The 144,179-nt window shown below is 34.5% G+C and overlaps 9 protein-coding genes, 1 non-coding gene and 5 pseudogenes across 15 annotated transcripts; 9 read left to right on the forward strand and 6 right to left on the reverse strand.

Moving 5' to 3' along the window:
* Window positions 1-31,334: 31,334 nt before the first annotated feature.
* On the forward strand, window positions 31,335-32,003 carry LOC120119276 (CRIB domain-containing protein RIC10-like). The gene is made up of 4 exons (XM_039139108.1): window positions 31,335-31,392; window positions 31,491-31,588; window positions 31,676-31,769; window positions 31,855-32,003. Exons 1-4 carry the CDS (start codon window positions 31,335-31,337, stop codon window positions 32,001-32,003), a joined length of 399 nt encoding a protein of 132 aa, XP_038995039.1.
* A 5,269-nt stretch (window positions 32,004-37,272) lies between these two features.
* LOC120119437 (polyadenylation and cleavage factor homolog 4-like) lies at window positions 37,273-42,987 on the reverse strand. Of its 5 annotated transcripts, none has more exons than XM_039139252.1 (9): window positions 42,461-42,987; window positions 42,277-42,378; window positions 41,924-42,181; window positions 40,239-41,039; window positions 39,538-39,821; window positions 39,167-39,423; window positions 38,910-39,013; window positions 38,283-38,831; window positions 37,273-37,824 (listed from the first exon to the last, which is right to left on the reverse strand). In XM_039139252.1, the coding sequence occupies exons 1-9, from the start codon at window positions 42,746-42,748 to the stop codon at window positions 37,780-37,782; spliced, it is 2,688 nt and encodes an 895-aa protein (XP_038995183.1). In that variant the 5' UTR covers window positions 42,749-42,987; the 3' UTR covers window positions 37,273-37,779. The 5 variants fall into 5 exon arrangements, with proteins under 5 accessions (XP_038995183.1, XP_038995182.1, XP_038995181.1 ...); XM_039139251.1 differs by having other exon boundaries at window positions 39,167-39,426; window positions 39,529-39,821; XM_039139250.1 differs by having other exon boundaries at window positions 39,167-39,821.
* Window positions 42,988-51,561: 8,574 nt separating this feature from the next.
* On the forward strand, window positions 51,562-54,567 carry LOC120119154 (N6-mAMP deaminase-like). The gene is made up of 11 exons (XM_039139032.1): window positions 51,562-51,794; window positions 51,905-51,975; window positions 52,234-52,325; window positions 52,413-52,472; window positions 52,551-52,754; window positions 52,827-52,903; window positions 53,021-53,090; window positions 53,194-53,307; window positions 53,499-53,565; window positions 53,714-53,818; window positions 53,918-54,567. Exons 1-11 carry the CDS (start codon window positions 51,703-51,705, stop codon window positions 54,040-54,042), a joined length of 1,077 nt encoding a protein of 358 aa, XP_038994963.1. The 5' UTR covers window positions 51,562-51,702; the 3' UTR covers window positions 54,043-54,567.
* A 4,559-nt stretch (window positions 54,568-59,126) lies between these two features.
* LOC120119439 lies at window positions 59,127-70,642 on the forward strand (annotated as a pseudogene).
* A 956-nt stretch (window positions 70,643-71,598) lies between these two features.
* LOC120119952 (cardiolipin synthase (CMP-forming), mitochondrial-like) lies at window positions 71,599-74,133 on the forward strand. Its single transcript, XM_039139734.1, has 8 exons — window positions 71,599-72,160; window positions 72,231-72,297; window positions 72,396-72,470; window positions 72,551-72,602; window positions 73,095-73,180; window positions 73,299-73,373; window positions 73,602-73,696; window positions 73,762-74,133. The coding sequence occupies exons 1-8, from the start codon at window positions 71,673-71,675 to the stop codon at window positions 73,862-73,864; spliced, it is 1,041 nt and encodes a 346-aa protein (XP_038995665.1). The 5' UTR covers window positions 71,599-71,672; the 3' UTR covers window positions 73,865-74,133.
* On the forward strand, window positions 73,930-80,421 carry LOC120119277 (annotated as a pseudogene).
* LOC120120147 lies at window positions 77,510-78,593 on the forward strand. Its single transcript, XM_039139855.1, has 3 exons — window positions 77,510-77,646; window positions 78,007-78,183; window positions 78,266-78,593. Exons 1-3 carry the CDS (start codon window positions 77,553-77,555, stop codon window positions 78,313-78,315), a joined length of 321 nt encoding a protein of 106 aa, XP_038995786.1. The 5' UTR covers window positions 77,510-77,552; the 3' UTR covers window positions 78,316-78,593.
* Window positions 80,422-81,357: 936 nt separating the features above from the next.
* LOC120119278 (mediator of RNA polymerase II transcription subunit 21-like) lies at window positions 81,358-81,943 on the reverse strand. Its single transcript, XM_039139109.1, has 3 exons — window positions 81,740-81,943; window positions 81,588-81,665; window positions 81,358-81,468 (listed from the first exon to the last, which is right to left on the reverse strand). The coding sequence occupies exons 1-3, from the start codon at window positions 81,941-81,943 to the stop codon at window positions 81,358-81,360; spliced, it is 393 nt and encodes a 130-aa protein (XP_038995040.1).
* Window positions 81,944-83,157: 1,214 nt separating this feature from the next.
* Window positions 83,158-83,230, reverse strand: TRNAR-UCU. The gene has a single exon. It is a non-coding gene; the product is annotated as a tRNA-Arg (tRNA).
* A 3,944-nt stretch (window positions 83,231-87,174) lies between these two features.
* On the reverse strand, window positions 87,175-90,927 carry LOC120119440 (uncharacterized GPI-anchored protein At1g61900-like). Of its 2 annotated transcripts, XM_039139255.1 has the most exons (9): window positions 90,677-90,927; window positions 89,512-89,691; window positions 88,817-89,422; window positions 88,396-88,641; window positions 88,240-88,251; window positions 87,922-88,065; window positions 87,771-87,815; window positions 87,430-87,539; window positions 87,175-87,387 (listed from the first exon to the last, which is right to left on the reverse strand). In XM_039139255.1, the coding sequence occupies exons 1-8, from the start codon at window positions 90,744-90,746 to the stop codon at window positions 87,463-87,465; spliced, it is 1,380 nt and encodes a 459-aa protein (XP_038995186.1). In that variant the 5' UTR covers window positions 90,747-90,927; the 3' UTR covers window positions 87,175-87,387; window positions 87,430-87,462. The 2 variants fall into 2 exon arrangements, with proteins under 2 accessions (XP_038995186.1, XP_038995185.1); XM_039139254.1 differs by having other exon boundaries at window positions 87,175-87,539.
* LOC120119280 lies at window positions 90,812-104,126 on the forward strand (annotated as a pseudogene).
* Window positions 104,127-113,256: 9,130 nt separating this feature from the next.
* LOC120119281 lies at window positions 113,257-114,376 on the forward strand (annotated as a pseudogene).
* Window positions 114,377-121,532: 7,156 nt separating this feature from the next.
* On the reverse strand, window positions 121,533-123,944 carry LOC120119441 (ankyrin repeat domain-containing protein 13C-like). The gene is made up of 2 exons (XM_039139257.1): window positions 122,514-123,944; window positions 121,533-121,928 (listed from the first exon to the last, which is right to left on the reverse strand). Exons 1-2 carry the CDS (start codon window positions 123,915-123,917, stop codon window positions 121,548-121,550), a joined length of 1,785 nt encoding a protein of 594 aa, XP_038995188.1. The 5' UTR covers window positions 123,918-123,944; the 3' UTR covers window positions 121,533-121,547.
* A 14,397-nt stretch (window positions 123,945-138,341) lies between these two features.
* On the forward strand, window positions 138,342-142,208 carry LOC120119551 (arogenate dehydratase/prephenate dehydratase 1, chloroplastic-like). Its single transcript, XM_039139368.1, has 11 exons — window positions 138,342-138,652; window positions 139,726-139,793; window positions 139,872-139,964; window positions 140,053-140,253; window positions 140,447-140,527; window positions 140,637-140,732; window positions 141,182-141,259; window positions 141,343-141,432; window positions 141,519-141,586; window positions 141,676-141,757; window positions 141,945-142,208. Exons 1-11 carry the CDS (start codon window positions 138,385-138,387, stop codon window positions 141,999-142,001), a joined length of 1,182 nt encoding a protein of 393 aa, XP_038995299.1. The 5' UTR covers window positions 138,342-138,384; the 3' UTR covers window positions 142,002-142,208.
* Window positions 142,209-142,688: 480 nt separating this feature from the next.
* LOC120119282 lies at window positions 142,689-143,644 on the reverse strand (annotated as a pseudogene).
* Between the last annotated feature and the right edge of the window lie 535 nt (window positions 143,645-144,179).

Genomic DNA, 144,179 nt, shown 5'->3' on the forward strand with positions numbered 1-144,179 from the left:
TGTAAATACAATTGTATCAATTCTCTTTGATTGCATATGAATTTTCCCTAGATTTCCGTGCCATTGTGACACTAAGCTTTTGGAAGAACAAATTGATTTTCTCAGGGAAATTTGTGGATCATTACTGCAACCTCTCCGATAATGATCGGTCTGGCTGTACCCTTTACCAGTTGCCATTGCATCAATTCCGACATGTGAATGGTACCTTTGAGAATATGTGTAATATATGTTCGAATATTTGTAGATATCCGACTAATTTTTACGACATTTTAATTGCTTTGAAAGGTGCTCTTATGTAGTATGTTCCTAAACCAGATTTCTTTGAGCTGCCTTGGCTATCACTCAACTTCGTCGTACGTTAAAGAGGTTTTGAAGCAATATTAACCCCTTTATTCTATTTCTATTATTATGCAACTTTGTCTATAAATGCAAAGGTATCAGTACTCTTTATTGCATATTCAGTTTGGTGAGCCTTACTTTTAAGAGGAATTAGGGGTGTAAATAATATATTGGTATCCTCAAATTATTTGAGTTTGATTTGCAAAAGTCGAGCTTAAATTCAAACAATTCGAAATATCAAATTGGTCCCAATTCGAAACAATTAAAAAAAATTCTCAATATTTAGAATCCTTCATTTTGATCAAACATAAAATCTAAAAATTCATCTCTCAAATTTTGGTCATCATTGTTGCCCGTTTACTCAATTGCCATCGTTGTCTCTTCTTACGACATCGTTCATGCCTTACAATCATTGGACTCAATCGCAACTCTCGTGACTTATTGGGTTGATTTTTGACGAATGATTGGAAGTTGGGCCCAGCGGATGTCGGACGAAAGTGAGAGCAACGACGGGGAAGAGAAACTTGATGGGAGCAACGAAAAAGTAGTTTCCGACAGACGTGTGATTTGTAAAAGAGTGACGATGATGGAAAATAGATGAAGATGTTGCGATGAAGACGATGAGCAAAATTGTTATGAAAGTTCGAGACTCGTCATACGGAAAAGTAGTTTCCGACAGACGTGTGATTTGTAAAAGAGTGACGATGATGGAAAATAGATGAAGATGTTGCGATGAAGACGATGAGCAAAATTGTTATGAAAGTTCGAGACTCGTCATACGGAGAAGGAACATTAAATTATGTTGTGAAGACAATGGTGGGAGTTATGGAGAACATGGTTAGTAAAGACGAAATTGAAATAAAAAGAGACATTCACAATAAGTCCTTAAACTTTGACAAATTTGAAAGTAGACCACTAAATTATTAATAAAATTAAGAAACTATTTTAAATCTAAATATTAATTGAATTGATAGGATTTTTAAATATTGAGATTTTGTTTTGAATTATTTTGAATTAGAATGATTTTGATAGAATGTGTAAATTTTAAAGACAAAAATCTTTATTATACCAATACCATGTCATCATTTTCGTTAAATCAACTATCAAACCTAATAACATTATATTAATCATGTAATCAAAACATAAACATATAATAAATAGATGATTGAATAAATAATTTATATTATATATTCTGATTTATATTGTCAGCCATCAGTGACGATAATGATAAGAGAAGAGATAATTAGTTACCCATCTTATATAAAAAGTATCTTTTAGGGGTTGTTTTGTTAAGAGAATATAAGATCACCATTGAAAATGAGGTTATCTCAATATTACATTACTTAACACATTATTAGGTATGTTATATTATCTTATTTGATTTATTTGACAATAATGTAAGATTATAGTATTTGGTTGGAGGAATATAAGATAAAGAAAAAATATTTTTTTAATCAATTTTTCGTTAAGATATATTTTCTTTTTTAACAAGTTAAATCTCAATATTAAAATTAAAATATTTACATGAAAGTTCATAGAAAATATATTTTTCTATTATTTCTAATTTATATATTTTTAATAAAAATTGTACAAAAATAATTTAATATATATAAGTTTTATTATTTTTAATTTTGTATTTCTTTTAAAAATACAGAAACATACTTATATCAACATAATTATATGTTTATTTTTAGGTATTAAGATATTGAGAGATGTTGTTGAAAACATTTTGATATTTCGATATAACAAATTAGTTTAAAAGAATTTTAAGATTTTACAAATGATTTTCTAAGTATATTCGATTCAATTAATCGAATATCAAATTATTACTCCAAGTCTTTTAAGATCAATTTCAAACCTTACTAAATGTGTAAAATCGTGTTTTATACTTAATATATTTTTGAAACGATTTTCACATATTATTTTGAACCAAAATCAAGCCTAAAATCAATTTTTCAGAGTGATGCACCGATGCATCAATCCATGCATCGATGCACCATGAATTAAATTGAACATCGAATGCATTTCATGCATCGATGCACCATGAATTAAATTGAACATTGAATGCATTTCATGCATCGATGCACTTACCATGCACCGATGCACTGAGGATTTTATGAAAACATCGAATGCATTTGATGCACCAGCCATGCATCGATGCACTTTGGCTATTTTGAAACATCGAATGCACTTGATGCATCGATGCACTCTTAGTGCACCGATGCACTAAGGGTCCAACAGTCAAAATATTTGAATTTTACACTGATGCACCGATGCACCATGGGTATGCATCGATGCACTGACGCTCTCAACAGCTTTAATTAATTATTTTCACAATTAAACGGCTCTATTGACTCCACTAATCATCCCCAACGTTCAGAAGTGATTCAAGGTGTATTTAAACAAGCTTAGAAGCCATTGATCAATAACAAGAAACAACAAGCACCTAGAATCAAGAGAGATTCAAAGAGAAAGCATCAAACCTCAAGTTTGAGCATTTCAAGCCTATTTTTCATTCAATATTCATTTTGCTTTCAAGAACACTTATTGTGCTCAATTGTATTTATTCTTGAGTGTTCTTTCTTTGTTCTAGGATTGTGCAAACGTATTTGCCTTGTGAGGTTTTTCTTGTAAGTTTGCAAATTTGTAATCTTCTCTTTGAGAAAAGAGTGTTCTCAAGAATTGGGGTATATTCTTGAGGGAGTTGTAAGCTTATCTCTTTGGCCTCAAAAGAAAGAACAAATTAGTGAATTTGTTGGAAAATCCTTAGTGTGGATAGCTAAGGTAGTGGACGTAGACTTTAGTTGATAAAGTCGAACCACTCTAAATCGTTGTGCAATTACTTTCAATTTTCTGTAAAATCTTCCACCAAAATTTTTATTGCTAATTCACCCCCTCTTGGCCGATTCCATCGATCGATTAACTCAAAAATTGGTATAAGAGCCTTACTCATTTGAAGGTTTAATTTCCTCTTGAGTTGATTCGGGAAGAGTTACATCGATTATCAAGTCATCAATGGCCTCCTCTTCAAATTACGACTCCGGTCTCGATTCGATGCCCGTCAACAAGCCTTCTTTCTTCAATGGGGCTAACTATGCCTATTGGAAAAATAGGATGATGTACTTTATTCAAGTAAGTGACATGGGAGCATGGAATGTCGTAGAAGAAAGATACATCAAGCCTCTAACTCATCCAAGATTGTGGAGTGAAGGAGAGACAAGAATGTTCCAGCTCAACTCCAAAGCATACATATCATATTTTGTGCTCTTGGACCAGATGAATACGGAAGAGTTTCATCTTGTATAACCGCCAAAGAAATATGGGACAAACTTCAAGTCACTTATGAAGGTACCGATGAGGTAAAGAAATCTAAAATTAGTATTCTAACGCATAACTATGAAAATTTCAGGATGAAACCAAATGAAGATATCAAAGCTATGACGAATAGATTTTCAACTATTGTCAATGGTCTTAAATCATATGGAGAGATCATTTCAAATGAAAAGCTTGTGAGGAAGTTAGTCTACTCCCTTCCAAAATCGTGGCAATCAAAGAAGACGGCAATCATTGAGTCTAAGGACCTAACGTCCTTAACTCTTGAAGAACTAATCGATTCCCTTCTCACTCATGAAATGATGCTTGAAGATGAAGTGGACCTCGATAAGATTGACGAGACACCAAAGGAGAAGGAGAAGAAGAAAAACATTGGAGTTGCTCTCAAATTCACAAAAGATGAGAGTAATTCGAATGACGATGATGATGACGACGAAATGACATTATTTGCCAAACGATTCAGAAAATTGATGATGCCCAACCGAGGAAGAAAATCCAAACGTAATGAAGGCTTCAAAACTGAATCGAAGGAGAAAGACCCGATCATTTACTATGAATGCAAAAAGCCGAGGCATGTCAAATATGATTGCCCACAATTGAAGAAAAAGGGTCAATCAAAAAAGAAGCACAAGACTTATGTAGCTACATGGAGCGATGAAGAAGGTTCCGATGAAGAGGAACAAGAAGTTGCAAACTTGTGCTTGATGGCTATCGGGGAAGATTCTAAGGTAACCTCTAACTCATTCGATTTGGATGAATTATCTTATGATGAGTTATTAGAGGATTATAATGGGTTGGCTTCAGATTATAAGACTCTATTTTCAAAATACAAAAATGATATTTCAAAATTGAAAAACGAAAATAGTCTTATATCCAAGACCAACAATGAGCTTGAAAGTAAGATCAAAGAATTGCAAATCAAAATTAATGATTTTGAAAAGAAAAATACTGATTTGCATAACTTACTTTCAAAAGTTCATGATGATCATCAAAAGAAGATTGATGATCTTAAAACTTCTTTTAATAAGGTTGGAACAAAAAGTTTTGAAAAAAATGAGAATTCAAAATCCAACTTTGTCAAGAAAAGTTTTAGAAGCTACAATCATAGAAGTCCTCGATGAATCTTGAATGGTAAAATTGTTAGGAGTATATGGGTTCCTAAAGAATTCATTACTACTAAATATAAGAATGTCCTTAATAAATGGAGACCAAAGGGGACAAGGATTTTAGAAACTAATGAATATGGACCCAAAAGAATTTGGGTACCGAAAATTAGAAATTAATCTATATTTGTAGGAAAAAGAGCATTGCAACAACGCACGGGAAACAAATCCAAATTCATGGTACCTTGATAGTGGATGCTCGAGACACATGACCGGAGACAAAAGCCGGTTCATAGAGCTTAATGCCAAAAATGGAGGAGAAGTGACTTTTGGTGATAATTCAAAAGGTCACATTGAAGGTATTGGTACTATAGGTAATACCTCTTCCATACAAATTAAAAATGTGTTATATGTGAATGGATTAAAGCATAATCTATTGAGTATTAGTCAATTATGCGACAAGGGATTCAATGTCATGTTTGAAATTAATGGTTGTAAAGTTATTGACATTGCATCTAATCGGATTATGCTTGTTGGTCATAGAATAGGAAACATATACATGGTGAATTTAGATTCTATTGATATGACTAATTTTTGCCTAGTTTCTAAGGATGAACATGATAGTTGGTTATGGCATAGGAGACTAAGACATGCTAGTATGAGTGTTTTGCAACGGCTAATTCAAGGAGACTTAGTAAGAGGGTTGCCTAAGCTTAAATTTGATAATGATAAAATCTGTGATGCTTGTGCTAAAGGAAAACAAAAGCAAATTTCTTTTAAATCCATTAATGACGTATCAACTAGTAAAGTATTACAATTGATCCATATAGATCTTTTTGGGCCAACTAGGACTACTAGCTTGGGTGGAAAACAATATGCATTTGTCTTGGTAGATGACTATTCTAGATATACTTGGGTTCTATTCTTAAGTACTAAAGATGAAGCATTAGAAAATTTCATCACATTTTCAAAAGTAATCCAAAACGAAAAAGGTTACTCTATCACTAGTGTTAGAAGTGATCATGGCACTGAATTTGAAAATCTTGGATTTAATGAGTTTTGTAATTCTAATGGTATTAGCCATAATTTTTGAGCACCTAGAACCCCTCAACAAAATGAAGTTTTTGAGAGGAAAAATCGATCTTTAGAAGAAATGGCTAGAACCATGCTTTGTGAAAATAATTTGCCAAAATATTTTTGGGAGGAAGCCACAAATACCGCTTGTTATATTGTAAATCGAGTAATGATTAAGCCAATTTTAAAGAAAACTCCATATGAAATTTTCAAAAATAAAAAACCTAACATTAGTTATTTTCATCCTTTTGGATGTAAATGTTTTGTTTTAAACAACGATAAAGAAAACCTTGGCAAATTTGATGCTAAAACTGATGAAGGAATTTTTCTGGGTTATTCCTTAAATTCTAAAGCTTTTCAAGTATTTAATAAAAGAACTTTAGTTGTAGAAGAGTTCATACATGTTGTTTTCGATGATAATCTCCTCCTGAGGAAGGATTCTTGTGTTAATGATGATGTAGGCATTGTACAAGCAAATGACGTTAGACATGACGTTAGAGAATCATCATCAAAGGAAGAAACGAAATATGAGGAAACTCATGATCCTCTTGAGAATCCAACCATTGAAGAAAAGGAAGTACCTTATCCAAGAGAGTACAACTATGTCAAGGATGGTGAGATTATAGGTGATCCATCCAAAGGGGTAACAACTATATCATCTCTTAGAAATATTTGTAATTATGTTGCATTTATTTCATGCATAGAGCCTAAGAACATCAAAGAAGCATTAAAAGATGAACATTGGATTATGGTTATGCAAGAAAAATTAAATCAATTTGAGAGAAGTAAAGTGTGAACATTAGTTGAAAGGTCTAGTAATAAATCTACTGTAGGTACTAGATGGGGATTTAGGAATAAACTTGATGAGAGTGGTAATATAGTGAGAAACAAGGCTAGACTTGTTGCTCAAGGGTATACTCAAGAAGAGGGCATAGACTATGATGAAACATACGCTCCCGTAGCTAGGATGGAAGCAATTAGAATGTTATTAGCATTTGCATGTTTTCATGAATTTAAATTATATCAAATGGATGTTAAAAGTGAATTTTTAAATGGTTTTATAAAAGAAGAAGTGTATGTGGAACAACCTCCAGGTTTTGAAGATTCAAAATTTTCGGATCATGTTCTTAAATTGACAAAAACACTTTATGGTTTAAAACAAGCTCCTAGAGCTTGGTATGAAAGATTGTCAAACTTTTTAATTGAAAAAGGTTTTTCAAAAGGGAAGGTTGACACTACATTGTTTTTAAAGCATAAAGGTAAAGATTTATTAGTAGTTCAAATTTATGTTGATGATATAATATTTGGTTCTACTAATGATGTTCTTTGTCAAGAATTTTCTAAGCTAATGCAAAACGAATTCGAAATGAGCATGATGGGGGAGCTCTCATTTTTCTTGGGACTCCAAATCAAGCAAATAAAAGATGACATCTTCATCAATCAATCTAAGTATGTCAAAGATATGCTCAAAAAGTTTGGACTGGAAAATGGCAAACCTCATGACACTCCAATGAGCTCTTCAACAAAGCTTGACTTAGATGAAAGAGGTAAATGTGTAGATGTTAAATTATATAGGTCAATGATTGGATCTCTACTTTATCTAACTGCAAGTAGATCGGACATTATGTTTAGTGTTTTCTTATGTGCTAGATTTCAATCATGCCCTAAGGAATCACATTTACTAGCTGTTAAGAGAATCTTTAGATACCTTAAGGACACTCCTAGTTTAGGACTTTGGTATCCTAGAGATTCTAGCTTTAGCTTGCATGCCTTTTCTTATGCATATTATAGAGGATGCAAATTAGATAGGAAAAGCACCTCCGGTACTTGCCAATTCCTTGGAAATATGTTGATTTCTTGGTTTTCAAAGAAACAAAATTGTGTCGCATTATCTACCACTGAAGCGGAATACATTTCAGCCGGTAGTTGTTGTGCACAAGTTTTATGGATGAAACAACAACTTTTTGATTATTGAATTGAAGTAGGTACTATTCCTATCAAGTATGACAATACTAATGCTATTTGTCTCACTAAAAATCCCATCCAACACTCTAGAACTAAGCACATTGAAATAAGACATCACTTCATTAGAGACCATGTCACTAAGGAAGATGTAGTTCTAGAATTTGTTGATACTTTGCATCGATTAGCGGATATCTTTACAAAACCTTTAGACAAGGAAAGATTTTGGACACTTAGGAGAGAATTAGGTTTAACTGACCTATCTTCACTTAGTGTTTAAAATAATTTTAGCACTTTTAAGAATAAATGAAAAATGCTTATAATGGTAATTTTTGATTGCATTTTTTGCTATTAGTTAGGGGGAGTTTATGTTATTTGGTGAAAATTAATTTTATGTTCAAATATTGTTTAAAAATTAATTTGATTGATTGAACATGATTAATTTTCAATATATGAGTTTCCAATACCACTAGAGCTAACTAATTTAGCATTTTAAGTGTTTAAAACGGATTTTTAACATTTATGTGCTTCATGCATCGATACACTTAACAGTGCATCGATGCATCCCTTTGAATGTGCATCGATTCATCATGTTGATGCACCGATGCACGCCTTGAATGTGCATCGATGCATCTGTCGGGTTTTTAGATAAAAACCCTAATTTTCTTCATCTTCTCAAACTCCTAACTCTAAAACACTCACGCCGTTCGCCTCACACTCTCTCTAAAATCTCATTTTGCTTAAAATCAACAAAATATTATTAGAATCTTCGAGTTTTTCAACTCCTAATCCTGCATTTATCATCAAATCGTGCAAAACAACATCACATTCCTCTCAAATCCGAAATTTTCAAGGTAATATTTCAAAAACCCTATTTTATTGATTTTTGATCTTAGAACTAGTTTTAATTAGTTCTAGGATGAACATTATATCGGGCATTGATAGTTTGATGATTACAAATTATTTTTTACAACTAATTTCATCAAAAACTCACAAATTTTCAATGAATTTGTGAATTTTCAAAATAAAAAAAAATTCGAAAATCTAAATTTAAATTCTAAATTTGATGTTTTTGATTTAATTATGTTGTTTTCATGAAATACTATACATATTATTTACAAATATTACTTTCAAATAGTTTTTCAAAACATTGCCCATTAGGATTCGGTTTAGAGAACCTTGAATTATTGAGGACTCAATTGAGTTTTGGGATTCATTATTGTGCATACATGTGTTTTAATTTGTAGGTTATATTTCTTTTTCCGATTCTTAAATCATATATAATCCCAAAAGCCCTAGAACTTCGTCGAGTCTTTCTCATTCAAACCAACCTCCTAATCCCGTTCCTCCTCTACCTTCATCTCTATTAGGATCTTGTTTTAACATGCCTGAGCGTCGTAGAGACGAATTGTACTCTAGGTACAGAAATTCTTTCCAAACTTATAGAATTCGTGAAAAGCGTATTCCTTCACTTCAAGCCATGGTTGACATTGACTTCGAATACCTTCCGATTCTTAAAGCTTGGAAGTTTGATAAATTGTTTCAGCTTAAACCTATCGTCTATCAACAATTGGTCTGCATTTTCTATTCCAATGCGGTGTGTATTCAAAATGAAACACAATGTGGAACTATAGCCATTAGATCCTATCTTTTAGGCCAATATATTATTATTGACCCCGAGACTATATCTTTCCTATTTGGGTTAGATGATAGTGGTGTATATAATGAGAGTGAAAATGTGGAATATCCCTAAGTTCCAAACTCCAGTGTTAGTACTCTACGATCTCATCACGATCGTTTTCTCCATTTGATGATCTCTTGGTGGTTTAGACCATCTGGAGGTAGGTACTCCATACTTCGTGCTAGAGATTTATGGTGGATGTATTGTATTAAAAATAAAATCAAAATAAATCTTCCCCACATTATATTCAGTCAACTAGTGGACATCATAAACATTGTTCCTTCAAAACATGTTGAAACATTGATTTATGGATGTCTTCTTAGTAACCTCTTTATCAGACTTGGTCTAGACTTCTCTCTCGACAATCCTATCCCACTCAAAAATCAAATCAATCTCACATCCTTGAAGAAAGTGGATTGGAAACAAGACGAGGTAACCAGTCAATGGGTTTTTAGACCCGGAAAGCAAACTCTGGGAGCTAGTTCCTCACGAGCTGCTCCTAGCTCCTCTCGTGCTCCTCCTCCTCCTCCGGCTCTGGCTTCTGAAGATGATCCTTAATTTCAATAACTTATACAAGACATCGATGATCACGTACCTGATGACGAGCCTGCACCGGAACCATCTCCACAAGAAGATCAAATGCCTCCATATTTTCATTCGTTTTCGGAGACATTTGATTTACGGTATGCGTCCATGGATTCGCGCTTCACATTCATTGAGTCCCAACACTCTACCTTGGGAGCTCAACAACAAGATATGAATGATCATTTGGATGCACTCACGCTTGAGATTAGAGCTCGTTACCCTCCTCCTCCTCCTGATTCTTCGATGGATGAATAGACTTATCTTGCTTTGATTGTTTTGGGTTTGAACTTGAATTTAAATTGTTAAAACATTTTGGATTGTCTTTCTTTGATTGTTGGATGTTTGTTTGATGGATATTTGAACTTTTATTTCATATATATTTTGGTTTGTTTCAATATGTGCATTATTTACTTTTTCGTTGAAATATGACCAATTAACCATTTCACATTTTATTATGAATATTGATTATGAAACTAATGGCTAATCTCTCTTTTGATCTTTGATCTTAGCAGCTTAATCTTTAAGTTTCTAAATATAAATTGGCTAAGTTTTTCAAAACCTTGTGTAAAGTTATTTTAGAGTCTTTTTGATTTAACAAAAAGGGGGAGAAGTGTAAAATGTTATAGTAAGGTAGTAAGGGGGAGTAATTGCAAACTTGATTTTCAAAATAGTTTTTCAAAGAAAATCTTAAAATTACTCAAGTGTTTTGTTATATCAAAACGGGGGAGATTGTTGAAAACATTTTGATATTTCGATATAACAAATTAGTTTAAAAGAATTTTAAGATTTTACAAATGATTTTCTAAGTATATTCGATTCAATTAATCGAATATCAAATTATTACTCCAAGTCTTTTAAGATCAATTTCAAACCTTACTAAATGTGTAAAATTGTGTTTTATACTTAATATATTTTTGAAACAATTTTCACAAAGTATTTTGAACCAAAATCAAGCCTAAAATTAATTTTTCAAAGTGATGCACCGATGCACCAATCCATGCATCGATGCACCATGAATTAAATTGAACATCGAATGCATTTCATGCATCGATGCACTTACCATGCACCGATGCACTGAGGATTTTATGAAAACACCGAATGCATTTGATGCATCGATGCACCAACCATGCATCGATGCACCAGCCATGCATCGATGCACTAGCTATGCATCGATGCACTCTGGCTATTTTGAAACATCGAATGCACTTGATGCATCGATGCACTTTTAGTGCACCGATGCACTAAGGGTCCAACGGTCAAAATATTTGAATTTTACACTGATGCACCGATGCACCATGGGTATGCATAGATGCACTGACGCTCCCAACTGCTTTAATTAATTGTTTTCACACTTAAACGGCTCTATTGACTCCACTAATCATCCCCAACGTTCAGAAGTGATTCAAGGTGTATTTAAACAAGCTTAGAAGCCATTGATCAATAACAAGAAATAACAAGCAACTAGAATCAAGAGAGATTCATAGAGAAAACATCTAACCTCAAGTTTGAGCATTTCAAGCATATTTTTCATTCAATATTCATTTTGCTTTCAAGAACACTTATTGTGCTCAATTGTATTTATTCTTGAGTGTTCTTTCTTTGTTCTAAGATTGTGCAAACATATTTGCCTTGTGAGGGTTTTCTTGTAAGTTTGCAAATTTGTAATCTTCTCTTTGAAAAAAGAGTGTTCTCAAGAATTGGGGTATATTCTTGAGGGAGTTGTAAGGTTATCTCTTTGGCCTCAAAAGAAAGAACAAATTAGTGAATTTGTTGGAAAATCCTTAGTGTGGATAGCTAAGGTAGTGGACGTAGACTTTAGTTGATAAAGTCGAACCACTCTAAATCGCTGTGCAATTACTTTCAATTTTCTGTAAAAGCTTCCACCAAAATTTTTATTGCCAATTCACCCCCCTCTTGGCCGATTCCATCGATCGATTAACTCAACAGATGTACATACTTACATCGGTGTAAGTATGTGTTAAGTGCTACCATTTTTTATTTTTATTTTTTCACTTACACCGGTGTATGTGTTAAATACTATACTTTTTTATTTTATTCATGCAACATGTATGAGTTGTACAATGAAATATCATATCGAATTATTTGATAAAATTAATAAAAACATAAAAAATATAATATAGAAAACATTTTATTATATGCATCATATTACCAAACTTTTGAAGTAATTATTTGTGGTAATTAGCAAACTTTTATATATGTAATTGTAATTTAATATCATAACATTTTAGCATATGAGGGAGCGATGGACTGAAATCCTTTCTTGAGAGCCTAGAGAATTTATCATAATTTTGATAACTTACAGTTTAAAGAATAAATGTATAAATGATCTTTGAAATTATTCTTGTTTTAGAGGCATTTTTTTTTCTGAATTAATGATAATTATTAAATACTTAAGGAAAAGGGGAAATGATATTGTCGCACCCCACAAATTTAGGGGTTAAATCGAATTACAAATTTCCAAAATTTAAAGGACTAGTTGCATAATTTACCTAATTTTAGGGTTTTAAACCACCCATCTCTCTTTTCTTCCTTCTTTTTTTTCCATTGGTTAAAACCAAAAACATATTTTATTTCATTACTCTCTCTATGTTTTTTTTTGCAATTTTTGCTTGATTTGGTGGTGGTTCGGTCGTCGTGGAGTAAACCATCAACGTCGTTTGTTTTGTCTTAACGTGGCCAATCGTTTGGTGTTGTTATTTTCCCATTCGTCGTCACCGTTTGCAAGTAGGGGAGAGCGAAAAAATTCTGGGTTTTGAAAAAGCCCTATTTTCATCATTTAATGCCGTGAACCGACCCCAATAAGTGACTCCCCGTTTCCTAAATTGTAATTTTGGAAAGTTTCATAGAATTTTGGCTGCTGAAAGACCCTCAACGCACCCCCACGCACGTGTGGGAACTGGGAATGACTCTACCAGTTTAAGCCAGAATCAGTCTACCTGAATTGGTATGCCTAAACCGATCTGACCTTAAACTGGTCCATATCCGTTGACTTTGATGGTTAACTTTTTCGTTGACCACTGATTTTTTTCGTTGATCGTTGACTTTAACCGTTGATTTTTCAATTCTCTTTTATTGCATATGGAAAAAAAATATGTTTCGATGTTGCCTCAAAGCCTCTTTTTTTCCGTTGCCTCAAAGCCTCTTTTCATGTACGGTAAACACACAGCTTTCCTCTTAGATGTTTGAACATCTTTGTTAAATTACTATAAATATTAATTTATATTTTAAAATATTACTATTTAATGTATTGATGGTTGATTTTTTCCAATACAAGTAGGGTTTAAATGAATAGAACGATCGGTGAATTGTTCGTATAACGTTCGTTTATGTTCGTTTGTTAAGTTAAATAAACGAACATGAATAAAAAAAATTATGTTCATTTAATAAACGAACGAACAAGCTCGTTTATCAACTCGCTCATTTATGTTCATGAACATACTCGTTTACCCGATTCTCTTTTTCCTTTTATTTTTTTACACTTTAAATATTGGTGAAGATAAGGATTAAATAATACACATAATAAAAGTTGCATTTTAAACTATGAATTTTAAAGAGTTTAAGCACCGTGGTGCAATTTTATCATTTTTAAGCTTGCAAATGAAATTAAAAATCGAATATATAAACGAACGATAAATAAACATTAAAAAATATTAAATGAATACTAAATGAACGCTAAACGAACTTGTTCGTGAACATATAAACGAACACGTTCCCGAACATTAAGCAAGTACTAAACGAACATGTCCATGAACACATTCATGAACATATAAACGAACATGTTCGTGAACATTAAATGAACGAACATGAACACCTTTAAAAATATAAACGAACATGAACTCTATATTGAAAATTTAAACGAACAGGAACCGAACACGAACACCTTCAAAAATAAATAAACGAACACGAACATTGCCTTGTTCATTTAAGTTCGGTTCATTTACACCCTTAAATACAAGCGACCTTAATCTCTCGTCTTATATTTTATTTATTTATTTAAAATATTAATAAAGATTGTTTACAGAAAAAACTCCATCACTAGTGTATAAAATAGTTATTTATTTTAAAATGATGTATTTTTAATTTATTAATAAATTTAAATTTTGAAACATACTTATCGTCCGATAAAAACTTATCCCAACTGCTGTTATAGTTAAACTAAACAAAATTATGTTAATATTACATCTTTCTACTCAAACTACAATAGTTATTTATAAATTATTACCCGTATGTTAAGAAAAACAATACTTTTAAGTTTTCGAAATGAGTAACCTTAATACCACATTAAAATACCCGAGCTCTGAACGTCGATTGATCCAAACAATAAACCAATCTAAATATCCCACAACAATTTTTTGTTAAAAAATGTTGGATTCCTTAACCGAAACTCATCTCCACCCCTTTTGTTTTTCTCTTCCTACTAATACCCTCTGTACAGCCCTCTCTTCATCAAACATCACTTCAAGCAACCGTTGCTATTGTATTACGAGCCCAAAATCATGGCTGGTAAGATCAAAGACATTTTCAGAGGTTTCAAATCCATTTCTCATTTGTTCGGTGAGTTTCTTTTTTGTCTCTCTTTAAATATACAATAAATATGAATGCATTATATTTCAACTCGTTTTTTTACTTGGGTGAGGCTTTGATTGTAGTTGAGAGGAAGCAAGAGATGGAAATTGGGGTCCCGACAGATGTTATACATGTAGCACATGTTGGTGCTGATCACTCTTCCACCAGTGCTCCTAGTTGGGTATGTTCAATAATTTTTCTATTCAAAAACTACATTTTGGATAGCCTAAATTGAGTTGTATTTATTTTTTATCTTCACTTTGCTTGGAATTCAATACAGATGAATGAATTCAAGATTGGCCCTGATAAAACAGCAGAATCAACCGGAGTTTCTCATCCTATACCTCTTTCAACACTGTCCTCTCTAGGTGTGTTTTCTCAAAAGGATAAACGTTTTTAAGTTACCTTTACTTCTTTATTAGACCATTTTCCTTTCAAAATTATGCATATATTATCTAACCTATACTACCTTGTTACAGGTATTGATCAATCAATAGGATCTGAATCAGAAACAGAGAAAACGAGAAAACAGTCCTGCACTGATGTTTCAACTGTTACGGAGAAACGAAAAAGGAAGAGCAATTTCATTGTTGAGCCTTGTTCCTGGAAATCTCAACGATCATCCAAGACCAAGGAAACATCTACTCAATTGGGTTCGTCACCAGACTTCATCTTCACGCATGATTATTTCTTATTATGACTCTCAACAACACAAGAAAGTAGAAATCAATTTCATTATTATTTTGTTACAGGTTTTGATCAATCAGTGGGATACGAAGCGAAATTTGAGAAGATGAAAAATCAGTCATGCACTGATCTTTTAGATGTTAGGGAGAAACGAAAAAGGAGAAAGAAGACCACTTCCATTGCTGACTCTTCAATCTTGAAATCTCAACGATTGCCCAAGACCAATGGAACATCTACTCAATTGGGTTCGCCATCTACTCAAACTGTGTTTATCACTCGACTTCAAAATATACAGATCACCATGCATGATTATTTATTAAAGATTCTCATGAACACAACAAGTTGAAATCCATTTCATTACTATTTTGTAACAGGTATAGATCAATCAATGGGATCTGAACCTGAAGTAGAGAAGATGAGAAACCAGTCTTGCACTGATATGGAGAAACCAAAGACGAGAAAGAAGAAAACTTGCACTTCCGAGTCATCTTCCTCGAAATCTCAAAGATTGTCCAAGACAAAGGAAACATCTACACAATCGGGTTCGTTATCTACTCAATCAGTTTCATCATTGAACTTCAAAATATACAGATCATCATGCATGATTATTTCTTACTAATGCATTTAAGATTCCCATAAACACAACAAAGTTGAAGTCAATTTCATTAATATTTTGTTACAGGTATTGATCAATCAGTGGGATCTGAACTAGAAACAGAGAAGATGACAAAACAATCTTGCCTTGATCTTCCAAATGTTACAGAGAAACGAAAAAGAAGAAGGAAGAGCTCTTCCACTGCTGAGTCTTCTTCTTCTTCGAAATATAAACGATTATCCAAGATGAATAAAATATCTTCTCAATTGGGTTTGTCACTAGACTTCAAAATATGAAGATCATCATGCATGATTATTCTATATTTAAGATTCTTATTAACATAAGAAAGTCGAAATCAATTTCATTATTATTTTTTGGTACAGATATTGATCAATTAATTGGATCTGAACGAGCAACAGAGAAGATGAAAAACCAGTCTTGCACTGATCTTCCAAATGTTATGGAGAAACCAAAAAGGAGAAAGAAGAGAAGTTCCACTTCCGAGTCATCTTCCTTGAAATCTCAGCGATTATCGAAGACTAAAGAAACATCTATTCAATTGGGTTCATCATGTACTTAATCAGCTTCATCATCCAACTACAAAATATAAAGATCATCATGCATGATTATTTCTTACTGATATATTTAAGATTCTCATAAACACAACAAAGTCGAAGTGAATTTTATTAATATTTTGTTACAGGTATTGATCAATCAATGGAATCTGAAGCAGAAGCAGAGAAGATGAGAAACCAGTCTTGCATTGATCTTTCAAATGTTAAAGAGAAACGAAAAAGAAGGAAGAGCTCTTCCACTTCTGAGTCTTTTTCTTCTTCAACATATAAACGATTAATCAAGATGAAGAAAATATCTACACAATTAGGTTTGTCACTAGACTTCAAAATAAGATCATCATGCATGATTATTTCTTATTAAAATATTTAAGTTTCTCAACATAACAAAGTGAAAGTCAATTTTATTAATATTTTTTATCACAGATATTGATCAATTAATGGGATCTGAACCAACAACGGAGAAGATGAAAAACCAATCTTGCACTGATGTTTCAAATGTCACGGAAGAACGAAAGAGAAGGAAGAGAAGTTCCATTGCCAAGTCTTCTTCCTCCAAATCTCCATCATTATCAAAGATGAAGGCAACATCTACTCAATTGGGTTCGTCACCAGACATTAAAATATAGAGATAATCATGCATGATTATTTGTTATTAATGTATTTAAGATATTTATGAACTCAACAAAGTCGAAATCAATTTAGTACTGTTTTGTTACAGGTATTGATCAATCGATGGGATCTGAACTGACAACAGATGAGATGAGTAATCAGTCTTGCACTAATCTTTCAAATGTTACGGAGAAATGAAAAAGGAGAAAGAAGAGAACTTCCATATCCAGATTTTCTTCCTTAAAATCACGTTTGATTATCCATGATAAAGTCAACAAAGTCGAAATCAATTTCAACAAAGCTACTCTAAATTTGTAAATGGATATAATTATTTGCCGAGTGCTTTTGAGCTTTATTTTCACTGTGCTGCCGGTGTGTAATTAAGTAATGAGTGGATATTACTTAAAAGGGAGAATAATGAGGTTAAATATATATGAGAAAATGTTTGCAACTATCGAGGAGTTGAATTGAGGTTAAAATGTCTATTGTACTGAATGTAAATATTAAATACAGTAAAGCTCGTAGAAAGAATTTTGATCTGAACCGTGAAAATAAATATTATAAATGTATAATTAATATTATAAATATAATAAAATAAATTATAAATAACTATATTATAGATAAAAAAATATAATTGAAAGTATTATGCAAATTAGAATTGGAAGTATTGTGCAAATAATGGCTTGGAGTTATATCCTGATGACTCTAATGTATGTTGATGATCATAATGGAAAATTGGAGGCTAGATTTATTAAATGTGTCTTAATCATAAATGAACACTAATGAAGTTCAAGCAATGCAAAAACTAAGTAATGGGAAATGACTTGGTCATCATATCAACATGATTATCATCAATGTAACCTTTTGTAACCAGTCTCATTTTATACTTGGTTTCTTCAACTCCTGGAGTTCGTTTATTTTTTTTTTCTTGAACACTCATTAGCAACCAAAAGTATTTTAATCCTTTGAAAGCTTCACTATGTCCCGTATAACATCGTTATAAAGTGATGTCCTCTCTTCTTGCATATCGGTTGTCTCTAAGTAACTAGATGGATATTGTTACAGTTAACAATTAGTTTTAACTGTTGCAGTTAGAATATTGCTATATTATTTTTTTTTCAGGAGACTTGACTTTTCATCACCACCTTTTGTAAATTTTACAAGGTTTTATAATAAGAAAAGTTTTCTTCATTCTACGCTTTTCTATGGTATCAGAAGTTTCTTATGCTTCTTTCATCTTGTTGTTTCTCTTTTCTCTCTCCAAAAATGGTTGAAATCAATGATCATTTCAGTCATGGTAGTAATCCCTATTATCTGCATCAACCGGATAATCTTGGCATGGTATTAGCTACACAGCTTCTTTCTAATTATAACTACAACAGCTGAAAGCCATCGATATTAATGGTTTTGTCAGCTAAAAATAAGTTAGGGTTCGTAGATGGTTCTGTTCCCGCTTTCGCTTGATATGTTCAACGCTTGGATGAGAGCCAAAAACCTTGTGAATTCTTGGATCTTGAATTCAGTTTCAAAAGATATCGCTGCTAGTTTGTTGTATCATGATGTTGCTGCTGAAATCTAGAAAGATCTTGAAGATCGATTTCAGTAAACTAATTGCCCAAGAATTTTTTTATTTGAGAAAGAAACTTGGTGAGATGGTTCAATGATCTATGATTGTATTTTGTAAACACCTGTAAATTTTCTCTCTTAGTAAAAGATCTGCAGCAGTCCGGAGACGTAAGCACAATTGGTTGAACTCCGTTATCAATTTCGAGTATTATTTTTCCGCTTTTATTTCGTATTCTCACTAATCTGGTAATAGGGAAATTACTTGTACTTGGTTTATTTCCTAACAACTGGTATCAGAGCTTTTGGTTGTGAATTCTATCAATTTTTTGCGGGGTTACTATTTGGTTACTATTCACGTGAATAGTGAATTTCGTGAATAGTGAAATTCGGTCGGCGATACGAGTTTGTCGACGGAGGTGTTCTAATACACGACGATTCGCAAAAATTGTCAGAAACGATCCAAACGAAGCCAGATTCGAGTGGGAGCGATGGCTGCAGACGAAGGGAATGTGAAAATTAAAAAGTTCGATGGTGCGGACTTTGGATTTTGGAAGATGCAAATTGAAGATTTTCTATATCAGAAAAATCTATATCAACCCCTCTCAGGAAAACAACCAGAGGGCATGAAGAATGAAGACTGGGCTCTTCTCGACAGACAAGCCCTCGGAGTTATCCGACTGACGTTATCCCGCAATGTTGCTTTCAACATAGCAAAGGAAAAGACCACGGCGGGTCTTATGACGGCTCTCTCCAGTATGTATGAGAAGCTATCGGCCTCAAACAAAGTTCATTTGATGAGGCGATTATTTAATTTGCGGATGACAGAAGTGGCATCGTGGCACAACACCTAAATGAACTCAACACAATCACAACCCAGTTGAGTTCAGTGGAAATTGAATTTGATGATGAAGTTCGAGCTTTAATTCTCTTATCATCTTTACCAGACAGTTGGAATGCTACTGTTACAGCAGTCAGCAGTTCGTCGGGAAACAACAAATTAAAATTCGACGATGTTCGGGATCTGGTACTGAGCGAAGAAATTCAACGGAGAGAATCGGGTGAAGCATCAACCTCCTCAGCCTTGCACACGGAGTCTAGAGGGAGAACTTCAGAAAGAAATTCAAATCGTGGCAGATCGAAATCCAGAAGGGGAAAATCAAGAACAGGAAATAAAGATTTTACCTGTTATAATTGCGGCAATAAGGGCCACTTCAAAAGAGATTGCCGAGCACCGAAGAAAAATACCGGCGCACAGGAATTTGCCAACATGACGGAGGAGACAGGTGATGCCATGATTTTAAGCGTCAACAGTCCGATTGAATCATGAATTTTGGATTCAGGGGCATCTTTCCACTCCACGCCATGCCAAGAAATCATGAAGAACTATGTCAGTGGTGATTTTGGGAAGGTTCATCTTGCTGATGATGAAACCTTGAAGATCGTCGAAAAAGGAGACATCCGACTAAAGCTGCCAAACCAGACCACCTGGAAGCTGACAGGAGTGAGACATATTCCTGGTCTCAAAAGAAATTTGACTTCTGTAGGACAGCTTGATGGAGAAGGATACAGTACAACCTTTTCAGGTTGTGAATGGAAGATTACCAAATGAGCACTCGTCATTGCTCGTGGTAAGAAGACTGGTACTCTCTATGTAACCTCAAATTTAGAGAATATCATTGCAGTAGCATATGCTGATGGAAAATCAAACCTATGGCACCAAAGGCTTGGCCATATGAGCGAGAAAGGGATGAAGACACTTTTGTCAAAGGGGAAGCTGCCGGATCTAAAGAATATAGATGTCGAACTATGCGATGATTGCATCTTTGGCAAACAAAAGAAAGTCAGCTTTGCAAATATTGGTAAGACACCCAAGGCTGAAAAGTTAGAGTTAGTTCATACTGATGTATGGGGACCATCTCCAGTTCCATCTCTTGCAGGCTCATTATATTATGTCACCTTCATCGATGATTCTACAAGGAAGATGTGGGTTTATTTTCTGAAGAAAAAATCAGAAGTCTTTGATACATTTAGAAAATGGAAGGCCATGGTGGAAAATGAGAATGGTATGAAAGTCAAGCGGTTGAGGTCTGACAATGGAGGAGAGTACAGAAATAGGAGATTCAGAGATTTTTGCGCAAACAATGGGATCAAGATGGAGACAACAGTTCCCATGACACCGCAGTAGAATGGCGTAGCAGAGCGCATGAACAGAACTCTGAATGAACGTGCCAGAAGCATGAGGATACATGCCGGATTGCCCAAATTTCTATGGGCTGAAGCTTACCTGATCAACCGTGGGCCCTCAGTTCCTTTGGATAGTAGAATACCAGAGGAAGTTTGGAGCAAGAAAGAAATAAACCTTTCACACTTAAGAGTGTTTGGTTGTATTTCTTATGTACACATAGACTCTGCTGAAAGAAGTAAACTTGATGCTAAGTCCAACAAATGTGCATTTGTTGGTTACGGCGGTGATGAGTTCGGTTACCGGTTTTGGGACTACGAAAATCGGAAGATCATTAGAAGCAGAGACATCATTTTCAATGAAAATGTGATGTACAAAGACAGGTCAACCGCAGAATCAAGTAATACCGAAGCTGAAACAAAGGAATTTGCTGAGTTCGAGGAGATTTCTGGAAATGATGTTCAGATCAGTCCTGAAGCAGTTCAAGAGGAAGAACCAGGCATACCAGAACTAAGACGTTCCTCCAGAATTCCTAAACCAACCCAACGGTATTCTCCTTCTTTGCACTACTTGTTGCTGACTGATAATGGTGAATCAGAGTGTTATGATGAAGCAATGCAAGTGGAGGATTCGGTCAAGCGGGAGTCTTCCATGAAAGATGAGATGGACTCGCTTATGTCAAATCAGACGTGGGAATTAGCTGAATTACCACCAGGCAAGAAAGCGCTTCACAACAAGTGGATTTACAGGATCAAAGAAGAGCACGATGGGAGCAAACGCTACAAAGCGAGATTGGTTGTCAAAGGTTTTCAGCAAAAAGAAGGTATTGACTACAATGAAATTTTCTCTCCAGTCGTGAAACTGTCTACAATCAGACTGGTGTTGAAAATTGAAGCTGCAGAGAATTTACATCTTGAGCAGTTAGATGTAAAGACAGCTTTCCTTCATGGTGATTTGGAGGAAGAAATCTATATGAGGCAGCCAGAAGGCTTCATAGAGGCAGGCAAGAAAAACCTGGTATGCAGGTTGAAGAAGAGCTTGTATGGTTTAAAACAAGCTCCTAAACAGTGGTACAAGAAGTTCGATAGTTTCATGAGTAGTAGTGGTTTTACCAGATGCCAAGCAGATCATTGTTGCTACATCAAGAGGTTCGACAATAACTTCATTATTTTATTGTTGTACGTTGATGACATGCTCGTTGCAGGCTCAGACATGCAAGAGATTATAAACTTGAAGCAAAAATTGTCAAAGCAGTTTGCTATGAAGGATCTGGGCGCTGCAAAGCAGATTCTTGGGATGAGGATCAAGAGAGACACAAAGTCGGGGACTTTGATATTATCACAGGCTGAGTACATCAACAAAGTACTCTCCAGGTTCAACATGCAAGATGCTAAACCAGTAAGTACACCTTTAGGTGTTCATTTCAGACTCTCCAAAGAACAGTCACCAAAGACGGAGGAAGAATGTGCACACATGGTGAAGGTGCCATATACCTCAGCAATTGGAAGTCTGATGTATGCCATGGTTTGTACCAGACCAGATATTGCTCAAGCAGTGGGAGCTGTTAGCAGGTACATGAATAATCCGGGCAAGGTACACTGGGAAGCAGTCAAATGGATCCTCAGATATATGCGGGGTACCACAAACAAAGCACTTTGTTTCAAAGGTGGAGATACGATACTGACAGGCTATGTAGATGCTGACTTAGCCGGAAATGTTGACATCAGAAGGAGCACTACAGGGTATGTCTATACTCTAGGAGGAACCGCAGTGAGTTGGGTTTCTCAACTACAGAAGATAGTTGCTCTCTCCACAACTGAAGCAGAATATGTCGTTGTTACGGAAGCTAGCAAGGAGATGGTTTGGCTCCAAAGTTTCTTGGAAGAGTTAGGCAAGAAACAAGATAACAATGTCTTGTATTGCGACAGTCAAAGTGCTATACATCTAGCAAAGAATCCGTCTTTTCATTCCAGGACAAAGCACATACAATTGCGATATCATTTTATCCGGTCTCTTCTGGAAGATGGGATTTTGAAACTTGAAAAGATCAGTGGAGCTCAAAATCCGGCAGACATGTTGACAAAGACGGTGACTACAGACAAACTGAAGTTGTGTTCAACTTCAGTTGGCATGCTAGAGTAACAAGACTAGAAAAGCTGTTGTATTGATCGAGGTGTGAAGACAGATTAAAATCAATCTTCAAGTGGGAGATTGTTGAAAGTATTAAAATGGTTTTCAAGTTTGGTAACCAACTTTGAAAAAATGGTTTTCAAAGTTTGGTAAATGTTTCTTTGAAAAATAGTTTTTCAAAGTTTGGTAGATGTTTGTTGAAAAATGATAATGGGATAATCACAATTAATACCTAGGTTTTAGGGTATTTACAAGATTAAGTCCTTAAGTTTCAACTATAAATACCCTAGCTCATTTAGCTTCAAAACCATTCCAAAAATCATTTCTTTCTCCCAATACTAGAGAGCTTTCTTGTGAGTAGTGAGTGTTTTGTAAACACCTGTAAATTTTCTCTCTTAGTAAAAGATCTGCATCAGTCCGGAGACGTAAGCACAATTGGTTGAACTCCGTTATCAAATTCGGGTATTATTTTTCCGCTTTTATTTCGTATTCTCACTAATCTGGTAATAGGGAAATTACTTGTACTTGGTTTATTTCCTAACAATAAGTACCTACTATACTCAACTCAAGATTATTTGGGATGAGTTGGTTTCTGTTAAGCTGATATGTACCTGTTTGCAGTGTGGTTGTGATGGTGTTCGGAAAATGTTGAATGAAAATCTGAAGAAGTTAACAATGCAGTTCTTGATAGGGATGAACAAGTCATATGCCCATGTGCGAGGTCAGATTCTGTTGTTGAATCATTTTCCCTCCATTACAAGGGTTTTTCATAACTTGTTCAAGAAAGAGGTCAACGTGGTATTGCGTTGACTAACCCTGTTGGTGTGGCCACTTTTGCTATAAAGACTGCTGCTAATCCAAGAAAGTCTCGCCCCCAATGTAGTCATTGCAACATAAGGAGAAGTGTTATAAACTTCATGGATATCCTCTTGGATACAATAATCTTCAAGTTCCAAGCAACCACTGTGGCTCACATTAATTCTGTTACTGACACTGATTCTTTGTCAACCCAACACTGTCAACAGTTGATTGCTATTCTTACCAGTCAGCTTCAGGCAGCTTCAACCTCAGACTTGTCTTCCACGTCTATTAATCACGTGATGCAAGGCAAGATTCTCTCTTACATTAATAATTTGAGTTCTTTTGATAATGAAAAGTGTTGGGTCATCGATTGGGGGGCATTTCGACATGTTTGTTATTCTAAAGATTTGTTTTCTGATGATTCCTTTTCGAGATTGCTCAATTCTTCTTCCCAACAAGTCTGTTGTTTTTGTTGAGTTTTGTGGTACAGTTCATCTTTCCTCAAGACTGATTCTCAAGAACGTGTTATATGTTCGATACTTCAAGTTTAATTTGTTATCTGTTAGTTGCCTGGTCAAATATTCTGATATCAATGTTTTGTTTTACAAAACTCGATGCTTGATTCAGGACCTATGGCAAGTGATTGGGAAGGGTGAGCTTCATAGAAAGTTTTATCTGTTGTAATTTCCTTCTACACATGTCTTGCATAGTTGTGATAATAATTCTGATGTGGTTTGTTCTTTTTGGCAAACTAGAATTCGTCACCCTAGTGGTGGAGTGTTAAAATCATTGAAAGATGTATCACCTTCATTTTCATTAATAAAAATTCTTGTAAAAAATTTCTCCTTGTCAAACAACGTCGTTTGTCTTTTCCTACTTTCATGAATCATGCTATATCCCCTCTTTTTCTTATTTGATGCATTGTGATACTTGAGGACCATATAAGTCTGCCATATACAATAACCAGTGTTTTTTCTTACGTCAGTTGATGACTACTCATTCCACATGGAAGTATCTTTTGCAACGTAAGTTTGATGTGATTTCTATTATTCCTAGTTTCATCCATATGATCAAAAGGCAGTTTAGTTTAGATTTGAAGGTTTTTCGATCTGATAATGCTCTAGAATTGAAATTCACAGACTTGTTTTCTGGCTTAGGAATTGTTTATCGGGTCTCTTCTATTGAGACCCCTGAGCAGAATTCGGTTGCGGAGAGAAAGCATTAACACCTTTTGGATGTTGCTCGTGCTATGTTTTTCCAATCAAGGGTGCCTGTTAGATTCTGGAGAGAATGTTTGCTTGTAGCCACATTTGTCATTAATAGGCTCCCATCGTCAGTTGTGGCTAATAAGTCTTCCTATGAAGTTTTGTATGGTCAGATTCCAGATTACATGCAGCTCAAAATCTTTGGATGCTTCTGTTTTGTGTCCACCCTTTGAGCACGCCGAGACAAGTTTCTAAAAGAACTTTACCTGGGATTTTCATTGATTATGCTACTGGTGTAAAAGGGTACAAGGTGTCTGTTTTGAAGACTCGTACAATTGTAGTGTCTCGTGATGTGGTGTTTCATGAAGACATATTTCCTTTTCATAGCATTACCAGTTCTGATTTTGTTGTGGATCCATTTCATTATGTTTCTTTATCTGTGGTCATTCGTGATGATGTTCTTTCTCCTGTTTCTCAAATTGTTTCAGCTCCACCTATGTTGGATCCACAACAGTGTAATCTGTTAGAGTTAGAACATTTGCCTATTCATGAACCTTCACTAGCACAAGATGAACAATGTCAGAATGAGCCACGTTATTTGCCTGACGTTGTACCTATGTTACAACCAAGTGAGGTATTTTCTCGACGGTCCTCTCGAGTTTCTCATAAGCCTTCATATCTTCAACATTATTATTGCAACAACACATCATCTTCTTGTTCTTATCCCATTGAGGATCAACTTTCTTCATCGAGGTTATCGCATGAGTATGTTGTTTTTGTTGCAAATGATTCTTTCATTTATGAACCCTCTTTTTATCACCAGGCAGTTAAGTTTTCAAAATGACGAACTGCGATGGATGAGGAATTACGAGCTATGGAGTCCCTTGAAACTTGTTCAATCGTACATTTTCCAAAAGGTAAGCAGGCCATTGACTGCAAGTGGTTATATCAAGTGAAACAGAAGGCTGATGGGGCTCTTGACAAGTATAAGGCTCGATTGGTGGCAAAGGGGTTCAATCAAGTTGAGGGTATCAATTATACTAAAACTTTTTCACCGGTTGCCAAAATGATATCCTTCAAAGTTTTGCTTGCTTTAGCAGCCACACGTGGTTGGCATTTGTAGCAGCTTGATGTAAACAATTTTTTCCTTAATGGCGTCCTTAATGAGGAGGTGTATATGAAGTTACTTTTACGTTATAATACAGTTTCTCGAGGTTCTAGTTTGGTCTGCAAACTTCACAAGTCGATCTATGGGCTTAAACAGGCATCGTGACAATGGTTTCACACATTTTCTCAGGTGCTTCTGAAGTTGGGTTTTCATCAATCATCTTCAGAACATTTGTTGTTTGTAAAAGGGTCAGGGGATGATCTTGTCGCACTCATTGCATACATGGACGACATTGTCCTTGCTGGCAAGAACTTGACGTCGCTAGCAGACGTTCATGGTTTTCTTAAACAACATTTTAAGCTCAAGGATTTAGGGCCCTTAATGTAAAACTCCCAAATCGATACGGGTGACCTGATTCAATCCGAGGTGTTACATTAAGATCACCGAGCGACTCACGGTAAAAATCTGGAAAAATAAAATAATTTTTGACAAACCAATTAAAAACTACAAAAAACTTTATAAATAAATTGTACAAGTTCATAAATAATTTATAAACTCAAAACAGAATTCAATCATATACAATATCAAACAAGTTTCAGACACTGATATAAAAACAAATGTGACTTGCATGCCCCCTAATTAGATACACCGTACTCTGCAATTGACGTCGAAGGAACTCTCATCTCTTATGTCAATAACTGAACATAATTGAATCTTTTAACCTGAAATGATAAGTAACAGAGTGAGCTTTGGGAAGCTCGGTAATACAGAACTAATAGATGATGCTAAAGGACAAGTAGATAGATAGTGAAACATGAAGATTTCCTTAATTATCCAAGCATATTCAGATCTTAGTGATGAGTTAAGGTTTCATAATTATTTTTTCAAGAAGAAGCCATGAAACATATAGTTTGGAAGAAACATTCAGATAAGCGGATTTAAGAAATGAAGCTGAGAAATCTAGTGTGTTCTAACAAAACCAGAAATAGTAGTTTATTCAGGAAAACAAAATTTTAAAAACATAGTGATACTCTCCACCCAAACACTCCATATGCAGTCCCCCATAACTGCATCCATCATGACTTACCCTAGGCCCATTGGCGCATGACCAACCTATGGGAACACCTTGGGTCCATAAAGACTTACCCTAGCCGAAGCGTAAGAGACACCTAAGGGGAGTGCCCCCAAGTCCATAAGTACTTACCCTAAGCACAAAGCAAATGAGTTTGCAATACCCCAAACTTCAGGTCAGTGACTAAAATGTAAGGATTTAAAATTTGTGGTTCAATTTAAATAAATTGAAAAGTTCAAGGACTTATTTAGAAACTTTTGTTTAGGATTTATATTCAAAGATGGAAAAATAGAAGGGTATAATGGTATTTTAGCATAAAGGAACTTAAAATATATTTTCCTAAGGATATATAAAATGTGATAAAAAGAAAGAAGGAAATAAAAAGGAAAAGTCTGAAAACTTTCTCTTCTTTTCTTCTCCTCTTTCCTGTGAAACTCCATGCTATGGTGAGTTACTACTCAAGTTTGTTTTCTTTCATTTTTGAGTTGATTTTAATCCTCGGGTGATATAAAAGCTTAAGAAAGCTTCAAGATAACTAAAAGCCATGGAATTCATGAGTTATTGGTAAATTAGTAAAATTTGTTTTTAAGAGAATCAATTAGAATTGATTTTATTTGGATTTCTAAAGGTATATTTGACTTGTCAAGAGTTTAGATAAGATGTTGGAAGTGTTAAAAAGGATTAAGATCATGTTTGAAAAAATTATATGATTTTTAGTTTCAAGAGTTCTATGGAGAAATTAATGTGTTAAAGGGGTTTTAATGGATATAAGTTAGTGGTAATAAGTGTAAATGTGTTTAAAGTCATAAATGGAGTTAAAAGTAGGAGATTTAGGTGAAGTTGGGTAATTTTCATAGTGAAATACGTGATTTCTGGGTAAGGGTGTCAGTATTGGAAGAATATTATCAGTACTATAAGGTTAAATTACAAGAAATGGTATGAACCGGATTAAAAGTATCGATATTGATTCAATTAATATCGATACTGAGGTGGAAGTATCGATACCAACAGGAAGGTATCAATATTGTAACTGAAATCGAAATTTCAGAATGTCAAAATGGTATCGGTACTGAAGGGGGTATCGGTACCATAAGAGAAAAATATATGTATGGTAGAAGGGGTGTTGATACTATTAAGTCTGAAAATTGAAATTTAAAGTCTTTCGTTCCATTTATGTAAGTGTTAATCGGTTAACTGTTAACGGAGATTCGGTATTGATATGGGACATGTTTATGTGTAGATTTGGATCGAAACGGTACTGAATGAATCAACATAGTACAAGATTGAAAGAAAAGAAAAGGATTTCGTTTAGAACTTACGTGAGGCAAATGTGAGTACATTTTACTATACTGTTAAATTTAATAGGAGGAAGACTCGCGATGAGTCAACCTCAAATGTTTTGAAAGAAAAATTGTTTTAAATTTTACTATGAAACACTTCTATCATGCTTTACGGAATAAGTTGTGAATAATTTGTTTTGTGAAGAGCCAAATTTTGAAAGTATGCTAATGTAAATGATTTGAATTATGACATGATCTTGTTATGATATTTGGATATAAATTTTGTTTAGGAAATTTGACATGAAATAATATATGGATTTAAATATAATATTATGTGATATAATATTTAAATGTTTTCTACGTGAAATGTTAAGTGAATATGTTCTATGGAACATAAATGATAAGTGAGAAATGTTGTAAAGAATGTTATGAATGAATCCTCTATGTGAATATACCTTATACGAAAATGCTCTACATGAAAGTAAACTACGAGAATGTACTCTATGTGAATAAAACACTTTAAATAGTGAAACGAAAAATAATTACAAAAGTTAAAGCCCAAGGTATATGTATAAGAATTAGAGGTATAGTTGGCATGCCAAGAGTCGAGGGTTTTACACGGTCTTTCGGGATAATTCTACGTGGTCCTTCGGGACAATTCTACGTGGTCCTTTGGGACAAATTCTACGCGGTCCTTCATGACAAAACTATGTGGCACTTCAGTGCAAAATTATATGAGCAATGATGATTGCATTAGTGCACAACCTCAATGTACTCACATACCTTGAGTTCTCAGCGATATACGTTGGGCAAGTTAAATAAATGAATATAAATTTAACAAATTGATATTAAATGAAAAATGTATAAGTTATATGTAGTTTATATGAAATGAAAATTGATTATAAATTTTACATTATTTAAAAGTCTATATGTTAATGATATAAAATGTATAAGCAAGAGTAATATGAGTATAAATTTATCAATGTTTAATAAGATATGTTATAAGTTATAAAGCCTGTGGTGTTTTATACTAAATATTTCTTTTGTAAGATCTTATAAGATATGTTTAAGATATTTCCTTGATTTTGAGATTGCTCAAAGTTCATCAGGTATTTTCTTGTAACAAAGGCATTATGCCTTGCAACTATTGAAAGATACATGCTCTCTTGGCAAGAAGCTTGCGAGTCTGCCCATGCTTTCTCCTCACAAACTTAGTATGAATGATGGTGATTTGTTACCAGATCCTCAGTTGTATCGGAGGTTAATTGGTCGCTTGCTTTATCTTACTCACACTCGGTCCGACATCACCTACGTTGTCCTTTTATTGAGTCAGTTTGTCTCTTCTCCTCGACATTCTCATCTTATGGCAGCACATCGTCTTCTTTCTTATATCCAGGTCTTGGTTTATTTTTCTCCTCGACATCTGGCATGCAACTTAGTGGTTTTGTTAATTCTGTTTATAGCTCGTGTCCTGACACCCGTCGGCCAACAACCGGATTTTGTACCTTTCTTGGTGATAATCTCATTTCATGGAAATCGAAGAAGCAACACACTACCAGCCGATTGTCTTGTGAAGCTGCGTATCTAGCTATGGCTTCGACAACTTGTGAGTTAGTTAGACTTAAAGCACTTTTGTCTTCATTACATGTTTTAGTTCCTCATGCTTCTTTATACTGTGATAATCAAGCAGCTATTCACTTATCCACAAACCAAGTTTTCTACGAGTGAACAAAATATATTGAATTTGATTGTCATTTTACTCGGGATAAGGTTCGACAAGGTTTCTTGAAGCCTCAAACACTCCTGACATTCGATGTGCTCAAACTCGGAACCTTTAGAGATAACAACAATCCCTTTAACTATTGAGGTAACTTGTTTCGTACATTTTATTTTTTAAATCAAAACTAAATTAATAAAATATATAAATATTAAAAGTTAAAAATGTTATTATGCCAATGAAAAAGATCAAGTTAGCTCTTCTCTAATGGAGGATTGACTAAGCTAATCGATATCTATAAATTGAAAGTTTTTGGAGTTGGAGAGACAAAATAGCAACATCTTAAGAATTTGGGTGACTGCTAGTTTCGTAGTATCCTTTAATTTTTAATGATATATAATTATATGGTTCTTTGATCACGTATAAATTATACATTAGTAGTGGATCAAATATTAAATATTAATCTATATTTTGAAATGTTACAATATTAATATTTAATTATATCTTTTATATTCGTTTTACGATTCATGTGAGAAGCTAATAATAATTCTCTGAATAATATAGTCTTCAAAGTTCAAATTTATCATGAAAATTTTAGCTTTAACGTGCTTCACCATTACATTCAACAATTATAGATAAATATTATTTTTTAAAATTTAACAATAAATTTGAAACATCCTATAAGAGTTATGTTGATTTTTATTCCTTTAATATTGACATGTCGATAGGTAAAATTTAAAATTTCTTTTAGTTAAACTAAACAAAATTATGTTAATACGACATCAAATCGGAACTGCAACAGTTGTCTATAAACAAAACAGTACTAAAATTTTGTTATAGAGCAGCCGACATTAAAATATCCGAACTCCGACCATCACTAGATTAAAACAATAAAGCAGCCTACAAACATATCCCACAACGAATAATTGTTCACAAAATCAAGTGTTTGGTAATCAAAACTAACAAAGTAATCTATATTTCAACACCCTTTTCTCATTCTCACACTATCGTTTTTCTCTTCTAATATTCTTTCAACGCTTTCTTTTTATCAAATTCCAGTTTTCTTTCTCTTTTCTCTTCCCTTGTTTGTTTCTCAAGAAAGATCAGAAATTCCCTTATTTGCATGATTTCTAGACCAACATCATGACCGGCAAGATCAAAGGCATCTACAAAGGTTTTAAATCTCTTACACAAATCTTTGGTGAGTTTCTTTTTGTCTCTCTTTAAATACACAATAAATACGAATACATTATATTTGAATGCGTTTATTTTTCTGGGTGCATGGGGTTTTAATTGTAGTTGCGAAAGAGCGAGAGATGGAAGTTGGTCACCCGACAGATGTTATACACGTGGCACACATTGGTTTGGATCACTCTTCCACCGTTAATCCCAGTTGGGTATGTTGATTCAAAAACTGCAATTTGGATAGGCTAAATTAGTTTTATTTATATCTTACTTCTTGACTTGACTGGAATTCAATACAGATGAATGAATTCAAGATTGGTCCCAACAAAACAGTAAAACCAACCAACACCAGAGTTTCTCATCCTACAGCTCTTTCAACACGGTCCCTTCAAGGTATGTGTTCTCAAATCGAGTTTAAATGATAAAATACGACGTATAAATCAATTTAATTTGATCAAATATGTATCTCTTCCTACAGATATTGATCAATCAATGGGGTCTCAGCCAGCAACAGAAATGACGAGAAATCGGTCTTGCACGGATCTTCCAAATCTTAATAAGAAGCGAAAATGCAGAAAAAAGAGCGCTTCCATGTCCGAGTCATCATGCATGGCCATTTCTTATTAATATTATTTAGCATATTCATGAAGTCAACAAAGTCGGAATGAATTTCAGCAAAGCTAGTGTAAATTAATTAGAATTACTATCTAATTTACGAATATATCAATGTCTGTATCTAAATCTGAATCCAAGCGTGAAGGATTTAAGACTATTCTAAGCACAAAAAATGGTCTGGTTTCATGTTGTATTGTTGGCGGAAAGTTTTACTAATTCGGACAAACTTTGGAAAGGAATCTAATTATTTTCTTGTTATGGATGAAAATATATTTTTGTCGGAGTACGTAATAAGACCAAAAGTTGTAGAACTCATAAGTGATTTCATTACATGGACGTCGTAAGATTTTATGTTAGGAAGCGAATTTCAACTTATAAAATTTTAGGGGTGAACAAAATTGTAGTGGATGAAAATAGAATTTCAATAGAAAACACATAAAAAGTCTAAAATATATATTATTTTTAAAAATTAATTTTATTGATAAATTAAATGATTATATATTAACCCTAGATAAAGACGTTGTCATCGTCTCCCAATACTAACCGCGTCCAATATTAAACCTAGATATAATTTTTGTATCATTAATAAATTAAATGATTATATATTATTTTTAAAAATTACTTTTATTAATAAAGTTCTTTTTTAATTGAAAAAAATTAAATTTATATAAGTATGTATATATATATATATATATATAAAATCATGGACGAACATAATATTTTATGTTAAAAATAAATGTATAAAATCTTAAAATAAGACGAATATATGAAATGTTAGAATAAACGAAAATAAATTTTTAATAAAAAGTAAAAAATTTAAAGAACCAATTGAAGTAAAAATTTTAAAAGGGTCAAATGTATTCGAATCATTGAATTAATTTTAGAATTTGTAAAATGGGTAAAATATATGAATGACCTTCAATTATGGGATCGGTGTCAATATGATCACCATTTTTAAAATTAAGTCAATACGACTACTTGATTATTTAATTGGTTCCAATATAACCACTTGTTGTTAATATCCAATAGAAGTGTTTATGTGGCAGTTAATAAAATTGATATAATTATATATTTGATCCTCAATACTTGTTCATGCAATTAATTTGGTCATAATTTTAATTTTATTTAATAAATTAATCATCCAATTAGGATTTGACATGTGTCAATATGTCTTTAGACTTATTTTTATAATTTTATATTTATTTTTAGAAATATAAACATGAAAATTTACTGAATTTAATTTAGAAATATAGAAATAATAAATTTAACATTACAAATATTGAATTTAACTTAAAAATATAAAAATAATAAATTTTTTTTTAATTTTAAACCTTGTACTAAATATGGTTTATAATACATATAATCCATTTAATTATAAAAAAATTATATTTGTTTAACTGATTTAGGTGCACTTATATTTTATAATTGGTCTAGGTTCCAATCCTCATTTGAATGATTTTGTTTCTATATATTTTTTATCATTAACAATACTGTAAGATAAATATAGTTTGTTGCAATATTTAACTATTTAACCAAATGAATCATTTGATCCAGTGGTTTGGTTGTCTTTGTTTCAGCCAAGTGACCTACGTTTAAACCCCTCTAAACGTAAATTATCTATTTTCTATCCAATTAGGAGATGACATGTATGATCATTTGATTGGATAAAAAATAAATTTAATTAAATAATTAAAATTTATAGAAAAACCTCCAATCAAGAGTTGACATATGTCATGATCATATGTTGGCACGTGTCACCTCTTGATTGGAAAGTTATTTGTTAAATAAAAATAAAATTAGGATCAAATTGATTGAATATATAAGTATTAAGGATAAAATATGTAATTATATAAATTTTGTTAATTATCATGTAATCATTAGCGGCATGCACTATTTTGAAACCAATTGCATAAAGAAGTGGTTATATTGACTCAAATTTGAAAATGGTGGTTATACTGACACCAACCCCATAATTAGATGATCATTCATATAATTTACCCTTGTAAAATTATGATGAGAAATAAATAATAAATTTAAACATAATTTTTCATTTCTTATGAGAAGGACTTAACATCGAGAAAGTTTCAGGTGCATCAGCTTAATATACGGTTAAGGAAAAGACGCTACTAGAAATATTATTATTTTGCTAACATTTACGATAAAATTCTACTTAAAATATTATTTGTTCTACCAAAAATATTAATATTGAGTATTACCTAAAACATTATTTTTTTTTACCAAAAATTAACTAATGAAATTAACATTTTCTGTAGAATAAATAATATTTTAAATAATTTTTTAAAAAAAATATTAAAAAAATAATAACATTTATAATAATATATTTCTTTAACTATATATTAAATTATCGTACAACATACATTTTCCTTAAAAACCACTACTAGCTGTAGCAATGTCAGTGGATAGGATTCCAAAGGAGAAACAAACAGTACCGAGAAAACCTAAAAAAAAAGGTGCGGAAAACTTAGGTCAGGCTTAGGAGGATATGATGGCAGGGATGGTCGTAAGCCCCGTCTGGCTAGCTTTTATAAAGACATTTTTAGGTAAAAAGTTCCGCTTCAACCATAAAATTACTAAACGGATAAAAAATAAAATAAAAATTATGATGAAAATGACGGTTTTAAATTAACCGTAAAAGTTATGATTTTTAATTTTTTCAGTTTCAATTTTACTTTTATAAGCAAAATATAATTTTACTCTTAGTAATACAAGGATTTTATTCAATTGTGTATTTACATTTCTTTTAATAATTTAATACTAACATCTTTAAAAAAAATTATTACTTAATAATTTATTTTAATTACTAATTTTTTTAATAATTTTGTCAAAATAAGTATTTAAACTATTATGAAATAATAATATAATATCCACCTTTAAAAAAGTATTGATAATATATTTTTCTTTACAAAATATTTCATATATAAAAATATTAATAATGAGTTATTTTAAAATATTTTTTTATTCTAGTTTAAGTAGATATATTTTATATATCATACTAATAATAAATGTAAATATAATTTAAATATTATATTTTTAATTTACAATATAATATCTATAAAAGACATTTTATATTTTAAACTCACTTTTTAACAATAATCTCAAATAATTATATTTTAAATTGTATTTTTATATAATATTTTTAAAAGTTCGTTTTTACAGCACTTTTAAAATTACTTTTCAAAAGTTGCGCCAAACTATAGGTAAATATTTTAGTAATTAAAATAAATTACTAAGTAATAAATTATTTTTAAGAATTTTATTATTAAATTATTAAAATAAAATATAAATACATAATTGAATAGAGTCGATGCATTACTAAGGGTAAAATTATAATTTACTTTCAAACGCAAGGTTGAAATTGAAAAAGCTAGAAATCCTAGCTTTTGGATAGTTTTTGGGGTTAGTTTGAAACCATCATTTCCATCGTAATTTTTTTTTATTTTTACCTATTTACATTAATTTTACAGTCAAAATTAACTTTTCACCTACAAGTACTTTTAGAAAGTCAAGTCAAACGGTCTAAAAGCTACAACCAAGAGCAATATATTTTACAAATAAATCATAGTTTTATGGTGCTGTATTTTTCTCTCCAATTTCAACTTCTAACTGTCTTACAAGTTTTTATTCTTAATCAATAAAAATATATTTAAAAAATTAAAATCTAATGTGGATAAAATAAATAATTTAAAGATTAATGTGGAAAAAACTCAATGATTGATACGAACAGAGACAGATACAAAATTTTATATTGTGGAGATAAATTTTTAAAATTTTAGGAATAAGTGAACTTATAAAATTCTATGAGATGAAAAACAGATTTTCAATATAAAATGCATTTAGGAGGGGATTGTCCCAGCCGTACCCTTAGTCCATCCCAGGATATGAAGAAAACATCTCAAGAACTACCGTGAGAAAAGCATCCAAATTTAAGGTTGTGGCCAATATTAGCGGCCGTGGAGCTAAAGACGCTGCTATTGTCTCCCAGTACTAACCAGACCCACTTAATAGTTTATTGATTTCACAATATAACCGTTGCTTGTATGTTAAAAGCCTCTTCTTTGATTATCAGAGAATATATAAGTTTTTTTTTTGGTTAATGTAGGACATTGTTCCTTCTTTCATGTGTTTTCCTCAGAACAATGTTGTCTTGAGATAATTAATGATTCAATCGAAATATTTAGGTAGTTTTGGTAGGGCATAAATATTTCTACCAGTTGTCTCTCTGCCCAATCCTTGACCCAATTTGATATTCTAAAATTGTTGAGGTCTGATGAATTTTAACAAGCTCTCCATTAACATTTTCACCCAAAATTAATAAGAATTTCACTTTTATATTACTTTTCATGTAGGAACGCACTGGTATAATTCAAATCAATCATGCCACTTATTAGCATCTCCATTTAGTTGAATTGAAGCTATTTTCACTTTAAATTCTTCCAAGGATTTTTTTGTTATATTCTATTTTACCAAATATAATCATAGGACATTACATATTTATAGAGTTCATAGCTTTATCATCGAGGATTAAGATTCTTAAATAACACAAATTAAGTAAAATTAATATTTTAATATAAATTATAAGATTAAAAAACCAATTATTTTAAATAATAAACCCATAAACACAATAATGCAATTTATATAATAAATTCTTAAATTAAGGATCCTAACAATTTGCAGGAATATTGTGAGCTTAACACACATTAAGATGGGTGACGGGGAGGTATTTTGGAGTTGTTAAGGTATCGAGGGATCTAAAAGAAAAGGATCAGAAGAATCTTGATGAATCACCAAAGATTTCGATAGTTAAGACGGTCTAATCTAAAGTTAATTTACAACGGTCTAATTTAAGATTAATTTTCAGTAAAATTTTTAAAATATTATTTTATCCAACTTAAAAGGTTAAATAAATGATTATAATTTTGATTACAATCAATAATGCTACATTACAACACATTTTAATCTAAAATATTATTCATCTACTTTAAAAGGTTACACAGTTGCTCTTTTAATAAAATTTTCGATTGCATTCAATTTCTTTTTTTTTTACCTCATTAATATGTTGCATTTTAGAATCATTTTATTGTGTTGTAGGCTGACGTAAATAAAACGCTTAGTTCATGCATACAATGCAAACCATAAAAATAACAAAACAAGACCAATGTTTAATGGAGGTCCACAAGAAACATGAACTGATATAAATGAAGATAATTTCAACAATTCAAATTATCCATTATTTTGGAAACAAAAATAACCAAATCCCACAACCAAAAGGAGTTTAATCAGTCAGTAGTCTGTCGCAGCTTCAATCAAAAGAGCCTAACAGCATCAGCAATTGAAGCTTTCCGTGTGACCCTGCAGAATATCACAAGGACAGGAAAAAAGAACAGAGAAAACTCGGACACATTAAATATCGTGAATTCATCCGCAGCAAGTTTGGGAACTACATACAGGGGTCAAAACTCGAAACGGCACGGTGAACAAACAAAGCAATACTCCCCATACAACATTTTCAAGATGCCAGCTGTGACTACTGTCAAGACGATAAAAGAAACAAGGAGAGTGCAACAAAATTAAGGCTCTGATTGAATCTGTAACCTCTTTTGCCGCAAGATAATGTGCATAGTACAAGATCAACTATACATGTACAAGGTTTTGGCACATAGCCAAGCTGCTGCAACGACCAGCACTAACATAAAACTTCGAAAGAGCATACCACTAAGGTGAAACTCAAACCAAGTGAAATAAAAGCTTAGACGCCGAGCTAATAAGATTAAGTCCGCAATCTTTTTCTTCGACTACTGTCCTCAGAACCTCCCTGCAAGTAACGAGAAGAAAAATGTAAGACAAAGAACGATAAATATATATATATATATATATTTGCAGAACCCAGTCCGGCACATCACCCTCTCAGCATTCAGAAAAGCAAGGAAATAGGAATGAACAAAATGTCTATAATTGCAGGAAACAAGAAGCACTCCAATGTAATTATAATCTTGGTACATTTCAGTATTCCTGAAAACAAACAAGCCAGATGGAACTCGTATCCCATAATTTAATGCCAAAATATATAAATGAGAAGAGTATCTCATCCATCTTCACTTCTAAAAATTTATCAGTATTCAATTCCACAACATATTTTCTTTCCAATATCTACACAAAAATTGCATTTCAGCTTGAACTGGAAATGGAATTGAATATGATGAAATAACAGAAATGGCAACAAGGAAAATTAGCGTGCCAATGCAATTTAGAGGTAAAAATAAAAATACATACCCCATCATACCCTACAAAATCTTCAGGGGGAACCACACTAGATTCTGACCTGCATTTTGCATGCACTATGGGACCTAACTGTGGCCTATCAATGCCTTCAATTGATCCATTGGGTGCATTCATGTAGACAGCCCCCCTATACATCCACTCCTCTGTTTCATCGCTATAAAAATCATCAAAAGGCTCACCACATAATGCACATGTACTCTGATCTTCATCAGCAGGAACTGCCAATTCTTCGTCATCCTTCTGTTCTACTATGTCCTCGGCGGGTAAAAACCCAGGAACTGTACCAGTTCCCAAAGTGTCTGCACCATTGAGCCACATGCTAGCACTCACAAACCAACTCCGGGAAGGTTTCTGCTTATGGTTCTTAGACATCCGGTTTCTTGTCACATGCCAATCCATATGAGTACTATGTTCCTCTTGGGACTTGAACCGAAGGCCACATGTTGTGCACTGCCTTGGAAGATCAGCATATAAAGCACTTATAGAAGATTCATGTCGCATCTTGTGGAGTTCTGCATCAAACTCAAGTCCCAAAGAATCCTACGAAATAAATTTTTTCATTGAGATACAATCTCATTGAGATACAATCCCACAGAAGAACCTCATCTAAATATATACCTGTATAGGAGTTGGATTCGCCAATGAAATCAAACCTTGAGCCATGAGAGAACCAATCAAACCAGAAAATGCACCACCCTGAGGTTGGTTAGGAAGCAGTTGACCTGCATTTTGATTGACAGGCATCATTTGAGACGCTGGAGGACCAGGAGGGCGAGATGGCATGGCTCCCCCGCGGAAATGTAATGAGCCAGTGGGCATATTTGGGATCACTAAAGAAGGCTGTGCAACAGGTATTGGGTTAGATGGGACCATACCACCATGCATTGGGGGAGCATATCCATGATTCAAGGGTGGTGCCAATAAGCGAGGCAGGAAAGGTCCAGGTGCTGATGAAAGGAAACCATCACGAATCTCATGAGGAAAGTGTGGCTGCAAAGAAGTTCCATGCAATGAGTTCCGCTGTTGCAATGCAGGACGTCGTCCAGGCAATTGTGGCGCCGTTGTCAAGCTTTGATCCTTGCTTTCAAAACTATCAAACTGTTCAGGCATATATTGATATTTGTTTTGGCCCGGATTCATGACAAGATTCAGTGAATTAAAGTGATTCCTACCATGCTGCTGCAGTGAATAGTTAGAGTGCACAGTTGGTGGTTGAGATTTATGAGCATTTACCGGAGGCCATACCCCAGTTGTCGTTGGTAAAATGGCTGGCTGGGATCCAACAGTAACAGTGCCAAGGCTAGAAGAAGCAGATCTTGGCACAAAAGCTGGAGGCTTTACAAATTGTGAACCACCCTCGGGTAATTTCTCAATAGGAGAGACGATTTTGTCACCACCTAAGGAGGATATACCACTATCCCTTCCTCTTCCTTTGGCATGAAGGTGCGATGACTGGGGAAAAGGGTATGAGGAACTCCAAGCATCCTGAGGATAACGCGAACGTTGAGTCTGATTTAATCCACGACCTGACTGCAGAAAACATATTAAAACGTGTAAATGTAAGAAAGAATATACCAACCAACTACATAAGTGTCAAATACATAAGAAAGACACCGCAAATCTATAAATTTATAAAAGAAAATGGTGTCCAGAAATCCAGAATGGACTGAACAACAGAAATGAAAAGCATGGAAAGCCGAACAGGTGCACCAGGACACAAATCCTCTTGATTTAGGAGACCTTATAGTTGTGTCACCTACAAAAAACTTAGAGGTTGGTGATAGAAAATATCAACTGATGAAAACTAGAAATAGCCACCGGTCTACATGAGCAAAAAAAAAAAGAGGGAGAGGAAGCAAGCTTTTCGAAGTACATATATCCTCAGTTGTATTAAAAACAAGGATGCTTGAACAAAAAAGGGAACAGATAAAAGTTGAACTTGTATACACTCAGGGAAGGAACTGCATCTTCAGGAATTGCTGAAGAATCATCAACAAGGGTGTGACTGCTCCTATTAGATTCTAACCCGGCAGGTCTTGCTCCAATACTTCCAAAAGTTGGAACAGATGACACTGAAAATTCATTGTTCCTTCGATCTGCTAACGTTGGGCTCATATCTTCCCAATCAAACTCTTCCTCTTCAGTATTCTGCCATGATCTTGGAGCCACCTTATTGCCCAATCCATTTACATCCAGCCGTTCAACCTGTAGAGGTTTGCTGTTAGACATTCCTTGTCCTCTATCATTACCATATGCATCTATTAAAGCCCTGAGTGTTTGACGCTCATTTCCATTACTAAGCTTGTATGCATTCAAAGAACTTTCAGAAGAATTATGGTAATCGCCATGAAAATTCTTCTTCTGCCATTCCCTTGTTTCCTCATCTCTGATGTTTCCCCTTCCACATTCAAAATCAAAGCCAGGTCGAGATGGAGAGGCTATCTCAGAGAACCTTTTGGGAGAATCATCTGATGGCAGATCATCAACTTCTGATGATAAAAGTCTATCAGATCCAATCGTTGATTGTGACAAGGGTCCTGAAACTCTGGAAACTGAAAAATGTTGTGGTTTGTTTGCCCCAAATGTAACAGAAGTACGCCCAACATTTCCAGTCGAACTCAATCTTTGCGCACCAACATGTGAAGATGGAACCTCAGTATGATCAGAATCAAATTCATCGTATCCAATGGTATGTTTTTTACCATACAATTTTTGACCAGCAGACATGCCTCTTACATGCCGAGTATTCTGCAATGATTAAGAACACACTTCAGATGCTATTCTGTGCAAGTATAATATAGATGCATGTACAATGAAAGGGAAAACATATGATTTAAAAAGATTTCCCAATATGTTTATCAGTCAAAGCTAACCATCTTAATCAATAGTAAAAAGGCATATGATTTGTGTCAAAAGAAAGACATTCTAAACAAAATTTAACAAGAAAAAGAAGCACAAAGCCAACACAAAATTAGAAAGGAACAGGAAGGGAAAAGAAAAATTTAATCACAAAAACCATAAAAGCACAGTGGAAAAGAAAACAAACACCGCATTCCCTCAAAACAGAATAGTAAGTTAATAGGCCAGTTGTTCCAATAGAGTTGGATTTTAGATTTGCAAGTTTCTTAAAGTAATTGCACTTATAGATAGCTTACTCTTCTTCAATTCCATTGTTGTCCTCTTGAAGTTATAGAACTAAAAAACCTGATATCATGCTGCTCACCAAAAATGAACAGAAGATAAAACAAGCTGCATTTTCACTTGCTGCAGGCCCATGTTAAGCTCTCATCTCATAACAATGTTCCAACTAATTCTCAGCAAATAACTTAACACAACAAAATCTTAACATATCAATTGTCCTTAACATCCTGACAACTCTACCCTCATTCCAGCCTATCCCAAGTGATCAATATCAAATTCAGCTTTAAGTTATCACTTTCCTTAAGTACCAAAAGAAAATCTGTCAAGAGGATCTATAACTGCTAGCAGCATCTAATTCAAAGAAATTTTCAAAAGAAAAACATGATTTGCAGTTATATCCTAAACAGTGCATGTGCATACAACTACAGAATAGAACAATGTGCAAGCTAATAAAACAGAGGATACAAATAACAGAGTTTAGCATCGCTTACACTATCTGCACCTGACTGTTGTTCAAACTGGCGCAGGTACTTAGGATTAACATGTATGCCATGTGTTGGACGAGGAGATTTGGAAGACTGCAAGGAAGTTACAACAGATGATTGCTGGTTTGCCGATTGAGAAAATTGCAACTCCATCTCGACTTTATGAAGGACAGAAGGCGGAAACACTGTAGACCACGTGCCAAATAAATGGCGCATTGCAGGATGCAAGTTAGGATTAACTTGCCTGTACGCCTCACAAAATACCTAAAGAAATGAAACCAAAATAATTAACTAAATAAAGATAATGAATATCAAGCTAATAGTGATGAAGTTCATAAAAAATATTGCCATAGACACACCTCTGGCAAACGGGAAGAGAAATGCCTAACGTAGTCTCGGCCAATGTTTTTCACAATGCTATCTAATAGATATAAAGAAGGAAGTTTCTGCTCTACTGGAACCTGAAAGCAATGCATGTCAAATTAATTTTTAAAACGATCAAATCACTTGGCAATTGCAACGGAAAACCTAATTTTAACTAACCTCAATTATCCTTGCGCAAATAGCATCGGCAATGCCTTCCCCGTGCTCTCGCTGTTCACCGGCAATGATCGTAAGATCAGTAATTACCGGCTTCGAATTAAAAGTTAGTTCCGATAACACAATCTCGTAAAGCTGAACAATATCCTCCGTAGTTAGCGTTTCCCCCACATCGTCATCTGCAACACCGCCGGAAACCTTGAGTTCATCTTCCCGTTGCTTTAATAAAGCCTTAAACCGTTCCGATATGGAGGGCAGTTGCTTTTGCGCTAGTTCATTGGATATGGCCATGCTGTTATTGCTACTGTGGCTATTGGTTGAGGTGAGGGAATTGAGAAATTTCTAGGGTTTTTCGGGTAAGTGCGGTGTTTCTCTGATTCCATACATGTATCAGAGAAAGAGCCGAAACGGTCAAGGGATTAGGGGTTGTGGCCCATCGTGAATCGATGAGGATTAAATTAGGGTTTTTGTTGCCAGATGCTGTTTTAGTGTGTTACAAATACGAGTCTGGGACACTTCGTTTTCCTTTTTTTTTTCCTCCCTCTTTTTTCCCCTAATACGAGAGAAGATAATAATAATAATAAGGGTAAACTACGCAAATAGTCGTTAGATTATATTTTTTTACTCTCCCAATTATAAAACGTTCTGAAATGATCACTTGGCTTATGAACTACAGAGGAATGACATGATAGCTAATAAAGCTATAATAACAAATTTAACCCTCAACTTTTAAATTTTTTAAATTTAGTCTTAATTCCAAATAATTAACTTTTAACATCTCATTATCATATCAATTTAATTCCTAAAATCCAAAGCTTCATCTTATTTAATTATAATAAACATCACATACATTGAAAGAAAAGGAGAAGAAAAAAATAAAATAGAAAAAGGTCTTGACCATGCCACTATATTACAGACTCAAAATATCTGTAAAGTACAAAATAAGTGGTTTGTCTCCTGAAAATTGTATCGTGATAGCGAACCGCTATTTAAATCCCTTAGATAGAGTGCAGCAAGCATTTGTTGTGTCTTTCCTATCCTTTTTAAAGCCCAAGAGCTAATGGCAAAAGATAGGAGTGGAGAACTGATTCCTTATCATCCTTCCTTTAATTTGGATTGTGAAGAGGGTTGTAGTCCAACAGCGCATCGATGGAGGGATGACAGCTTGGGGGGTTGATTTACCATATGATGCAACGGAAGGAGATGTTTAATGTCAATCTTTTCATCGTAAGTCAAGCAAACCCTCATAGATGTAGTCAAATACTTGAAATACACTTTTAGATGAGGGATTTGCCGAGATATTTGCCCAAGATTGGTGAGGTGCAGGGCCGGTCCAATGAATTTTAATGCCCTGTGCGAGATAATAATTTTATGCCCCTATACTTGTACCGTATAATAGACAAACGCTGTGAAGAAGAAAGGTAAGATATGTGAATTTGGGAAAAACGCTAACGATTGTTCGATTGGGAATTTGAGTTTAGCAAAATTTTCTAACCCTAATAACCAATACATAGAGTTTCAGTGAGTATAGACTGCTTGAGGTGGGTAGGTAACTCTTCTGGCTTCTACATGCCCAAAGATTTTTGTTTAAAAGTAGCATCGGTTGGAGCTAATGCAGATAGACTGTGGAGGTTAGTTTGGTCAGGTTTGACTCCTCAAAAGGTGTAATCGTTTGTGTGAAGAGCCGTTCAAGAACACATTCATGTCTGGTCTGAGTTGTTGAAGCGTGGTGTAAGTGTGCAAGCATCGGCTATTTGCGTATTATATAAAAACAACCTGAAAATAGTTAAACCTTTATTCTGACACTGTGAAGTTTCATAGAGGATTTGGCAGTTTTGGTGCGCGTTTCGGTTTGTTATCTCTGAGTCCCTGGAAAATTTTCTTATCATGTGGGAACAAGTGCCGATCAAACTGTCTTTTCGTACACTGACAGCTTGCTTTTTCTGTCAATGCATAAACCATTTGGCTTTTCTGCAATGAAGCAATCTTCAATAATAAACGGTGTGAAGTTTTCCAAGTAATTGACATTGTTGTACTAAGGATTGGCACATGGGCTAAAAGCAATTGGCCGAATTCAATTATGTCGATTAGTGAGTTCACTAGAAGTCATCCAGCATCTTCACTTCTAAAACATATTTTCAGCACCAGCAGACCCAGCTTTGGCTCCTGGTCTGCTCCTCCAGCAAATAAATTCAAAATTAATGTCGATGCAGCCTTTCAAGGATGTGTAGGCAAGGCCGACATTGGGGGTATTCTTCGTGATCTCAACGGTGCGACTCTTATTAGCTTCTCAAGATCGAATGGAGTGTTAAATCCAACGGAGGAGGAATTGACTGCAATATTAGAAGCATGCCAGATTTATTCTTACACAAGGTGGGCTGGTCACAATATTAGAAACTGATGCCCCGACCCTATATGCTACCATGGGCCGTCGCCCATCAGGCACATGTATTGGGCCGGCCCTGGATACAAGTAGCAGCCGAAACTCTAACGCCCTTACTAAGTGTCTCCCCACACATAGTAAGAACAGAACTCACCAATCTCACTGACCGATTCTTGAGAAACGAGACGGAACGGGAGCTTGACACTATCACAATCCAAAACAGCCTTCAGTAAACACAGTCAGAATTCAATATAAATAATACCCAACCGGACCCTAGGGGCCTACAACAGAAGAAACTCAACTCGAAAACACAGCAACTGCATAGGCATTGATAGACATATAACAGGCCCTTAGCACGATAACGGACTAATCACCTGAGATTCTGTACGTTGATTGCACTAGAGTTTCGAACGAAATCAAGTACAAATGCAACCGAACGAGACCACTTGCTTTTTGCCCAAAAACCCACTCGCAGTAAAGCAATGTCAAACATCTGATCGGCTAAAAAGTTTTTACCTTTGGAAATGACTTCCTTTCTGTATAATCAGATCGTCCATATAAATCCGGACAAGGCTAAATTCCAGATCGACTTTGAGGAGCGAGTGACTAGAGAACGGTTCTAGAATGCTATAAAACAAGGAGAGTTCCCAGGAGTTGTAAAATGAATATCCCAGAGTGTCGTAACCGGTTTTCGTCCGGGCACGAAATATTAAATTTGGCGGAGAAATTGATGTGAATAAATAATTTTGAAAATAATTTGTGAGTCGCCATCGACCTTTTGGATCAGGTAGGTTGAATACCTAAAAAATATATTTTAAAAGAGTTTTTAAGAAAACATCAATTAAAAGATAAACTGATCTGCCATTTAACCAAAAAATTCGTTCTTTTTAATAATAAAAAGGGATTCGTGGTCGGTTACGTTTAGGGAATGATTAGCACCCCTACAACGCCCAAAATTGGTACTTTTTAATTATAAATTGTCTCTATTTATTAAAATTTAAAAATTCAAAAATATATTTAATTTATAATCCTATTATTTCAAAATTATATAAAAATATTTATTTATTTAAAAATATCATAAAAGAACTTCTAGGTGCCTTAAGACAACTCTTTTCTTTGATATTGATAAATATTAATTTAAATAATATTGTTTAATTTAAAAATACCAGAACAGGACATCCAGTTGTATTAAGACTGTCCTTTTCTTCGATATTAAAAATAAATATTTAAAAATTACTATTTATTATATATATATTTATGAATATATAAAAATATTTAACAATATAATAAAATAAAAATAAAAATACTACTAAAACAATATATTTAAAAACAATAAAATAAATGAAAACATATAAAATAACTGACTAAATTACAGTAAAAAAAATCTAATTCATAATTAATCAAAATTATAGGGATTAAATATGTTATTTTCTTATTTAATAATTTAGTGACTAAAATAAAATCATCTAAAATTCGGATATTATAATAAAATAAATTAAAAATATAAACTAGGGATTAAAATATTATTTATTAAAATTAAGGGATTAAATATGTAATTTATCCTAAATATATTATTTTAATATGAAGGACTAAAATAAAAGAAATTAAAATTCGAAAACTGAATTAAAAATATTATAAATTCAATTTAGTGACTAAAATGTAAAGTTTACAAGTTTGGAGGACTGCGGACGGGGTTTAACTATTTTATAATTATGCGCATAGTCCTTCCCGAAACGACGTCGTTCGGGAAGGACTATAAAAGTCCAAAAACCGGCTGGCCCGAAGGGCCAGCTTCATTTCATTATTTTCCTTCTCTCTCTCTTCTCTGAGAGAGAGAATTTTCTCTCGCTTCTCTCTAAAACAGAGAGAAGCCCAGCCGGCCGGCAGCCGTTAGCCGGCGTTCGTCCGCCGTCAACCACCGCCGCCGGCCACCGTCTTCGGTGGCCGAAAATTTTTTTTTTACATCTAAATGTAGATCGGGCCGTCCTAATGACGGTTCCGATGTTTTTTTCCGTTAAACGGCTCCCAATCGGAGCAAATCTAAAAGAATACCTTCGGCTTTTCGAAGGTTTTGGTGAGATCTGACGTTTGGCCTCCTCGGTAAGTCTTTCTCCTCCTTTTTCTTCTGTTTTTGGTTGCTGGATGTTTGACTGAGATCGTTGGTTTAGTAGTTTTTTTTTCTTTCTCTGTTTTTTTTTTCTTCGGTTCTGTCTCTCTCTTTTTTTTCTGTCTCCGTTTTCTTTTTTTTTTCAGGTTGGGGTGGTGGCTTTTATAGCCACCACCGGTGTGGCCGTCGGACCGGTCCGATGAGGGGGTCTCGGTGAGTCACCGGACTACCAGTGGTGACTCACCCCGTAGCCATGGCGTGGACGGCTGGTGTTCTAGCTTCTGGAGTCTTCGGTTGAGACGTGGCAGCGGCGGAGGCGGCGAGATAGCAGCGGCGGCCGCGTGTCTCTAGGGTATCAGACCCTAGGGTTTCCATCTGGGGCAATCTGGACCGTTGGATCTCTCAGATCCAACGGCTGTGATGAGGCGGTCGGCTAGATTAGGGTTAGGAAACCCTAACTGGAACCCCAAATGTTTAGGGGTTCTGGTTTGATTTGGACCGGTTCTGGTTTGTTTGTAACTGGGCCGGTCCAGTTGTAATTGGTCTGTAATTATTTATTTATATGTATTTATTTAATATATATTTATTAATAATAATAATAATGATAATAATAATAATAATAATAATAATAATAATAATAATAATAAATATGGATAAAAAATTAGTATCTTCACAGAGTGTTCACCATTTAGCCCAAATGTTTCAAGAAAAGTTGCAATGAAAAAATGTGGAATTGATTCCTCTACCTTACAGCAGAATACACAATTGGTGTTTCCGCCTAAGGTCACGTTACGCTTGAGAAGTTGAGGCCTAGAGTAGGGATTCTACCGTGGATGACTTTCCAAACAAATGATTCGACTTTAGAAGGAGCGAGATTAGCCCACACAAGTCTCCATATGAGGTCTTCTAAACCAAGCGATGAAACAGACTCGCAATAACATTTCGTATAATATTGCCTATCATGACAACCTAACCAAACATGGGAATCCGAGAGAATATTGACACTTGAAGCTCTATTTAATACTGAAATAAACTGATCTCAAATAGCAACTTCTCAATCAAACAATGGCCGATGAATTTCAATATTCCATAACCATTTTTCGTTAGATTTTTCCCCAAATTTCTGCACTGCGCCCCATTTTTTAATAGCCATGGCATAGATGCGGGGAAAGATACTTTTAGGGAGCTTAGGAGAGTAAATTTAAACTTATAAAATTTTAAGGATAAACTTGACTTATAAAATTTTCGGAGGTGAAAATAGATTTTCAATAAAAAATATAAAAAAATTAAAATATATGATAATTTTAAATTTTTAAAGGGCTATCGCCCCACTTATCACGTTTAGGATTTTGGTATAATGATTCTCCAAATTAGATAGGGGTCGGATAATATTTCTCCAAACTCGAGCAATTCCTACCGGGAGGTGGGGATTGTGATTGTATTTATTTGCTAATAATATATTTTCATTGGAAATATGATTTTTGGGTGTTTAGTTGGTTGTTTGATTAATCGGTTGAATCGAATTATTTAAAATTTATTAATTAATTTTTCCTTTTAACCATTAACCAAATTAATTTTTTTTTCAAAAAAAAATAATCAAATCGAAGTTAATTCAGTCAAAATTTATAAATAATAATATATAATCTATATTTAATATTTTCGATTAACTCGGTTAAAATCGAAGTTAAAACACTCCCTAAGACTAGATAATATATAAAATATTTAATAATTTTTGTTAATTCGATTAATTAATCGATTTCGAACCAAATTAATCAATGATCAAAATTTCAAAACATCGTTAATCGTTAATCGATAATCATTATTTAGTAATTTACCCTAATTTTAAAGTGATCCTTGAATCAGACAACAAAGAAGCCATTAACCTAATCAAGAGCAAATCGATCGAGCACAGGAAACTTACGATTTTGCAGCATATTGAAAAATTACTTAAGAGAAACTGGGAAGTTGATCTGAAACACATACCTAGAGAAGCTAATCGTGTGGCGGATTTTAACACCAAACAGATGTGGAAGTACCATGAAGACACAAACTTCCTGAAAGATTACCCTAAGAAAGCTGAGGAACTGCTGATAGTAGACAAGAGAGAAAGCTAAACAGTTTTTTTTTTCCATTTTCAACCAAAAAAAACAAAACAAAGGCAACATATCAAAGAGTATTGTTGATTAACCCTTTATTTATTTAAACAAAAAGTCGTAGATCGTTTTACTGATTGACATCCTAATATAGATACTTTGTCTAAAAGTTTCTCTCATACACTAATAAACTAATAATGGTGTGTTTGGTTCACGGAATGTAATATTATCAGTGAGAATAAAAGATTACCAGGGAATAAGATTACTGAGAATGTTGTATTTTGTGTTTAGTTGGTTTAGCAGGAATGTAAGATTACCGTGTTTGGTTAAATGAATAAAAGATTATTGGAATGTATATTTGACCAAATTGTCCTTATTATATATTTGTATAATATTACAAGTTGGAAAATATTTATATATTTTCTTTAAAAAATTTATATTCATAAAATTTATATAATTTTTTTACAAAATTAAAAATATAAAAAGGTTTAATGAAAGTATAAAATTTTATTTTAACCCTGGGCTTCATATAAAATTTTAATTATAGACTTTTTTTTTGTAAATCTAAAATAGTTTAAGGATAAATTTGAAATTTAACCTTCGTATAATTTTATTATTCAATGACAGAAGAAATATATTTTTGAAAAAAAAAATTAAAGGTATTTTAGTCCAAAACGCCGGTAATCCAACAATACCTAAGGGAAGGGAGGTAATGACATTTCCGGTAATATACCAAAAAAATTTACTATTAGTAATAAAACATTACTGGGAATGAGATTCTCGGCCAACCAAACGGAGAAATGTGGATTTCATTCCCATGAGAATCCCACATTCCTCGAACCAAACAGCCGCAAAGGGATTCACAATCATCTTGACTAGGGACGGAGCCACTAAGGGTTTGGGAGGTCCCCACCTAGCCAAAAGTTCGTTTTTAACTTTTAATTTATATATAAAATTTAAATATTTATGGGATAATTGTGAAATTGTTCCCTCCAAATTTTAGAAAAGTTATAATTTATCCCTCTCAACTTGAAATCCTAATTCCGTCCTTGATTTTGACGCTTTCAATAGATGAAGAATCATAGTGATTTACCCTTTATTAATTTAGAGAGAAAATCACAACATTTAATAAAATTTCTCTTACCTAATGGCTTAGGGGTTTCAATCAAGGAGGCTTTCTCATTCTATGTGAAGGTGTCTCAACTTGAGACATCCAGGGGTTCCTTTAGAACCAATCTAATGTGCGGTATCCACGAGCATCAACATGATTTAAATGGATGTTTTCAAATAAAAGTATCTACTAAACTATGAATAATTGTTCTTCTCTTGAAGATTAAACAATTTATCTTTTTTATTTGAATGGCGATGTTTAATGATTTATCATTTTTTATTTGAAAGAAGAGTCGTAAGTGATTGTAATTTCAATTCTACAAGAATTTATAACTTTCATTTTTATAATGGCTTTCTAGAAGCAAGTAATTCATACATTTGAAATCATTTGTTTTTTCAATGTTGCTACTGCTATCATTTTTATGCAGGTCAGAATCTGGTAGTTCATTTTTTTTTTCAAAACTAAGCATTAAACTACGAATCTTGTTCGATCTATATAGCGTGAATGCTATAGTTATTGATGCTCCACCTATCATATTAGTTTTTTATAACTGAGGGATCTTAACCCTACGATCAAATGACCCATCTTAACCTTGAATAAAACATTGATACCACTATTTTATTTACATAAGATTACAACATGCGCATAGTGATAATTGTTATTATATAAATTGTAAAACTTTATATGAGAATTTATCGATGTGTGATTGAGATCGTATGTTTCGTCCTACATCTCTTTGATGTGTTGGTGAGATTGTATTTATTCATCTCATATTTTTCTTAATTGGATTAAGATTACATGTATATTCCCTCATTAAACGACTTTCTTTACTCATTCTCTCCTCGTTAAGGTGCTTGCATGTTAGTTTTACATGATTTTATTCACGTCTCTAGTTGACTCTTGCCTTATTCAAATGGCATCTTGCTTTCAGTAGTCAATTTTCTTTGCGCTATCTGATTTTGCTTCCAACTCAAAATACGAGGGTGAGGTTGCATGTTTGGGTTTTATGTCATGGCTTATTGCTTCGGTTGCAAGTTAGTCCATTCTCATTGCGTCGATTGTTGACGGACAACACATGAGGTGATGGTTTGTGTTGGTTTAGATGATGAGAAACATGGAGGTTAATCAACTATTGATGGTTTAATTTTTGTGATGTGGACAAAAAATCACTAGTCAATTTGATTTCGATACACAAATGTCATCGATGCCCTGTTCAATAAAAAAAATGTCATCGGTGCCAGTCTCTTCCAATCAGGAAATTTGGGTCTTAATATCGGACATCATCAGACATTGTTGAAAGCCCAACAAATAGTAGGTTACTGTCTCTTCGGACCCATTGCAGCAAATTCTCTGTCTTTCTTTGTCGGCTTGTGTTTTACATTTTTGTCCTGTCCTTCGACCATCTTGTCTGATAGGAAGCTTAAAAAAGTACCAAAAAACTCAATCTATCACATCCCGAAACGTATCCCCTGTTGAAAAACCCAGCACCCAACTCCATAAAGGTGAACCCTTTAGCTAAATCTAAGATAAGGAAAAACCCAGCAAAAAAGTATGAACAGAGAAAACATGGAGTGGTGCGTTTCGATGCCAAAGGTTGAACTTCATGCTCACCTCAATGGTTCAGTTAGAAACTCTACTCTATTGTGAGCTGATTACCCTTTTTCCCCTCTCTTTATTTTTCAAGTTTTTCAATTTGTCTTTGTTATTCTGAATTCTGAAAGCTTATTTAGATGTATTGTTGTCTTCTTGACAGTGAACTTGCTAGAGCTTTAGGTGAGAAGGGTGTCATTGTTTTCTCAGATGTGGAGAATGTTATAATGAAAGGTATATATATGTTTCTTCCTCTACCTTTTTTTAATGCTTTACTCTATTAGTTGTTCGTCGGCATCATAGATCGAAATTCAAATCAATAAGAGTGAGTTTAGCAACTTGAGTGTGGTTTGGGGTTGAATTGTTTATGGATTGATTAATCCTTTTGCACATTTAGGAAAATGGGGTTTGATTGTTTTGTGTTGTGTGTGTGTGTCTGTTAAAAGATTGGAATTTGGGAACACTCCTATATGTTTTTTTCTTTCGGTTCAGATGACCGTACTCTACATGAAGTGCTCAAGCTGTTTGACCTCATCCACATTCTCACTACCGATCACTCGACCATTACAAGGATTACAAAAGAAGTAATGAAGCTTTCCACTAGAACATATCTTTTACCGTAGTTCATCGTGTTAAATCCTCTCATACTTTGTTGCTATTTCAACATACAGGTCATTGAGGATTTTGCTTCCGAGAATGTTGTATACCTCGAGCTTAGAACAACTCCTAAGGTAATGGGATTAAAAAGTTTTTGATTCATGGGGTGTTGTTTATTTTTGAGCTAATGAAATCATGGAAACGTTGTGCAGAGAAATGGTTCTATAGGAATGAGTAAACGCTCGTATATGGATGCCGTGATGGAGGGTTTAAGAGCTGTCAATTCAGTTGATGTTGATTATTGTCCTACTGGATTGAAGAACGATACAGTTAATGGAACTGCACGAAAGAAGATATATGTTAGGTTTCTTCTCAGCATCGACCGACGTGAGAGCACCGAAGCTGCCATGGAAACCGTAAGTTAAAATTGCAGTTTGTGGAAAGCTTGTTATTTGTTCTATAAATATAACTATATCTTCTTTTCTTAGGTTAAGCTTGCACTGGAAATGAGGGATTTAGGGGTAGTCGGCATTGATCTCTCCGGAAATCCAATTGTTGGCAATTGGTACTCATATGCAAACACTTTTCTTGTTTCTTCTAAATAGTCGGTCATGAATACTGTTAATTCTGTACTAGTTTACCCATGATCGTGTATTTTAAATTTTATTAGCATCTGATGTAGGGGTACGTTCTTGCCTGCGTTAAAGTTTGCTAGGGAGCAGGGGCTCTATATCACTCTTCACTGCGGAGAGGTGTGCATTCGTTCCTACTTCTATAGACTGTCATACTACTAGCATGCTTTATAGTATTTGAAATAACAACTACTAGTTTACTTTCATATCTTAGTGTTTGTAGGTACCTAACCAAGAGGAAATCAAAGCAATGATAGAGTTTCTTCCACAGAGGATCGGTCATGCTTGTTGCTTCGACAAGGAAAACTGGAAAAAGTTAAAAACAGCAAAAATCCCCGTAAGATGTTTATCACTTGGTACATATGTTGATACCTGAATTTCAAAACCATTTACTTAATAGATTGGTTTGAGTGTCATATATCACTTAGTACATAGGTTGATTTATTGTAGGCCGATTTTTTTTTCCTGGTTTTAGAATGTTTAGCGAGCTTAAGATCTCCTCTTTTGTTTCGTAAAAACCTTTTGCAGGTTGAGATTTGTTTGACATCCAATATCAGGACGGAAACGATTTCTTCAATAGATATTCATCATTTTGGTCAGGCTTATATGCTTCTGTTTCAACTCTTTTAGCAGTTACTTTGCAAGTATATGTAATCTGCTATTCTCAATGGATTCAAGCATTTTTTGATTTTTTGCTTCGTTTTGACATTTAGACGAATCAACTGTGTGAAACGGTATTGCAGTTGATCTATACAAGGAAAAACATCCTTTGGCTCTCTGCACAGACGATTCCGGGGTTTTTTCCACCAGTCTTTCCGGGGAGTACGGTCTTGCGTCCTCTGCATTCAGTAAGTAGAATATTTAACTTGCATGTATGAAGGGTATACGACAAATAATTTGTTTATGTGCTCATTGATGATTTACCCTGCTGCTGCTTCTTTTCCCAGGTCTTGGAAAGACCGAAATGTTTCAGCTTGCTGAAAATGCTATTGATTTCATATTTTCTGATGATGGAGTAAAGGCAAATTTAAGAGCAACATTCAAAGCATCCGTCGAGAAGCTGGATTTATGAGTCGGTATCGATATCATAAGCATAATTGCACTTCCTACTGAATATACTTTATAGGGCAGTGGTAACATTATTGATCCAATTTCAGTTGCAAGCAAGTTGAGACCATGCTATATCATATCATTTATATTTGACTTTTGTTGATTTTCTTAGGCTGGATTTCATCCTATTAAGTTATTATGTTTGACATGAATCATCTCTCTTTTTTTTTTTTTTTAGTATCTTCCATGGTTGGAGCTTGTGACTATCCCTGCTGATAATGTGTTCTTTCTTTCGGACTACTTGTGTCTTATTTGGTAACCAACTCTTGTCGCTGACGTGACTCGGTACCCAATGTCACCTACCCCTTGACTTTGCTTTCTATTATTGTTGAGATTCGAGTTGCAGGCCAGTTTCAGCTTCAGGTCTTATGTATGTCTCTTATTGAAATAGTAGAATGTTGAAGATGGGCATTTGGGCAAAAGGGTTTATGCCTATTGAAGGCATACATAAAGTACAAGATGTTATATTGAAGGCAAATATCGAGATTCAAACCTTGATCATTTGACCAATTAATGATTTCTGCCCGGTGTTGCCTTTAAATTGAAATTGAAATTAATTTTTATTTTAAGTAAGTTGCACCCTTACTTATTGAACTTTATTTTTTCTCTTATTTTACTCACCGTATTTTTAATTTTTTTAATTTACTCACTGATTTTTGTAGTTTGAATTTTTTTATCACTTCGTCGTTAAATAATTAACAGTACTATGACATGATAACTCACATCAAAACGATGTTATTTTGAATTTTTAAAAAGTTTTAAATTTAGACCAAAATGACGTCATTTAGATTATTATAAAAAAATTATTTTTTTCTCATTTTTTTTGCTCTTTCCTTGTTTCTTTTCCTCATGTTTTCTCCCCCATTTTTCTCATTAGTTTAAACGCACGTTTTTCCCTATTTCACTTCGCTAGGTTTGTGTTACAAATTTCTTTTTACTTGCTTTCAGCGATTTTTTTTATTTTGTAATCCTTCTTCAAACGCTTCTCCTCCTTAATTTTCAAATTTCGAAGACTATAAATCACAATTTTCTTCCCCTTTGATTATTTATTTCTCAACACTTCATATTCTTCGTTTAGTCGCATATCACAACCATTAATCAAAACTTGTTCTCCCAATTTGAATAATGCCCATAATTCATTCTTGCATGCAAATCTTACTACTTAAAACAACCAAGGTCAAAAGCAAGAAATTTTCAATGGTATCTAGAATCCACTCTTGTCTGTAAATCCATCTAGTTTAAGCTCTATGAAAAGAAAAAGGTTTTGAAAACAACACCCACTCTCGCCTGTAAATCTCCCGGTTTAAGCAACCAAGGTGAAAATAAAAAAGTTTCGAAGACTAATTTGATTCGTATCCACTTTATAAACTTGAATCTTATTCTTTCGTGTTTTACCAATGGAAGGAGTGATGAAGGTAATCTAAACTGGTGGGTGACGGTGGGTGAGGATGGAGTGGGGGAAGGGTGGGTTTGTAATTTGAGATTAGGGTTTAAAAATAAAATTTAGATTATTGAAAATATGATGTAATTTATTATTTATTAAAAATATCAATATGATATAGCCCTTTTAATATTAAATAATTTCATATCATATCATTGTTTCTGAGTAAACGGTTGAGTGACAAAAAAATCTAAAGTCTAAAATTTAGTGAATAAATTTAAAAAAAAGGAAAAAATTTAGTAAATAAACGTATAATTTACTATTTTATTTTAATTTAAAATAATTTAATCTTGTTGATAATAGTTCTAATGTTCAAGTGTACGGATTGAGCAATATATAGACTGAAGGTGATAAACATAGGTTTAGGTGTATAGATTGAGGCTATTGGCTCATGATGATTGTCCTATCTTCTTTTGGTTATAAAGTTTTAAAATAAATTATATTTGTTAACACTCATATTATGATTTATGAGTGGAAAATTATATAAAAAATAATAATTTTATTTAATAAGGACTATTGGTTGAGTGGTAAAATGTTAAATAAATTATATTGAGTATGGGTTTGTTTTTTTATGCGATGTGTTTCACATTCTCTTAAAGATTAAAACAAAACAAAAAATAAATAATTTTAGTAATTAAAGAATTAGTTGTCATCTTCTAGATTTTGAGCACCGTATGATTGCTATATGGATTTTGATATCTAATTTTATTTTACTTCACGGATGATGAATTTAATTTTTTTATTAAGTTAAAGTGATTATAAAGTAGTAAATGTTTTAAATACTCTCAACCATCTGATAATGAACATTTATTCACTCTTGTTGCAGTTATTGGTGCTCAAAACCGAAACCTCCAGGAATAATATTCATTTCTTTAACCACCACTGAGATTATTTAGTTTGTGAGATAAATTCATATATATAGGGATAGATTTTCACTATGTAAAACTAACAAGTTTCACACTAATTTATAGTCATTAGATTTAAATAAATAATTGTCTTATATTTGATTAAAATTTATAACCCATAAACAAATATTTTTTAATTCACAATAAAATAATATTTTTACCTTAAATCCCGAAATCTCAAACCTCAAACCTAAATCATAAATCGTGATCCTAAAAAGAAAAAAAAACTTTGTTTTACTATGAGTTAAAGAAATTATTTAGTGAGAGTTAAATAAATGTTTATTTATGGATTATAAATATTAATCAAATATAAGTTATGTATTTATTTAAATATAATAGTTATAAATTGATGTAAAATTGATTAGTTTTAAATAGTATAAGTGGATCCTAACTCATATATATATATATATATATATATACTTTTGATCACAATTGAGATATCTACATTTAGGGTAAACTATAAGTTTGGTCACCTTTGTTTCAATTTTATCTAGTTTTAATTATCCATATTAGAAAATATTATGTTTCGAGTCATTTACGTTATCGAATTATTACATTTTGGTCATTAAGTTGTTAACCCTTGTTACTTTGATAACGAGACACATTGAAATGGTTAATTTTAATTTGAACATTAAATTTTAGATAAAATATTAATTTAAATTAAATTTTAGATAAAATATCAATTTAACTATAAAATTCGACCAAAGGCTCTCATCGTTAATTACTGTCAACTACTGTTATCAACGACATTTGAACCACAAGTATTTCCCTTATTGTTTTTTTTATCATTTTTGTTTTCTCCTCCCTTTTTTACATCTAAAAAATAAAAGATAAGAAAACAATGCAAACATGTTATAAGTTAAGTGTTTAGTTTTTGTTTATTATTTGTGGTAATTTTTCCTAATTAAGTTTTAGTAAATATGGGTTACAATGAAATCCTAAATGAAATGTTTAATTTTCTATTTTCTAGTTCTATTTCAATTTGTTCCTCTCCATATAGGAATATTAAAAAATGAATATTAAGTATGATTTTTTATTTTTGAAACACAACATTAAAAAATGAATATTATTTATATATAAACGGAAGATGTTATAAAAGGCATAAAAATAATGGTTTGGACATATAATTCTAATAAGCCTTTGAGAACTTTTGTATTGACTTTTACTAATTTATGGACATGAGTATCTTACTTCTCATATATTAGCCATTATTATTATGTTTATTGAGGTCCCTCATCTACACAATATTTATCTCGATTCATTTATTTAGAGTAAATGTTTTGATTTATGAAAGAGTGAATGAGGTGGATAATAACTTTATTTACAATAAATTACACAAATTGAATTACGTGAGCATTTAAGATAAAAGTTCACATACTACAACTTATATAACTAAAGAAAACATTTCACCTATAAATCATTTTCTTTAATATCATATTCACATTCATAAATATTTTACCTGCTATCGATGATGAATTGTAAATCTTGGCGGCCAACTGCTATCGATGATGGTCGTTGATAATGATAAATGATGGCCGATGATGAAAGATTTTGATAAAATTCTATGATTAAATTAATATTTTATTTAAAGTTCATGCCTAAACGGTTATTTTATTTATATTTTAGGGGTGAAATTAAAATTAAACATTTTTAACATATCACATCATCAAATTAACAAAAATTAAATACTAAATGAAAAATACAACAAATTGATAATGTAAAGACCAAAATGAAACTTTTTTAAATTTGATTATCATAACTAAACAAAATTTAAATATGGGTAAAATCCAAAAATAATCACACAACTTTTAGGACATTTTTATTTTAGTTTGATAACTTTTAAAACTTGTAACACAATTATTAAATTTGTAATTCGTTTTTGATAAAGTCATTGTTGTCACCTACCATTAAAGAAAACTGATCTAACATGTTAACTTTATAACACTTCCAATATGATATAGTAAAAAACTAGACCGATAATATCACATTGACTGATGAAAATAAATTCTAGTTAAAAATTTAATTAATGAATTGCGTGAGTATAATATTTTATATAATAAAGATAAATATGACACCAACCGCTTAACTTGGTTGAAATATCCTAAGTGGTCCTTCAAATATGCAAGGCTTGTGATATGACCTCAAAGTTTTAATGTTTGCATATGAGTCCCTATTTGTGCTTGAATGACTCCAAGTATGTGATTTGTCTGATTTTCAATTGAGTTTTATTTAGATCAATCAATGTGACATTATTAGTCTGATTCTTGATTGGATCAGATTAGGTAAGGATATTATAAAATTACCATGCCACGTAAACTTCTTTTAACGATAAATAACGTCAATAGTTTTACTAAAAGTGAATTAAAAATTAAAAATTATATTATAAATATTAAAAATTTGATGATCAAAATAAAAATAGACTCAATAAATAAATTTAGATTTTAAAGCAATTATGGTGATTTGAATTTATCAATGAAATGTCATTTAAAATATGTAATCACCTTGTCCAAAAATCACCGTCTGTTACTCCCCACGAGGAAATCACATAAACATGAAAAAAAAAGCTGGTTTCTACGCCGCCGTTCCAGTTGACTTAGTGCATAGCCGCCTAAGCATGCGACGTCGTTTCGCTGGGTTATCTTCATCAAAAACGATTCCGACGAAGGGGAAAGAATAGACAAGGAAAAATGTGTCAAAGAAAGAGAAGAGCTGGTGCTTCAAAATTTTGCTTTTACTGTTATTATTTCTTCAAAGTTATTTAATCCCTCTAAAAATATAAACCCTGCGAAACGAACTTTATTGTTGTTGTTGGTCGCCATTTTCTTTTATGTGAAGAAAATCCAAATGTGAAGCATTGTGCCATCCGTCGGATCGGGATCAGAGTCCTCTCCTCGTTGCATTTCAACTGTCCGATCACAATGTCTTGGGGACTAGGATGGAAACGTCCCTCGGAGATCTTCCATTTATCCCTAAACTACGGATACGAACAATCCGCGGAAGATCTAAACGATGCAGCGCCGGAATCGTCACCGCCTCAAGATCATAAAGAGTTAGGGTTTAAGATCGATCTGGATTGGGTAGCGGGGGACGACGAGGATCAGGTGGCGATAAGGATGCAATCTAAATTGATGGCGGCGCTTCCAGTGCCGCAAGATACGGTCTCGGTCGAACTGAGAGAGGCGAATAAAAATTCAGTTGGAGTGGAGATGAAGGTGGAGAAGAGGAGGGAGCCATTGCGGGCGGTTACGATTGTTAAGGCGGCCGGGTCGGGTCAGCAGAGTGATGGAGTCGGAGTTTTGGTTCGGTTGTTACGGTCGAATTTGGTTCCTTCTGGTGATAGTGGTTTGGTTGCTTGCGGCGACCATTGGAGAAGTATCACTTTGCTTAGCCTTTGCGGTTGTGGTTTAACGGTATTTTCCGTCCTTTTCTTCATCTTTTGTTTGCTTTTTTGCTTATGTTTTTATTGGTCAAATGATTTTTTTGGGAAATATGGAGCGATTGATTGCAAGGAAGTTCTAGTATGGACCTTGGCTAATTTTAACTTGTAATTGATCTCTTTTTAACGAGAAGAAGACATCGGTATGAAAAATAGTTTGTGTGCGAAAGTCGAAGAAGAACTCAGTATGATTGGTAGCAGTGCTAAGCGCTTGAAATGAAAGTTTTAGATGAAGATTAAAATTTTTTTGGAGTCCATCTATGAAGAAACTAGGCATGTTTCTTTTTCTCTGCTTCAGTAGTTCGATACTCATTGGCAGGGCCGGTTCAATGAGTTTTAATGCCCTGTGCGAGATAATAATTTTATGCCCCTATACTTGTACCGTATAATAGACAAACGCTCTGAAGAAGGAAGGTAAGATATGTGAATTTGGGAAAAACACTGACGATTGTTCGATTGGGAATTTGAGTTTTGGCACAATTTTCTAACCCTAATAACCAACACATCAAGAGTTTCAGTGAGTATAGACTGCTTGAGGTGGGTAGGTAACTCTTCTGGCTTCTACATGCCCAAAGATTTTTGTTTAAAAGTAGCATCGGTTGGAGCTAATGCAGATAGACTGTGGAGGTTAGTTTGGTCAGGTTTGGCTCCTCAAAAGGTGTAATCGTTTGTGTGGAGAGCCGTTCAAGAACACATTCCTGTCTGGTCTGAGTTGTTGAAGCGTGGTGTAAGTGTGCAAGCATCGGCTATTTGCGTATTATATAAAAACAGCCTGAAAATAGTTAAATCTTTTTTCTGACACTGTGAAGTTTCATAGAGGATTTGGCAGTTTTGGTGCGCGTTTCGGTTTGTTATCTCTGAGTCCCTGGAAAATTTTCTTATCACGTGTGAACAAGTGCCGATCAAACTGTCTCTTCGTACACTCTGACAGCTTGCTTTTTCTGTCAATGCATAAACCATTTGGCTTTTCTGCAATGAAGCAATCTTCAATAATAAACGGTGTGAAGTTTTCCAAGTAATTGACATTGTTGTACTAAGGATTGGCACATGGGCTAAAAGCAATTGGCCGAATTCAATTCTGTCGATTAGTGAGTTCACTAGAAGTCATCCTGCATCTTCACTTCTAAAACATATTTCCAGCGCCAGCAGACCCAGCTTTGGCTCCTGGTCTGCTCCTCCAGCAAATAAATTCAAAATTAATGTCGATGCAGCCGTTTAAGGATGTGTAGGCAAGGCCGACATTGGGGGTATTCTTCGTGATCTCAACGGTGCGACTCTTATTCGCTTCTCAAGATCGAATGGAGTGTTAAATCCAGCGGAGGAGGAATTGACTGCAATATTAGAAGCATGCCAGATTTATTCCTACACAAGGTGGGCTGGTCACAATATTAGAAACTGATGCCCCGACCCTACATGCTGCCCTGGGCCGTCGCCCATCAGGCACATGTATTGGGCCGGCCCTGCTCATTGGTTGCATGCTTTCCTATACAGACACTGCCCGTTGAGCTAACTCAATTGCCTGTTCTGGAGAATCTGTATCTTGATGACAACAAGCTCTCTGTGTTACCACCTGAGCTTGGCGAACTAAAAACCTTAAAATTACTAAGGGTTGACAACAACATGCTTGTTTCTGTTCCTGGTAAGAATAATCCTGTTTTACATCTAAATCGTGCTCCTGAGAGTTTTATTATCGTATCAAGGTGTAATTTTCATATAAGGAAAACATTTGTTCTCATCATTTTGTAAGGTCTAGGCTGTTTCTTCCTCTGTTGCAAATTTCACGTAATTTCTGTTGCAAATTTATGAGCAGCTGAGATGAGACAGTGCGTCAGGCTGGTGGAACTATCATTGGAACATAACAAACTTGTCCGTCCTCTTCTAGACTTCAGGTCACTTTATTGACAATCAACTTATTTCTTTAAGCTTGTGGGTATATAGTTTCCTTCGGTCTAATGTTTTTCTCCAGTTGGATGGCAGGGCTATGGCTGAGTTAGAAATTCTTAGGTTATTTGGTAATCCACTTGAACTTCTTCCTGAAATCCTACCTTTACACAAGCTACACCACTTATCCCTTGCAAATATCAGGATTGTGGCTGATGAAAATATAAGATCGGTGAATGTGCAAATAGAGGTACAACCTACACATATTAGCTGTTTGTATGCTCTTGCTTTCACATGAGCATGGATAAATCTATGATTAAAACTGCTTCTTGTGTTGTATTACAGATGGAGAATAGTTCTTACTTTGGTGCATCTAAACACAAGCTGAGTGCCTTTTTCTCTCTCATATTCCGTTTTTCATCTTGTCATCACCCTTTACTAGCCTCTGCTCTGGTGAAGATAATAATGCAAGACGAGGGGAATCGTGTAGTTGTTGGTAAAGATGAGAATGCAGTGAGATAGCTCATAAGTATGATAAGTAGTGACGACCGACATGTGGTACACCAGAAATACTTTCATTTTATGAATATCATCAGACGTTCATTTTATGCAGTATCTTTATAGTTCTTATCTTGTGTCAGGTTGAACAAGCCTGCTCTGCTTTATCAACTCTTGGTGAAGATGTTTTTCTGGCAATGCAGTTGTTGAAATGTGACATCATGCAACCCGTTGAAACTGTTTTGAAGTCCCCCGACCCAGTAGAACTGGTTTCTGTGCTGCAAGTTGTGGTCACATTGGCCATCAGATCTGATACTGTAGCTCAGAAGATGCTAACCAAAGATGTTTTGAGATCATTAAAAATACTTTGTGCCCATAGAAACCCAGAGGTAATTTCCTGATCAAAATTATTCTTATATCAAATATATGTATAATTAAACCTTTATATTTAATCAGGTGCAAAGGCTTGCCTTGTTAGCTGTCGGGAATTTGGCCTTCTGTCTGGAGAATCGCCGCATTCTTGTCACCTCTGAAAGCTTGAAAGAGCTTCTCATGAGACTGACTGCTACACCTGAACCATGTGTGAATAAAGCTGCAGCTCGAACTTTGGCAATTCTTGATACGTTTCTTCCATTTTGTTTTTCAACATCTTTCTGTTATCTTTGTGTCTTGGTCCTCTTGGATCATCCAATTATGTTATTTTGTAGGAGAGAATGAATACTTGAGACGTGCTATTAGAGGAAAAGACAGATACCAAAACAAGGCCTACGCATACTCTCAATGGATGGAGGTGGCATGAAAGGTCTTGCAACTGTGCAGATCCTTAAAGAAATTGAGAAGGGAACTGGAAAGAGAATACATGAGCTATTTGACCTTATCTGTGGGACATCAACTGGAGGCATGCTTGCTGTGGCCCTTGGTATTAAGTTAATGACCTTGAACCAATGTGAAGAAATTTACAAAAATCTCGGTTAGTAGTATGCTCTGCATAAGTGCATAATATTCTGTTTAAGAACACTTAATTTAGATTTCAATATGTTTATCAAATTCTAAATTGTTTCGTAGGAAAACTTGTTTTTGCTGAACTTGTGCCAAACGATAATGTAGCTGCAACTTGGAGAGAGAAGTTGGATCTGCTCTATAAAAGTTCTTCACAGAGCTTCAGAATTGTTGTACATGGATCTAAAGTATGAATTTCTCTTTTTTATGCAAATTTGTGCTTCTGTTTTTGATATTGCTGAGTCGCTTTCATCTTTTCCTTGAAAACTATGTTAATTGGACTCGCATGCAAGTGTTGGATTAAGGGCATTGTCAGATTTTTTTTCTTTTAAATATTTTTCCATGTACTTGGAGGATCCTTGGTGGATCATGTCTTCATACCCATGTGCCGGACATGGGTACTTAATAAAAACGAGGGGTTGGAGCAACATAGTTGAAAATGTATGTCTATGAATGCAGGAAGAGACATGAAATTAGTTGAATGTACACCTCAAACAAATGATAACTTTTTTGTTTTGTTTCTACAATATATTTTCAGGGGTTTTAGAGGATTTATTATAATTTACGTTAAGGGTTGCTCATTCCATATATTCCCTTTAATTAATAAATCGTGGCCATCGGTTCTGCTTTTGATGTTGTTTTATTATCATTTTCAGAGGTGTGTTGCTATAGTAAAATGATAATTTAAATGAGCCTGTTTTTTTTCTACCTGTTGAAGCATCCTTCTCTTTTGACAAGATAATATAACATAGAGTATTGCAGCACAGTGCAGATCAGTTTGAAAGGTTGCTAAAGGAAATTTGTGCTGATGAGGATGGGGACCTACTAATTGAATCTGTTGTGAAAAATATTCCTAAAGTTTTCGTTGTGACGACTTTGGTGAGCATAATGCCAGCTCAACCATTTATATTCCACAATTATCAGGTTTGTGGTCTGGAATTCCTTGTTCTATCATGTAATATGACTTTAATTGGGTTCATGTATTATATTACTCAACTAGATATCTGTACAATAATTTATAATACATTTGAGTAATATTTTGGCAGCTCTAAGAGTTTGTTTATACATTTATATATTTCTTAATGCGCAGTATCCTGTGGGAACGCCAGAGGTGCCTCTTGCAATATCAGAAAGTTCAGGAATTACCATTCTAGGTTCTCCAACTACAGGTGCTCAAGTTGGCTACAAACGAAGTGCTTTTATAGGAAGTTGTAAACACCATATATGGCAAGCCATACGAGCTTCTTCTGCTGCCCCATATTATCTTGATGATTTCTCAGATGGCATTTTTCTTCTGCTTGCTTAACTATGTTATTAGGAATGTCTGAACTTAGCCTTCCTATTATTTTATACTATTTCTTACTATTATGTAGATGTATACCGCTGGCAAGATGGTACTATAGTGGCAAACAATCCAACTATCTTTTCCATAAGAGAAGCACAACTTTTATGGCCCGATACAAAAATTGACTGTATAGTTTCAATTGGCTGTGGTTCCGTCCCTACAAAGGTAACCGCTCTATTTTGTATTTTTCCAACAGAAGTAATTTCTGGCTTCAACTGGCTGTAAAACTATTCCTACTACCAAGACTATTTTAATTGCAAATCCTCTTTTTGTAAATTCATGCAAAATAACAGGAAACTGCTTAGGTGCTTTTTATGACATTCCAAGTTTAATATGAGTATTTGGAGAATAAAAATCAAAAGATTTTAATTTTTGTAGGTAACTTTTCACTTCTTTCCATGGATTTATGAGTATCTCTTCTGTTGTAGGCACGAGAAGGTGTTTGGCGTTATCTAGATACTGGGCAAGTGCTGATTGAGAGTGCATGCTCGGTGGACCGAACTGAGGAAGCTTTGAGTACATTAATACCTATGCTTCCTGAGATTCAATATTTCCGGTTTAATCCAGGTATTATGTCCTTTCGGTTCCTTGATGAGGCTTGGAGTTTGCAACCATGGTTAATGTCTCCACTCTCCTTCACTTTCTTCATCCAACCATGTTTTTTTTAAATGAAAAAAGAAAAATCATCTTGGAAGTCATTAACTTGCAATTTCTCCTAAGTTAAATAACTTTGAAGTCAGGTTTTTATGGTTGCTCTTGCAGTTGATGAACGTTGTGACATGGAGCTGGATGAGACTGATCCTACAGTTTGGATGAAGTTGGAAGCTTGTGCAAAGGACTACATCAAAAACAATTCTCAGGCCTTGAAAAATGCATGTGAAAGACTTCTTCTGCCCTTTGCACATGATGAGAAGTGGACAGAGAATTTGAAATCTCAACATTTGGCCAGTGTAAAGGTTCCAAATGCAGGTATTATATTATGCCTTGTTTTGAATAGTTTTCATATATTCTAAAGTTCTGGGTGTTCTGCTGAATCTTTTTAATTTATTTTGTGTTGAGCTGTACTAGATGAGAATAGCCCTTCATTAGGCTGGAGGGGAAATGTACTACTTGTTGAAGCTTTGCATAGTCCTGATTCAGGAAGAATTGTGCAACATGCTCGTGCACTTGAGTCATTTTGTGCTAGAACTGGAATTAGATTATCTCTTTTGCATGACATATCTGGACTTTCGAAGACATTACCAGCAACAACATTTCCAACACCATTTACCTCTCTGATTACTGGAAGTTTTCCTTCAAGCCCCCTTCTATTCGGTGCTGATGCTGGCATGCAGAGGCTTGGCCGAATTGACACAGTCCCACATTTAAGCTTGGATGGTTTACAGTCTTCAAAGACAACTACATCCCCAACTTCTCCTCTGCTCCCAGGAAGCTTTCTTTACCTGTACAGTCATTGCATGAGAAGTTACAGAATCTACCACAAGTGGGCATTATACATTTGGCCCTTCAAAATGACTCAGTATTAAGGTCGAAAAGACCCTTGCTTTTGTGTAATTACTTTTGTGTGTAGCTTTTGCCGCTTCCTAACCTGCTTGATGCTTCTTTTCTCCAGTTGGCAAAATGACGTGTTTGTTGTGGCTGAACCTGGAGAACTGGCTGATAAGTTTCTGCAAAGCGTTAAGTTGAGCATGCTGTCAGTATTGCAGAGCCAGCGTCGGAAGTGTGTATCACCTTTTGCCAATATTACAACTATTGCTGATTTGATCTGCTGTAAATCATACTTCCAAGTCGGAAACATTGGTCATAGATATATTGGACGCCAAACCCAAGTGTGCATTCATTTCACATTTGCTCACCGCGTCTTTTGTTGTTAGTTCTGTGTTTATCAAATATAATGAACTTCTATTGTGATTTTCTTGACATCTTTTACAGGTCATGGAAGGTTCCGCCGTGCGGTCCCTTCTTTGCACATGACACCTGATGATGTTCGTTGGATGGTACGTATACGTCTCTCCCTCAATTATCTGATTTACGCATCAAAACACGTGATACCTGTTGAATGTTCTGGCTGATTTTTGTTTCACTTTTCTTTACCCTTGTGAAGATCTACCTGGAGGAATCTTTTGATTTTTGACCATCATTCTCTACCGTATGTCTGTCTGTCTTCTGTGCTGCTTGTGTTAGGGCAATATTGCATCCACAGGATAGTGTAATTTTCTTTTTTTTAGTTGCTTAACCTTATATAGATCTAGGTACTCTTGCCAAACACGAGATTAACTCGAGGAAAATGCCTCTAATCGTTTCATTAAAATGGGTTGCTAAGATCATGAGGATTATTTTTTCTATAAACCTGCAGCATTAACTAGCATCGGTTTTCAGCCAAATGACATTCAGTCTTGAGGTTGTCCATGTCAACTTAGGGTCATTGGTGGTTTTCTATTCAACGACCTCGCTTCATTCCCTTTTGATAGAACCAGAAGTCTTCATTTACAAGTTTTATATTATTTCATTTGTGGTCTCTATTGATCATGAACTGTGATTCCCGATCGAAATTTTATTTACTTGGGCTGATAACTGGTTGAAAAATGTTAGGTTGGAGTTTGGAGGGATAGAATCATAATATGCACGGGAACTTACGGTCCCAATGCAAATTTGATCAAGGCCTTTCTAGATTATGGGGCCAAAGCTGTTATATGCCCTGCATGTAACACCCCCAACCCGTACCCGACCCGGATACGAATCCGATGTGTCAAATTGACTTTTTAAAACCGGTACTTGTACAAACTAGTGAATAATTTTAAAACTTTTATTAAAACAACTGACTAAATTACATAAAAGATATTCATATGATTTTAGAAAAACTAATTAGAGTATATCAAATTCAAATCTTTATTTACATGTCAACTACCATCCGTATTATAAAATACATATTATACAATGCTTTTCTGATCTGATCTTTGGAAAGGAGGAACTGACCTGTCTTGCTTAACTTTTATCATTCTTCCTCTTCTTGGTACCTACGTGTGAAACAATCACACGCTAAGTCGTTGACTTAGTGAGGCATATAAAACATATAATAGAAATCATAGTATATTTCATATATCAAAATACATACATGTACATATACCATCATTATCGAAATCTCTATTTATCATATGATCTTGTATTTATCATATCTGTATATCATATAACACATTTATCATTTCACAACTAAACATACATAATATCATATAATTCATGGAACATATTCCATATCACCAAAAGCATATGCATCATATGTATTAAATTTGTTAGTCTTTTTATTAGCCCATATACACCTGTGAGAACTTAAGGTATGTGAGTACATTGAGGTTGTGCACTAATGCTGTCACCACAGCTTGTATAAATTCCCTCATGGGGCACCAAACATTTGTTCAGTATTCGTCCCGAAGGGCCACTAGATACGTCCCGAAGGACCACTGGATACGTCCCGAAGGACCACTGGATACGTCCCGAAGGACTAATATACCCTCGACTCTTGGCATGCCAACTATACCACTAGCTCTCATATCATATAACATGGACATTATCATTTATACTTTTCATATCACTTGTTCTTTCTCTTCTGTCACATACCATATGTATGTGTAACCATATATTTCATATCATATCACATGTATCACAAGTGCATATATTCACGTAGATCATTTCATATGGCTTATATCATTCCTCATTTGTTCATGTAAACTCGCATGTCATATCTTGTTCACATATGTTCATATATACATCACATAGCACATAGTATAACATATAAACTTATACAAGTATCCATATATATAATTTCATATACTTCGAATAACAATGCTCTATAACTTCTCACAGTTTTACCTAATCACTTATTTCACATTAATTATATTCTAGTTTCATATATTACTTAATTCAATTTCACGTAGCTTGTTACCTATATAAATTTTTTCTCACAACTTATCATCACATGGTTCCCATAACATTTTCCTATAGCTTCATAAATCTTTACCATATGACTCATATATTATATGTTTATTTCAGTTCATAAATCCTCTCCGTATAACTTATTTTACATGTTTATATAATCACTTCTGTCAATGTCTACTCATTTATATATTATTCTTATATTGTCCTATAAATCAATGTTATTTAACTTATCTCACTTTTCATTTAATCTCATAAGTTGGTTATAAAAATTCCTTTATATATATATATCTAACTCATGTAATTTATATCCTTTCTCTTGTTATTATATAAATCATTGCTATTTTACATAGTTCGTGATCCTATAGTTACTTATAGTAGCATGTGTCTATCTTATCTCATATCATATAGTTCTTTAACTTATGTCTTAAATCACATATTTATTTTACATAACGTATATAAGTACATCCACTACTTAAACCAATTCACATAACTCATCACACTAACATTTATTCACTCAATTTATGTAACAGATGCAATACATATAACACATGTACCCATTTTCATGTACTCACGCAAACATAAGAATCACAATTCAAATAACATTTTAGAAGTCTCTTCTTACTATAGTAACTCCATCACTGGCTCATCGCAAGCCAATGTTTATTCGATACATAAGTACAATTTAAATTGCACTCACCTTAGCCTTGCTTTGATTCGATTTTAATCCTTCGATTGTTCTGGAATGAGATTACGCTCTAAATCTACATAATAATACATTGATACTTATCAGCATACGAATTGATATATTTCAAACTATAAATCCTTAGGCTAAAAGAAAACTATTTCTATCTCTTATTGAAGGTATGCATCGATGCACTACACCATGTATCGATGTATCCCTTGATGGGTGCATCGATGCACTACCCATGCATCGGTGCATAAATCCTATTTGATGTTTGTATTTTAAGCAGGTACATCGATACACTCCTTATGCATCGATGCACCTTCAACAAATTCTGGGATTTAATCTTAATACATCGATACACATTGAATGTGCACTGATGCACTCTGCCCAGAAATCTCTTTTTAAACCCGAAAATTCATCCATTTTTGCTTAAATCCTTCATGTTTCATCCCCTTTTTCATTCTTAACTCCAATACACATATTTAAACCAATCTATACTCATTTATTTCATCTTAAACCTTAAAATCATATCTTTCATATGAAATTCAAGAATTACCTTAATTTTATATGTGTTAATTCCACTTTTAACACTTGGTATGTCTTAACTAGATTGATGACAAGTCAAATTTAACTTTCAATTCTTATTATAAACTTTATTCCAAAATTTCATTCAAGGACCTCTAATCTTTAATCTCTTCTAACTCCATCATCCTTTGATTTTAAGATAACTTAAGCTTTCCTTAAACTTAATTATCATCTAATGATCAAAACCCATACTTAAAATCAACAAATAATCAACTAATCAGAAAACTTACCTTTGCTATGGAGACACGAGAAGAAAGGAAGAAGAAGAAGAAAAGAGAGTTTCCGGAGAAATCTCTCAAGCTTATCCCATATAAATTATTATCTTATCCTTTCCAATTCAAATGACCACTTTGCCCTCTAATTCATCTAATAATTACTAACAACTTTTAAGATTTATTTCTAAATAAATCATTGAACTAATCCATTGTTCTTCTTTATTTACTAAATTCTGAAACTTTACAATTTGATCACTAATTCGGTATTGAGGATGTTACATTGCAGCTGAGCCCCACGACGTTTCAGTTAATATAACAGGAGAATATAACGATATGGAAAATGGGAGGTTTGAGATTGGTGAGGAAGATGCCGAAGATGAAGAGGTTGAGCCCGAACCTATGAGTCCAGCGAGTGACTGGGATAGTGACATGGAGAAGGATGAGGACCTTTCTACAGGTTTCGGGGATGAAGAAGAGGAACTATCAAGGTTCGTCTGCCAGCTATACGACTTGATATTCCGCGAAGGTGCAAGAGTCGACATTGCCCTAAAAAATGCACTCGCCTCCAATCGGAAACTAAGGTATTGCTGTCACCTTCCCAATGTGAAACAGCTTGTCGAATAAATCCCATAAACATTACAGTAAAGAGGAAGATAAAGAGAGGGAAAGAATATACCATGTGTATGAATAATTACCAAAAAAAGAAGGAAAAAAGTGGGGGGCACCATTTGTTTTGGGGCTTATACAAGTAAACCATTCATTAGATAAACAAAGAGAAAAAATATTTACATTATTTTTAGTGGGAAGGTAATCTTTCAGTTTCTTCATGGGATTGGCTCATGTCCTATTGTCTCTCTTAGTTCTTGTATGATATTTGTTTTATCTATAAATTTTGGGAATTGATTTTTTTTTAATTTTTAACAATATTTGAATCTAAATTAACACAGCATTTTAGAATTTAAAAATTCTAAATCATTTACATTAAATATAAATATTACCATTTGAACTCAATAAATAAGTTTATCTTGTCGTTTTGAATTGAATGAATACAAGCCTTCTTTAGTGTAATCAGGTATACGGTGCAATTATAGGATAAGTTACATGTTTTTTCCTAAACTATTAATTTTGATATGTTTTAGTATCTAAATCTTTAATTTTTTCAAAATTATACTTAAAGATTAGTTTTTGTTTCATTCTCATCATTCAAAACTTTAAATTTTGTTTCATTATAGTACTTTGTTCAAAATTTAACGTTAAGTTTTAATTTTTTTTAAAGTTTAGATATTAAAACGGATAAAAACTGATAGTTTAGGTATTCAATATGTAAGTTTTTAATTATGCGTATTAAAATGAAATAAAAATTAAACTTTAGGTATGATTTTAAAAAAATTAAAAATATAGATATTAAAACAAACTTAAAGTAATAGTTTATATATTAAATACCTAATTTACCCTTAATTATATTAAAAAATACTATATGTTTCAAGAAAGTAGGAGACGAAATAAATCAAATTATAATAGAGGGACTAAATCCAAAACATGGATAGTGCAAGGAATTTTCATATGATTTAAGCTATTCTAAAAATAGTTGTTAAACCCTAGCAAAACCTAGGGAAATTCAAAGTTTTCTCTGTTTTGTCTTACCATTTAAAAAAGCAATGCTTTATCAATGGGGATTTACAGATCTCTGCAAAACCTAATCATCAAAAACCCTAACAAAGCCCGAACCTTTTTGACCGCAACATTGAGGAATCCAAGCACCGCAACTTACGTAATTCCACCTCTATCATCTCCTCTCTTTCACACCCGAGTCTCGCCGTTTTCTCCATCGCTTTCTAAATGGATCGCCCCCTTCAATGGCCCTCTTTTCCTCTCTTCCCCACCATGGAAGCTCTCCCAATTGGCCACTCCGTTTTGGGGGAACGTCCCCGTTTTACGAAAAGTTAAAGCTTTGAATCTTGACTTGATCAGAGGCAGCGGAGCTAAATTTCCAGTCAAGCTACGATTTGGGTCGGTCTTATCGGACCCGAGTGTGCTTGATCGGTTGGAAACCGAGAAGGGAAGCACTAAAGAAAGGGAAGCTGTGGTTGAGAGTTTTGTGAATTTGCCGAATTTAATTTCAATGAGTAGATTGGTTTCTGGTCCTTTGCTTGGATGGTAAGTTTCAATATCAAACTTGGGGTTTTAATTGATTTTTGAAGTTATTAACTCAGTGAGTTAATTGTAGGATGATTGTAAACGAAATGTATGGTCTTGCATTCGTGGGATTAACCATCTCTGGTGCAACTGATTGGGTATTTGATTCTCTGGAACAAAGTAATTTTCTTTTTGTGCAAAAACTATGAAAAATTGAAGTTTATTTTATCATTTCTATTGTTCCCCCCCCCCCCAGCTGGATGGATATGTAGCTAGAAAGATGAAGATCAATTCAGTAGTGGGTTCTTATCTTGATCCTCTAGCTGACAAGGTAAATGAACTAATGCCACTTCTTTATAGGTTCATGTGAGTTTTCATTTGACAAGTTTGTCTTTGATCTTGTTCATATAGGTTCTTATTGGATGTGTTGCTTTATCTATGGTACATAACAATCTTTTGCACTGTAAGTTTTATCCGTATTTGTTTCGATCATCTTCAATTCTCTGGTTATTGGTAGTTGTTGAGATAGTGAGGACTTGACATGTTTTAATCAATACGTCTCACTTTCCTTACATTCATAAACAAGTGTGCGATCTTGCAAATACATGAGCTTTCCTCTGTTTAACACTGAAATGTTTTGTAGTCGGAGTAAATGTTTAAGATTTGTACTAGTTTCTCATAGCTTTTTCGCTTGTGTAAGAAGGATAATTTGGAATTATCATATTGATGCCTATAGTTATAGATTGTATCAACATTTTTTTTCCTTCTAGTAATTGCCTTGATATCCTTCATCTTGATTTCTGTTTCACCTACCTTTAGTACACGAAATTATGGATGTTTAGAGCTGTGGTTATCTGTGTATGTTATTTGATATTTAATTTTACACGCGTAGAGGTGTTATATTATCCGCAAATGTCTGGTGATGCATATCTTATTAGATTTTTATGCTTTAAAGCTGGACTTGTCAGACTTGTTGTCTTGCGAGATGTTGCCCTTATCGGTGGTGCGATGTACCAAAGAGCTAGTAGCTTGGGTTGGCAGGTGAAGTGCTTAACTTGAACTTTACTAGGTCATGTTTTTGCTCCAATTCTTGCTTGGCTAACTTTAGTAATCGTTGATCTAAATCTTGGGTTTTATTGTTTGTTTCTCTTCGATTCAGTGGAAAAGTTGGCTAGATTTTGTCAATCTCAATGGGACTAGTCCGCAGAAGGTTGAGCCCCTCTTTATAAGCAAAGTAAGTATCGTCGTTTATTTCCCCGATTGGGTGGAATATGGAGTTAGCAATGTATTCTGCAAATCTTTTGCATTTTAACACTATAAGTGACACTGAGAACAAGGAGTAAAATATACTGGCAAGGCATGGACAATCACAAAATCCATCAACGGAATGCGGAAAACCCTGAGCTCGACTTGTGAAAACAGTTCATACTTCCATATCCAAGAAAACTTCAAATTTTTGCAGGTTAACACGGTTTTCCAGCTGATTTTAGTTGCCTCAGCTCTCCTACAACCCGAGTTCGGAATGCCAGAAACTCAATCATGCATCACATTCTTAAGGTAAATTAACACTTTGCTAATTAGATCATAAAATCAAAAGCTTAGATTTCACGATATGTCAACAGTTGGATAGTGGCTGCAACGACAGTAGGTTCTACCATTGCATACGGAGCACAACACACAAGAAAGAGACCGAGGTTGATGTCAAAAAAGCTGTCGAATTCTTAACGCAACACTAAGACAAGTGATGAGTTCCAGAAGCAGCCGATGTGTGAGCTTATATAGAGCCGTAGATGGGAAGAAAAGGAATAGGTCATGAGCCTAAGGGAGCTCATAGGTTGCTTGTAATTGGCTTGCACCGTCTTGTAATAAAAGCGACAGAAACAATGAAACGAATACAGCCTTCGGCAAAAGCCTGCTTTTAGAGTAAACTTGAAACTGTAACTTTTAAAATTTTGTTATTAATGTTTAAGCTCTGCTTCAAGAGATTTTGCCAACTTTTCAACGTGGATGATTTGCATCATGCCGAGTTTCGGTTCAAATATGAAAATGGGACGGATAGGCATATGATTTTATGTTATGTAGTATGATAAAACTCCTTTCGATCTATCTCTGATAAGAGGGATGATTATATCTAATCAAATTCGATTTTATCCCTTTCGATAATGTATTATAAAAGTTAAGAATTTGTTTGTTTCACTATAATTGATTTTACTGAAAATATTTTTCTTATTTTTTATTGTTTGATTGGCAGAAAATTAATTGGTCAATATAAAACATTTTCTTGGTCAATATAATTTCTTTTGTATTATATGAAAAATGACTTACAATATGATTTTTTGTAAGTTTTTTTTTTAAATCGATAAATCAACTCCAAATCAAATCTTTATTAATTTCAATTTGATCTATAATTATAAACAAATGTCTCTTAATATCTTTTGAAATCAATAAAATATAAGTAGTAAAAATATTTTGATGTCTTTTCTATTTTTTTTATTCTTTATTTTCCTGCCGATCGAAAATAAATCAAATATTGAGATTAATTTTTATAAATGTGAATCAAATTGATATTCAATAAAGAATTGGTTTGAAGTTACGGAATACAATAAAAGATACAAATAAAATGAGATAGAGAAAATGCATTAGGTTTTTTTTTGGTATAATTCAGATCAAGTGAAAAAATACAAAAAAAAATACTAAGAGTTGTTTTTTATAATTATAAATAAAATAAATAAATCTATTAATTTATTTTATCAGATTATTAACGATCACATCATCCTAATTAAAAATTAACGGCCAATATTTAAAGCCTTAAAGATCTAAAAAATCTTATTATTTAAATAATTCTAATACAATGCAAACCTGTAAAATAAAAAGCGAGTACAAAGTAGATGCTACTAAATAAGTAACTGATAAGCATTTTTGCAAAAATATTTTTATTTAAGTGATGTCTACTGAAATTTAATAAATCCATCACAATTCAGAAATCAAATATCATTTCATTACTATACATAATCTCAAGCCTTAATTCAACAATCAGTCCTTAAACTATGTATTTTCTAAATGAGATGCCTGAACTATAAAATTGAAACATAAGCATCAATTAGTTTTCTTTTAGCAATGCATGGAATGTAATTTAACTTAGCTTCTTTTTGCATGAGCAGAAAATAGTAGTTCCTTCAGACACACAAAAAAAGAATTTGGCCAATTGTGGTGTTGCCCTGCAATATTTGGAACAGGCTGGTGTCATTCTATGTGATGAAGATGGATTGAAGATTACAGTAGATGATGTTGCTGGTGGAGATAAGGAACTCATTCTATCCTTGCTGTGGAATATATTTGTTCACTTACAGGTCTGCTAATTTTATCTTTGTTTGAAATTTTTAAAAGTTAATGGTTTCAGAAATTTTGCAAATGTTAATCTTTTATTTCTCACTTCTGTTTTCATTGAACTTGCAGCTGCATCTTCTGTTTGATAAAACAACTATTGCTGGTGAAATATCCAAAAAAGGTGGCTTTAATATGGTATGCTGCAGATTTCCATTGAGTTCTTGTGGAAAATGGGGGATTACAAGTGAGGGAGGTGGGGAACAGAGCTGGATAATTGACTTAGTTTTCCTATTCATCACATAAAAAATAAGTGCATGTAGGAAGTATAACAACTAGCTTTATGCTTAAGTAATAGAAATGCTAGGCTAAGTTCCTTTTTTTTTTTTTAATTTTTGTTTCTTTTGTATATTAAGGTTTCCTAATGTTCATAATCTCAGTTTCACTTTTCTATGCTCACTACAGGATAACTTGAATGTAATCAGTTCCACTCTTTTGTGAATGCTTTTAAACTGGATCCAGGTATTCTGTAATTTCATAGCAACATTGGTTTTTCTTCTTCTCGCTTAAATTGCATCTTCGTTCCTTTCATTGCAGTTAATAACAATATAGATGAATGTTTGTAGGCAATTTGTGAAAAGTATGATCTTAAGATTGAAAGCTTTTCTTCACTGGTTAATGGAAAAGCCATATGGTGCTTGCTTGATCATTACTTCCGCAGAGAATTGTCCTGTTCTTGTTATAACAAGGTGGTACAGATTCTCTGGCCCTATGATTTCATTCTTTTCTACACTGATATGAATTATCACTTTATTTTTATGGCTTAAAAGGATTCTCATGACCCAAGAGGAGAAGAATCTATCATGTCTGCTACAGATTACACAGATGCAGTTCACAATTTTATGTTATCACAGAAACTGATAGCACTTTTGGGAAATTTCCCTGAGGTAATGTTATCACAATTTTAATGCTTATTAATTGATTATATACTATCTACTTTACATTTAGTTAAAAAAAAAATTATAACTGAGGTAAAGTGAGATTTTGGGAGATGCTGCTTATGTTTTAAAAGCTGATTTTTTTGGGAGCAAAACAGTGTTAAATGATGATGCTTAGTCTTTGCCTGCTGTGTTGTACAGGTTCTGCAAATAAGTGACTTACTTGAGCATAATGGTGCAGTCAGTGATCAGAGTGTGGTAATTTTGCTTGTTTTCCTGTTGTCCCAGCTTGTTGTCAAGAAAAATATGGTAATGCTTGATCCCAGAAGCCATTTTATAAACCATTTGATTTTGTCATAGCTGCAAACGGTTCAAGAACTCTTCTATCCTTTGCCAGGATCAGTTGAATTTCCATAAACTATTGGGTTGCAATTTCCCAAACCTAGAGCGGAGGCATTCATTGACTCGAAGACAGTCAGCAAGTTCTCAAGCTGTTGTGCAAAAGGAAAGAGACATAGAAATCACTGAAGGTATGCATGCATGTTAGATACATCTGTTTTGATTGTATATGCATCTAAATGTGGTTGAATTGTGCAAATCAAGACCAAATACAATCACATCCTACAAAAAAGCTTGAAACTGTAAGTGTATGAATCATTCTTATTGAACTTAGCTTCTTGGGAAAAACTGGAAAATAACCTAGAGTTGGCTGCAGTTTGTTCATACAGAAGAAATGTGCTTTAGCTATGAGTTTATTATAGTTGGTGCACTTCATGGATTCCATTGTCTTTGTAATGGGTTTTATTCTCCAAGAAATAGATGTTAATTTATCCGAGAAATGTCCAGACAACTGGTGCTATTGCCTTTTCTATATGATCTGCCTAACTTCCTCTACTGTTTCCTTTAACAAATCATGAAGCCCCTTTTTTGCTTTTTATATACACTGTGTGTGTGGTGTGCATTTGCATGAGTGTGTGTGTGTATATATACATATGCTTATTTATTTTTTTGATGTGATTAGTTTAAGGAAATTATCAGGTCAAATTTTTGCATTTGCACTAAATGTTCAAGCCTTCATGTACTTGCTCTTACATTTCATTCATGCAGATGCTGCCAAAAAGTTCAAGGCCATTCACGCTTGGTGGCAAGATATGACAGAACAAAACTACAAGAGTTCTATAAGACCTGCTGCTTGTGCTTCGAATTGTTCACCAACTCAGAACACAAGCTCTGACATTTTAAGAGGTTAGTGTTGCTGTCAACAATAAGTATGAGTTAAATATCAATTGGTTTTAAATTTTCTCAGTTTTATTTAGTTGATTTTTCTTCTTAGGCTATTTAATTTTGATATTCGTTGATTGTTGCCACATTCTTGTTTTTGCAAGTTCTCATGGGAAATCTGTTCACAGCGAGTTCAAATCACTGGATTCTGAAACTATACTTGATAAATTATGCATTTCTCTAAGGTTGTTTTGATTTTATGGCTTGCTCAAACTTAATTTTGTATCTTTGACTCTTTGACCTTCCATTGCATTCATCATGAATAGCATCTAGCAGTAAGTAATATTCTTCCTCTAACCTTGCCATTCCTGCGTAATGCTTCAGAAAATGCTGCCATAATCATACAGTCTCGTTATAGGCGATTGTTAGAGCGTCACAATTTTCTCAAGATGATGAAAGCAATCTGTTTAGTCCAAGCTGTTATGCATGCGTGGTTGACTGTAAAGAAAAGTACAAAGCTCAACGATTTCAATTTTGCCAGTATTCGGGAATTTCCATCTGGTATTTGCTCTTGTAAGCATTTTGGTTTTATGCTTTTTTCATTTCCGGTTTCCCACTTCAATTTTTATCTTTGCTTTGCCAGAAGAACTCAGGAGAGTTGTCAGGTTTGTTGCTGAGAGACAGTTTTGTTAATTTAAGAAGATCAGTGTTGCTCATACAGCAAGCTGCAAGGATTTATATTGCCAAAAAACGAGATGTATCCCATTGAAACCTAGTCAAATCTGCCACTGTAATTCAGAAATATGTTCGTGGTTGGATGGTGAGGTCACACAACATTCTTGGCCATGCTCATATTGAGAATGCATATTTTAAGTGCCAAGTGAATGGTCAACGTAATAGTGATATAGAAGCTGCAACCAGGATTCAGATTGCATGGAAGAGTTTTCTTCACAGATCTCAATCCAAACAAATTGTTGCTGCAGCTAAAATTCAGAGTTGTTTTCGGGGTTGGAGGTTTATGATGCAGAAGCAAGCAATAAAAAAATTTCAAAGTAATTTCCGACGACTGAGATGTTGGAGGACCTTTCAGATTGCTAGGAAGGAATTTGTCTGTAAATCCCGTCAAAATCAGACATTAGCAGCTACCAAAATTCAGAGTCATTTCCGTGCTTGGTTGTTAAGAAGAAGTTATACAAAGAAGAAACAAGCAAAAATAAAAATTCAAAGTAATATTCGACGACTGAAATGCTATAGGGCCTTTCAGATTGCAAGGAAATAATTTGCCTGTAGATCTCTTCAAAATCAGACAGCTGCTACCAAAATTCAGAATCAGTTCTGTGCTTGGCAGTTGAGAGGAAGTTTTATGAAGAAGAAGCAAGCAACAATAAAAATCCAAAGTAATTTCCGACGACTGAAATGCTATAGGGCCTTTCAGATTGCTAGGAAGGAATTTGCCTGTAGATCTCTTCAAAATCAGACTTTAGCTGCAACCGAAATTCAGAGTCGGTTCCGTGCTTGGCAGTTAAGGATAAGTTTTATGAAGAAGGAGCAAGCAATAATAAATTCCAAAGTAATTTCCGGCAGTGAAAATGTTTGAAGGCTTTTCAACAATGTGAAAAAACCAACAGATCAGCTATCATCATTCAATCTTATGTGCGTGGATGGATAGCAAGGAGAAAAGCTTGGAGATATAAGTATCTTATTGTTATGATCCAAGTAAGTTGTTTCTTCCATAATTGATTATGTTCTAGACTTCTAGTGTTATTTTATTTAACCATTAGATTTCTTGTCATCTATCAGCTTGGTTTGTAATCGAAACTATGTTGCATTTGGTTAAAATTGATGGATGGATCAACCCTCTTCCTTTTTCTATTGTTCTTAATATTGCATTGAATGTTCACTTGCATATCTGCCCAATTTTAATTAAATTTATTTTAATATTTTTTCTTTGTGACCTTTGGTAGTCATATTGGAAAGGTTATGTTGCTCGGAAAGAATCGAGAGCGCAGCTAAATGATTTGCGCTTGAGAATGCAGAAGTCTGCTAAGAATGTCGACGATAGAAAACATATTATTAACAGGCTTTTATCAGCACTTTCAGAACTACTAAGCATGAGAAGTATCAGTGGCATTCTTCACCACTGTGAGACCTTAGGTAAGTGAGTAAACTGTATTCTAAAGTTCATACTTAGTATATCCTAGGATGTGTTCTACACTGGTGTTGGACATGGATACTTCAAAAACGAAGAGTCGGATCAAAGACGAAAATGCAATTGAATCTGCGTACTTATGACAACGCTAAAATTGCAGAAATGGCAACAGCCCATTCTCTGAAATGCTGTGAAGAACTTGTGGCCGCTGGTGCAATCGGCATTCTACTAAAACAGATTCGCTCAGCCAGTTGAAGCATCCCTGATCAGGAGGTTCTAAAGCATGCACTCTAAACACTCAAAAACCTTGCTCGTTATCCCCATTTGGCCCAAGTGTTGATCGACACTCCTCCATTAGTAGAGACAATCTTATGGGAGATGCTCAGGTTTTCTATTTCCCGGTTGGAGATTTTACTACATCTTTACGTTGTTTTGTTTCTGGTTCAGTTATAATTTACATCTCCAGGAACAAGGAAGAAGGTTACTTTATTGCTTCCGAGATCTTGAAGAAGATATGTTCAAATCCAAAAGGTGTGAAAGCTGTACACAAGTTGCCTGCCCTTTTGAAGAGACTACACAATCTTGTTGAAGACCTTACAAGGAAATTAATCATTGAGAAAAGGTTAAATTTTTAGACAGTAAAAGAGCGTATTTCCATACAAACCTATGGAATGTGATGTGATTTATGACCCACTACTTGTGTTATGTTCCTAATCCAACAGGAATCCTCGCACTGTTTCCTTAAAAGAGAGAACAAATAGAAGATTGAAGGAGGCAGTCCAACTGCTTAAACTGGTAACAAATTGTTATCGAAACCAGTAATCATCAAAAGGGTGCATGACACGTGCATGGTTGTTCGGATTGTGAGAGGTGCACTCTGTATATAAAGCTGCAACCAGGCAAGCATAGTGTCGTTTTATCTTGAAACTGGTATGTGGCTATCGATATAGGTGAATGTAGGACATGTGTGAATGTAGGGCATCCTGGTTACCATTGCTTACTCTAACAACAAATATGCCTTTTTACAAACATAAAAGAGTACTTTGATTGAACTATAGTGCAAACCAACGCCTGAATGGAACAGTTTATACAAACTTAAGGACTTAAATCTGGTTTCTTCAAGTTCAGACAATCATCCGCTGCTTGACTGAAAAATTTTCTGAACCTGTTTCATTTCTTTCTCTGGAAACAAAAACACTGAAACATCATTTGGGTAGTTAAGACGTTCGACATTTCAAACATCCTGGTTAACTTCCATGAAAGATAAGTTGAAACATGTATAGTAGCAGTTGAAAACGAACTAAAAATTCAAAAGAAACATGTATGAACAACCAACACAAAGCTATCATCCTCTGCTTAGCAACTATTGTCCAGTTGTCGAATCTGGCCCAGCCTAGATCTTAATCATCTGCTACACCTACTAGTTAGTATTTCAGGAATCATTTTTCCCTTAAGAGCATGGAAGGAAGGTGCTTGTACTGCAAGGACTATCCGTTTTTCTTAAAGTGATCAAGGAAGACAAGTATCCGTATCAAGGGATATGACCTTTCAAGGACTTTGATGATACTCATACAGGATTCGTACTGTTATCTGACACGCTCGCAATCATGTTCGAGTAGCAAAGAATGTAAAAGAAAAAAGTACCAGCAGCCCTCCAGTTGCTTCTGAAGCTCTTGGCCTACAGCATCATTTTCAGCCTGGACAACAAATGAAGGCAGCAAAGATGACAATCAAAAAAGAAAGTCCTTAAACTTTCAATAGTTATAATAAAATGGTCATTAAATTGAATAAACTAGTGTAGATCCTATGTATTTACTTGGAGTTCAGCAATCCTTGTGAGCTGAGCTTCTTCTCCTTCCTCTGAAGGCAGAAGTGCAGCAACCAATGCATTAAACTGGGAAAGAACTACCAGCAACAATTAACAACATTTGTCCCCAAAACTATGATAAATCAAATACCCATTCTCACCTGTTTAGAAGCCTTAACAAGAGCGGCACTCATAAGTTTAGGCTGTTCGTTGGCTGAATCTTGTGTGGGATTGGTGGGAGGCGGTTCTGGGTAATTCTGGAGGAGTCGAATGGGTGGAGCATGCCATTGCAGTGTACCAAAAGTGTTGAAAGCCATGGCTGCTATTGAATTTACTTGATCTTGTAATTGGGAAATGATGTACATCTTCAACAAAAACTCAAACCTTATGAGAAAGATTTTGCGGATGTTAACTTAAATAGATTTGGTCTTGAAGATCAGAACTCAGGGCTTGATGTTAAGTAGCTGAGAAACTTGTTGGTCTTGAAGATCAGAATTCACGGGTGGAGCATTTCCAGAGCACCGTTTCTATTGAATTCACTAGTTGGACAGATTCATGTGGCTTAAGATCAGAACTCAGGGCTTGGTGTTCAGTAGCTAAGAAACTAGTAGCAATATTTGCAGACATTGGCTCAGATGCTTTAGGAGCATCTATGTAAACATCAACTGCGATGCACATTGGTACTATCACCTACCATAACATTAAGAAGATGCCCAACATCAAACGATCCTTCAACGACACCGGAAATCATCTGACCGAACATGTCAAGCAGAGGCAGGGTCACCTATCCACACACTCTGCTTGTTTCTCTTCGCATTGTCAGTTTTGGGTGTCGAAGGTGTGTTTCCCCCTTGAATGCTCTCATCCTTGCATGGACGCCAACGCTTCCGCTTCACAGTGGGGTATGCAGAGGAAGATAAGCTAGCCCCTTGATTCTGGCACCTCATCCTGCTAAGACGGATGCACAACATAAACAATGACCGAGTGCATCAGAAAAAGGGTACAAATGTGTAGTCGATCAAGATACTAATACTGATCAAGGATATAGCAAACTAAATCAAGAAACCGTCTGAACTATTATGAACGTAAGACGGCCTATTTGTGCAATAGGCAAGTTTTTTCTTGAAGTAGACTCGGTTTCTGATCTAAAGGTTCGATATCAATACGTCGTCAGTGCCGTATAGAAACTGGAGTCGTGTCTGAATTTTTCATAAGTGCTTGATACTAGAAATGGGTTGGATTTGAACATCTGATATCACCTACTCGATGAAAGAGCTATCGATGACAAACTAAGATAAGGATGCCAAAAAGACTGCGTATGGAACAGCTAGATTCAAGAACAAGCCCAACTGATATACGTTAGATTACGACATGTCTTGTCGTCTTGATATCTTACAACGATGCATCCCAATAATTTGGACATCTATTGATAGATGTTTGCACGTTGCTACGCTTCCTAGCTTATCTTACTACATGCAATCCGTTTTGGAACAAAAGCTCCAACAAAACAAAAGCTATGAACATCAGAAACTCAGAATCTTGTAACACATTGCCAAGAAAGAAAGAAAAAACACAATTACACACCTGGTGGGACTCGAACCCACAATCGTCTGATTAGAAGTCAGACGCCTTATCCATTAGGCCACAGGTGCTACGTTGATTGGTTTAACTTTTAAATACAAATTCTATAAGTAGTATATGTGTTGGTTCTTTGGATAACATGTGATAATTTTAAGTTCTTTAACCTTCATGGTAGACGAGGTGGTATTATTTTTTAGGATTTAAGTTTAACTATTATATATGTAGGGTATCAACTATCGATGTCAAATAGTCGAGAGTTCTTGAATAAATATGATCTTGTACTTATCACATATTATTAGAAAAATTATCTCATTCAAATCCTATTAGAAAAATCAACAAATAATAACACTTATAATTTTTTAACTTTTTTTATTTCAATTTATAGATCATTAAAATCGAATCTATCAATCATTTTTTTATAATAATTTTATCTTTTCTCTCATTTTATATGATTTGATTGTGGTAAAATTAAGTTTTTTTAAAACTGTGTTTATTCATCATCGAACAAAATTAATGAGATAGATGAAATAATTATTTTTTTAAATAAAATTAATTTTAAAATTATACAAATTAAGTGATCGCCGAAAAAATAAGCTTAATTATTGATTGAGTGATAGTGGTGGACCATGATCAACCCAACGAGCCTAATTACTTGGTATATTTTAAGCTCTGAAATAGATCACTGGATATTCTATTTTTACAATGCATTCAAACTATTTATAAAACAGGTCTTACTGTTTTAGCTTACACCATCTTGAACAAGATTAAAAGAATCATTCAAAATTTTAATTGTTCATCTTTAAAATAAATATTTTTTTAAAAAATAATTCTAGCCGGATATAGAAAAGATGATTAAAAATAAGAGCTTCTGTAATAACTATTGGTTTTACTATTTTGAATTGGCTTAATACCGAATTAAGTGTCTAAATTATACATTTTTTCTCAAATAGGTGTCTAAACTATTTTTTGACTCATCCATGTGTCTAATATTACAAACGTTAACTATGTCAACCCGTAAACTATTTTTTGACTCATCCCTATGAAATCGTGAATGATCGACGACGAATCGACTTTTTTGTTAGATTATGTCAAAAACCAATCATATGATGATTGTAATGATATATCTTATTACCGATTTTATTGAATAAAGGCATTGCTACTATTATTTTCAGTTATATATCTGTGTTTAACATAAACTGAAAGATAATAAAATCAATATAATAATGTAATTATTATTATTAAAAGATCCTTAGTCAATTATTATTATGGGCATGAACAATAATAATACGCTTAAGACTAACATGCTATTGATTGATGATAATAAGTTGTCATTGACATAGAGATGTCAGAATTGATACATGATTATATTGATAGAGAACAATGTATTAGATTGTCCCACTATGAGCATATGTCTTGGATTATTATGTGACGGTCACAACATTGTTCATGGTGATGATTATATGTACAATCCTCATACTTGAGATCATTACTATCTTAATATATATTGTTGTACGTTTTGATACAATTAAACATGCTTCATAACTGATTATATTATAAAGATTGTTATTGAATATATCTCGATATATGTAGTGGGATGTGTATGATTAAAATATGATTTGTCCTTCTTACATAATAGGAAATATACCATATGCCACTTGATTGAGTGAGACTAGAAATGCATGGCCATGCTCGAATAAGTTAATATGAGATATCACAAATTATTCGTTAATTATAGTCTACTCTAGATATCAAAAAACAATAGATGGGCTATACAAGTGTTACTATTCCAAGTCTTGTGTATATTCTAGATATAAAGGACAAAAGAAAGTAATAGATAAAAGAGTTAATCACAAAGATGAAATGTCGAATCATAATTTCTTGTAACTTAGGTGACAATGAAATATTGCTATATGCCACTTATTGTTTGTAATATTAGATTTATTCTAATAATTGCTACTAATATTACAAGAACCTACAGAGTCACACCCTAGGGTTGAAACGAGCAAAGAAGTACAATTTGTTGTATGTTACTAAAATATATATCTAGAGTTAACATATGTATATACATATGATTTTAATTATCCCGAATATAGTAAGTAAACATTAAAAGAATTCAATTTTGATTACAACTACTTTAATAGATATTTAATTCGAAATAATTAAATAAGATTTTAAATAAACATTAAAAAGTGTAATTCAGATTATAAGTCTTTAATGGATATTTAATTTGAATTAATTAAATAAGAGTTTAATTAATTCGAAATAAAAAACCCCCTAATATGTTAGGGTAACTCGGATATTTAAAGATAAGTAAGATCTAACAGTCGCACTTAATCTTTAGCCGTTTTTCTCAAAACCATTTTTGGGAAAAGTTAAATTTTGCTCTCAACCGGGTGAATTGAGTAGAGGACATGACGTTTTTCATGGAGGTTAGTATTCGAACCGTTCGTGACCATCAATAGTCGTTGTTGTCTTTGCTGATTTACAAGGAACCCAATGTAAGTAATGGCATCCCTTCCTCCTGGTTTTGGATTTAACGTACTTAGATTGTTGGTGAAACCGTCACTTTTTGTTTTCGCTGTTCCATGGGTGACATTTATAACGTTTTTAATATTTTTTTCAAAAAACAAATTTCAAAATACCATATTGTGACATTTTTCACTTAACAGGGGAAATCAACACCGTTGACGGTCCGAACACTTAAATGGGTAACATTTATAACGTTATGTAGATAGCCGAGTCAAAAAATAGTTTAAACATTTATTTGTAGAAAACAATATAATTTGAACAATTTTCTATCATATTCTTAGATACTACTCCATTTTGGATGTAGTTTTGTCAATGCTTCAACAATATGATTTGGTTTGCGACAGACATATTGGATTCGTCACAAACAATAATTACATATAGAGGGAGAAGAATTTAAGGATATTTTAAAGTTAATACACGCAAGGACAAAGCTTGGTTCAAGATATTAATAAGAAAATAAGGGTTAAACTTCAAGAACTTACAAATAGTTAATAGTAATCTTTGTAAAGCATAGCATGATCTTTTGTATGGGAGGTTTTTTCCTTTGTAAACTTTGATTTTGTAGGCATTACAACATTTCAAAGTTCATCCCTGTGTACCTCGGATTTAACATTTCAGGTCAGACACCTTGATTAAATCAAGTTTATAAAATCTACCTCGATTATCGAATTCCTTACCACTTGATCCAACACCATATTAGTTTTTGGATATACTTTCTTCAGTTCAAATGTATCACATGAGTATCACTTGGTATTATTGAAAACAACTACATGTGAAAGTGAAAGGGTTACACTTCCACAACTGCAGAAAGGGATGGGCACGGGTCGGGTTTGGGTCAACCCGACCCAAAAATTTTATATATTTCACCCGACCCGACCCGAAAAATATATATCCTCCACCAATCCTGACCCGAAGTAATAAAAGTTATTATTTTTATTCAATAAAAACAGTGACTTAAATGAAAAAAATAATATATAAAAGGGTATTATTGTAATTATTCCTAAATATATAAGGTAAAATTATTATTATTTTTGGTTGGATCGGGTATTTTTCACCCTAAACCCGAATCCGACCCGAACATCACTTTTAAAAAAACCCGATCCCAATTTTTTTTTAAAAAGATCCAACCCGATCGGGTCAGGTCAGAACCCATCGGGTACAGGTCCCATGCCTATCCCTAGCTGCAGACAGTAAACTGCACTTTCAATGTGAAATAGGTTTGAACCCATTGATGAATGGCCCAAGCATTTATAAGTCTCTGCAACACCACCTCAATCGGGGCACAATCCAAGGACACGACAGAAGCAGCCTAGCCTTGGACGCTGTCTGGAAGCGACCCCAGACAGTGGGCCTCAGATGTCAAACTCTTGTTCCCTTTTCATGCATGCAGTGATTATATACATTATGAGCTCATGCCAACGTCTTATGATCTAAGCACCAAAGATAACCTAAACAAAGCTTGTTGAACTAATCCAACACATAGCTCTCAAGCAATGGAGTAAAATTCTCATAAAATCTCCAGCCAAAATTTACATGGTATAATCCAATACTTGTATAGATACATGTTGCTTTTTACAAAACATTATTACAAACAACAAGCAAGAATCGTCAATTAATGAGTTGGTACCTGGTTGAGCATCAACACTGAGTAAATTTTCCATTAACAGGGGGTTGTGCTCGTCAAACTGTAAAACTCGAGATGATCTTCCTTGGTCAAAGATCACTGATATTTATATCATGCAGTTATGGATAAAGATTGAATTGGCCTCAAAAACTAGAACTTTAAGAGCATCATCGTGGTCATCGAAGAAGCGATGAGAAGATAAATTGCAACGTATACATTGTAAAGACCTGCAAAAGAGTGAATGGCTACTCAGTGAGAGAGGCAAATACCATAATTACAGTTTGATAAGTTTGAGCTTTAACTTCATTCAAAAATTATTCTGTCAACCCTATGTTCGACCAACATGACTCAGCAACTCAACGATTAGAGTCTGCAAGTTCATGGAAAGATTTACATCTACAAATTCCACTCGTCTCAAAGTGATTACAGTTATTTGAGTAAATCAGTCCATTTCTTACCACTTTGAGCATTTGTAGCTGCAGGTAGTGCAGGTATTCTTACAGCTGCATGCCAAAATTTCAGATGAAATAAATAAAAGATGACAAGAGAAGAAGTATCATGATAATATGAAATCGGTTTATAATATGAACTAACGTTGAGAGTACATACTTTTATTGCATGATGAAGCTGGTAGAAGTGATGGATTTGGCCATGGAGCTGGAATATTATCGTTCAGATCGCAAATGAAACTGATTCCAGAGAACTTGTCAAACGTCGCATCAGAGGGCAGGCTTGGAAGAAGGCATCCAGATACTAAAAGAAGTTGAAAAATACATGTTATACACAATATTATAAATGCTCAAGTGCGTGTTAGATAATCTATAGACCATATGAGCAATTGCTTTCAAGCAGAGCCGTCAACAAGATTCAAGAGCCATGATAAAGAAATTAATAACCATTAGAAATGAGTGGGTGTAAGCACCTTACCCTGACTTCCAACTGTTGCATACAAGTTGGTGGTAATCAGCATCAAAATTGATCATGACGACAAAAATAGAATCAAGTGTTAGTATCAGTTTGAAATTGTCACATCAAGATCACTTTGGTTTTCTCGGTACAGGTACAACAAAAAACAAAACCAACCTTGGAGGGAGAAATCCTTGAGGCTTATGTGACAGAGGCTATAAACATCTTTGGTGATATTGTATTTCTGTAGCTTCAACCCTAGGGAGGTAGCACAATCCAAAGCTTGTAAGTTGGTGACAAGGGTCTGCTTTTGCAAGTGAGAGACATAGTTATCCATAGCATCGCAACAAGTCGTCAGGTTACTTATCCCATTTCCACAGCTGTTTGCAACATGCTTCATATTGGGGAAAACAAGAGGGCAAACTGAAGCAAAAGACAACATAAGAAAATAACATAAATATGTAGTCAAAGACGTAACAATAACTTCTATGCTACTCGATATCCAAACGGATGTTCTTATATGCATCAATCAGATGGCAAGAGGTGAATCCTAATCTATGTATATATCACATTTAGTAAGGGGAAATTCCAAACCCACCTTTGTTAACATTGCAATTGGTTAGTCCTCTAAGGACTTCATTTGCACGATAAGGGTCAAGTTTACTTGCCAACCACCGAAGAACAACGGTTTTACAATCATTTACCCTTGTCGAGTGCTCAGGTAAAACGTGGGACCCATCCATGCTCAAAGGATCAGAAGCTTTCAGTGCAAGTCTTGTTGCAGCATCGGATATGGCACCTTGACAAACTTGGTCACAACATTCTTTCACAGGATCAATCTTTTCACATGAAGCAAGAAGCTCAGATGAATTTACAGTGTTCTCGAACTCATCAACATCTTTTACCGGGCAAGATGCTTCAGTGAGGTTTGATGGATGAATTGAACAAACCTGCTTGAGATTTCCATCAGCACCCTGGCCTTCTAAGACTTGCTCGATATCTGAGAGGCAAGGCTTGGCAATGGTCCTGTTTAGAGCAAGCACACCAGTCTCTTTACTTAATTGACCACCAAGTATCACAAGAGTTGCATGTAGCTGCGGGCAACATATTACATTTGCCAGCAGTGGAGCAAATGCGGCAAAACAATCGATTGAGGTCATGCTCATCAAGTTCTCAGCAGCAGTGAAATTTAACATACATTCTCCTATAAAAGGCCAAGTGCAAAATGTAATTAGACACTTAAATCCCATCTGTCTTCTGATTCAAATGTACCCAACTACATAAAAAAAATACCTGATAATTTCGGAACAGTACTATTTGTGAACGGTGTCAATGGAGAGGGCGCAAGAAGAGGAAGAAATGGCTGCGGAGATTCACTCGGAGTAATTTCAGGTAAAAAAGCATCGGCTCCCCTATCTGTTAACATATAACTTTTCAGATGATCCGCTGGGGTGGACAAACATTCATGGAAGCCTGAAGTGAGAGCAAGGATAAAAATATCATACTCTTTATCACGATAAACCAACAAATAAAATGTAAAATTTCCGGTTTTTCACTAGTACAGACAATTTTAGCGAATAAGTTCACAAAGGCAAGAGGTGTTGACAACATGCCAACATCCAACCATAAAAGGAAAGAAAAATGTAAAACCCTAAAATTCATAACTTGAGAATTTCTAAACTTAAAATAATAACTTGCAGACACCTAATGCTTACACCTCAAACTACTGATTTGCATTGGTCGCAATGACAATGCGTCAATGCCATCGATAAGACGTTTCTCATGTATGTTCCTCGCATGTCGAGCTGTAAAAGTTACCACATTTTCCCCACCTATCTATTTCTCTCATTCTAACATCAATAAGAGCCATTCACAACTAGTCAAGAGATCTCAAACACCTTCATTGTGTAATGTGGAGGCATAACAAAATCAAGATCATACATTTTACAGCACTGGTTTTGCTAAACTAAAATAGTTTCCTAAGGTAAGCTATATGCCTATATCCTTGTCCAAGAAGCAGTCATTATAAACGTTTAAACAGTTTTCATTTTAGATGTAAACAACTATAAGACTTATTTGGGAAACAATTACAATAACTCAATTGGCAAGTATTCATCAGAAAAAGGCGCTAAAAACTACAATAAATCACTACCAAACAGTTCAACTAACATAAACTTTTAAACAAGACCACACATTCCCACTCCATTTCATTATCTTTTTGTTCATATTAATGGACATAAGAGATTGCCTAAACCTAATAGCATTAACATAAATAACAAAGCATCCAAGCTTTCAAACACTAAAAGGCTTAAGAATACATAAAAATCCAAGAAGAATCCATTTCCCTAGGTTCAAAAAGTGCAGAGAAAAACAACGACCCAAGCAGCCAAATTCTTAAAAACTAACAGATAAAATAAACAAAACCCAGAGAAGGAAACAAGTTGAAAAAATCACCCACAGGCAAGAAACATAAACAGGTCGAGGAACAACATGCTGGGACTGTGATTGAGAGACACGCCGGCACTCATAATCTTTCTTTCACTTGAAAATAAGGTTGCCAAAACAAGAAGAAAAAGGAAACAAAGACCCAACAATGATTAAGAAGCTAGGGAAGCGTGGGAATGCAAAGGACAAGATAGAGAAAGAAGAAGAAGAGAGGGCAGAGAAAACCATGAATGAGGTTTCAAAGGGAAAGATGAATAAGAATAAAGAAAGGGGAAAGCACTGCGGAAACAGTGGAGTAATGAGTAATGAAATTAGCTGTCCTGCTGAGGGAGAGGAGACCCTACAATCCAATTAAATTGAATTGAATACTAGGACATATTAACTCACCCACTAGTCTTTGAGTGCATTAACGCTATCTTTTTCCTTTTTTTTACGAAGTCTTCGTTGACACGTGTGAGGATAGTGGTTATGTGTGAATGATGCAGGTTGTGATCTAGCACGTGCGTGAGCATAGTGTAAATTTCTAATACTTTGCTTAATATATAAAAAATTGTATTTAAATTATTTTTTTCATTTAAATATTTATATTTTTCGACTAAAGTAAGTATATAATATTATAAACATTATCATTTTAAATGTTTAGTTCGTCACAATTATTAAAAAAATATTATTTAACATGTATCACATTTACAAAATTTTAAGGTTTTATTCTTAAAAAATTTTAAAAATATTTTCTTTAAAAAAGTACCCAATTTGTTTATAGAATACCAAAAAAAATTCCTTAATTTTTTAATTCTAATATCATATTGATATTTAATTAACGGAAGCGATTCTCATCGAGTGCAAAGATAACAAAAGAAAACAGTGATGAAAAGTTCTTCAGTTAACAGATTTTTCAAAATTCATACTCAATTTATCGATGTTATCATCAGTATTGATGAAAACTTTATCGCAAGATGAACGACAATAAGATATCATGAGAAATTCATTGTCGTGTCATTTTACTAGCCATCATTGTTATTGGCGTCTTCGAAACCTACCCACTTACCGTTAAATTTTACTATTAATTGCCTTTTATCGCCCGTCAAATAAGAAATTAGGGAGTTTAAAAAAAAAGAAGAGGAATTATGATTTAGATATTTCAAAATTGGAGTATTAATGGATTTTGGTTGTTTTGTGTAAAATATAAAAGTTTTAAAAAATTATAATCTATGAAAGTTATTTTTTTATAAATTTAAAGGGAAAAATGTTTACATGTCAAATATTGAATGATTAATTTATTTTTAACAATTTTATCAAATATTGATTGATTAATTTATTTTTAACAATTTTTTAAAATTTGTGTTATAGCATAGGCGCTTAAAATATAACTTTTACAATGTTAAATATTTATATCAACATAAAATTTTAAATATTTAAATAAGAAAAAAATATAATTTAAACATTTTTTATATTAATCCAACTTTAATTTTAAACATTAAGAACACTGATATAAACATCTCTTAAAGAAAATATAATGTTTGATTCTTAAAGTGGGAGAAAGTTAACCCAATAAATCTTCCCACATTATATGGTAGGGGTGAGCTTTCGAATCTCATCGAGTTGAATTAAAAAAAAAATTGAGTTATTTAAGTTGAAAATTAATTTGAAATTTTTTCAAGTTGAGTCGAATTTAAAAAATTCAAGTCAAGTTATTTGAATTTCTATACAAATTTTATTATGATTATTTATAATATTATGATAAGGATTGATTCTAATTTTTTAGTTTTCTCTAACCATATATATATATATATATATTTGAAAAGTAGAAGGGCTTCGTTAAAAAAAGCCTCTAAACCTAGATAAGGGGAAAATAGTCTCCAAAACTATATTTCTAAAGGAAAAATAACAAGTTTAGGATCCTAACAAGTTCAGATCTTACAACCAAAAAACATCTGAATAAATGGACACTAATCATCAGACCATAGTTAGAGTCAATAAAACAACAACCAGAACTACCCAATAATCAATGACAATCAAAGGGCTCGCTCTCAGGTCACAAAATAATCAATGCTTCAAATAACCGAGCTACCCAATGTTAGATTTGGTTTAGGCGTCCGCTAAACAGCATCCTCGAATCCTTTACAAAGTCCCTCAACATCAAAACCCAAGAAAGAAGATTAGCAGGAGGAATCAAAGTACCCATAACCCAATCAACTACTAATTTACAGTCTGATTCAATGATTAATCTGAAGCCAATCTTCCATTCAGAATTTAAAAACAAACATACTCCCCTCACAACAGCCAACGGCTCAATCATAATTGGAGGATTTGATTCGCACGATTCTGAAAATTGAAAGAGAGTAACACCATCCGAGTTCCTCATCACTCTACCTGCACCAACACTCGACATGACCCGTCCACATTCATTTTGACAAAACCAACTGGGGGAACGCCAAATCGGAACATCACACCTACTAGCAATTTGTAAGCACGTATTTTTTACCAACAGGGGTCAACAATAATAATTTCCATCGAAAGACTACACTCTTTAAATTTAGCTTTGATCCAAGATGCAAGACGATACTTGACCAAATAAACTAGTTGAAGCCAATCAAAATTCTTCCCATTAAAAATGATATTATTTCTTGTTGCAGAAGACGGTTATCGGATAGAGCAAAATCGCAACTGATAATTTGAGAAAATAAAAATGAAGATAAAAGAGACACAAAATTTACGTGGAAAACCCCTAAATAATATAGGGTAAAAACCACGGACAACGGTAGAAGAATTTCACTATGAGAAAATAGGAATTATAACTTCTCTCGATCTACCAAGGAGAAAACAATGATAATTCTCTCTTGATAAATAGGAGAAAACAACTCTCAAGAAACTCTCTAAATTCTCTCTAGTATTGGAAGAAAGCTAGAATGCTTTGGGATGGTTTTGAAGCTAAATGAGCTAGGGTATTTATAGTTGAAGCTTAAGGATCAATATTGTAAATACCCTAAAAGTACAATGACTAATTGCATAGTTTTACCATCCAAAATTTTCAACAATTAGGTGGTCAAATTTGACCAATTTTGTCGCCCCATTAATGCCACCAAATTGTCACCCATAATGTTGACTAATGATGCAATTTGGTGTGCCAATTTTCAACTATCTCCCACTTGAAGATTTGATTGGAACAATCATATCTTCACACCATTCTTTCTACCTTGTACCTTTCATGTTGCTTACGTCTCTGAAAGGCCACAAGAGGATCGACACCAGGTAAATTTATCAGCTTTGATCGCCTTCGTCATAAAATCTGCTATGTTGCCTTTGGTATGGATCTTCTGCATATCTACTGTCCCTTCTTCCACCTTTTCACGAATGAAATGGTACTGAACTCGTATGTGCTTTGTCCTTGAATGAAATGCTGGATTCCTTGCTAGATGCAAGGCGCTTTGACTGTCACAAAACAGAGAGGCATACTCTTGATTGTGCCCAAGCTCATTCAATAGCATCTTCAACCATATTGCTTCTTTACTGGCTTGTGTAGCTGCTACATATTCTTCTTCTGTTGTGGATGTAGCCACAACTGACTGCAATTTTGAAACCCAGCTTACAGTTCCACCAGCAACTTTAAACACATATCCTGTAGTAGATTTGCTTTTATCCAAGTCCCTTGCATAGTCAGAATCTACATACCCATTTATTAGTAAGTTTGATCCTCCGTAACATAATGCAATATTTGAGGTCCCTTTGATGTATCTCAGGATCCTCTTTACTATATTCCAATGCTCTTTGTCTGGATTCGCCATATACCGACTAACCACTCCCACTGCTTGTGCAATGTCTGGTCTTGTGCATATCATAGCGAACATTAAACTTCCCACTGCTGATGCATACGGTACTCGAGACATCTCCATTCTCTCTTCTTCACTGCTAGGACTCATACTGGAGGATAATTTGAAGTTAATAGGAAGAGGGGTAGAAATTGGCTTACAATCTTGCATGCTGAATCGTGACAAGATCTTCTTCAATTAATTCTTTTGTGAAAGCCAAATATTCCCATTACTTCTGTCTCGGTGAATTTGCATCCCTAAAATCTTTTTTGTTGATCCCAAGTCCTTCATTTCAAATTCCCTAGCCAGTTGTGCCTTCAATTCTTCAATATGATCTTTGTTGGGTCCTACAACCAACATGTCATCCACATACAACAGCAATATAACAAAATCGTTATCACCAGACCTCTTGAAATAAGCATAAGGGTCTGCATTAAGTCTGTTGTATCCAAGGCACATAATGAAGGAATCAAATCTCTTATACCAACACCTCGACGCTTGCTTTAGACCGTACTGAGATTTGTTCAACCTGCAAACCAAGTTCTTCTTTTCTTTTTCTTCAAAACCTTCAGGCTAGAGCATATAAATCTCTTCTTCAAGATTTCCATGAAGAAAAGCTATTTTAACATCTAGCTGCTATAGATGTAAATTCAATGTAGCACACATTGCCAAGACTACTCGAACTGTTGTTAGTCGAACTACAGGAGAAAAAATTTCATTGAAATCAATACCTTCTTTTTGAGCATATCCTTTGACCACCAGTCTTGCAAGATACCTCTCAACTTGATCGTCACCATTTCGCTTGATTTTGGAGATCCATTTGTTACCAATTGGCTTCCTTCCTTGTGGTAGTGACACAAGGTCCCATGTATTATTTTTATGAAGGGCTTCGATTTTTTCTTGCATCGTCATCATCCACATGAAGCATTTGAGCTGTTTATTACCTCCTGGTATGTTGATGGCTCACCGTCCTCTGTTAAAAGGCAGTATGCAACATTTCCTTCTATAATATAATCTGAGTACCAATTTGGACGTATTTTCACACGATCTGATTGACGAGTTGTTGGAGCTTCAGAACTCTCTGGTTCTTGTTCATCATGTATTGGTTCTGCTTCAGAAGAATCTCCTTGTTCAACCTCTTTTTCCACATGTATCTGTGTAGTCTCTAACTTTTTAGTGCTATCATCGTCTTCTTTTCTTTGTAGCTTATCTTCTACAAAGATGACATCCCTGCTGATGATCACTTTGTGGGCAGTGGGATCCCACAAGCGATACCCCTTTACTCCATCAACATACCCCAAGAATTTGCATTTCTTGGATTTTGGATCCAGCTTTGAGATTTCTTGGGAGTTGTACATCACGTACACAATACTTCTAAATATATGGAGGTTTGAATAATCAGCTGGTTTACCAGTCTACATCTCCATTGGTGTCATCAGCTCTATTACAGTTGATGGAGCTCGATTCACCAAATAACAGGCGGTATTGATTGCTTCTGCCCAGAATAATTTTTCTAGGCCTGCATCCCTTAACATTGCTCTTGTTCTTTCTAACAAGGTTCTGTTCATCCGCTCTGCCACTCCATTTTGTTGATGAGTGTTCGCCACTGTGAACTGTCTTTTGATGCCTTCTTTCCTGCAAAAGTCATCAAATTCTTCGCTTGTGTATTCTCCTCCATTATTTGTTCTGAAACACTTGATCTTATTTCCAGAATCAAGTTCCACCCGCGCCTTGAAGTTTTTGAAAGTTGAAAGCACGTCTGACTTCTTCTTGATAGGGTACACCCAACATCTCCTGGAGTAGTCATCAATAAATGAGACAAAGTATTTTGCTCCACCTAGGGATGTAACTGGTGCTTGCTATACGTCAGAGTGAACCAATTCTAGAACACTTTTTCCTCTAGAATTTGATTTATTGAATTTCAACCAATGCTGCTTACTTGTTATGCAATGGTCACACAAAGTAAGTGATACATTTGTTAAGCATGGAAGTAGCTTTTGCTCCACAAGGACTTTCATTCCTTGTTCTGACATGTGTCCAAGTTTCTTATGCCATAGCATTGCAGAATCTGAACTACATGAGGCAACAGAGGCTTCTGCTTCTAGCAATGTCTCTCCCTTCAGCATGTACAAGTTTGCAGCTATCTTTTCACCTTTCAGCACCACAAGCGCTCCACGGAACACCTTCATGATTCCTTTCCGTGTTTCAATCTTGCTAGCATTATTATCCAACAATCCGTAGGATAATAAATTTTTTTCAGACCTTTCACGTGCCGCACATCTCGAACAACTTTAATTGTTCCATCATACATCTTCAATTTGATGGTTCCCACGCCAACGATCTCTAAGGCATGATCATTGCAACTATACACAGATCCTCCTAAGACAGGTTCATAATGATGGAACCATTCTCTTCTTGAGGTCATGTGATATGTTGCTCCGGAATCAATGAGCCATATATCTGCAAATCATTTTCTTCCTTCCACGGTGATTGACGCTTCACAACATAGAGCATCTCCATCATCTGAAGTGTTTGCGGTATTGCCTTGTGGATTGGAGTTTTTATTTAGACTCCAACAATCCTTCTTCAAGTGACCATTCTTTCCACAGTTGTAACACTTTAAATTCTTCTTGTTTCTCGACATCGATCTACCATGTTTGTGACTGCTGCTTTGGCCACGTTCTGTTGATCTTCTCTCATCGTTGTCATCGTTGTCAACGCTTCTGCTTGTTGCAGATTTACTTGTCTGTATTCCTTGTTCTTGCACCGATTTTCTTCTTGTAGAACAGCAGCTGCAACGTCATCGAAGACTAGACTGGTGACATTATTGTTTGTCAAGTTGATGATGAGTTGATCATACGAATCCGGTAGACTTTGAAGTAGAAGTTCAGCACGTTCTTTTTCTCCTATTTTACAGCTTAAGGATGTAAGCTGAGAAAATAAAGTGTTCAGTGTATTTAAGTGCTCCGTCACTGAAGTAGATTCTGGCATACGGAGAGTGTACAATTTTCTCTTAAGAAAAATTTTATTGTGCAGCGATGTGGCCTCGTACAGTTTGGTGAGATGATCCCATATCTCCTTAGTTATCTTCTTCTCTTAGATACTTGACAATACTTCATCTGCTAATGCTAGATGAAAGTTTTCCATAACATTTCCATCCAATTCGATCCATTTGTTGTCGTCTGTGAAATCTACTGGCTTTTCGCTGATAGCTGCTAGACAACCGTCTTTCCTCAGGATGGCCTTCATCTTTAATTTTCACAATGAGAAATTTCTCTCATTGAACTTTTCAATATCAAATTTCGTTGCCATTGCTTCGTTTACGGATAGCTCCCACTATTTCACTATCGTGAATAGTTCTCTGGAACCTTCAAAGAATGGGTAATAACTTCTTACTTTCTTATGTTGGAGGATCCACCTTTTGGTGGCAACCACAAAGACAATAAGCAGATATTACACACTCTAATCTGGCTCTGATACCAATTGTTACGGAAGACGGCTATCGGATAGAGCAAAATCGCAACTAATAATTTAAGAAAATAAAATGAAGATAAAAGAGACACAAAATTTACGTGGAAAACCCCTAAATAATATAGGGTAAAAACCACGGACAACGGTAGAAGAATTTCACTATGAGAAAATAGGAATTACACCTTCTCTCGATCTACCAAGGAGAAAAAAATGATAATTCTCTCTTGATAAATAGGAGAAAACAACTCTCAAGAAACTCTCTAAATTCTCTCTAGTATTGAAAGAAAGCTAGAATGTTTTTGGATGGTTTTGAAGCTAAATGAGCTAGGGTATTTATAGTTGAATCTTAAGGATCAATCTTGTAAATACCCTAAAAGTACAATTACTAATTGCATAGTTTTACCATCCAAAATTTTCAACAATTTGGTGGCCAAATTTGACCAATTTTGCCGCCCCATTAATGCCACCAAATTACCACCCATAATGTTGACTAATGATGCAATTTGGTGTGCCAATTTTCAACATTTCTAAGTAGCCACAGAGTTCAAATAACTACAAAGGAGATGAAAGACCATACCTTACTACTTTTTGCAGCACCTACTCCCTTCCAGGCTTCGATAAAGGCAATCGGCTCCCCTCACAGCACTGACGATGCACTTGCTCACGAAAAAAATCAACATCCACAATTTTCAACTAACCAAAAAGAAAAAAAGAGATGCCCTGAAGATTCCGGGGCACAAAATATTATCCACACATTGAACTCCCCTTTTAATCAACTCGGTCTTCAACGGAACACACGATTTCTCATCACCAACCAAATGAAAAGCTCCACATTCGGAGGAGCGAACCTAAGCCAGACAAACTTACTTCATTAGTTATTTGAAGGAATTAGACCATTTAGGATAGTTTTTAGCGACTTGACTAAGAAAGTCGCATCACTCGAACTCATCCACCCCACCCAGCCATGATCAGCGCTGCTTGTAACAAAGTTATTGAGGAAGTTAAAGAACTTGATCAACCTTAGTTTTTCTCTATCCAACAGGTTCCTCCTTAATGAAACGTTTCACACCTAGCGTGAACAATTTGTTTTACAAAAATCAGTAATTTTCCCATTTCGATTCAAGGTCAAAGCAAAGATTCGAGGAAACTTGGTTCTTAAAGGAGAGTCATCCAACCACAAATCATCCTGAAAAGATATTTGTTTCCCATCACCCACTTGGAGAGACAAATTGGCCCTAACACCATTTCCACGTGTCCCTTTTTTAAAATGATTTCATTATGTCATTTCGAATCCAAGAATGATGTCGACTGGATGGCTTAAGAGGATATAAACCTCGATCAGAGGAAGGCGTTTTACATAAGGCAATATTCCTTCAAAAGTTGGACGATTTATTCCTAAATCTCTAGATCCATTTGCACAAAAGAGCTCGATTAATACTTTCCAGATTAGCAATGCCGAGCACACCTAGGTGTTTTGGTTGGCACACTTGATCCCAACTTACCCAATGAATTTTTTCTTTATCCGCATCACCACCCCAAAGGAATCTCGCCATCATTGAGTTTAATATTTTTGAAATGGTTTTCGAAATAGAGATAAAAAATACATAGGGAAACTGGAAAGAATCGATTTAACAAGGGTGACTCTCCCACCATACGAAAGATATTTAACTTGTAATTCATCAAGCCTCTTTGAGAAGTTTCTAATCATCGATTCCCAAAGGGCCACTAAGTTTCAACTAGCACCTAACGACAATCCAAGATATTTCGTGGATAATTTTTCCACCGAATAACCCACCCCATTTGCCCATGCCAGTAGAGAAGAGTTTGATACATTAATACCCAACAATTTACTTTTCTTCATGATAAGTTTCAGTTCGGAGGTTAGTTCGTACACCCTTAGCACTCGTTTTACATTCCTAACCTCCTTCTCTGAAGCTCAATAGAAAATCAACTATTCTTGTCCCCCTCACCAAACCATCTAAGCATTGACTTTTGAAACCAAGCACTCTATTCTCTTCGGTACTCCACCCATAACCTTGATTTTAATTCAGCAAGGGTCACATGAGCATTAGGCCAATACTCACCATTTTGGATGCAGCTTTCAATCCTACTTAATCCTTTTTACAGGTTGGCAATTTCCTTAACAGCCTTGCCTCTGAACTGCCCAGACCATTCTTATAAGGCCAATTGTGAGCCTTTCAGTAAATCGACCAATTTTAATTTTTGGATTGTTTCTTTTCGCATCAAAAAAAATCCTAAAACCATCTCTTCAAAGTAAGCCTCTTCAAACCAGAAATTAAAACATTTAATGATTTAGGACCCTAGTCGAAGGACATTTTAGCCAATAGAATGGCTTTATGATCTGATATAGACTTCTCTAGTAACCTTTGAGAAATATCCGGGAAAGCACTTTCAAATTCTGGCGAAATAAAAAATCGATCCAGTATGACAAAAGTGGGAGGATCGCGATTGTTACTCCATGTGAATCGCCCCCTGTAATGGCAAATCTCTTAGCTCCGCTTTGAAGAAAAAATTCTTGAAAGGGTTCATTATATGTTTAACGAGAACCCTAACTTTTCCTCCGGATCTAAAATCAGGTTGAAATCCCCCCAATACACCAAGGTATTGGATGCACCTTTAGAAACTCTATAAGCTTCTTAGTAAATTCCCCTTTTTCGGAATCATAAACTGGACCATATAAGTTCATCAGATCGTAATTCATGTTCGTCGAAGAGATAAAACCCATCAAAGCTATAAATCTGGGAGTCAACCAAATTTGAGACTTTAAAAAATTTAGTATTTCATAGACACACTAGACCACCAAAAGCTCCAACCGAGGGTGCAAAAGCAAAATTATTTCTAGGATTTGACCAAGATTTCTTATAACCTGATTACTGATATTCTCCTATTTAGTTTCCTGTATGAAGACCAATTTTGGATTGAATTTCTGAGTAGACCCCTTAACTGCACGCATTTTTCTCTCATTCTAATATCTCTAATGTTCCAAGAGAAAATAGTAAGATTCATCATCAAAATATTAAGAAAATACCAACAAATACCTCAAGCAGTTAAACGGAGCTCCTGTTCCAGATCACAAACCCTCTTGATAACATTCACCCTTCCCTATTTAAAAGATATACCAAGAAGGTTACTGACATCCCACGCCGCTACCGACTCTAATTCTTTATTAAAATTACCACCCCTCCATAGAAATCGGTTATTCCAAACATTTTTAGTTTATTTGTTCTTTCTTTTTTCTTAGTTTTATAAATTTCTTCTTTTTATTTCGTTCTTCTTTTATTTTCAAATTATTTTCTTTTAACAATGCTGAGTATGAATTCTATAGCGATATAGAAGCATGAAATTCAAATTTGATAAAAAATTGACTTAAAATGAAAGAAGAATTGAAAAAAATAAGAAAATCATGAAAAATTAATGGCCTAAATTGAAAAATAGAAAAAATATTATTAAAAAGAGGAATCAAAAGAATATATGTATTATATGATATTTTAGGAGCATGTGGTTGATAAATAAATGGACTTAAAATAAAAGAAGAATTGAAAGAATAATAAAATCAGAGATTAAATCGTAAAACTATCAAAGTAGTTAGTTAATTTTTTTTATTTTTCAAAAAACTCAAAAACTCAAAAATTTTAAATTTTAACTTGATTTAAATTAAAAGATCAAATCAATAATTCGAGTTGACTTTAATAATTCAATTCGAACTCAAAAACCTAATCGTTAATTCAAATTCGCTTAAATTAACTTAACTAGAATAATTTAAAATTAAAAAAATTGATTTTTTACTCGAATTTTGCTTACCTATGATATATAGTTGATGAAGCCCAGCAAGAAAATTGTTGGACAAATTAACCCGAGGTCCCACAAAGGCCGTGACCGGGTTCATGAATTGCTGCCGCCATATGAGCGCGTGACAACCGGGAACCTCAAAACCGACGACAGTTCCTTTGTATCCGAGTTCCTCAACCGCTATTCTTCAAGGCACTTTCAGTTGGAAGCCGCTTAAAAGGTACTTACTTGGCTTAGTTAATCTCTTTCTTCTTCTTGTGTTTCATTTTTTTGGTCTCTTCTGCAAGTTAAGCAGATATTATGTTTATACTTCACTAAAGTGATTTGGGTTTTTTCTCTGTTTTAATCTTCTTCTTTTTTTGCAGAAACAAGTGTGATTTTTATGAATTGGGTATCGATTTTTCTATGGTTTTGAGCTCTTTTTTGTCCAAAAGAAGCTGTTTTTTTTCAACCGGGGTTTGCATGTAGTAGGTAAGCAGTTCTCTTGCTCAAGTAGTGAAGACATTGTATTCAGAGCAATCTGCGTTAATTTAAGACATAGGAGATGGAAATTCTTGGATCAAGTGTTCCCAAGTCTCACAAATGCATTGGCGAGTCGTGTTGTCGGCTAGTTTCGGTACTCGCCTCAGTTAGCCTTGGAGTTCTACAATTGGGTTGGGGAGAAAAAAGGGTTCCAACTCTCATTTACATCCTGTTGTGCTCTAGTTCATGTGATGGTCAGGTCGAGGAGATTCGAAGATGCCTTATCTCTAATGGAGAAATTAATCCATGTTAATGGAATGACCCCATTGGAAGTTTCGGATGGTTTGTTGGATAGTTGTGAGTTCTGTGATTCATGTCCTGCGGTTTCGATGCATTGGTTAGAGCTTGCACTCGATGCGGGGCTACCGAAGGCACTTACTTAGTCATTAAGAAGCTGAGAATGGAGGGTAGTCTTGTTCCTATTCATGCTTGGAACAATTTTTTGAGTCAACTTTTGAAGTTAAATGAGTTTGTTAGGTTTTGGAACATGTATAAGGAAATGATTTCGTACGGGTACATTGAGAATGTGAATACTTTAACTTGGTTGTATATGCTCTTTGCAAGGAATGTGAATTACTGCAAGCTATTTCGACATTTTATCGGATGTTGAAGAGTCGGATTCGGCCTAATATTGTTACTTTCAACATGATGATAGACGGAGCTTGTAGGATGGGTGACATAGAGCTTGCCTTGAAGCTAGTCGAGAAGATCGGAGTGATGTCCGAGTACTATGTTTCGCCCAACACCATAACTTACAATTCCATCATTAATGGGTTTTGCAAATTAGGGAAAGTGGCATTTTTGGAAGAAGTCGTTAATGAAATGATTAAGGTAGGTGCCAAGCCTGATGTAAGGTTCTATGTGACAATGATAGATGGTTATGCCCGAAGAGGGTGTTTGGAGGAGGCATCAAGACTGTGTGATGAAATGGCTGAAAGGGGCTTGACGCCTAATACTGTTGTTTATAATTCAATTCTCCGTTGGCTTTACTCGGAAGGTGATACCAGGGGAGCTTCTTTGGTATTATCTGACATGGTTGACAAGCATGTATTTCCCGATCAATTCACCTACTCCACTGTCATGGCTTTGCAGAAATGGATATGTGATTCAAGCTTTTAGATTTCATAGCCAGGTTTTGGAAAAGAATGTCATCGAAGACACTTTTTCGCACAATATTCTCATCAATTACCTTTGTAAAAGAAATGATTTATCAGGAGCCATGCAACTTGTGGGTAGCATGTTTGTCCATGGTTTAGTTCCTGAAGATGTCACATATGGTGCTTTAATCGATGGGTATTGCAAGGAAGGGAAGCTAGAAAGTGCAGTGCAGGTCTACGAAGAAATGGTGAAGGTGGAAAAAGAACCCAACATAGTGATATATAATTCTATTCTTAATGGATTGTGCAAAGAGAAGTCAGTGGATATTGCAAGACGGATTATAGATTCATTAAAGAGTATGGGTTTATCCGATTCTATAACATATAACACTCTCATTAACAGTTATTGTCGCCACAGTGATATCGAGGAGGCATTTGCTCTATTCTTGGAGATGAAAAGGTAGGAAGGCTAGTAAACACGGTAATTTACAATACATTGATGAACTTTCTTTGCAAGTGTGGGTGCGTTCAACAAGCAAAAGAACTAATGAGGAGAATGGTTCTAGAGGGCCTGATTCCGGATTTTGTAACATACACGACGCTGATTACATGTTCTGCTCAGAACTGTAGTCCAGATGAAGTTATTGAATTGCATGACTACATGGTGCTTAAAGGAGTGGTTCCTTACAGACCGACATATCGGGCTATTGTTAGCCCCTTTCTCGGGGAAGAAAATGAGCAGACAAGAGTTTAGCATTTTATATTTTCTTATTTTTGTTAGAACAGTTGTCATTATATATATATATTCATTTTAATACCTCATTGTCATCAGACAATGAAGAACTGAACCTCTTTATGTGAAATATATGGAGGTTTCGGTTTCACACATTGTGTGGATTGGGGCCAATTGTGCACATTTGTCTCCTTTCTGAAATTGCATAGATAATCAAGCATGGTCACCTAAGAATTGAAGGGCCTTCTTGAATTAGCCTATTGATAGGAACCCCTCTTCGACTTTAAGATTCGAGTCCGGGCTTTTGTTTTCTGTCCGTTCTTCCCCTTCTAATTACTAAGAGATCTAAATCTAATAGGTTCAAAGAACAAGTAGGCATCGAAAGTTAAAAGCACTCCAACAGTGATTTGAGTTTTTTCGGTTCCGATGCAGATGTTTCGTCCTGTTAAACTGAAATTGGTCTTCTGCATAACTCTGGCCAATAATGTATGTAACCCCTCATACCGATACGGGTAACCCGATTCGATTTGGAGTGTCATATTAGGGCCACCGGAGCGACCCACCGTAAAAATAGCGAAAAATTTAAAACTTTCATTAAAACATGTAAACTCATAAAATCATTTATGAATACAAAATAAAATGTATCATTATTCGAAATTAAAACAGATTTTCAGACTTGGATATAAAAATAAAATACAAGTTACATGCCCCTTAATCACATGTACCATACTCTGCAAGCAACGTCGGAAGAACTCCCTTACTGATGTCGACAGTTGTATTGGTTCAATTCTTTTAACCTGCAAAAGGTGAGTAACAGAGTGAGCTTTGGAAAGCTCGGTAATACAGAACTACCATATAATGCTGAAGAACGTGCAAATACAGAAAAACATATATTTCCTTATCGGTTCAAACATCTACATATCTTTAAGTTAAGTGGAGCTTCTACTGATATTTCAGGTAGTAACAGACAGTGAGCTTTCAGTTCAGAGAAATATTTCGGATGACTGAGTTTAGGAGATCATAATATGTTATCTAGTGTGTTCCCGTAAAACCAGTGAAAAGATACATATCCTTTTAAAATATATTTTTTTAAAACATAACACTACCCACATCCTTTCACGATCTGTTTGTGTAGGTTCCTCAGAACCATACACCAAACCCACACAACCTGTAAGGCCCTGAGCACAAAGCCGAGGAACCTGCAGAAATACTTACTCCAACAATACCCCCTAAATAAAACATTTTTCCGTCAGTAAACGGATATATCAGAAATCAAAACAGAATTCAGATCAAATATCAGAACATAATCCAGATCAGAAATCAGAACATAATTCAGGTCAGGTATCAGAACATAATTCAAATCGGAAATCAGATAAAACATTCATATGATTAGGAAACACACTAGTGTTTACATATATTATTCAAATGTACTGGATAATCTTATCAGGCAGAGAAACACTGATCTTCAGTATACCGATAGAATATCGGAAGTTAGAATCATTATTGGAAAAGTTCATTAACTGACAGAATCATCAGTTATTGAGAATGTGATTTGAGCTGATAAGGAAGAAATGAAGGTTCAGGACATTTACAGTCTGTGTCGATCTATCAGATTATTGAAATAACTCAAGCCGAACAACTCTCAAAACTAATGCATGTTGACAGGTCTATTCGTTGCCCTTTCAGGTATTCACTCTTTAATACCAATAATTCTTGTTCATAAATCATCTTTTGAGTCATCGCTGAATGGATCTTAAGGAGACGAACATATATTCTAATGGTCTTTATTTCATTTCCATGTTTCAACTATATAAGGAAATGTCGATGTACTTGATTTATGGTTCATAACTCATAGAAATAATACATCATGTAAGTTCATCCGAGTTTCCAGACTTATCCCAATTACTTACTTAATCCTCAGTAATTGAGGCTACTTAATTCATTTAGTAGTCAAATCTATCTCGATTACTCTAGAGTTTTCCAGATTAATTCGGACGTTTTTTTAATTTCGGATACATATTGTACTTCCGTTCAGTTTAATTTGGTCTTTATGGTTGATTTGTCTAACGAATATCCACTTCTTAGTACCGAATGCAATCTAGAGTTGAGCTGAGCTGAATACTTCCAAAATTATCATCGAGCCAAACTTGAGAAGACGAACACGCATTCAAATGATATCTACTCCATTCAGGTACTGACATATCATTGGTTGATCGGTTCACTTAAGTTGTGTTCCATAACTTTTAAGGGTACTACAACACCCATGTTTATTTGAATTTCTTAATTAATCCAAGACATTTACTTAGTCTAGGCCATAAGGGTATTTTAGTCATTTTGGTGCTCAGTTTTATTCCATTTATTTCATAGCTTGATGATATCCAATCATTCTTGGGCTTGAAGACATTCTTGGGTCATTTCCATTCCAAGGTATTTTGGTCATTTTACATATCCAGTGTATTACAATCATTTCTTTCCGTCCGATCTTATTATTAAATTCAAACTTATCATTTATTTCAGTTCTTTCAAACAATTCTGACAAAAGAGCACACTCGAATAATTATTCTTCAGGTATTTACTTATAACTAAGAGATTTTCGGTTCAAGTGCCTTCCCAGATTTTATAAACGAAATATCAAGAATTTTCTGTACAAATAATATATCTTAATAATTAAATCTATAATTTATCGGGTTAAGTACGAATCATCAAAATATTTTTTTATTCAGGGTCAACTTGGATTATTTTTACCTCTCAAGGGCATTTTCGTAATTTCTTAACCAGATAATTTCGGTATTAAAACTCTTAACAAGGATAATTATAATTTAGAGATTCTAGGGTTAATCGTTTTCCTGGATAATCTCTAAACTTTAAATTATTCCTTAACAAACTTCTGGTATTTTGTACAAGCCATATTGGGTTTAGAAATCGGTTATCCAGATTTCCTAAGCAAAACTAGTATTTTCTATACACATCAGTAGTTTCATCATATCAATATGTCTTTACAAACTTCTTATCCAACTTCCAGGGTCAATTCTTATCTTTTTACAACATAAGGGTATTTTCGTAATTTTACCTAATCGAAGTATTCTCATAATTTATCACTTGAATCATATTCGGTTCAAGTCCATCCATAATCAACATGCATAATAGTTCAATCATATACATACATGCATTTTTTCCATTATCAACATGTTCCATTATCAACATGTTCCATAAAGCATAAAGAGGTAGTAATGTATTACCTCGATATCTATGCCATACCGATCGACCATTTAAACTCCATTCAAACGCCTTCGATCTTGAAATCAACATCCACTAATTCCTCAGGTACATATAAACACAAATTTCATCAAAAACGGAGTTTAATTGTAAAATACAGATCGAATCGGGTGATAAATTAGTGAAAAATAGCTTACCGAGTTCAAATTTGGTGAAACAGACTTCGGAATCGGACTTAGGACATCGAAAAACTTAAAATATAACTTTTTAAAAAATTTGACTTTTTGGTCAAAGTCAAAGTCAATGGTAAACGGGTTGACTCGGTTAAGGTTAACGGTTAACGAGTTGACTCGGTCAAAGTCAAAGAGTTGACCCAGTGAGTTGACTTAGCCGAGTTGACTCAGCGCGGGTTGACTCAGACGGGTCAGCGGGTAGGGTAGGTGGGTCAGCCCATTTTAAGCTGTCCAAACTTTTCGCACTCTCATTGGTAGCGCATACGGTCTCGTACGGTGTTCGAAAAATTCCAGAAAATTTTCTATATTTATTTTAAGGCATTTTGAGACACTTACCAAGCTCGGTTCACAATTTTGAACAGCGGAGAGCTCGATTCCAAAATATCATAAACTTTGACTTCATCATCCCTTCATGCGCCGGTGACGACGGAGACAAGAAGGACACCAGCGAACTCGGAACGATGCAAGGAACACAATGGTGTGGGAGGTGTCGAAAATGGAACAACGATCAACAACGAATCGAGGATTTTCACGACGGTGGTGTTAAAAAAACTTCGAAACTTTGAATCAAAATTCACGGCGTTAGACAACGATTCACGATGAGAGGTTTGAGGGGTTTTGTGCACCGATCGACAACGAATACGATGGTGGTTTCAGATCGACGAACGGTGGAGAAATCGGAGGTCAAAAGAGGGTTGATGGGAGAGAGAAAATGGGAAAATAAATCTGGAAAAACCAGATTGTTTCGGGGGAGATAGAGTTTATAATTCAACACTTAAGAAAAATGGGAAAATTTAGGACTGGGTCCCTAAATTTCCTACACTTCCTAAAATAGTCTGTCAACTTTGCTATTTACAATTTAATCCTCAATTTGTTCCAAAATATCACTTAAATTCAGTACTTTATAATTTCTAAAAATTTATCCCTTAAATTGGGGTGTGACAATTTTCCCCTCCTTAAAAGAAATTCGTCCTCGAAATTCATTCATGTCACATAATTGAATAAATGAAACTTCCATCAGTTCTTTCATATCTTCAAGTAACTTTTCCAAAAGTACATGTCCTCTACTAATCCTTAACCAGCTGAGTATACATTCTCATTAGAACTCTCCCTCATTCCAATAAAATAATCAGAACAAATTTATCCTTGTGGAAACAATTCAACATTGGTAACGAAATTAGGCTAATAGAGCGATAACATGTTCCAATTTCATTTCTGGAGTTGAATCGGAATTTCTCAGATGAGTAACTCTCACATGGCTCGTAAGGTACTTTGCAGAATTTATATAGACGTTATTGGTATTCCCTTTATGCAATGGTAGAGTCCTAACAGATAGAAAACTTTGGTTTGCTCATTACAAATAGGGACTTAACCTTGGAGTTCCGGCTCAGAGAAGTACGATTGTAGTCTAGGGGCATATACTGATCAGACATCTTTTGACATTCGACCGACTGGTATATTTGGAAAAATTTTGACTCAAACCTAGCTATGATACCACTAAATGTAACCTCCTCAGACCGATGCGGGTAACCCGATTTGATTTGGAGTGTCACATTAGGGCCACCGGAGCGACCCACCGTAAAAATAGCGGAAAATTTAAAACTTTCATTAAAACATGTAAACTCATAAAATCATTTATGAACACAAAATAAAATGTATCATTATTCGAAATTAAAACAAATTTTCAGACTCGGATATAAAAATAAAATACAAGTTACATGCCCCCTAATCACATGTACCATACTCTGCAAGCAACGTCGGAAGAACTCCCTTACTGATGTCGACAGTTGTATTGGTTCAATTCTTTTAACCTGAAAAAGGTGAGTAACAGAGTGAGCTTTGGAAAGCTCGGTAATACAGAACTACCAGATGATGCTGAAGAACGTGCAGATACAGATAAACATATATTTCTTTATCAGTTCAGACATCTAAAGATCTTTATGTTGAGAACATCTCCTACTGATATTTCAGGTAGTAACAGACAGTGAGCTTTCAGTTCAGAGAAATATTTCAGATGACTGAGTTCAGGAGATCAGAATGGGTTATCTAGTGTGTTCCCGTAAAACCAGTGAAAAGATACGGATCTTTTTAAAATATTTTTTTTAAAACATAACACTACCCCCATCCTTTCACAATTTGTTTGTGTAGGTTCCCCAGAACCATACACCCAACCCACATAACCTGTAAAGCCCTAAGCACAAAGCCGAGGAATCTACAAAAATACTTCCTCCAACAATACTCGCTAAATAAAACATTTTTCCGTCAGTAAATGGATATATCAAAAATCAAAACAGAATTCAGATCAAATATCAAAACATAATTCAGATCAGAAATCAGAACAGAATCCAGGTCATGTATCATAACAGAATTCAGATCGGGAATCAGATAAAACATTCATATGATTAGGGAACACACTAGTATTTACATATATTATTAAGAGGTACTGGATAATCTTATCAGGCATAGAAACAAGGATCTTCAGTATACCGATAGAATGTCGGAAGTTAGAACCACTATTGGAAAAGTCCATTAACTGACAGAATCATCAGTTATTCAGAACGTGATTTTAGTTGATAAGGAAGAAATTAAGGTTCAAGACATTTACAGTCTGTATCGATCTATCGGACTATCGAAATAACTCGAGCTGAACAACTCTCAGAACTAATGCATGTTCTGAGTCATCGCTGAATAGATCTTAAGGAGATTAACATATATTTTAATGGTCTTTATTTCATTTCCATGTTTCAACTACATTAGGAAATGCCGACGTACTTGATTTATGGTTTATATCCCATAGAAATGATACATCATATAAGTTCATCTGAGTTTCCAGACTTATCCCAATCACTTACTTAATCCTCAGTCATTGAGGTTACTTAATTCATTTAGTAGTCAAATCTATCCAGGTTACTCTAGAGTTTTCCAGATTAATTCGAACGTTTTTGAATTTCAGATACATATTGTACTTTCGTTCAGTTCAATTTGGTCTTCATGGTTGATTTGTCTAATGAATATCCACTTCTTAGTACCGAATGCGATCTAGAGTTGAGCTGAGCTGAATACTTCCAAAATTATCATCGAGCCAAACTTGAGAAGAGGAACACACATTCAAATGATATCTAGGTCATTCAGGTACTGACATATCATTGGTTGATCAACTCACTTAAGTTGTGCTCCATAACTTTTAAGGGTAGTACAACACCCATGTTTATTTGGATTCTTTAATTAATCACATACATTTACTTAGTCTCGGCTATAAGGGTATTTTGGTTATTTTGGTGCTCAATTTTATTACATTCATTTCCTAGCTTGATGATATCCAATCATTCATGAGCTTGATGATATTCTTGGGTCATTTCCATTCCAAGGTATTTTGGTCATTTTACAGATCCAGTGTATTACAATCATTTCCTTACGTCCGATCTTATTATTAAATTCAAATTATCATTTATTTCAATTCTTTCAAAAAAATTTGACAAAAGAGCACACTCGATAAATTATTCTTCATGTATTTACTTATAACTCAGATATTTTCGGTTCAAGTTCCTTTCCAGATTTTACAAACGGAATATCAGGAATTTTCTGTACAAAGAATAGATCTTAATAATTAAATCTATAATTTATCAGGTTAAGTACAAATCCTCAAAGTACTTTCTCATTCAGGGTCAACTCAGATTATTTTTACCTCTCAAATGCATTTTCGTAATTTCTTAGCCAGATAATTTCGGTATTAAAACTCTTAACAAGGATATTTATAATTTAGAGATTCTAGGGTTAATCGCTTTCGCGGATCATCTCTAAACTTTAAATTATTCCTTAACAAACTTATGGTATCTTGTACAAGCCATCTTGGGTTTAGAAATCGGTTATCTAGATTTCCTAAGCAAAACTAGTATTTTCTATACACATCAGTAGTTTCATCAGATCAATATGTCTTTACAAACTTCTTATCCAACTTCTAGGGTCAATTCTTGTCTTTTTACAACATAAGGATATTTTTGTAATTTTACCTAATCGAAGTATTCTCATAATTTATCACTTAAACCGTATTCGGTTCAAGTCCATCCATAATCAAATAGGCATAATAGTCCAATCATATACATCCATGCATTTTTCCATTATCAACATATTCCATAAAGCATAAAGAGGTAGTATTATATTATCTCGATTTTTGTGTCATACCGATCGACCATTTAAACTTCATTCGAACGCCCTGGATCTTGAAATCAACTTCCACTAATTCCTCAGATATATATCAATAGAAATTTCATAAAAACGGAGCTTAATTACGAAAAACAGAGCTTAATTGCGAAAAACGAATCGAATAGGGTGATAAATTAGTGAAAAACAGCTTACCGGGTTTGAATTTGCCGAAACGGACTTCGGAATCAGACTCACGACGTTAAAAAACATAAAATATAACTTTTCAAAAATTTTAGTTTTTCGATCAAGGTCAACGGGTTGACTCGAACAAAGTCAACGGGTTGATTCGGTCAAAGTCAATGAGTTGACCCAGTGAGTTGACTTAGTCGAGTTGACTCAGCACGGGTTGACTCAGTCGGGTCAGCAGGTCTGGCAAGCGGGTCGGGTCAGCCTATTTCAAACTGTCCAGACTTTCCCCACTCTCATGAGTGGCGCGTGGGGGCACGTGCGGCCTCATACGGTGTCCGAAAAATTCTAGAAAATTTCTAAAATTATTAAGTCATTTTGAGACACTTACCAAGCTCGGTTCACAATTTTAAACGGCGGAGAGTTCGATTCCAAAACATCGAAAACTTTGACTTCCTCACCCCTTCACACGCCGACAACAATGGAGACAAGAAGGACACCGGCAGACTCGGAACGATGCAAGGAACACGATGGTGCAGTGGTGTTAAAAAAACTTTGAAACTTTGAATCGAAATTCACGGCGTTAGACGACGATTCATGATGAGAAGTTTGAGGGGTTTTGTTCACCGATCGAAAACGAATACGATGGTGGTTTCGGATCAACGAACGGTGGCCGGACGGTGAAGAAATCGGAGGTCAAAGGAGGGTTAGCGGGAAAGGAAATGGGAAAATAAATCTGGAAAAACCAGATTGTTTGGGGGAGTTTATAATTTAACACTTAAGAAAAATGAGTAAATTCAGGATTGGATCCCTGAATTTCATACACTTCCTAAAATAGTCTGTCAACTTTGCGATTTTACAATTTAATCTTCAATTTCTTCCAAAATATCACTTAAATTCAATACTTTATAATTTCTAAAAATTTAGCCCCTAAATTGGAGTGTGACAATATATCAGTCGATGCTGTGTGGCCTGGAAACTTCATCATCTTTTATTGTTTCAGGGCATTGTACACCAGCAAAATGCAATATTTTGATTCTTTTTCTATATAAATATAGATGGAGGCTCAAATTATAAAGCCTTCTTTCCTAAGACCCCCATGTTTGGTAGTCACATGGGTTCCGTCGATATCTAATCGAGTGGAGTTGGACCCAAAAATTAAAGGGGTATTAAGAAAATTACCGTTGGACTCCATAGATGTTGGTAATTGTAAAGCTTTACTCTTTGGTCTCTTCTGCTACTATTTTTAGAGATGAAAAGCTGTTTTTGCTGCATTGAAGTCTACGACTTTTCTCATCAGGTGAATGCTGAAAATGGCAGTTTTTACAGTTTTACTTTGAATCCTGGAAATTTACCCAGACACGGTAACATCAGGTAAAATATTTGCAGCCATTGATGAAAGAGTACAGAAATCCATGGAGAGGGGTATATGCCTTTCAGAATGGGGAGCCTATCAAGTTAAGATCCAAAACACAACCACTCAGAGCTTGCCACTTCAACTAGGTCCCATATGAAAAATCAATGAATCAAAATTGTTCAAAATCCTTATTCCGAAACCTCATCCATTCCCTCCTATTCCCTCCACTCATTTCTCAATGATTTCCTCCATGCCAGAAGAAAACCACTCTCCTACACACAAAATACAAAAAACAATCCCTTGTAGGAAAAGAAAAAGAAGAAGCTTTCTTGCTTTCTTTAGAGCAATTCTCTTGCAGTCCTCCATTGTTCCACCATGTCTTGCTCAAATCTGACAATGTGGGTGTCTTCAAAACCTTCTCTTTCCGACACTTCTTCGCTCTCTTTCCGTTCATTTGTCAACCCTTTTCAGCTCCCATCTCAGAGTCCAACTACCTGTAACCCTTCAAGGTCATCTTGGTGAGCTTCGAGATCGTATAGATTCGGTCAAGAACACGCAAAAGATCACCGAGGCAATGAAACTCGTGTCTGCTGCTAAAGTCAGGAGAGCACAAGAAGCTGTTGTCAATGGCAGACCTTTCCCCGAATCTCTTGTTGAAGTCCTTTACAACATCAATGAACAGCTCCAGACCGAAGACGTTGATGTTCCTCTTACCAGCATCTGGCCTGTCAAAAAGGTTGCCTTGGTTGTTGTCACTGGTGATCGTGGTCTTTGTGGAGGTTTCAACAATGCTATCCTCAAGAAAGCTGAAGCGAGAATTGCGGAATTGAAGCAGCTCGGACTCAATTATACGATCATCAGTGTGGGGAAAAAGGGTAATACGTATTTCGCCTGCAGGCTGCAGGCCTTATATTCCGGTGGATCGGTTCTTTGATGGTAGCTCACTCCCTACAGCTAAAGAAGCTCAGGCGATTGCAGATTATGTTTTTTCACTCTATGTTAGTGAAGAAGTCAATAAAGTCGAGCTTCTATACACGAAATTCGTGTTGTTGGTTAAGTCCGATCCGGTGATTCATTCTTTGCTTCCACTGTCACCAAAGGGAGAAATCTGTGATGTGAATCATGCATCCGATTAAGTAAAATTTGTTTGGAAAAACCAATGTTGCTCTTCGGTCTCGGTTCGTTAAGTAGTTTAGGCATTGTATAAAAAAATCGCAGTGTCCCGATAATATAAAATCATGCATCCAATTACGTAAAAACTGTTTGGAAAACCAATGTTGCAGCTGCAACAGAATACGTGTGAATATTATGGAACTCAGCAGCCATGGATGGCTGCATGCATGGTTTCCATAGAAAAGAAAAATTAAATAATTTCTTACATCCATTAAGTTACTAATACGATGGAGACAAGATAAAAAAAAAAGTTTTTGTCATGTCTGTGAGATGCTTCGAGATCCATGAAAGATAAAATTAAAAAGATAATTGAGAAGAGAAAATACTTAAAGACTTTGATACTTGATTAAACGCCTAGGTTTTTATAATACTCCAGACATATTAAAAATCATAAACAAATAATTTTGACTATTCATGTTTCTAAATTTGGTGATTTCAATCTTGATTTTTTTAATTAACTTTGATCATTAATTTTAAAATTTGAATTTAACTTTTAATTATTAAAATCACCAATTTTATTTATTTGATCGTTTAGAACATTATAAGTGATGATAAAATTATATTAAACATTTCTTTTATTAATATAGGTGTTCAAAAAAAATTCAATCAATTGGCAATGAACACACACCCTGCAAATGTCACTACTTGAATTCTTGGTAATAAACATGCATACATCATGTAAATACTGTTACTTAAACTCAAAACCTCTAAAAATAACAATACTCCCTTATCTACTTACTTTTAAATTCTCGGCATAAGTTTAACCGGCAATTGAACTGACTTTTAAATTTTTGTAAAGTACAATGACCAAATTATAGTAAATAAAAGTTGGATCAATTTCTTATTTTTTTAAATAAAGGGATGAAATTCATAATTAGACCTAGATAGGTAGATATATTCCACACCATGACATTTCATATATTTATATAGTTCAGTTCTACTTAATTAGGACTGAAATAAAATTGTTGATATTAGCACTTGGAGTCAAACATGAACAGTTCTTTCTAAGTGTGTCTAAATGAGCAACACTTTGTGAAGTATTCATTATACACGATTTTATGTTAGGGAATAAATTTAAATTTATACACAAATATAACCAACATTCTTTTCGATATTTTAAAGATGAAGATTTAAATTCTCATATTTGTTATTAAGGCATAATCTCTTATTTTCTTATCTGTGTTTCTTCAAGCTTCCACCATGTATGTAACCCTCTAAAATGGTTAATTAAAGCTTCAAAATCCTATAGTTAGTACATGTACACATAGATAGACGTTGATGGTCAAGGAGAAAATCAAAAGCTTACCTTAAAACTATTATACCTTTTTTATTAAAAGTAAAAGTATAATGGCTACGTGATATTGGCACGGCTCAATCAGATAACATAATTCTATGCCTTTAGAACGATATTTTCGAATTGAACCACACCAATATCTCGATGACATTCTTCCGTATGCTCTCAGCATCTTCCTTCTGGGTACTGTTGCTGCATTCAAGAGTTACAAGCACAGAAAGATACTACACACACATACATATGAAAAGTGAGTATCCAATTCAATCCTTTACTAAACTAAAGATGAACACCAACAACACAAACACACACACACACATATATACCTTCTACCTCCATGGATGATAGAAAATGAAGAACAAAGAAGAAGAAGAAGAAAGATAAATGGAGGAGGAGAGGATTAAGGGTCACACCAAATGAAATAAAAAGAGAGAGATATAAGCAGATGGTAGAGCATTGAATTTGCCACCAACCCAACAACAACAAAGGGGTGGGTATATTAAATATAAAGCTGTGGATTGACAATATAGGGGGAAAGCTCTTACTTGAAACAAACCCCTTGAGCTTTCAATTCGTCGCAGGTGGAAGGGCAATACCATTTGAATTTCAAACCCAGATTTTGGCGTTTAAGAAATGATGTTTCAAAGGACATAATAAATATATTTTGCAATTAATGGGGTAAACAATATTTTATATCGGTTCTCAAGCTATGATCATCGTTTTAAATTGGTCACTAAACTTTAGAATATTATATATTAGTCTTCAAACTAATAATATCATTCTATTTTGATCTTTCTGTTAATGTGTTGTTAACTCTATTGATTAAAAAAATAATATATTTTTGGAGGTCATGAATTTTTTTTAGAAATCCACGAGTTCAATTCATAGTACTTTTGAAAAGAGGTTATTTTTTTAACCAATGGAGTTAGCGGTATGTTAACAGAGGAATCAAAATAGAATAATATTGATAGTTTTAGGGTTGATGTCTAACGTTTTAAAGTTAATGGACTAATTTACAATATAGTTGTAATTTAGGGAATGATATAGAACGTTTTAAACTATATAGACCAACTTAGAATGGGGTCGTAGTTTAGGATCTTTTGTTCAATAATCTCTAATATAAGTCAAATAATTTGTTAAGAGTTTTGGATTTGGGTTTTGAAATTGGACAACTCTCAAATATATCAATGCATGGGATGGGATGTACTAGCTGTCAATTTTTATGGTTCAATTACATATTAAATCCCTAATAACCCTGGAATCAGTTTAATTAAATGCTTATAAACTGTTTTGGTTTGATTACTTTTTAGGACCAGAAATTAATAGAATTCAGTCTTACCCTTAAATTTCCTAGTTTAATTTACTCTAGGGTCCTATCAGTTCTGTAAATCAAAAAAAAAATCTTGACACCGTAACTTTTTTTTGGTTTATTGTCTAAGACCCTAGCAGATTCGAAGATAACCAACTTCGACCCCTTAATTACATACTGGTTCTACCCCGAATATACATAAACGCGCGCGCACACATATATATATATACACTCCATGTGATCTGTCTCTCTCCCCATGTGAATTAATGCATTCATCTGCAACTCTCCCATCCTTCACAGCAAAAAACAATTAATGAATGTTTTCACGTGGAAACCCTGCAATATATATAAAAGTTATGATCTCCTCCTCCTCAACTAGGACTAGGAGTATACAATAACCAATACAGAAGTAGTTAAAATTTGTGATACTTGAAAATCAAATTTATGAAGGTAATTAATACACAACCGGGGGGTAGCCCTATACTTCTTCTGCCAGCAATAATAACGCTAGTTCCTCCTTGAAACTCATCTTGCTTTCGAGTTTGATCGTACCTTCACCTTCCTCATTCGGTCATCGCCTGCTCTTTGATGATGGCCACTGAGCCGTTTGTTTGCATGCGATTCGTGACCGGAACTAAAGACTTGTCGCACGCGCAAAGATGGCTGGTATGGCAGTATGATTACTTGCACTAAACCCAGCAGAAGGTCATTAAATGGACCAGTTCCTCTCACTGTACTACTTTCTTTCTGTGTTTTCTGCAGCTTGTCGCGTCTCTTTACTTAATGCCTGCAGCCTCATCTCATAGGAGAGTGGGAGGTGCTCTTGCGAAATTGTGGTTTGTGGTTGTGCCTCGAGATTGTGGATATACGAACGTTATAACTAATTTATTTTTCAAAAATAACTATGTTTTTGTGTTGTGGGTGCAATTGTGATGTCGCAACGATCTTAAAAAAAACATTACGACAGAACAGTTACATTATGTTGCGGCCACAATTTAATATTGTTTTTGCGCTTTCAATTTTTAATCTAATATTATTTTAAATCTCTATAGTTTTGTAAAATTAGACTTTCATCTCTTCTAATTTTTTAAATTAAATATTTAATAAGTCTGTATTATTTTAAACTTAGATCGTTTGCATATTCTAATATTAATCATCGTGCATTAATACTAAATATTAAAATAGGGGTTTAGCGTCTTCGTATATATTCAAGTAAGAGTGATATTTTTGAACTAAATCCTAACCTTTTAAAAACATTTTCAAGTACGAGTTCTCATTTTGAGCATGTTCAAAAACATTAAATACTTATTTGATATTTAAAAAATGTTAATTTCTTTTTGACAAATTAAACACTTTTTTGAATAGATTTAAAAAATAATAGATTCTTATCTCACCATTTTAAATCGAATTCAAAATTTTTAGAGAAATTACTATTCTCTTTTATCACTGAAACCACTTGATGAGTTTCATAGTGATAAGAATCTATTATTTTTAAAAAATAATTAGGTATGTGTACGTTGTAATTATCTCAGACTATTTAAAAAATTAGGTTGCCTTAACCCCTCATAGATGGTAAAATTGTGAATTTAATCCCTTTAAATTTTGAAGTATAAAAGATAAGATAATGTTATGGTTACATTTTAAAACATATATGATAACATTTTAGTTTAATCATTTTCAAATTTATAAAACTAAACAATGATAAAATCATAACTTTTTTTTTTTTGGATAAATTCATTATTTTATTATTCAAGAGAGCAACCCTTGTGCTACTGCAAAGAGTAACATATAGCAGTCAAAAACGATGAAATTAGATATATTTTTATAAAAAAACAAAATTAAAAATATATATAATGAATTAATACAATAATTCATAGGTTGATTTAGCATCTATATCTAATTTACTCGATTTTACTTAAACGCACGAGAGATGACGATGAAATTCGAATGGGTTCGACAAAAGGTAGAGTTTGGTGATGTTTGACAAGGGCATGTGACTGAAGAAATTCTGGGGAAAAAGAAGAAGCAAAAGAAGAACAATAATGGCTTTTGCTTTTCTTCCTAGCAATAGGATTAGGAAGGACCACTTGTATGATGGCTTTGTCTTTGATATCCCCATTTGCTAGACTCTCCTTTGTCAATAAGTAGCTGTAGCTGCCTCGGCTTTACAAATGAATGGTTATGCTGCCTATCCTTCACATATTTGTTTTTGTTCATGGACACTAAGTGGGGTAGTGGTTCGTGATGGTTGTGAGTTTGAGGTTTACGGTTTAATATGTCTATTGTGAGTGAAGAGTCAAATAATCTCACCATAGTGAGATACCCGCTTAAGGACAGTTTGTTGGACGAATGTAGACATCTCATTTAGAGGCATTTGTATGATTACCTTAACACCAGTGTTCCTAATGGTATCTTCGTCGGTATCTCATTAACTAACATCCCAAAAAAGGCATCTCATCTAGATGTATTTCTCTCGTATTTGTGTGGAATCTAGAGTCATCTCATTATGTTCTCAATAGTAGAGATCATAATGGTTCATCATTTTTGATTCAAACAAACAATAATAAAAATAAAATCTCTTATCTCACGGGTTAGAGGCTTCGGTCAAGGAGTTTCTCTCCTTACAGAGATAAAGATATCTTATTTAGAGGCATCTATGGGTGTCCTTAGCACCAATCTACTAGTGGGAGGAGACATCTCATTTAGAGACATCCACAAGCATCCTTAACACCAATATAGCAACTGGAATCACGAGCATCTTCATGATTTAAATATAAGGCTTTGAGCGAAATGATCTACGACACTAGGATCATCGGTTTTTCTTTAGAGGGATTACGTAATTTATACTTTCTGATTCGAGTAGACAACTGTCAATTTTCGCTTTACAACTTTAAACATTTTAATCTCAATTTTACTTTATCTTTAGAGGGATCGACAATATTGTTTCTAGCAGTTCATTTCAATGTTTATGTAACTTACCCTTTCTTATTTAGAAAGAGAACTACGTGTAGTAAATATAACTTTAAATAGCAAATTTCTTACGCATCTTTTAATGGATATATGTAAAAATATTTTATTACTCTGATTATATATTTAGGGTCTTATTTTTCAATTTTGGGTGAGATATAGATAAATAATTTTATGATAGAACATCAATTTTACGTATACACTAGAGGGTGCCTCTAGGGTACAGTTCCCTCATAAAGATAATCATAGTATTGATAACTGTTACATGATAATCATAGTATTGATAACTGTTACATGAGTATGACATTAAAATTTTCACATCACCTTTTATACATAAAATTTCTGAAGTTGTTTATTGTTATCTATTTTTGGTGCCGTATGACAATTTAATATACGGTTAAGAAAATGTATTATCGAAAATATTATTATTTTTTAATATTTTTCGGTAAAACGTTACTTAAAATATTATTTTTCTACCGGAAATATTAATTTCACTATTTAAAAACCGGTAGAAAAATAACATTTTAGGTAACACCAATATTAATATTTCCGGTAGAAAAATAATGTTTTAGGTAACGTTTTACCAGAAATATTAAAAAATAACAATATTTTCGATAACTTCTTTCCTTAGCCGTATATTAAGATTACCGTATAAAGATCCTTTTTTTGAGATCTCTGTTCCACTCATATCTTGTATGCTTAAAATTCTTTATCTTTTTTGTTACCCGACAAGGGCTTCTCAATTTGGGTTCATTTCCCCCTTCATGAAATTGGCATGTTAGCCTCTATATTTCTCATCACAAAATATCCTATTGAAATTGCTTATTTTGCACTCTTAACTTTTAGTATATGTTTTCTTCTTCTTAAATTTATGGCTTCCAGTTTCATCTTAATGTCATCTCTTACCTCTTCTAAAAGTAAGGTTTGATCGAAGCATACTATGGTGTGGTTCTAAAAATATTTTTCAGAAAGACACATGTATTAATAATAATTTTTTTGTATGAGGTGAATATAAATAAAAATTTTAAGATACTATCATCAGTAAAATGAATAATTAACATAAAAAATCAAATTTCAAGATTAATACATATTGACCCTGATAAACATTTATATCAATCAATGATGTGATATGTCACATAGTTGTAATTATCATTTAAGTCAATTTTCTTAAATAAAGATACAAATACTAAAAATATCAAAATTAGACTAAGACGGAATTTACAAATTATATATAATGCAAATACTAATAGCAAAATTTATAAACTAAAAATTCATTCATTACCCTCATTATTACCATTTTCTAACAAAGCTTCCTTGAAATAGTTCCATCTAAGTTACATTCATCACCCATTTAACATTCTTTCCACTAAAATATTGTAAGATCAAAAGTAAAACAAAATTACTACAAAATTGTGTTGGATAATATATTTAATCAACCACATATAGTTACCAAATTCTCAGCACCGTTAATTTCCAACAGTATTTTTTTTTTGGCAAGTTGCAAGCAAATCAAACCTTTAAGATAGTGGAATTCATTTAACCCAATTATCTGTATTTTGAACACTTTTTACTTTAATTTCCTTGTGGACTTAGATTTCTTCATCTTGCCAGACTTATCCACATTGGTCCAACTATATCCACTAGGAATAGCAAAAGGATCCTCTAGTTGCGCCGCCCGCTGCCGCTGTTGCTGCTTGCTACTCGATGCTGATTGACTATTGTTTCGCCTCAACCATGCCGTCGTTGATGATGACCACGACAAAGACGGCAATGATGAAGTATGTTTATCTGACTTCTGATCCTCCTCTGTTTGGTCTCTTCCAACTCCTTCGTTGGAGAAATATCTAGGACTCGAGAGGGGGGTGAAAAACTGCTCCGTTGATTGGAGTTCGACGAATTTAGTAAACGTTATCACCACCCTCACTGTCGGCACGACTGGAATCGCCAACTGCAAAAAAATCCCACCAAACAAACAATTAAAAAGACAAACCCTTGTCTGAAAATCATAAATGAAACAATTAAACCTCTTCGATTTCAAGTCCTATATAATATAGCGACAATAATACTAAACATTGGTCCCACATTAGGCATATTATATATGAAACAGAAACCTCGGATGATGTGGGGGAATCACCGTTGGATCTGAAAACAGGGCCGTTTGGATAAGTCCACGTCAGGGAATCCGACCAAAGGGACAAGAGTTTACCCCATAAAAAAAGCAGCTTCACTAATCAGAGACCAAAGCAAAGCTGTGTAAAACTCAAAACGCAACACTTCCTTTCCTTTTTGTCATTGGTCAGGCCATCCTCGCATCAAAAGACCCAAAAGAAACACCCTCCTAAGGAGACAGATATTTAAGTGGACCCCACAACCAAAGCAGATTTTAACAAAATTGGCCAAATTTTCATATTGGTCCCTCTTCTATGTTCGAATTAACAATTTCGGTCAAAATTCTAACATGTTCAAGCAGTACCAAATTATGTCAAACTAAAATAGAGGGACTAAAGGATAAATTAACAAACCGCCGTCTTACCTTAACCGGAAACGTTCCCGGTGGGAATTTGGTAGTCAACAAATCTCGCATTCTTCGAACAGCTTTCACTTTGTTTGCCAAAATATCAAGTAAAGGTAACAAGTCTTCTGTTTTTAATGGGAATTGTTCCGTTAACCAAACAGATGGCCGCAAACTCCGAACGTACTCTTTCTCCTTCGTTTGCGGTGGCGGAATCACCGTTTTCACCGGGGCGAAAGACGTCGACCTTCTAGGAGGAACCGCCGCAGCGGAAGGGAAAACGTCGACACTCTTCCTCCCTACCGAAATCCACTCTCTCTCTTCTCTCACAAAGCTACTATGCCTTCTTCGATCAGGCATTGCGAAATTCGGGTTTTCGCATACCAAGAAACCGTCATCGTCTTCGTCGAGCTCTAAGGGTAACACTTGTTCACTTCCAGCGGCGTCGTTTTCGGAGCCCACCACTTTTCGAGACCGGAAGCTGAAAATCACGTTATGAAGTTCGTAAACTTTGGCTTTCCATTCACCGACGCTCTCTGTTTTCTCTTGGCGTCTCCAGTTCGTTCTTCCGACGAGTTCAGCTTTGGTTACGTCCATTCCGGGTCGGTACACACTTGTTTGGGAACAAAAACCGGCAACGTCGGATTCGTTCATCGGAGCCCCGGCATTTTCGAATGCGTCGAAGATTTTGTGATCGTCCCGGTTGAGGACTAGCAATGAACCGCAAGGGATGTTGTGGAGGCTATCGCCGTCGCCGAGGAAGAGAAAACTTTGATCGGCGCGTTGGATTTTTAAGCCGTTGAATCCAGCTAATGAAGTGTCTGCTCGAAGATTTCCGTCGCGTTTCCAGATCTTGTAGGTATCGGAAGGAGCAATTTTTCCAACGAACGGAATCACAGAGCTTTCAAAGTGGAAAGAGATTTCCATGTAGAAGTCCCGCATTCGGCGGAAGACGGCGATTACGCGAGGTAAACGGCGGCGCCACTTAGACCAAGCGGAACGGTGGTGGAGTTTCAATAAAACCAAAGCAATATCTGAGCTCCGGCGACAAAGCGCCTCCTGGAGAGGATTCCAACCCGCCGCGTTCTGGAGAGACACGTCAGCACCAGCCATAGCGAGTGTTTTGCCAGCAACGACGTCGTTTAAGCGGACAGCAAGGTGGAGAGGAGTTTCACGGAAAGGGACATCCCGGCGGTCGAGAACGGCGGAGATTTTCTCAGCTAATCGCTCTTGACTCAGTGATTCACACTCCGTGTGGATCTGAGCAGGGTCAGCTAGCTTTGGCAGAGTGGAAACTAATCGAGTCAAAGTGGCGTGATCACGCAGGACGACGGCGTAGTGAACAGGGCTATGCTTGAATTCCTCCGGTTTGATAGCTGAAAACGGCGCCGTTTCCGTTTCCATCGCCGACGATGGTCTCGACATAGTTTTTACGATCGAAAATTCTCTGGTCTTGTTTTTCTTCAGATCTTTGTTTGGATTGCGAAAGTGAAAATTGGGAAAATCAAATGGGACTGTATGTACGAATAATAGGAGGAGGAGGGCTACGGAAAAGGAAGAGGAGGGTAATTTGGTAATATCAGTAATAAATGTATGTTTTACGACCTAGGGCTGTATATTAGATCGAGTAGTCAAAGGTCAAAATATTTTCTAATTACTGAAACCGGTGCGTTCTATTTATATAACTTATACTTTCTTTAAAATAATTCAATTAAGTTGAGTTTATTAAATTTAAACAAGTTAAATTATTTAAATTTAATTATAAATATTTATAATGTTTTAATATTAATTAATTTTAACTTAAATGATTTTTATAATAATATATGATATATATATATATATGTTTATATTTTTATATAATATACACGTTGTATAAATTTGAATTTTAAAATTAATTTATTAACTATTAAATTTTTATTTTTATTTTTTAATTTATATTTTATTTAAATATTGAGTTAAGTTAAATTTATAAAATTATAAATTGAATTAAAATTATTGACATTAAATCAAATTAAAATATTGAAGTTCTCGATAGGCTGCCTACTAAAGATCGGCTTGTTCGGTTCGGCTTGGCTATTGATAATGTTTGTGGTCTGTGTGCCTCTAGTTCTGAATCTCGTGATCACCTTTTTGTTGAATGTTGTTTTGCAAAGGAAGTTTGGGATATTGTTCTAACTTCCTGTGGTGTTTGTTATACTCTGACCAACTGGGAGGATCTTTTCAATTGGCTGATAGCAAACTTGAAAGGCAAATCCCTCAGAATTCGAATCTTGAGGCTCGCTTGGACTGGTCTGCTGTATTCGGTCTGGGAAGAGCGTAATCACAGGCTCTTTAGACGCTCATCTCGCTCGGTTGATGCTCTTGTTAATAGTATAAAGTTAGCTGTTAGAATTAAGTTGAGTAGATATGGTAAGCCTAGGATTGATGATGTTAACAGGTAGTTATGTTTGAATTGGGGTTTGTTTTGAGGTAACTTGTTGATTGTAGTAGCATGTCTGTTTTTTCTTGATGGAATATAAATTACTTATCCAAAAAAAAATATTGAAGTTTTTTTTAATCAGATCCAATTTTATTGATTCCATGCAGAGTAGGATTAGGAGGGGGAATAGGGAGAAGGGAGAGGATGGTAGTATTTTAATCAGTTTTTATTAATATATGTATGTTATCGGTTTTGTTATTATTTTTTTAATAAAATTGGTAAAAATTATTTAAAATATTATTATTTATACTTAAAATATTAATATTTTTTAACATTTTCGATAAAGTATCAAATAAAAACAAAAATGGTAAAAAATAAAATATTAATAGTATTTTATCGAATATATTAACAAAACGGATAAAACGTCTAATAATTATAAACAGATAGAAATAATAATATTTTTAATATTTTTTACCAATTTTATTAAAATAATAATAAAATTAATAACATTTTTTAATTGTATATGAAGGTTATTCGCACGTGACACTTTCTTATGAAATTGAACTGTATCGGGTAGCGTGTAAAGGCAAAGGAAGAGAGGGACGAGATACACGCAATCGGGCACGGCTTTTGTTGATGCTTCAGACAGACAGGTTCAGTCTTAATACCCAACATCCCTTCTTTCTTTGTCTTTTCCACTTTTTTATTTTTTACTTATTTTATTTGTTATAAGAATTAGATTGATGTTTGATTCAATATTTTTAAAATTAATTTTTAATTCTAATATATATATATATATTAATTTCAAAAATTGATGAACCAAGTTAATTTAATTCAATTGTTTTTAATATTTCATTAAAAAAACAATGAATAGTAGGATGAAATGAAATTACTGGATTAAATGGTAAATCGAAGGTGGGTCCCATTGATGATAATCCACAAGATATAGATTGGTTAAATCTGTTTGCCTTCCATCAACCCAAATCCAACGGTTGTTTTGTATTGTGTTTTAAATGAGATCACGTGGCATAGGATTTGTATAGCCCTCTCCTGTGTTTCAGTGGGGGGAAAATCAAACGAAAACACCTTCTAATTTGGCTTTAGAATGTATAGAAGTTTGAAACAACGTCCCGTCAGCTCAATCATTTGTACAATAAAGACTTTAAAATCTTCTTCGTAATCCCTAACTCATAAATTCTCTTCAACTTATTATTGTTATTATTATTCCAACTCAAATTATAAAAACCATACTAAATAAAACTATTATTGTTGCTCTCATTTAAACTTCTTATTATACGCAAGTTAAATGGTTTTATAAATTAAGAACTTCTTTTATCTTTTGAAATTTTGAGTTCGAATATAATATCTATAAGAATCTTTAAAAATTTATTATCAAATGATTAAAAATATTTCATACTAATATTACTTCTTGTATTCACATCAAATTAATAAAAGAATTACATTACAAATTAAATAACGTAAGATAACTTAAAATTTATGTATCATATTTCAAATTAAATTAAAAAGATATTTCGATCTTCAATGCAAGATGAGTCAAATCTCCATGGATTAGTTTACAAGCTTCTTCACTTGTTTTTTTCATTATTATTCTATGTAAGGTATCCTCCGGAGGAGATGATAGCCGACGAACATCAAGTTCAGTTAAAGCCAAATCCAAGGAAATTATTGTTAGAAAAATTGCGCATTATTCCGAGAAAATATAGAAAACAATAATAAAATAAATCATTATAAAATATCAAAGGAAACAAAGGGATAGAACACGTTTACTCTTATCTTAAGATTGTTATCCGAAATAACAATGCTAGACGAAATCAATCCTGATAAAATAAACCAAAAGGTTAAATTTCTTAGAAGATAAAGATAAAAATAAATTGAAATAAAACTACTCCTTTTATTTTGATCTATCGATCGGAATTTTCAAGAGAGATTTAATACAATAGGATATCTTTTAATATTTAAATGTAAACATATAATAATATCTTTTAATTTGACATATTCAAAAGATAAAACTCCTTTTACCCTTCAAACTTAAACATATATTATTTTATTTTAAAATATATAAAAGTATATAATTATCTTTAATATTTAAAGTTAAAAATGTAACACATACTTTTTTAAATTGACATATTAAAAAGAGTAATTATCCTATTATATTCAAATTAAAAATTATCTTTTAATTTGCAATAGTTAAAATGAAAGTAAATTTAATATAAATATTAAATCTATCAATTAGATTCACTCTAGGATTGAGATCGATTTTGACTGTGAACACAACACAAACACCCACCGTACCTATCCTCAACACTCGAGTAGTGAGCACTCGCCTCACCCTCATTATTGCTACTGGAAGAAACCCTAACAAAATCTTTGTTAAACCGATGCTAGTAGCAATCAACTAAATCCCCCTAGTTTGCCACATAGTTGGCATTGCACGTGAGGGCGGTCACGACCTTTCCCATTACTCCCCTGTGCAAGATTTGCACTCATCGATAGATCTTCAACTTGAGCACCAAACCCTGCCAGTTAAGTTTCTGCATCAACAAGCATGCTACGGATGCGATCGAAGGAAAACAACTTCTTTATAGTTGTAATAACCGCTATAAAAGGTTGATACTCATGTGGCAACCATTTTAGAATGCTAGTTGTGTGCTCAACAACCGAGATGAAATTGCCACAATAGGCCAACGCATCAGTTACTTCCTTGACCCTCGTCAGGTAAGTCCTCATACTATCATTACCCTTCTTCAAAGACTATAACTTGTAATGTAAACTCATAAACCCTATAGCCGATCTGCTAGAGAAGAATTGCAAGACTTTATCCTATACATTAGCAGCTGTCTCCGCTCTAACGAACTAGGGAAGAAGATGGGGACTAACTGTTGATAACAACCAAGAAGCGAGAGTGTTATCTTGAGCAAGATATTCTTGATAGGCTTCGTTTGGCACCATCACACCATTCTCGTTAACAATAGTCACAGGCGTAGCTAACAACGAACCAGTTAACATACCTTCAAGACACTTCTAATAGTGAGTAAAGGCGCTCTGAGCCTCATCTATACAATGGTGGAGCACTGATTGGAATATGTTTTCAAGGACCTTTGAAATGATCTTGTAGATAACATTGCAAAGGCTTATAGGTCGGATATTTGATATATCTTTCGGATTAACGACTTTGGGAATTAGGACAACATGAGACCTGTTTACTTCATAAATATGAGATTGATCTTTCAGAGCATTAGAGCAAAAGGTCGAGACCTCCTTCCACGCTATATGTCAGAACTTTTGATAAAACACCGCTCCTAGACCATCGAGATCTAATGCCTTTAAAGGGTTCATAGACTTAACAGCCAATGTTATCTCCTCAAGAGTAACGGGCCTAATCAAGATATCATTCATTATAGGAGTGATGCAAGTTTTTACCTCATTAGTAGTTGACGCAGAGGGAAAGTTTCCCTAGGATGAGAAAAGATTAGTGAAATATCTCATAGCAATGTCACATAATTCTACCTCTTCTTCTCGGTAATTCCTCTGGTTGTCGTTGAGGCCCTTTATTGAATTTCTCCATCTACAAATAGAAGTAAAACTCTGGAAATAACCCGTATTACGGTCCCCATGCTTTAGCTAATCTGCTCTCGTTCTTTGCTATAAAAAAATCTCTTCCCGATCATCTTCGAGATTTAGAGCCAATTTTATGTCAATTATTTCGCTTAGAGTGTCATCAGAAACATGAGCTGCATTAAGCTGGTTAAGTATGAGTTTTAAGTTTTTTTCTTTAAGCTTCTTCTCCCTCTTGATATGACGAAACTACACCTCAAGGCCAGTGTTAACGAATTTCAACTTTTCTAGAAGGGAGCCCGTAGCCTTATTCCATATCTGACGAACCTCCTATTCACAAAAGTCCTCAGTGAGACAAACGGCTTCGAACCGAAAGTGTCAAGTCCTCTCTTTGGTGGGATCCGAGGCAATTGTGTTGAATAGAATATGACAATGGTCTGAAATTGAACGAGTCTGATGATTTAGGCTGAAATGAGAGAATAAATCCCACAATGGGCCATTTTTCACCCTTCTGTCCAACTTTTTCTCGATGTTGTTTGATTCGAAATTTTCCCTCCCCCAAGTGAACCATGATCGTTATATCCCAAGACCTCGAGAACACAGTCCATGAGAGCCAACCGAAAAGCAAACATATAACTTTCTCTTCTTAGGAGTCCGCTTGCTTCTCATGAGAAAATAAGATTTCATTAAAATCTCCTAAGACCAGCCACTGAGTAGAAGGATTAGAATTAAGCTGGCGCATCAAATTCTATGTAGCTTCTCTTTGACTTTCAATAGGATCCCCATAAATTCCAGTACAAAGCCATTTTCTTCATTCCATATCTTATCTATAATGACATCAATATGATGATGGGAGAGCGATTGGAGGGAGATAGAACAATTGTTTTTACAAGTAACACAAAGCCTTCCACTTCGCTCTACAGTCGAAACCTTAACGCCATTTGGGAAAGCCATTCTATGATTTTGTAATTTTGTCTCAATAAGGAAAACTACATAGGAGTTTGCGTCTCGAAGAGAGTTTTTGTGAAATCTAATTGCTCGGGGTTGTCCCTGTTGTGAAATTCGGGTTAATTTCCACCAATAACAGATTCACCTTGAAAACTATTATCTAGGTGACTAGTGTGAAAACGATTGTACTAAAAATCACCCCAAGGTAGATTCCCAGGAAAGAGGAGGGGTCACAATGGTCCCTCTTAAAACCCACTTTCCTTAGACAGAACTACCAAGACAAGTAATTTTAATAGGACAATAATTGACAACAACTATACCCGACAATAGCTATTAAATAGACATAAAAGAGAACACCAAAATATTTCACTAATAGAGGAAATATTACAAAGAGAGAAAGAATACAAATAGCCTTTAAAATAGAAGAAGGCTTATATTTGTGGGATGATTAACTAAGGAGGAGAAGGGCTTTATTTATAACAAAAGAATTTCCCCTCCTCCTTATACACAACCAATGTGGGACTTTTGCCAAAAACCAACAAATCTCCACCTTGGCAAATTCCACACACATCTCTAAAAAAAACAATCTTTTAATTTGTAACAATATTGACCAAATCTAAACAATGTTTAAACTTGACCGCAGTTACCACTTTTGTCAACATATCAGCAGGATTCTCAGTGGTCCGAATCTTCTGGATTATGACTCCACCTTCTTCTAGAATCTCTCGTACAAAGTGATATCGAACATCGATGTGCTTCGTCCTTGCATGGTAAACCTGGTTCTTTGCTAAATGAATAGCACTCTGACTGTCACAGTGCACTTTGATGTGCTTTTGTTCCATTCCCAATTCACCAAGCAACCCTTGAAGCCAAATTGCCTCCTTCACAGCCTCTGTAACTGCCATATACTCTGCCTCTGTAGTAGACAAAGCCACTGTTGACTGTAAGGTGGACTTCCAACTGACTGGTGCCTTTGCAAATGTAAACACATAACCAGTAGTTGATCGACGCTTGTCCAAATCACCTGCATAGTCTGAATCACAATACCCAACTACACACTGACCATCTTGTTTGTCCTGCTGAAAGACCAAACCAACATCTACGGTGTTCAGAATATACCGCAGAATCCATTTCACAGCTTGCCAATGCTCCTTTCCAGGATCATGCATATACCTGCTCACAACCCCAATTGCCTGTGAAATATCGGGTCTCGTACACACCATTGCATACATCAAGCTACCAACAGCACTTGCATACGGAACCTTTGACATGTATTCCCGTTCTGCATCATCCTTAGGTGACATGGATGCACCGAGCTTGAAATGAGGAGCAAGAGGTGTACTAACTGGTTTTGACATCTCATTTATGCCAAAACGTTTTAGTACCTTCCTCAGATATTCTTTCTGAGACAAACAAAGCCTCCCCAATTTCTTATCCCTTGATATCTCCATGCCTAGAATCTTCTTCGCTTCACCAAGATCATTCATCTCAAACTCCCTGTTCAATTGAGTCTTTAGTTTCACAATTTCTGTCTGACTCCTGGAAGCTATCAGCATATCATCAACATAAAGAAGAAGATATATAGGATCCGTCTTCTAGCTCGCGTAAATACACACAATGATCATATTTGCTTCTTGTGTACTTCTGCCCTATCATAAACTTGTCAAATCGCTTGTACCACTGCCTTGGAGATTGCTTCAATCCGTACAACGATTTTTCTAATTTGCACACCATCTCTTCTTTTTCAGCAACTTTGAATCCATCTGGCTGAGTCATGTAGATTTCCTCATCCAAGTCTCCATGTAAAAATGCAGTTTTTACATCCATCTGAACTAGTTCCAAATCCAACTGCGCTACCAAAGCCAACAAAATTCTGATGGAGGAATGTTTTACAACTGGAGAAAATACTTCATTATAATCAACTCCCTCCGTTTGAGCGTAGCCTTTAGCCACCAATCTTGCTTTGTAGCGGATGTTATTCTTGTCAGGAAATCCATCTTTCTTTGCATATACCCACTTGCACCCAATTGCCTTCTTTCCCTTGGGAAGACTAGCTAGTTTCCACGTCTGATTCTTTTGAAGGGATTGTATTTCTTCATTCATGGCAATCCTCCACTTTTTATGTTCTGAACTTTGAACTGCTTCATTAAAAGTGGCAGGAACGTCATCAATTGCAATTGGTGATGCAAAAGAGACCATATCAGCATAACGAGCAGGTTGTCTAATGGTCCTCTTTCCCTTTCTGAGTGCAATTGATTCATGTTGCTGTGGAGGTTCTTGGGTTTGAACCTCTTCTTCATCTGACTCTTCTTCTACCATAGGAGAGTCAACATCATTTTCTTTACTGGTTGGGACAAATTTGCTTCCTTCAAACTCCACCTTTTTGGGAGTTCCATCTGTCTGCTCCAATTTTTCTGAAGTCACCTTTCTCAACATGGTAGATTCATCAAAGGTAACATCCCTGCTGAAGATTATTTTCTTTGTTTCTGGACACCAAAGACGATAGCCTTTCACACCAGAGGTGATCCCCATAAAAATCGCCTTCTTTGCTCTTGGATCCAGCTTTGACTCCTTAACATGGTAGTATGCAGTGGAACCAAACACATGTAAGGAATCATAATCTGTAGTAGGTACTCCAAACCATTTCTCTAATGGTGTTTTACCACCAATAGCAGTCGATGGTAAGCGGTTGACAAGGTGACAAGCATAGACCAAAGCCTCAGCCCAAAATTCTTTGCCTAACCCAGCATTAGACAACATACACCGAACCTTCTCCACTAATGTCCGGTTCATACGCTCTGCCACTCCATTCTGTTGTGGTGTACCTCTGACAGTGAAGTGCCTAACAATACCTTCCTCTTCACAGACTTTCAGAAATGGATCATTTTTGTACTCTCCACCATTGTCTGTACGGAGACGTTTGATTTTTCTGCCTGTTTGAGTCTCCATCATCTTTTTCCATTTAAGGAAAAATCCTAGCACCTCATCCTTTGTCTTCATTGGATACACCCAAACTCTCCGGGAAAAATCATCAACAAAGGTGACATAATAGTGTGTTCCTCCCAATGAAGTTGTCTTGGAAGGCCCCCATACATCTGAATGAACATAATCCAAAATACCTTTAGTATCATGGATTGCTGTTCCAAATTTCACCCTCGTCTTCTTCCCTTTGATGCAATGCTCACAAAAAGCTAATTTGCAAGCCCGAGCACCCTTCAATAATCCTTGATCTATCAATAATTTCAAGGATTTTTCACCAACATGCCCCAAGCGCATATGCCATAACCTGGTTGCTTCTGACTCCTGTTCATCAGTAGAAGCTGCCACTGCTGCTGTCCCAACAATTGTACTACCCAGAAAGTAATACACATTGTTTCTTTTTCGGATTCCCTTCATTATCACCAGTGCACCAGAGATAATCCTCATAATCCCATCTTTTGCCCTCACTTCTAAACCTTTTGACTCTAAGGTTCCCACAGAGATGAGATTTCTCATTAAATCTGGTACATAATGGACACCTGTTAAGGTTCTGATTGATCCATCCTGATTCCTCAAGCGAATTGAACCAATCCCAAGTGTGTCAAGAGGGGAATTATTTGCTGTGTAGACAATTCCACCTTTTAGTTCTTTAAAATCAAAGAACCATTCTCTATTGGGGGTCATATGGTGGCTACAAGCTGAATCTAACAGCCATGAACTGGAACAGCTGGTTGATGGCGTAGCAGCGAATGCGAAATCTGAATCTCCATCATCATACTCGACCACATTTGATTCTGAGACAGCCTTCCCCCTTTCAGGTTTGCCTTTATTCTTTAGCCTGGGACATTCTTTCTTCCAGTGCCCTTTTTCTCGACAAAAGGCACATTCATCTTTGCTCAATCTGGACTTTGACTTCGATCTCCCTCTGCTTCCTTTATTCTGACTCTTGGAACGGCCTCTAACAACAAGAGCTTCTGCTTCGACACTTGTGTTTTCTTGTTTGTCTTTCTTTCTCAATTCATAACTATACAAGGCAGCAGTTACTTCACTGAGAGACACATCAACCTTCCCATGAAGTAGAGTAGTTTCAAGATACTCAAACTCATCAGGAAGTGATCCCATCAACATCAGAGCCAGATCTTCGTCTTCAAAAGTCACGTCCATATTCATCAGATCAGTCACCAGCTGATTAAAGCTAGTAATGTGATCATTCATAGTGGTACCTGGTACATAGTTGAAGCGGAACAGTCTCTTTTTCATGTAGAGTTTGTTCTGACCGCTTTTCTTCAAAAATTTCTCCTCCAGTGCCTTCCACAATTTACTTGCAGAAGTTTCCTTAGAAAATGCATACTTCTGCTCTCTAGAAAGACACGATCGAATAGTACCACATGCCATTCTATTGATCCTCTTCCATTCTTTCTCCTCAACATCATCTGGTTTCTCTCCTTCAATAGCAATGTCTAGACCCTGCTGAAATAGGGCATCTAGAACCTCGCTTTGCCACATGCCGAAATGACCGGTGCCATCAAAAATCTCTACTGCAAATCTAACATTTGTCACAGCATTTCTTGCCAAAATTGAAGATGAAGAAGCGTCTGTCATTTCTGCTACAAATTCTATTTAATAGCTGCCAATGCAGAATGTCAATTATCCCAAGGAAATTTTTCTGATGTGGAAGATCAGCCTAAGCCGCAACCACAGAGCATACTAAAATAAACCAAGAGCGCTGATACCAATTGTTGTGAAATTCGGGTTAATTTCCACCAATAACAGATTCACCTTGAAAACTATTATCTAGGTGACTAGTGTGAAAACGATTGTACTAAAAATCACCCCAAGGTAGATTCCCAGGAAAGAGGAGGGGTCACAATGGTCCCTCTTAAAACCCACTTTCCTTAGACAGAACTACCAAGACAAGTAATTTTAATAGGACAATAATTGACAACAACTATACCCGACAATAGCTATTAAATAGACATAAAAGAGAACACCAAAATATTTCACTAATAGAGGAAATATTACAAAGAGAGAAAGAATACAAATAGCCTTTAAAATAGAAGAAGGCTTATATTTGTGGGATGATTAACTAAGGAGGAGAAGGGCTTTATTTATAACAAAAGAATTTCCCCTCCTCCTTATACACAACCAATGTGGGACTTTTGCCAAAAACCAACAGTCCCAAACCCCAAACGTTCCAACTTAATATTTTCATTGTTCCCGGTTGGTTCTCTTAGCGAGTCCTGCCGATGTGGTGGTGTGATGGGCTTGTAGAAGGCCATGATCAGCAATAGTTGAAGCTGAATTACTCGTAACTTCCTGTGCCGTTTCATATCTAGGTCATTTTGTTATTTTGTCTTTCAAAATTGGGCCTTCCTCTTCTTCTTGGCCCATAATAACGTCGAAATTAGCGTGTGCTAGTTCAGAGGCTAAAGAGGCAAATTTTGACTTCTCAAAGTCATCTGGAGTAGAATGGAAACTAGAGGTTTTCATTAGTAGTGTTTTCCTTTTTCTTCTTTCTCACCTTGGTTTGTGATTCTGAATTGGGAATCTCCACCACCTTAATTGTAGGAGAGGATTGATCATTGACAGATACATTCTCAGAAATTTTGCTTGGAGAGATTTGAGGAAAGTTTTCCCCTCTTTTACTCGCCTCCAGGAGCCAAACGCTGGTTGGAGGAGTTGCCCTAAGTGGAGGAGCACGAATAGATAGGTCTCAGCCAAGAGGAAGATCACTACCTCCGTGAAAAGCCCTAAGGGGGCAGAAACTTTCACCATGTCCAAGCTTACCACACAAGAAACAAAATAAAGTCAACCTCTCCTATTCAAATCGGACGTAAGGAAATTTACTATTTTTCAGGAGCATCTTCTTCTTCCTTTTCAAGGCTTGATTGATATCAACTTTGACCCTGATTCTAGTGATTCTTTTGTGTCCCAACGTTATAGCCCCTGTATCATACTCTAAGAAAATTCCGATGAGGTCTCCCAAAACATGAGCCATCTTCTTTGTTATTTTGCCCATATGGATGTCATGGATTAAGACAAAAATTTGAATGGGCCAGGGAAACCACATGAGGATCCTCCCCTTCCTCCAATTTGTGAATGATCAAAAGATTGTTGTTGAAGTGTCAAGGTCCACCCGCTTCAATTCGGTCAACATCTGCTATAGTGAACAGACGAAATAAGAATCTCTTCTCACCCAAATCAGAGATTTCAATACATCCAATAGGATGCCATACGTTTTATAGAGTAGCCCTCATCCATTGAAAATTAATGATGCCTGAAGTTAAGAAAGATCCTACAAAATAGAGATCAAAGAAATCTTCTTCATTGTCCGACTCCTCCCCCACCTCTAATATCTCTTCCTCGCCTGTATTAAGATCAAGTCTTTCTAGAACTTCAGAAATAGTCGCCATTGAAGAAAACAAACAAAGTCAACTAGTGACAGAAAACATAAAAACTGTCGGAGGACAAACAAAGACGTGTCAAACGACAGCCTTTTTATATATTTTAAAATGAAAGGAAAAATTTAAAAGACAAGAAAAAATAAATTTGGTATGATGACATCCCTGTTAAAAATGAGTACCTGAATGTATGAATTGTACAACCCTCTAGAAGTGTTTTATTTTAACTTGGTAACCTAGATGGCGAAGAAGAATATCTCGATACGTTGCAATGAAAGAAAGAAAAAAAAATCATTTTAGAGAACTTTGAAGAAAAATAAATAATTCATATTTCTTTGAATCACGTATTTAATTACGTATAAGAAATGTCTATCTATAAACTACAAAAGATTTAAAAGTTAATTAAACTAATAAGATAAAAAGCAACAAAAAAATTATCTAAATCTCTTACTAAAATAAATGATAATCTAACCCTATATCATCTAAAATAAGCACTAATAAGAATTCAATTACAAACAATTAACAAAAAATATTAAAAATTAATTTTTTTGAAAAATCTTATATTTATACACAATATAATTATGTACATATTATCTTTGTTAAAATAAATGTATCTTAAATCTTCAAAATCGATTAATTTTTTTAAGATATGTTAAAATTATAATTGAACATCAATTATTTTATTAAAATAATATTGATTAGAAAATATCCCATTTCTATTCCAAAAATTATTCAAATCAATTAATTTCAACCTTGAAAAACAACTTTAAACTTATTATCTAATATGTAGTATTTTACTCCTCCAATAAAAATATATATATATAGTGCAAAGATCTTTTATATGATTTGACTATTTAAATAAATTTTGTATATATTTTTTATTTATCAAAAGTAATTTAAATTAGTAAGTGAATTTATGATAAAATAAAATATTATTTTTTATGTCTTGAATTCCAATAATTTCGCCTTTAAGTATATATGTTATCGATTAATTAAAAAATTATTATTAGATAATCACCATAAACTATTCAATTCTTTTTACCAAAAATAATACCATCCATTAATATAAAAAAATCTAATAATACCGTCCTCTTGTTTCTATAAAATGACCATATTTACCTAAAAAGATACGAATAAATTACCTAACAAGAAAAACAATATTTATCTAAATTCTAAAACAATTCTGAGTAAGTTACTAAAATTGAGATATTTTACGTAAGATGTTATCTATTTTTATTAAAAAAAAATATACTGGAATAATTCCACTTAAAACATTTTAAACAAAATATTAAATATTATTTTAATATTTTAAGGTAAACTATAAATTTAATATTCAACTATCACTTTTTTTTCGTTTTGATCATCCAATTATTTTTTCTAATACGTTTTGGTTTCAAAATCGTCCAACTATTATTAACAATGACCAAAATAAAAGTAAAATATAACATTATGTGTGATTTTGAAACAAAAAATAGTTGAATGACCAAAATAGAATAAAAGAAATAATTGAGTACTAAACATGTAGGTTATCCTACTTTAAAATTTAAAATTTAATTTTTGTATTATATTTTCGCAAAATTGACTTTCTACACTATTTTTAATTTGAATTCTTTATTTTTCTTAATCTATGTTCAATTTTACTATTAATTGTTAATTTAGCAACTGAAAAATAAAAATAAAAGTTCAATTTTTATATTTATAATATTTATTAATTTGATCCTTAATCTTTAAAAATAATTAAAAATATTATTAATTAAACAAATAATTATTCAATCATTTACGTTTATAATTTTCCAGAGTCAAATTGATAATAATTTTGTATATAAAGAAGTAAAAGTATTTTAATTTTTTTATAACCGTAAGACTGACAATTAACGTTAAAACTGAACATAAAGTAAATAAAAGATCAAGAATTTTAAATAAAAAATAAATCATCGATCCAATTTCTAAAGAATATAATATAAAAACTAAATTTTAAATTTTAAAATAATACAGGGATCCTTGGAATATTTAAACCAAAATCTAGCTGATATTTTTTGTTCCCAAAACTTCCATAAAAGCTATGGAATTAAACCTGCAGAAGCGTTACTGTAAAATTTGGAAGATTATGGGTCCATTTCCAGGTTTCCAAAACAGGGCCACTGGTTCCACCAGTAGTAGTACATCATATATCATATGGTGCTGTGTTTGGTGGAAAGATAACTGTTCACTGGAGCCAGATTTTCTCATTCATGGAGTTTATTGGACTCTCATTGGATTTCTTGGCATAATTACCCTCCCCCTTTTTTCTCTCACTTTCTTTGACGTCAAACACTCTCTAATTCAAGGGAAACGTGTACCGAAACTTTCTTATTCCCCAACTACCTCTTCTTTTTTTCCAGTCTACCTAAGTTCTTTGAATTACTGACTAGTACGTTTCCTTAAAAACCCAGTTGGAAACAAGAAAAAAGTTTGAGTTTTTTTATTATTTTTGAGTGTTTTTGTGTAATGGGGTCCCATTGATTCTTCAACCTGCATTCTCATTTCACATTGTGTGTGATTTGGTTTTGAATTCCCTTCTTCTTTTTCAATGGCTTTGAAGTATGTTCCAATTTCGTTTTGCCTTCAAAAGCCACTTCTTGAGGCACCAGATTTGGGGTCTTATCGAGGTAGGATTGTGTTGGATATGAGGTCTTCAAAATTGAAATGCTTTGCTTTGGATGATGTTTCAACACAAAGGGATTTTGTTCTTGTTGAAGATGAGAAGCCTGGGGCCAAGACATCTCTCACTGGGAAGATTGATGGAGATGGGACCACAGTCTACAGGGCCTTTCACAAGGACTTGAATCTTCTTCCTAGTAAGCTAACTATGATAATAGGTTTTAATTTTTTTCCCTAATATCTGCTTACTATGATTTTGTTGAGTTGTTCTATGAATTTTGTGTGTGTTGGTAGCTATGTTTTGTTGTATTGTTAATCGCATTTCAAGTGATATGGAAATATATTTTCGTTGAGGTTGTAAAATAAATCCTTAAATAAGTTTAGGGCAATGTTGATTACTCCTGTTTGTTGTCGTGATGTTTATAGCTATATCTAAGGTTCTACTTGAACGAGTTTGAATGATTGATAGTTGGAACATTCATTAGGATGAATGATGTGTTACTAGAATGCCATTTATATTCAATGTCATTTGTTTGAATGTTCTTCAAGGATATAACCATGGAAAGATAGATGGTGTTTGTGATTTTCTCCTGCATGGGACTAGCGTTATGGACTATTAGATCCGATGGAACTATTGGTTTAGCAGGAAAATAAATCCAAAATGAGATTCGTTGTGTGGCAGATAACACTTACTATGTCGTTGGCGATCGATGCTGATCTTTAATTATGTTCTTTTCAAGCTGAATCAGGTATCTCTTGCTTTTATGAGAAACTCGGATAACACGTGTAGGTATGACTAGGAGGAATGTTCTTTTTTGGAACTTTTGAGTATCATGAATAATGGGATGCGACTTACACGTGGACAAACTTTAGGTGTTTTAGATTTGAATGTACTTGTTCTACACGTTCAATGATTAGGAAGGGACTTAAATCAAAGCTCCGGACAATGAATGTCTTGCATTTTTCTACTATTAGGTTAGTCTCAGATGATAATATATATTCTAATTAGGTTGGATTGTTTACTGGTATGATCTGGTGATTCTCTTGAGTTGTAAATGTTTGGTTTAGATGTCCAGAAAATTATATATTAGTTTTCTATTAAGCACAAGAGAAAATACATTGATTGTTAGCTAGCTCGATAAATTAATTTCCAATTTTCTTGCATTGTTTTTTTTGTTGTAAGGTATTGTGTTTATCTTTTAATAACTCGGACCGTTACATGGTTTTTGTCAACGTAATTTCTAAGATTGAATATATAACTGTTCTGTAGAACCGCTTTCCATAAGCAATCTATCTCCATATCCTGCTAATGGTTCAACTGTGCGGATTGCTTATCAGGTCTGAAATCCATTCATTCTTTGACTGAATGCCTGATGTGTTTCTTGCTATGCTTATACCGGCCGTTAATTATTTCAGGGAAACCCAGGTGCATATGGTGAGGATGCTGCTCTTAAAGCATACCCTAATTGTGAGACTGTGCCATGCGACCAATTTGAAGCAGCATTCAATGTTCGTATGATTAGTACTTTATTGTTATTTTGTTACTGCATGAACTATGCTGAAATGTGTCCGTTATATTGTTTCATTCTTTTAACAGGCAGTTGAACTTTGGTTGGTGGATAAAGCAGTTCTCCCCATTGAGAATTCTGTTGGTGGTAGCATACACCGTAATTATGACTTACTCCTCCGACATAGGCTACACATTGTAAGGGAGGTACAGTTGGTTGTTAATCATTGCCTCTTGGCGTTGCCTGGTGCTACAATGCAGGAAGTCAAGCGTGTTTTCAGCCATCCGCAGGTTGATTGTGTTCATATCTTGATATCATTTTATTTTCTTGTTTGTTCTGGAAGTCGTTTAATCTTCCGGTATATGCTAGTAAAATATATTAGATCTCTTTGAAATTTGCTTTATCAAATATGCAAACTTCATGCTGAGGTTGGGAATTTAGATTCTTTAAGTGTTAGTTTGCCAACAATTTCCTCATAATCAGGCACTTGCTCAATGTGAGATGGCCCTTACCAACTTAGGCATTATTAGAGTTAGTGCTGATGATTCTGCCGGTGCTGCTCTGGTACGTCTTGAGATCTTCTTTTGCTAATTCAGTTTCCTCGTGCCATATTTTGTTCTTTACTTGTTTTTTTATTGTGTGTGATGCTCTACGTGTTATGATACTGGAGCAGATGGTTGCTTCAAGAGGCAAAAAAGATATGGGTGCAATAGCGAGTGCTAGAGCAGCTGCATTATATGGGCTTGACATTCTTAAAGAAAAAATACAGGTAACAATTTTCTTATCCCTCTTCAATGCCGCATAGATTCCTCGAAGAAGATGAATACTGGCTTCATAATGATTGCTGATTCTTGAATTGTAGGCTTGGAATGGACAAACATTATGCATTTACATGGCGTATGTGGTTAAGATGTTTTGTATATAAATATATTTATAATTATAACGGAAGTTGGATTGACGGGTATCCAACTTGTGTTTTGAAGCACACTTGGTTATTGTGATTTGTTCCTTAGACTATTAGTTTATATTTTCTCCTGAATTACATAGTTTTAGAAAAATCTGAGCTATCCATCACGATTTATGTAATCATATGCTTAAAGCTTGTTCAGTCAATGTCCATAAACTCTTACTATGTTCGTGGTTCATGTTAAATAACATTTCCTTTTGCGGCCCAAAAAACCTCCTTTTTTGGTTGATTTACTTCATTTCATGCATTAGGACGAGGACGATAATATTACCAGGTATTTGGTACTTGCAAGAGAACCCATAATTCCTGGAACTGACGGGGTTTATAAGGTATACATCTTCGAACTCGATGGTTTTCATTTTATTTCACTGGTTAATGCATCTCTTTTGTTGATAATCTTTGCATTTTCCAGACCAGTATAGTTTTCACTCTAGAAGAAGGTCCTGGCATGCTATTCAAAGCCTTGGCTGTGTTTTCTCTAAGGGATATTAATTTGTCAAAGGTAAACTATAACAGAGGGTTCATCTTTGTATTATCATGATCCGAGAAGATTCTGACTGATATCTAGCCTCTTGGAGCAATTTTCAGATAGAGAGTCGACCACAAAAAGGGCGTCCTCTAAGGGTAGTCGACGATTCTAACAGAGGGAGTGCCATGTAAGTGTCCTATTCATTGCGATCTACTACTGCAAATCGCATCTTAGTAATTCCAGAGCTATATTAATCTGGTTGATGCGTGGTGCCAGGTACTTCGACTATCTTTTCTACATAGACTTTGAAGCTTCTATGGCAGAACCGCGTGCCCAAAATGCATTGGAACATTTACAGGTGAGTCGTGTATCACGTCTCTGACTTGTAATGGTCACATTCTTATCTGTTAGCAATCTACATTTGTTCTTATTTTATGCAAGAACTCGATGTCATCTTGTTCAAGCTAGTGTGCATGATTCCACTGTGTAGCTTCTTCGAATACCAAAATCTCATTGGGGTGTGATGGACGTATTCTCTTTGGCAGGAATATGCCGGATTTCTCCGAGTCCTTGGTTCCTATCCGATGGATATAGTTGTGTAGATGGACATCTCTCCCAAATGGAGAGTAGGTTTTCATCATTTAATCATTTTTCTGTCAAACCAGCAAGATGGTGACGCTTCAAACCAAAGGAGATATATGTGCATATAAAGTCTTGTCTTGATCCAGCTGAAGATGAATGGATAGTTTCCCAAAAAATTGTTGAAACCTCAACTTACAGCTTCTTGGATATGAACTATTTTCTTTCCCTCATTTCTTTTTAGCCCTTTTATTGCCATAGGCTTTTTCTTTGTGAAATTTAAAACATGATAGTCAATCCAAATTCACAGTGATACAGTCCCTTTGAGGGCCTTTTTAACGTTTGGAAAACAAGTTTGGTTTCTAGGTTTCTTTGCAAGTATCATTGTTTTGCCCCTTTATTTGTTACTTTTTTCCGAACCGATTGTTTTACAGGCTTCGTCTCTGAAAATAAATGGAGATTCCATGCGTTATCGAGGCACGAGTGCATCAATAGATGAACACCATCAATCTGACGATTTTAAAGGCAAAATAAGTCTCCATAACAATGACCCCCACTGGTTGTTATGCAAAATACATGAATCCATAACAGATAGGAGTGGAAAATGGTTAGGTTTTGCGTAACATCATACGTGAACGAACATATTTTCTTGCTCATACAACTCGATAGTGGTTTATTCATATAGTATCAGTACTCTGCTTAGTGCCTACTTAAGAGAGTTCCTTCAGGAAGTTTTCATTGTCAACCAGAACCTGCAGACACAAAGCATAACCATATTTATAAATTCGTCATTGTAACGCGAAAAATCAAATGTCATATTATGTTCTTGGTTTATATACAGGTTGATGGAGGTTCTGGGTCCTTTTCTCGCTTTCAAACCGTTTTCTCTCCAATTATAATTCCTTATGAATGCTTATGAATATAGTAGAACTAAAGCTTACAGTATTCCAGCCATCAGGATCTAGGAAAGAGGTAATTTTAGTGTTGATTCCGGGGATTGGCCCTTGTTTTCGAGTGGCCTTCCCACCAAGCTCTTGTATAACATGTTTCACTACCTCACCACTTCTGTATACATCATGGGTACCCTCGAATGGGGGAAAATAGTCACCCGAAACGGACGGTGGAATTGGTATTACAAAGACTTTGTTGCAACAATGTAGCCAAGTAGAAAGCGTTAAGCACTGACCTGTGCATATCCCTTGGGAAGTCAACCCGATAACCGTCGTCTCGTGTTCTTCTGCACACCCCATCATGGCAATGGAGTACCGTTAAGTGCAAGCAACGAAAATGAGAATCTGGTAAGCTTCTTCTTCCACAAAAGCAACGACAGAGGTTCCGCCTTTTACAGGCCCAGGCTTTCGTGTAATATCGCCACCCTTTGCCGGGATGTCCTCGACCATTTTGTAGACCTAAAACACAACCGAATAAAAAGCCGCATCTGCAAGTATAGCAGAAGTGGAGAACTTACATGAGGAGTTGCTATTGCAAAATGGCCGAAACCAGTTCCAATATCATATGAAGTTACTCCATAATCTATAAACAATAATAACACTTCCAGGCAAAATCTTCCACTACTCCAAAGCAGGGATTTAAATAGCGGAACGCTAACGGCCACCGTGAAACTGATATTGCTAAGTTTAGCAGATTCACGCCGATAGCAATCCATCGCTCCCGCAAATTCACAGTTGATAACGGGACGCTATTGCCGTTTTTCAACCGTCAATGAAAAAAAAGAACTTGAAAAAGTTGGAGTCACCATTCACCAAGGTAAAGATTAAACCGTTTTTCAATCGGCAGCACAAAAACCAAATTTCAAACAATCGGTCCATTATAAAAAAAAGTTTTTTAAACTCTAAAAAGAAGAAAAAAATAGAGAGCACAACCAGATTTCAATTAATTATTTTTAATTATTATGTTTGGGTTTTCAATTCAAGAAACAAAATGTATATAATTGGGCCACCCACTCCACTCCCATTTTTCATATCTCATTTTTTTTAAATATATTTTTAAGAGATATATTAATTTATCATCTCTCTCACCTTTTAAAATTTATAATTTAATTCTTATTTTAGAAGGTAAAGTTTAGTTTTTCTTTAATTTATTTCTAAATTTTTTATCTTTAAGTTTATACTTTTATTTTAATTCTATTTAATTTTGTCGTGTTCTTTAAGTTTATTCAAATTTCATTCAAAATTTTAACC

This window comes from Hibiscus syriacus, unplaced genomic scaffold, assembly GCF_006381635.1.
Source record: "Hibiscus syriacus cultivar Baekdansim isolate YM2019G1 unplaced genomic scaffold, ASM638163v2 tig00110332_pilon, whole genome shotgun sequence".
NCBI lineage: Eukaryota > Viridiplantae > Streptophyta > Magnoliopsida > Malvales > Malvaceae > Hibiscus > Hibiscus syriacus.

Coding starts and splice junctions, on each gene's coding strand:
- LOC120120147 (XM_039139855.1), top strand. CDS start 77,553: ATGACAGAACAAAACTACAAGAGTTCTATAAGACCTGCTGCTTGTGCT. Junction 77,647..78,006: donor AAGCTCTGACATTTTAAGAG/GTTAGTGTTGCT, acceptor GTAATGCTTCAG/AAAATGCTGCCATAATCATA. Junction 78,184..78,265: donor TATTCGGGAATTTCCATCTG/GTATTTGCTCTT, acceptor TTGCTTTGCCAG/AAGAACTCAGGAGAGTTGTC.
- LOC120119441 (XM_039139257.1), bottom strand. CDS start 123,917: ATGTCGAGACCATCGTCGGCGATGGAAACGGAAACGGCGCCGTTTTCA. Junction 121,929..122,513: donor CGGGAACGTTTCCGGTTAAG/GTAAGACGGCGG, acceptor ATTTTTTTGCAG/TTGGCGATTCCAGTCGTGCC.
- LOC120119276 (XM_039139108.1), top strand. CDS start 31,335: ATGACCGGCAAGATCAAAGGCATCTACAAAGGTTTTAAATCTCTTACA. Junction 31,393..31,490: donor ATCTCTTACACAAATCTTTG/GTGAGTTTCTTT, acceptor TTTTAATTGTAG/TTGCGAAAGAGCGAGAGATG. Junction 31,589..31,675: donor CCACCGTTAATCCCAGTTGG/GTATGTTGATTC, acceptor AATTCAATACAG/ATGAATGAATTCAAGATTGG.
- LOC120119551 (XM_039139368.1), top strand. CDS start 138,385: ATGGCTTTGAAGTATGTTCCAATTTCGTTTTGCCTTCAAAAGCCACTT. Junction 139,794..139,871: donor CTGTGCGGATTGCTTATCAG/GTCTGAAATCCA, acceptor TAATTATTTCAG/GGAAACCCAGGTGCATATGG. Junction 141,758..141,944: donor ATGCATTGGAACATTTACAG/GTGAGTCGTGTA, acceptor TCTCTTTGGCAG/GAATATGCCGGATTTCTCCG.
- LOC120119278 (XM_039139109.1), bottom strand. CDS start 81,943: ATGTACATCATTTCCCAATTACAAGATCAAGTAAATTCAATAGCAGCC. Junction 81,666..81,739: donor TTGTTAAGGCTTCTAAACAG/GTGAGAATGGGT, acceptor GTTCTTTCCCAG/TTTAATGCATTGGTTGCTGC. Junction 81,469..81,587: donor CAAGGATTGCTGAACTCCAA/GTAAATACATAG, acceptor TTTGTTGTCCAG/GCTGAAAATGATGCTGTAGG.
- LOC120119154 (XM_039139032.1), top strand. CDS start 51,703: ATGAACAGAGAAAACATGGAGTGGTGCGTTTCGATGCCAAAGGTTGAA. Junction 51,795..51,904: donor GTTAGAAACTCTACTCTATT/GTGAGCTGATTA, acceptor TCTTCTTGACAG/TGAACTTGCTAGAGCTTTAG. Junction 53,308..53,498: donor TAAAAACAGCAAAAATCCCC/GTAAGATGTTTA, acceptor AACCTTTTGCAG/GTTGAGATTTGTTTGACATC.
- LOC120119952 (XM_039139734.1), top strand. CDS start 71,673: ATGGGGATTTACAGATCTCTGCAAAACCTAATCATCAAAAACCCTAAC. Junction 72,603..73,094: donor ACATAACAATCTTTTGCACT/GTAAGTTTTATC, acceptor TATGCTTTAAAG/CTGGACTTGTCAGACTTGTT. Junction 73,374..73,601: donor AGCCCCTCTTTATAAGCAAA/GTAAGTATCGTC, acceptor AAATTTTTGCAG/GTTAACACGGTTTTCCAGCT.
- LOC120119437 (XM_039139249.1), bottom strand. CDS start 42,748: ATGGCCATATCCAATGAACTAGCGCAAAAGCAACTGCCCTCCATATCG. Junction 42,379..42,460: donor TTTGCGCAAGGATAATTGAG/GTTAGTTAAAAT, acceptor CATTGCTTTCAG/GTTCCAGTAGAGCAGAAACT. Junction 37,825..38,282: donor ATTTTGTAGGGTATGATGGG/GTATGTATTTTT, acceptor CGTTACTTGCAG/GGAGGTTCTGAGGACAGTAG.
- LOC120119440 (XM_039139255.1), bottom strand. CDS start 90,746: ATGAGTGCCGGCGTGTCTCTCAATCACAGTCCCAGCATGTTGTTCCTC. Junction 87,816..87,921: donor AGCTTCATCATGCAATAAAA/GTATGTACTCTC, acceptor TTTGGCATGCAG/CTGTAAGAATACCTGCACTA. Junction 87,540..87,770: donor AGCTACAAATGCTCAAAGTG/GTAAGAAATGGA, acceptor ACTCTTTTGCAG/GTCTTTACAATGTATACGTT.